At 39.4% G+C, this 144,179-nt stretch overlaps 1 protein-coding gene and 1 pseudogene across 1 annotated transcript; one reads left to right on the top strand and one right to left on the bottom strand.

The window, feature by feature from the left end:
* The first annotated feature begins 28,487 nt into the window (after window positions 1-28,487).
* On the top strand, window positions 28,488-36,328 carry LOC138397312 (tigger transposable element-derived protein 1-like; annotated as a pseudogene).
* A 6,509-nt stretch (window positions 36,329-42,837) lies between these two features.
* Window positions 42,838-132,539, bottom strand: TPH2 (tryptophan hydroxylase 2). Its single transcript, XM_069490657.1, has 11 exons — window positions 132,291-132,539; window positions 129,347-129,499; window positions 126,440-126,623; window positions 126,229-126,329; window positions 121,172-121,239; window positions 101,869-102,065; window positions 96,736-96,871; window positions 80,387-80,513; window positions 52,333-52,428; window positions 43,877-44,010; window positions 42,838-43,748 (listed from the first exon to the last, which is right to left on the bottom strand). The coding sequence occupies exons 1-11, from the start codon at window positions 132,393-132,395 to the stop codon at window positions 43,574-43,576; spliced, it is 1,476 nt and encodes a 491-aa protein (XP_069346758.1). The 5' UTR covers window positions 132,396-132,539; the 3' UTR covers window positions 42,838-43,573.
* Window positions 132,540-144,179: the final 11,640 nt, after the last annotated feature.

The following is a 144,179-nucleotide window of genomic DNA, read 5'->3' as shown; positions in this document are numbered from 1 at the left end:
GCTAAATCAATGCTAGGAAGGAAGGAAGGGAGGGAGTCAGTCAGGAAGAGCAAATGAACATTTGTGAAGCACTTTTATGTGCCTGGAACTGTGTTTGGCACAATGGGATGCTAAAAATTAATGTACAACATAAGGTTCCTATAGAGGCTGAAAATTAAGTCAGAGAAATAGGATATATGAAACAACAAGAAGATAATTAACAGCTATATTATACTCTGTAGATAACTACAATAATAATTTAAGAATAAAAGAGATCAGGGAAGGCTGACAAAATCAAGGAAAAGTCAAGATTAGAAAAGGGTCTTGAAAATAGAATAGCATCTCACTACATGCAGAAATTCCAGATATGGAAGGCAGAATGAACACAGGCAGGAAGGGAAAAAGAAGCAAAACATATAGCAAGACAGAGAGAGAGAACAAGGTGACTCATTTCACTAATGTGACAGTGCTTAACATAATGTAACAATGACAATAACATCTTTTCTCTCTGTGTGTGTGTGTGTGTGTATATATATATATTGTTATGTGTTCATTTGCATTTCTGCATGTAGGTGCTGGGGGACAAAATGGTCTGCCATCCACATTTCAAGCTCCTGGAGGGTGGGGATCATATTATCCATGACCTACCTGGTCCATTTGTAGCATCTTTCAAAATCTCCCTAGACACAAAGTAGAAAGAAATGATAATAACAATACATTGTCTTTAGATAGTGTTCTTTGTGAAATAGTTGGAAGAATCTTACAACAAAAATTACATGTATTTTTATGTCTCTATAAGGTAAGTAGATAAAAAGCTTTTATCTGCAATTCAGACAGAATGAATAAAGGTGTTAAGTGACTTGTCCATGCTGAGTTTCTGGCTAAATTTCAGGTGACTCTCTATAATTAGTTAGCTTTTCAGGTGGCTTTGGAACTTTCTCCTCCTCTATCCCAGCAGAAGGCTTCCATTGTCTTCCCCCTCCTGCCGCAGGGCTAATAGGTCTGTGATAGTAGGCTGCAAGGGTGTCATTAGCCTCTCTCCACTCTATCAGCTCACCTTGCACCAGACAGAGATTCAAAACAGTTGGCTAGAAGTTTCCTACTTGATTGTGATTTTTTTCCTAATTTTTTTTACTTTAGCTTACTCTGGGTTTCCTAAACTAAAGCTGTACGAAGAAAAATTCAACTGGAATCTGAAAATACAATTTGATCCTTTCAATCATTCTTCTTTGTTTGAGGCCATTTTAGGCACAAATCAGATTTTCAACAACCTTCAAATACAAGAACCCAATGCTTCTAGTGTAAATTGTCAGTCAACGCCTGTCTTTAGCTCAAGTGAGATAGGAGAGATATCGAAATCTTAGATCTTCTCCTTTTTAGTCAATCCATGTAAATAAAATTAGTCATTTCTGTTGTGTTAGGAATAGAAAAAAAATCTAAAACTCAAGAAGGCTGAATTACAAACCCAACTCTGCCATACTTGGTATTTAATGAAGTGGAAAGAACACAGGACTTTAGAACAGTACAGATCTGAGCAAATATACTGGCTGTGCTGTGTGACACAAAGGAAGTTATTTAACTTCTCTGATTCATCTGTAAAATAAAAATAATACTATTTAATTTATGAGGGGGTTATGAGGATCAGATGGATTAGGTTATAAAAAGCAATCAACAGTGCTTCATATAGGTGGTGTGTATTCAGTATCAGTCTCATTTCCTGTAAAATTAAGAAGTTAAATTAAATGAGCTTTAAGGTCCTTTCCAGTACTAACATTTTGTGTTTGTATTATATTTTCCTAGATACTATAAATTGCATAGCAGCCTGGTTCCCTCGCCTAGCCGCCAAGCTGCACAGCTGCAAACACTTAACTCCCACCTGTAAGCTCAAAGTAGCTCCAGGCTCTGAGACTCTTTTGACCAAACCTACACATTGTACCCTATTTTCAAGAACTGAGTTGCTGCCCGATTTTCTGCTTTGTACCCCCTTTCCCTGGGACTTTAATTCCACCTTTTTTCTCCATTCCTCTTTATGATGTGGAGGCCAGTCCCCGAGCCCTATTGCCATGGCATGATCAGAACTACCTGCTATAAGTCCTCCCTGCACCAACCACCTGCCCTGCTTGGACACACACTGCCTGCCTGCTGCCAGTTTGAAAGCCCTAACCCACCAGCCAGGACATCTGTCTACAGAACACTGCCAGGCCTCCTAGATACCAGCTACCCCCTGCCCGCCTGCCTCACAGTGCTCTCTGTGTGAAAACCCAGCCCTGTTCTCTCCTGCCCAGCTGAGTGTAGCCTGCTTATGGGTCCTGGACTATCAGCTTAAACCTGGACCTATCATGAACATGGTCACTGACATTAACACAAGGATACGACATTGCTTGTTAGTTTTGAAAAGAATGCATGCTCCTTATACATTTGAGATGAACTATTTTAATCTCTTCTATATTTAGTCTATGTTGTAGCCTACTTTTTATCTATTTTTTCTTTCATTAATTTGCATTATTATAGAGTTAAAACACATACACAGAAAAGTGCACAAAACGTAACTGCATAGCTCAATGTTTTATCGCAAACCAAACATCCATGTAACCAACAACAAACCCTCTTGTTGTGTCTTTATGGAGTGGAAAGACAGCTCTGGTGCCTCTTCCTCTTCTTACAAGGCACCAGCCTTATCAGATTAGGGCCCCACCCTTACGACCTCATTTAACCTTAATTACCTCCTAAAGACCTTATCTCCAAATACTGTCACATTGGGAATTAGGGCTTCAACATGTGGAATTTTGGAAGGACATAGCAGCTATAATAATAAAAATAACAATAACTACTCTTTATTTTGTGGTTATATATGCCAGGGCTTTGCCCACAATATCTCATTTAATGCTCCAATATCCCATCAGGTAAATATCATTACTGTCCACTTTTTACATATAAGAAACAGAGCCTAACAATGTTAAATAATAAAAACCAGAACATGGCTTCCTTCTGTTTAAAATTCTCCAATGGCTTCCTATTTTCTTAAAATTATATCCACACTCTTTACCATGGTGTGCAAGGCCTTCCTCGCGTGGCCCCACCTGCCTTTTTGTCCTCTCTTGAAACCATCTTCTCCTTCACTCACTGTGCTCCAGCTACACTAGGCCTCTATCTGTCCCCCCACCATGCCAAGCACGCTCTGCCTCAGGGCTTTGGCACTTATTGGTGTCTCTATCTAGAACGTTCTTCCCACAGATCCTTGCGTGGTCAGCTAGTTTTGTGATTTAAGTCCTAAATGAAATATATTTTCTCAAACCTGGCTACACTATCTAATCTACTCCTCCCAGTTAGCCTCCAATACAACTGTCTGTTTTTACTTTCTTCACATCACCATTTCAAATTATTTTATTGTTCATTTTATTCCATTTTTGCTTGTCAACATGTGATTGATATTAGAATGTCAGAGCCATAAGGATAAAGGCCTTGTCTTTCTTCTTCATCTCATTATCTCCAACGCCTAGAACCTGGCAGATAATGGCAGCAAATTACATTAACTAAATGCGTGAATGGATAAATGAATGAATCACTTGTCCATGGTCACACAGTTAAGTAAATGGTAGAACATAGATTCCAAACCATTCATTCTTGCTTCAAACCCTACAAGGTAATATTTGAAATAATTTATTCTAAAATTGTATGTCTACACAATGAGTGCATTGCGCACCGTTTGGGGAATGGTAACTAATGCTTGAAGGTGCTGACTCGGGAAGGGGGGGGTGGGGAAGGGAGGGATATATACCTACATGATGGGTGCAACTCGCACTATCTGGGGATCAGACACACCTGGAGCTCTGACTTGGGGGGAAAGGCGGTACATGGGCAACGTATGTAACCTGCAATTCTGTATCCCCCATAACAATAAGATGAAATAAAAAAAAAATTATATGTCAAAGTTAAAAACAAGAAATAGGTTAATTTTTGGAAGGATCTGATTCAATAATAATTATAGCTACAATTTAGGAGGGCCTACCCTATGCTACGCATTGTGCTAAGTGTTTTCTAAGTGCTGTCTATTTAATCCTCAAAACCACTCTATAAAGTAGCTATTATTATCCTCATTTTGCACTGAGGAAATTGAAGCTCATGGAGGTTGAGTAATTTATTCATGTCACACCTAGCAGGAGACTGAACTAAGATGGAACCCAGGTCTATCTGTCTCAGATTTTGACCTATCCAATTCCAGACCATAAAAATTGAGTCTGTTTTAAAATAATGTGTCACAATGTACATATTTCCTGATCTAAAAAAATTTTTTTAAATTGATACTTTAAAAATAAATTTTAAACAATTTGTGCCAAAAACATAGTATGTAAATTTTGTCATCACTCTTGACAATTCTTTTTTCAAGTAGAGAAACAAGATGTGATTTTATGGTGAAATTTTCCCAGCACTAAAATCTAGCATGTTACATAGAAGGGCAGTTCCACCAGATAGAAATGATAAATGGCAGATATCCAGAGCTAATTCATTGCCTTTTATATGAAATAGCAAGAATGTCTTTGCAGGGACATTTATACCACCTAATAAGATATCTTCCAAAGTGCAGTGTGTTAGTGATTACTAACCAGCACAAACTACTAAGGTACATGAATAATGCTAATCTGAATCCATCAGCCTAAACTCCTTCTTTCCTTCTACTCAGGATTTTTTTCTAGTTTTCTCTTGAGATGGCTATTTATGAACCAAAGTGGAAATTAGAGACTTGCAAAGAGAGATCAGACACTTACAGTCTTTAAACATCTGTGGATGCAGAATACTGACCTAGACATGGGGAAAACAGATAATAGAGAAAATCTCTTGACTGTTTCTTATCCAAGTAGTCTGTCTCCAGCAGGCCTGGAAAACCAGCTTTCAATAGAAGCAGACAAGTTATTATCTGTCAGATAAATGATTCTCTAGGGGAAATGAAAAACTTAAAATATATCCAACTAAAACAACCTACCTAAGCAACCCAGAAATGACAACAAGAAAAAAATTTGGTTTGAGTTGCTAAACAGGATAATATTCCAAAGCAAGTAAATGAAGCAAAGACTAATTCCTGCCACTAAAAAAAGAGACAAGGGGATAATAAGAGCTTCCCACCAACAGCCTGGAAGAACATACCCGTATCACAGATCTAGCACATAAATCCAATGCATCAAATTTTATGAACAGCAGGACATCAGATAGTGTGGTCATAATGGATTTTTCTTCACATAGTTAAATTTTTCTAAACAAAAACTAACACGTATCATTCTGTCCAGTGTTTTCACTTCTCTCTCTAAACTACCAGTGACAGAAGGATCAAGTGCAATGATGTGAAAGTTCTTTGGACTCTCTAGAAAGAATCTACTACTTAGCTCCAAATACCTACTTATTAAAATCCACCTTTATCAAAGACAAGAGAAAGACTATAGAAAACTTTTTCCAACCCTACCTTTCATTTGTACTTATTGGGTGTTTTCCCAGATGGACAAACTTGCTGCCCAGCATCTAGTCAATTCCCCAAAGTTATCCATCATTCCTACCACTGTTAAAGGAGTTTACTTCCCCCTTTAAATGCAAATATAAATGTATCTCTTGCCTGCCCAAAACCTCTAACAATGCCTATTTCCTACAGAATAAAGCCCAAATTCTCCTGCCTTGCCCTTCAAGCCCTCTACAATTTTGCAATTTCCTAACTCTTCAAACATGTGTTCAGTAGACTCTAACTGTGTTTTAGTCACACAATTATCCACAGTTCCCTAAATGAACTCTAGAGCTACTTATTTCTAGGCCAGCATTTCTCAAACACAGCGCTCCAATGGGCTTCCCAGGAATAATTTAGGACATAATGTTCTGGTCTTTGCTCAGGCAGTCCTGGCCTTCTATGGAGATCCACATCAAAGTCTATCCCTGGCAAGAAAACAAATGAATCTATCTTTCCCTCACTCTTACAGATCATGTGGAAGCTCTCTTTTATCACTTTATAAACCAATATCTATACAATGCTTTATGGCTTACAGAAAACTTTTACACATATTGCCTCTTTAAATGATCATAAAAGTCCTGTATTTTCAGTAGTATATTCTTGGGGAAAAAGAGATTTTTCAGGACCTCAGATAAGTTACTTCTGTCTGAACATCATTTTTATTTGGAAAACAGGAATAATAATAACTCACAACTAAGAAATCTTTGAGAATATTATTATTGTTAAACCAAGGTACTTATTTCCAAGAAAAATACATAGTTCTCACACAGAGAACACAAACTGATACACTATAAATAAAATTTGACTGGCACATATATTGTGTTTGGCCTGCATATTTTTTCAATTGATCCAACATTTAAAAATTATAAGTTCATAAAATCCAGATCAGCTATCCATCTTCTCTCTCTCCCCTCAAAAGCAGAAGAAAAAAATGAGAAGGTAAAGCAGAGGATGGAGGAGGAGGAGGAGGAGGAGGAGGAGGAGGAAAGAGGAGGAGGATTTAACATTTCTGTATGATAATAATTGAGTAACTGGTGTTCCCTTTGAAGAAGTTATTGGTTTCCAGTGTGTCACAGTCCACACCATTCCTTATTGCCTCCCTAACACTAAAGCCAAGTGTCAGCCCTCATTCATCGTCATGCACTATTGTTTTTCTCATGGAAGAGAAATATATTTCAAAAATGTTTCTATCAGAATTGGAAACATAAAGGATAATCCAAGAGTAGTTCATGTTTCAAGAAAACCAGGAAACAGTACAAACTGTGAAAGTGAAAATTATTTCTACACATTTAATAGTCAAAGTGAAACTGTGTCTTACACCTGGGCTGCATCACTCATTTATATTATCGGCCTGGTCCCTGAAAAAACATTAGGATTTGCAACAGTTGGTCTAGACTGTAAACCCCATGAAGAGAGACAATATTTGATTATTGTTTATTATTACTATATCTTCCATGCCTAGAGGAATGCCTGGAACAAAGTAGGTCCTCAGTAAGTGTTTGCTGAATAAACACAGTCTAATAGTAAGGGAGAGAGCTTTTCAAAAATGATACCTGCAATTGCACAATGGCAAGTGCTGTAGAAGAAGTATGTGCAGGATACAATGGAAACACAAAAAACTTTGCCTCCTCGTCCAGTATAACATATAATAAAGGCGAGCAAAAAGGCATCTATGTCTCCTTGTCCATTACTCTCCACATCACTCTCCACACTAAATGTAAGCTTCTACAGCAGGGGTCAGTGAACAGTTTCTATAAAGGGCCAGATCGTAAATATTTTAGGTTTTTAGACTTGCCACAACTATTCAACCCTGTCACTGTAGCACAAAAGCAGCCATAGACAATATGGAAACGAATGAACATGGCTGTGTTCTAATAAAACTTTATTTACAGGTAGTGAGCCATATTTGGCCCACATGCCATAGTTTGCTGAATGTTTTTCAAGAGGAAAGGAACTATTTTTATCATCTTTGCAGTTTGTAGAATTGAACTGAACTACTTGGAGAACTTCATTCTTTTGATTTGGGGCTCTGATCTTTGCTGACACCCACACACATATGTATGTGTGGATGTGCGCGTGTGTGCAAACGTGGTGGGGGGGTGGCGGGGAGAGAGAGAGAGAGAGGTGGAACAATAGTAACTGACAGTAACCACTTCAAAAATGTGTTGCTGCAGAAATGGAAAGAGAATAGGACATTTTTTTTATACATCTTATTAATGGAAACAAAAATCTCTGAACTTTCACAATTAAAGTCCTGACCTCAATACTACTGCTTGGTCTTAAAAAGATCCAAGGGAATATCAGTTTAGAAACATAAGTACCGGCATGGAGAAAATTGACCTTCTTTTCTCTGATGAGAACTCTAGGAGTGATATTTACTGAGATTATGTTGCTTCCCTAAGTTATAGTTTAGATACTTGGGGATAACAAAAAAATAAAAGGATAACAAACAGTGTATTATATGTATGTAATATTCTCTTAATGAGAAAATAAAGCAGCTCTTCAGATTAAAGGAAGGAAAACACATTCATGTAGAAACTAACAGTGGTTCTAGTCTTGACTATTACTGATATGGCTGGAAAATAACTACCCTGTGATAGAAAATTAGGGAAAGTAGAGGGAAATAAGACAGGGAAAATAAAGAGATAGAGTAAGTAATGAAGAAGAGAATAAGGGAAAGAAATCATAAGAAATAGAGAAGAAAACAGAAAAGGAAGAGACTAATGAGCCTACAATAGGGAGTGGTAGACCATCAGTAATTCCCTCAAGGTCAAAGATTCCAAGGTCATGAATGACTAAATCATGGTTCATAGTACTGTTTAAAATCTATTCCATATTATTTTTACAGAAGTAAAGGTAATTGGCTTATTTCAATTCCATGAAACAAAAAAAAACTTTTTTTCTTTTTCTTTTTTTTTTTTTTGAGACAGAGTCTTACTGTGTCGCCCTCGGTAGAGTGCAGTGGCATCATCGTAGCTCACTGCAACCTCAAAGTCTTAGGCTCAAGACATCCTCTTGCCTCAGCCTCACAAGTAGCTGGGACCAGAAGCATGCCATGACACCCAGCTAATTTTTTTATTTTTAGTAGAGACGGGGTCTTGTTCTTGCTCAGGCTGGTCTCGGATCGCTCAAGCGATCCTCCTGCCTCAGCCTCCCAGAGTGCTAGCGTTAGAGGCATGAGCCACCATGCTGGGCACAAAAAACCTGTTTTAAAACTCAGATCAAATAGAATTGATTCAGTGTTACCTTTGTTTGTTTGGATCCCTCAGGATCTGCGCTGATGTACATTGCATCTCCATCATTTGAGATCTCTGTTGTGGGAAGATTCATGCTACCTTTGCCAATGAAACAAAATACTTGGGGCATAAAATAGGCCAGAACTTATTAAAACTATATCAACTACCATTTAACATGACTCATTGATTTCAACGAGTGACTGAGAAGATGACCTTAAAAATGTGAAAGAGATATCATAGGAGCTCCAGATAAAAAAATGATGAGACATTAATATGTCTTATTTTTCCTGTAATTTTCCCTCCTTTCTTCAAGATGACATCTTCTTCCAGTAGAAAACTGTTTTCTATTTCTCACTAAACATGAAAAACCTATTTAGTGTAGCCAACTCCATCGATGATCTTAGCTCAATCTTCTGGATAACTTTCCATACTTTCAATATCAGCACTTGCTGCTTCCCCTTGCACTTTTATGTTATGAAATGGCTTCTTTCTTTAAACTTCATGAATGTCTGCTAGCTTCCAAATTTTCTTGTATGGCTTCCTCACCTCTCTTAGCCTTCATAGAATGATGATCATTAGGGCCCTGCTCTGGATTAAGTTTAGGCTGGAGGGAATGTTGTGGCCAATTTGATCTTCTATCCAGACCACTCAAACTTTCTCCATATCGGCAGTAAAGCAGTTTCACTTCCTTCTCATTTGTGTGTTCACTGGAATAGCACTTTTCATTTCCTTCCAGAACTTTTCTTTTGCATTCCTAACTTGGCTAACTGTTTAGTGCAAGAAGCCTAGCTTTCAGCCTATTCTTGGCTTTTGACATGCCTTCTTCACTAAGCTTAATCATTTCCAGCTTTTGATTTAAAGTGACAGACGTGCAACTCTTCCTTTCACTTAAACACTTAGAGGCCACTGAAGGCTTATTAATTGGCCTAATTTCAATGTTGTTAGGTCTCAGGGAATAGGGAGGTCCAAGAACAGGGAGAAAGACAGCGGAATGGCCAATCAGTGGAACAGTCAGAACACAGCATTGATTGATTAAGTTCCCTATCTTATATGGGTTTGATTTGTGATGCCTTCAATTACAAAAGTAACACCAAGGATCATTGGTTACAAATCACCATAACAGACATAATAATAATGAAAAATTTGAAATATTGCAAGAATTACCAAAACATGACACAGAGACACAAAGTGACCACATGCTGTTGGAAAAATGGCTCCAATAGGCTTGTTCGGAGGAGGATTGCTACAAATTTTCAATTTGTACAAAATGCAATATCTGTGTGAAATGCAATAAAGTGAAGTGCAATAAAATGAGGTATGCCTATAAAAGAAATTTCTTACACCTAAGTGCTGGGGTGGAATAAAACTCACTGCTGTTATAGCACTTTTTAATGAGTCACTTTAATTTTACACAGTTCAGTCACATCTCACATTAAATGCAAAGTAGAATCTTTCTTATTCTCAGCCTCCTCCACTCCCAACTCATGAGCTACAATGTGTCAGACACTATTCTAAACACTTTACCTCAACCTTGTAAAAGAGATACTATTGGTGCCCCCATATTACAGATAGGACACTGAGGCACAGAGAGGTTAGATAACTTCTTAAGTTCTCATAGCTTGCAAAGAACCAGGACTCAAAGCTGGGCAGAGTGACTACAGAGGCCACAGTCTTCACCAGCCAGTAGCTCTTCTGACTCTTCAGGCTGTTGTGGGGCCTCCTGCCATCAGACAAGCAAAGTCTTAATGATGTGGAACGAGAAGTTCCTTGTGCCCTCAATGTCCTGGTGTAGCCATATGATAGCAGATGTGAAAACTCTGAACGTGAAAACAAAATAAGCCTCAATGAATAGCTGTTGATTAACTGAATGTTTTCCTTGACAATTTTCAAAAGCAGACATTTAGAAACCTCTTTCTACAATAGAGCACTATTCCAGAACTTTAAAGTTTCAAAAAAGATGGTGTGCTGAGGTCAGATCAGTCCCTTGTTTTGGCGTTCCATAGAGTTAGAGAAACTTTATCACATCTCTCTTATTAAATCTCTGTGTGTCTCACATGGAGGAAAATGGCCCTCCCTCCTGGGCACGTGGGCATGGCTCCAGCAAGGAGTGAAACCTACAGGAGTGGCTGGGCCTATAGACTGTCACAGGTGGCAAGTGGAAAGGGAAAGTGGACATTCACTACCTTGTCTATGAAGTATCTTATCTCCTTCTCTCTAGACCAAAGAGGAAAAACCACAGTTTCCCTGATACCTGGGATGAGGGCGGTGGGGGGAGGGGGAGTGGAATGTAATAAAAAAGAAGAAAAGATCTGATTAAAATCCCACTGCATATGCTCAGTCTAATCGCCTTTTTTCTCTGCAACCTGATTTCAGCAATTATGTTTATCACTTAAATGCCTCCTCTTGTTCATAACTTTGATGATTCTCACATGGGCTGTAGACTGTTTACTCTAATTGTGTTCTTATTAACATTTCCATTTTAAATGACTAAAAATAAGACTTTGACCTTCCAAAGTGAATGACTGCTTACTACCCTTCCTTGGGGAGAAATTAACTTTGGAAATATCTGCAAGGTATGTCCACAGTGATATGTCCATTCATTTTTCTTCCTATTTGTTTCTTTGAGGTAGAGTCTCCTATTTCTTTTCTGGAAGAGATAAGGGCAAGGGATCACTGGGCCCCGAAGAAAATATCAGAAGATCGTAGTGACAAACAAAAAAGGTTTCTGTAAGAGAATACTGAAGTGACTACTTTTTTCTCGTAGACTCACTGATCTATTGCTTTTATTTTAGAAGAGAGATCAAATGCTGTATATTTTTCTTAATATATGCCAGCCATTAAAAATGATATTATTTAAGTTCCATTTTTTCATGTAAAGAGAACTATCTTTTGATCATTTCAGGGGGAAAACCAAGATTATGCATTGCTGGCAAAAAAAAAAAAAAAAGAAAGAAAAACTTCCTTTGGGATGTAGAACATGAAAAAACACGATAATGAGGATTTTTTTTCCTATTAAAATTTAAGACTAAATATGAATTGAAAAACATTTAAATTTGAATGAAAACAATCAAAGATCAAAAGAGCTATTAGTAAAGACTGGGAAAACTTAATACAACATATCCCTTGTGCCTTTACAAATGTGTGTGATAAGTGGTGTGTCAGCACCAATAATAATTCCACACATTTTATTGATAATTGTCTTCAACCTGACATATGGAAGGAAACATAATGGTTGCAGAGAATTGCAGCAATATATTTAGTTCCTTTAAACCTCTACTTCAATCGCCTTTCATAAAGTAAAAGAAATGAAAAGAACTTTATAAAATATACAAAGGAAACTAAACTTATTGATATATGCTAGGAGACCCAAACCAATTCCTTTAATCCAGATGCACATAATTCTTACTGCAGACCAGCCTCAATTTTTTTGGATGAGCAGTCGCTCCCTCCTGTTAGAGCTTGGGAAGAATGACTATCTCTGATCGTGAAACACTAGCATTAAAACTAAGGCAATATGCCCACCCACCCTTTGAATATATGAAAGGGAAGAAAAGTAAAAAATAATAATCACCAGCTTCGAAGCACTGACTTTTTATGTCTTTTACAGAGCTCCATGCATCTTCCAAAATTAATGACAATGGATAAGCTTCCTCAAAGATTTTGCAGGATGCTGCTGCACATTTCTGCAAGGTAAAGCAACTTACTTAGCCCTCAATGAAGGGGAAAAAAGGGAGGGCTTAGAAAAATAAACTAACTTGAAAATAAAATTATCAAGCTGAAGAAATAACATATTTTTAAAAACCCACCTATTCTCAATTTTAATCATCTCAAAACCTAAGGGGGAATTAAGCTTATTGATTTCCACTGCTGAGGCAATTTTTGCTGAAATTTGCAAAACGGGTCATTTTACAAAAGAAAAGGAAGAAATCATAAAGATTCTGTGTTGTCCAGAGTAAAAGACTATAGATTAAACAAGAAGTAGAAAAAAATGAAAATAAAACTCAGTTGAAAAGAAGTTTATCAACTTCAAAATTATAAAAACTTTCTGGCAAAATAATTTCTAAATCCATAGCTGACTACAGGAAGCTATAAATAATAAACAGTAATTCAAAAGTTAACCATCCTTAAGATATTTACTGGTAATTATTCACAAATAAGCAAAGAAATAATCTTTCTGCTCATGATGAACTAAATCCTGATGAAACGGTAAAATTCATTCAATCATTCTTTTATCCAAAAAATATTTATTAAGGGTCCACTGTATGCCAAACATTCTCCTAGACACTGGAGATACAGCAGTGAACAAGAGGGACAAAAACTCCACCAGAAGATGTAAGAATAGAGTTTACATTCTAGTAAAGAAAGCCAAAAATTTAAATAAATAAAACATGTATGTTAGATGGTGACAAGTACTATGGAGAAACAAGGCAGGAAAGGAAAAAGGGGAGTGCTGGGGGTGGCAAGATTTAAAGATGAGTGAAAAGGAGCAAATTGGATAATTCAGACCTACTTAGAAGGCAGCATTTTTGCAAAGACCTGAGGAAGTGAGAGAACAAGACATTGTATCTGGCACAAAAGCATTTCAGGTAGAGGGAACAGCAAGTTCAAAGATCCTGAGGCCGGGGTATAGTTGACATTTCCAAGAAAAACCAAGAAGTGCACTATGCCTAGAGCAACATCAGGCAGAAGAAAATAAAGATGATTTCACAGAAGTAAGAGAATGGGATCAAGATCAGATACATTCTTTTAGGCCATTGTAAAAATTTTGACTTTTTCCAGGCATGATGTTTCATACCTATAATCCCAGCACTTTGGGAGGCTGAGGCAGGAGGATCTCCTGAGGCCAGGAGTTTGAGACCAGCCTGGGCAACATAGCAAGACCCCAACTCTAATAAAAAAAATGAACAAATAAATGAAAGAGTGAATGAATAAAAAGAAAGAATTTTGGCTTTTTCTCTATGTTGGGAAGTTTTTGGAAGAATTCAAACAGAATGACATATTTTAACAGGACCATTCTTGTTACCTTGTTAATAGATACCATCAAGAAAAGAAAGAGGCAACAGCAAGGAGACTGGATAAAAGACAATTATGGTTATCCAAATAAGATATGATGATAGCTGGGACCTGAGTAGTAGCAGTGAAGGTGGTGAGAAGTGATGAGACTTGGGATGTGTTTTGAAGGGAAAGTCAACAGAATTTATTGATTGAAGCTGGCAGGGGAGAAGGTGAGAAAGAAGAATCAACTGTGACAGCAAGGACTTTGGCTGAGTGTGATCAGCCAAATGATTGGCCTTAATTCTTCACGGTCACCCAGCATCCTGCCCTTCCCGTGGCCTCACTGTGAGAAGTATCTGTTTTCCCACTCTTTGACTATGGGCTCAACCACAAACTTAAATTTGGCCAATGATATGTGTGTGGAAGTGACTGCCTGCTCTTTCTGACCTAGGACTTAAGAGGTCATGTACATTATTTCTTGCTCTCTTATACTTGTTCCATCAGCATGAAAAGAATATTCCCTGACCAGCCTGCCTGTTCTAGAAAGATAAGGAACCACTGCGGTAGAGCTGCTGGGGTGACCAACAGTGAGAAGTAGAGCTGTCTTGGCCTCTGAAGCCTGAAGTAGAGGTACCAGGCCAAGCCCGGATCAGCCAAATCCGAATGAATCTTGGACATGTGAATTAATAATTAATGATTGTTGTTTTAAGCCTTTGAGGCTTGGCGTGTTTTGTTATGATGCAATAGCTAACCAATATACTGAGCAATTTAAAAGATAAAGTTGTATTTACTAAAATAGGGAATCCTGCAGAAGGAGCAAGTTTTGGGGGAGAAGATCAGGATTTTAGTCTTGGACATATTAAATTTGAACTTCCCATTAGACTTTAATGTAGAAATTGAATATGCATTGCATATACCAGCAAAGAGATCTAGGCTAAACTGTAAAGGTAACAGCCATAAGAGTTTAGATGGAATTTAAAGTCATGAGGTTAGTTAAGCTCTCCAAAGAAGTGAATGTAGATAAAGAACAGATGAAATTCAAACCATGAGATACTTCAATGTGAAGATGTAGGGAAATGAGGATGAACCAGCAAAGAAGACTGAGTAGGAGCAGAAAAAGTATAGGAGAAGGTCAGAAAGGGGATGGTGCCTAGAGGTTTAGTGAATAACATAAGGTACACAGTAAGTGATCCACTGCACCAAATTGTGTGCTGATAGGTCAAGTAAAATAAAGACTGAAATATTACCATTGGATCCTGAAATGTGAAGGTCTGGTGATTTTACTAAGTTTTGGTTGAATGATAGAGGTAAAAGCTTGATTGGAATGAGTTCAAAAGAGTGGGAGGGGAGAAGAGGGGGCAGTATGTATAGATCACTCTTTAACAAGTTTTAATATATAAAGGAGCAGAGAAATGGGCAAGTAGCTAGAGAAAGAAATGAGATTCATAATAAAGAAGTTAGGGGTTTATTTAATGGCAGCAAAAAAATGGATTTTTTAAAATATACCGATGAGAATGATCCAGCAGAAGAGGAAAACTTGATGAAGAAGAAATTGGGACAGTCGATAAAAGAGGAGAAGGCAGAGTGTATGGGAACTAAAGCTAGAAGGTGAGTAGCGTTGGGTGGAAACTTACGAAAGTCTCTTTCAGTTGCTTCTATTTTCCAAATGGAACAGGAAGCAAGGTCAGCTAAGAGAGGACGGGGGAGGAGATGTGAGCATTCAAAGTACCAGGAGAAAGTATGAAATAATCAGGTAGGAGAATGGAAAAGAAAATGGACTACATAAAGCTGAGCTACCTACTACCCACTTGAGGTGAGTGATCACAAATTTAAAGTGAGATCAATCACATGGTTCTACATTTGTCTATGACCACATTCTGTTACCTGCGTGTAGCCAAAGTAGAAAGATAATGAGATTTATACAGGGTTAAGATCTTCCCAAATAAAACTTATAAAGCAAGAGGGTACATCAGGGGAGTTAAGAGTGTAGGCAAGAGAGTGATAGTGATTGACCATGGAATATAAGCTGGACAAGAAGAGAAATATGTACAAGAGGGGAGTAAGGGAAAGTGAAAGATCAGATTGAGGGACTTTTAGAGTTGTGGTTATGAAGGGAGTTGAAATAGAGCTTATGAAGAGATTTCCGTTACTGACAACAACACAGTCGGGGTACGACTTTGAGAATGAAGAACTGCCTGAAGAGTGGAGGACAAGACAGGGGGAAGAGGAGAGGAGAAGGAACTGAGAAGTCAATGTATGGGAAGGTTCATCTTCCAATATCCAATATTCCTCAGGTATTGAAATTGCCAAGAATTAGGTCAAAATAAGTGTTAGAGAGTTCCAGTGAAGTAAAAGGTAAAATCTTCCAGAAACTTCCAGAAAGGTTTTACATTTCTGCAAAATATTTATTTCATACATTAGCTGAAATCATAGAAAGTGGCATTCAAATTTGTCTCTAAAACATTTAATAAGGATCTTAAAAGTACAGTAGAACTCTCTTGATCCATCTCCAATTTAAACAACTTTCCAGATTGCCCGATGCTCCCACTCTCTGCAAAGCTTTTCTGTCAAAGCCCAGAGCCCCAGAGCCAAGAGAAAGCCGGTGGCAGAGACCACCGGTGGCAGAGACCACCGGTGGCAGAGACCGCTCCCTGGTCTGCTCACTGGGTTCTACTCCCAACAGTTGAGTTGGATGCTTGCCAAGAGTCAGTTATGTTTGTTTCTAATACTGTTTATGCCTCTTGAACTTGTTTCTTGTAATTACATAATTACATAACTTCATGAAATGTTATGTAAATCAATGATATGTGAATGCAAAAAAAAATGTGGCTTCTTTGAAAACTATACTGAATGATAGAAAGATTTTGTAAAGCTGAGTCACTAAGAAATATGCTGTCAGATTAGGTGTGAGAGAGAAAACCATAAAATATTTTTACGGAATCATAAAAATGTAGAAGGTGCTGGCACTCGGATTGCTTTACCCATGTCTCTAGGTTATTGCTCCACTTACAGAAGCAAAACCAGAACTCACAGACAATGAATTATTGGTGTGGTTGATGCAAGAAAGATGAAGCAGAGCTCCAATCAGGGGACCCATACTAGAAATGAAGACAGTGGACTGACATCAAAATATTGGTGAATGAACACAAATTTATATATTTTTAAGGTAAATAAAATATTAAAGGTGTCTTTTTAAAATAGTTTCCTGTTTTAACCAACTTCTTCAGTTAACCACTTTAGCTAACCAACTACTGTTCTGATTGAATTGGATTAAAGGGCTTCTGATGTTACATTAAACTAGACCAGAATTTATGCAAGCAAAACCCAGAACTCAAATGATTCATTCTTAAGGTAAACCCTTTATAAACATATAAAAAAACATACTTGGTTGCACTAAACAATGACTTTGATTTTTGTTGTTATTCTTGTAAAGTCGCATCTTATAATTATTGAAACAGGAACAATGTTACAAGAGCATCAACCACACACTTGCCTTTAAGGCAGACTCCTTCTGAATTCCTAAATGGATGAGAGCTTCTGCCTTGAACTTTCCCTTTGATTCTTTTTGTGTCAGTACAAGAGCTTTGCTGTAATAAATTATGTCATAACTTTACCTCCATCATTCACTAGTGTAGGCTGCATGAACGTGGTTAAGAAGTAGTTAAATATTTAAAATGACCTGCTCTGGTCCAGAAGGATACTTAACAGTGTGACACAGAAAACATAATGGTGATTATGCTACTGCACACACAGTTTGACCCAGTATTTCTGTCCAAATCCAAAACACTAGATGAAACTATCATAACCAGGTAAGCCAGAACAGAGAAACTCTGAAGATGACCTTAAAAATAGGGAGAACCTCATTGGGATGTAAGGAACAGATGAGAAGTAGTTAGAATAGAAGAAGAGAAAAGCAGTCTCTTTTGAACACTGTGATAGACTCCATAGTTTAAGAAGCAGAAGGAAATTAAAAATTTGCTGGAAATAGTAAGAAATGTCCTGTTCGAAGCAAGTAGCTTTCTAGGAACAAGAAGGAACAAGAACACTATGAAATACATGGAAAATGATCAACAAGATTTGGATGGCCCAGGAGGAAAAACTGGAACCAAAATTGTTCTCTCAGCCACATTTAGCTAAGGGTTGTACTCATTTTTTAGTGACGATGAATTAAAATACTGGTTTCATTATAATCACTTATAGCTTATCCTTATGTTAACCAGACACTAAACTATATATAGTTTTCATTTCATACCATGAATTCAGTCAAAATTAAAGTTCAAAGTTAAAGAACTCTCCCAAGTATTAATATTTTAGGAGTTATGATTCAAGACTGAGTTGTAACTCTATTAAAAACCACAGGCAAAATTCTGACTTCCATTGCTGACATCATCTTTTTTGGAACAATTTAGTGATATGCATCAGGTCCTATAAATTCTTCATATCTATTTACCAAGTGATACTACATCTAGAAATTTAACCTACGGAAAAGGAGAGTAAACAAACATTTATATACAAAGATTTGAAAACAACCCAAATTAACAACTTTAGAGAAAGAGTTAAATTATGATACATTTATATCTTACTATTGAGTGTTCTATGGACCAGATAAATAGCAAAGTGGGCAATAGGTATGTGTACAGGGGAGAATATTTGTTATTTTGAGAGTTGAGCACTTTGTTTCCAGATGGGGGATAAGCAGCAAACTCATATGCCTAAGGAACCAGGCAAGTGACATAAATAAATGAAATGGTCTCTGTATAACTGTGGTCCCCAAGTCCCAGGCCACAGACTGGTACCGGTCTGTGGCCTGTTAGGAACTGGGCCACATAGCAGGAGTTGAGCAGCAGGCGAGCAAGTGAAGTTTCATCTGTATTTACAGCCGCTCCCTATTGCTCACATCACCACATAAGCGCTACCTCCTGTCAGACCAGCAGCATTAGATTCTCATAGGAGCATGAACCTACTGTTAATCACACTTGTGAGGGTATCTAGGTTGTGTGCTCCGTATGGGAGTCTAATGCCTAATGATCTGAGGTGGTGATGCTAGCGCTGGGGAGCAGCTACAAATACAGATTATCATTAGCAGAGAGGTTTGACTGCACAATAAATTTAATGCACTTGAATCATCCCATAACCATCCCCCACTCCCCAGTCTGTGGACAAATTGTCTTCCATGAAGCTGGTCCCTGGTGCCAAAAAGGTTGGGGACCGCTGCTGTATAAGAGATAACATGGAATAATGATAGTGGGGCTATCCATGGCATGCCGAAGAGCACTTGCCCGTCTATAGGACAAAACCAATACCCAGCTCCAGCCCAGTTGTATCTGGGGAATATGCACCTATTGTTGCCATCTCTTCTGTTTTTTTCCTAAGGGAGCTTACTAAGGGAGCTGGATTTTGCTAGGTTTTATATGTAATGGTCGATATTGTAAAGGGTCATTTTATACTAACCCAAGGGATGCCAGGATTTTTTTGCATCTGGATTAGAGGCCAAAATAAATTAAGATGCCTTAGTGACTGTGACTTTTTGTGACAAAGAGGCTTTCTAGGGATAGCCTAAATAGGCTGGAGTTAGTCAAAAGACTAGCTAGATAAACTACTCTACAAAAAAGGTTAATTTGAGGGTGGAGGAAAGTAGACAAAAGGAGAGAAAAGAAGGACTAGGAAGCCAAGTAACATAGAATTAAGTGGAGTGAGGACTTATAAGAACATAGACTTTTAAGTATCTAATTCACTCGGATTACTATGAAACTTCAGCAATGTATGCCATGTCCATAAATGCCTTGGATGATGGTATTTTTCAAAAGTTGAAGGACAGGGACTGTTTGCTCTTACACCTGGGTTGGTGTGAGTGAGAAAGAAGAGAACCACTCTAGGAGTTGAGAGATGAATAATTTTCAAGAGTTTAATAAAATAAGAAATCAGAAAGAGAGGTACTATAAAAAATAAGTTTCTAAGAAGTGACGAAAATCATAGCTAGGACATTGGATACCATCTAAGGCAGAAAATAGTGAGTGTATTAAGGTAATCCTACCTGCTATCTCAAGATCTCAGTGAATTAAAACAACAGAAATTTATTTCAACTTTATATTATGCCACACTAGAAAAAAATTTTGTTTTCTTGGGGACACAGTGTTTATTATGAAAATAGAATAAAAGCTTTGAAAACAAAATGATCCTTTCTAATTTAATGAAAAATTCTTTAGTTTTTATTTTTTTCTGTGCATGAGTTATATGCAACTTGAAAAATAGCTCTTGCGGCTCCCAAGGTGAACAGACGTGAGTTACATATGCTTCACAAGGCCCTGGGCTCAAAACTAGCATGAGTTAAATACAACTTGCATTGCAGTTAATGTGTTAATACAATTTAATTGGTGTCAAGTAGCAAGGTAAGAGCTCTGCTCCACACAGTTATTCATGTTCCCAGACTAATAAAGGGTGCAGCACATGGATTCCAAGGTCACCTTGAGTATTCAACTAGCTCTTGGTAGGAGAGTAGAGAATTATGCAAGATATTTTTATGTCCCACATTCTATTAGCCGTAACACAATCATATGGCCACTCCTAACTATAAGAAGGGCTAAGAAATGTGATCTAGACGTGTGCCCAAGAGGAAAGGAGAACTATGTTCTCTGAAGAATGAGGTAACATGTAGAACATGGATGGATGGATGGATGGATGGAAGGAAGAAATAAAGGTAAGGATACATGGACTGGAGATTGGAGAGACAGAGGCAAAGAGAGAATCCCCAAATATTTCTGTGTGTGTTTTTATGTCCAGATTTGGGGGAAAATATATATATATTCATATACAGATGGGCATTTTGTATACCCTGCCCTTTCTTAGTCTTCTCCCAGAATCCCTATGATGTTGCTATAGTCTACATGATCCTGCCTCCCAAGGCAAGAACTAACTAAACTAGGGTAGACAACTTACCCAGATTAGACCATTGAAAGCCCCATGAAGAGAATATGGAATTGAGGCAGAGGAGCTGTAGTGGGTTCTTAAACTAGGAAGTCATATCAGAGGCTGCTAGTTGTCTACTAGTCCCTTTTGTCTATAACAGGGCTGTGGCTGGACACAAGGAAGACCAGCTAGATTTGACATTTCCCAACCTCTTGCAGGTGGCTGTGGCTATATGGTTTACTTCAAGTCAAAGGACTAAGAATGGAAGTAAGACATGCAACTTCTGGATTATCTGCTAAAGATAAGCCCTTTCTCCTGAACTAGCTCTCCCCACCTCCTCCCATGAATTATAACTTGGACATGCCCATGAACCAGCTTCAACCAGGCAAACAGTATAAAAAATGCACAGCAAAAAAAATATGGAAGAAACCTAGATCCCAGAATAACTACATGGAACAGAACTGTCTCACCAACCTGAAGTGAGACAGAAATAAACTTCTTTTGAAGCCAATGTATTTTGTGGGTTCTTTGATGCAGCAGCTCAGCTTTTCCTTAAACTTATACAAAGGCCATAGAAAGCCAGAACCGGGGCCATAGAAAGCTACATGCAAATACAAAGTTAAGAAGCCTGTCTTCAAGAGCAAAAAAACATCCTATGCATACATTGCATATTTTTTTAAAAAAAGAGCAGGAAAACACCAAAAGGAAACAAAGGTAGGAAAACATTGCATTTTGGAGGAATGAAGAGAATAAGTTATTATTGCCATCTTTTCAGTTACTAGTTTCATTCTTTCTTGATGTTCTTGAGTTTCATTAATACCCTTTCAATAAATGTCCATTTTTGATTAAGCTAGCTTGAGTTTATGTTGCTTATAGCTATGAAAACCTCTAACTAAGCAAGAGTGAAAGAAAAAAATACACAAAAATATCAAAAGTGTTTGTGTCTATGTGGTAGGAATGCATGTCACTTTATTTACCTTTTAATTTTGTTTTAATTTCTCAAACATCCTGTAATGAAAAGACATTATGTTCCTAACAGGAAAAAGACCATATTGAAAAAGTTTGTCCTACAAGAAAGGGAAAATCAGAAAAATGATCCTTCCAATAGAATTCTCTCTTAGCCATACTCCTTGTCTGGGTGTGCCAGATATTACATGAAGAATAGCGATATTCTTTACCAAACACCTATCACGTGCAAGGCACTGTACTAGCAATTTTTGATATGGCATTTCATTTGATCCTGATACCAACCATGTGAGGAAAATAATATTAATAATCTCCATTTTAAGGATAAGGAAATGGAGGCTCTGACAGGTCAAGTAACTTTCCCAAGGTACAGAGTTTGTGACTGGTAAAATTAGGATTCAGACTTGGTAGAATTAGGATTCAGAGTTAGAATTCAGCCCATCTCTTGTCACTAGGCAAAAAAATAATTACTATTTTAAAGAAGAAAAGGAAATTACATGTAAGGGGCTCGTCCAATCTTTTTTCAGCAAAGAACAACTTTACACCTTCTAAAAGCCTTGCCATTGACAAGGGGACTGAAGATGTTTGCTTGTTTGTGGTCTCCGATTAGAGCGGAGCACCTGGAAATTGGGGGCTTGTCTAGCTATTTCTGTAAGCTCAGACCTAGTCAGAGAAAATGAATGACTTCAGGAAGTAACGTGGTGATATCTTCCACTACCAATGTTTAGTTCTATAGTTAATAATTTGGGGCCATTCAGATTCAGTGCTCCACTACGCAGCAGTGGTGAGGCGGAAACTGAACGACAACCTGAAGATATGAAAGATACGAAAATAAATGTGTTTTGAATTAATTAACAGGGACTCTGCAATCTATAAGTCCATTAAAAAGAGGAACTCTGCTGAAATAAGCTTTGTATTCTTGGAGGGAGTACATGAGCAGAAAGTAAGGCATTCCCTTTTTACTGAAAATCTGTTCATCTTGTGAATCATAGGGAATATGAAGAAGGCTTTCAAACTTAATATCATCAACCTGGAATATTTAGCAACTCTTAGCCAGTGCCACTGTTGATTCCTTCAAAACTGTTCACCATTTTATCTTTTGCGGAAGTGTAAGATGTGTATAATGCTGTGTATAAAGTCTAGATGGTAGAGCTACAGTTTTAGGAGATATCTCTATTTGTGGTAGGCAGAATAATGGATCCCCCTCAAATATGTTCATCTCCTAATCCCCAGAACCTGTGAATATTCTAAATTACATGGCAAAAGAGAACCAAGATTGCTGATAGAATTAAAGCTGCTGATGGGATCAGGATTGTTCATCAGATGACCTTGAAATACACAGGTTATCCTGGATTATCCAGGTGGACCCAATGTAACTGCAAGAGTCCTTATAAGTAGAAAAGGGATGTGAAAAAGTCAGAGAAGAGGTGATGATGGAAGCATGGTGAGAGGGATTCAACATAAAGACCCAATCCACCATCTCTGGCTTTGAAGATGGAAGAAAGGAGCCATGAGCCAAGGAATGCCACAGTCTCCAGTAGCTGGGAAAGGCAAGGAAACAGATTCTCTCCTCAAGCTTCCAGAAAGGAGTGCAGCCCTGTTGGCATCTTAACTTTAGCCCCATTGTTAGGTTATAGGCTTCAAACCTATAGAACTTAAGATAAAAAAAATTGTGTTATTTTAAGCCACTAAATTTGTGGTAATTTGCCATGGTAGCAGTATACTACTAAGGCCAGACCCAGTGGCTCATGGCTGTAATCCCAGCCCTTTGGGAGACCAAGGTGGAAGGATTACTTAAGGCCTGGAGTTCAAGACTAGCCTGGGAAACATAGCAAGACCTCATCTCTACCAAAAACAAGAAAAATTAGCCAGGCATGGTGGCATGCACCAGTAGTCCCAGCTACTCTGGAGGCTGAGGCAAGAGGATCACCTGAGCCCAGGAGTTCAAAGTTATAATGAGCTATGATTGTACCAGTGCACTTCAGCCTGAGTGACAGAGTATGACCCTGTCTCTTAAAAAAACAAACAAAAAAACAAATAAACAAACAAAAACATTCTATTACTGTGAGAGATGCGACAGATCTGCTTGCAAACATGGGTAAATGAGAAAGCAAAAATTAAAAGAAGACTGAGGTGAAAGAAAATCTATCTGCCTGTATGACTCAAACTGACCTCTGGGGAGGTTTCCTAAAAGTGGGTAGAGGGAGTTGGAATTAGTGACTGAGGTCTAGAAGGGAAGGGACTGTTATAACATGGCGGGAGGACACTGAAAAATGTACAACAGCATTAATACACTTCCTGGCAGAACGATCAGCTCTGAAAACACCTAAAAACCTTTAATAAACATACGACAGAGGAGTCCATAGTTTGTGTAGTCTGAGGAAAATCTGGCCTGTATAAATTGACACAGAAACAAAATCATAGAATTATATAGTAAATGAATTTTGAGAATGAAACGAGTCTTAGAAATTATATGATCCAATTCTCTTTTTATACATAGGAATAAACTGAGGCTCAGTAGAAGAAATGGCTTGCCCAAATTATTTTATGTCACAGCCAATATAAGAACACAGTTCTCCAAATTCACAGATTTGCCTAAAAAGGGTAGGACCTGGCTACAATTTCAAAGTTATTTTACTTTCTACTAAACTCTAAAAGTAAAGTATAGGAGCAAAATAGTTGTCTCTGGATAGTGAGAAAACACAGATTACTCTAAACCCAAGCCAAAATGGGATATTAATGTTGACCAGGAGGAAGGAGACACTCTAAGCTTTGAGGTACTACATCCTGGGAAGAAAAGCAACTTTTTCAGAGTCTTGGTAGCTAAGCACCATGAAAACTCCCAAATAAGGCTCCTTCAACTACCCATGGTTTGGGAATGATAAGGAGCCCCACTGAGACCCTGGAACTAGTCTTGTTCCTTCAGTAGGTGTGACAGCCCAGTCAGTCTCAGCCAACCTCAATAACAATGACAAGGATAGAAAAATAGCCCCTAACATAATTGAGCACTGTCACTGTCATTCCAAATGCTTCACATGTATTATCCCATTTCATCCTTATAGTAATCTTGTAAAGTGGGAAATATTATCCTCATTTTACATGCAAGAAAACTGAAGCACAGAAAGGTTGAGTAACTTGTCAAAAATGATTCAGCTACTACATGGTCAAGCTAGAATCTGAGCCCAGAAAGTCTGACTCCGGAGCTAGGCTGTGGACAGACTCTGACTTAGCTCTTGCTTTTGACAATGGACTACATGGGGGTGAGAATTCTGCCCTATTCTATGCAGTCCCCACGCCCGGCGTCATTTCAGCGCATATAGAGCAAAATAGCACAGAGGTCAGAGACTGGGCCAGGGGGTCAGTCATTCCAGGTTCTAAAAAATGACACCAGCATTCAGTATGACCTTGGGTAAGTTATTTGCCTTCTCTGAATTTCAGATTATTTACCTGAAAAAAGAAAAAAAAAAAAGCATAACAAAGTGATCCACCTCATACGGTTGTTGTGAAGATTAATGATATAACGCATTTAAAAGATGTAGCCCAAGCATGTGTATTTGATAAATAATAAACAAGATTCTGCACAACTGGGGGTTACTTTTGTTATGTTTCTTTGCCTTTCAAAATTATTTTTTAAATGTTCCAAAAATCTGAATGTCTCCCAAGCCCCCCTCCCAAGTACTGTGAAAAGTCCACTTAAAGAAAAATTTTTAAAAGGTTAAAGAAAAGAAAACAGGTTAAAGAGAATATCATTCAAAAGAAGTTTTACTCCTTTGAACTTTAAAAAGGAAGACAGGCTACAATTTAGCAAAGCTGGCAGTAGAAGTGGAAAAGAACTAACGAAATACAAAGTTTCTGTGAACATATATAGGAGTGTATTAAGATATGTAATCCATTCTCCTATCTATCAGTAGATACTCTTTTGCCTACATCTTTCTGTTCCTTCAAGTATGGCTCATATGACAATAGTTTGCAGAACCTGCTTTATCTTGCCTTTCTATCAAAAAAAAATCATTGAGCATTTACTTTTTGTAAAGCATAATGCTAGATCGTGTGAATACAAAAACATGTAAGACACAGTCCTTTTTTTTTTTTTTTGAGACAGAGTCTCACTCTGTCACCCTGGGTAGAGTGCGGTGGTGTGTGTCATCGTAGCTCAGTGCAGCCTCCAACTCCTGGGCTCAAGCCATCCTCCTGCCTCAGCCTATCAAGTAGCTGGGACTACAGGCATGTGCCAGGATGCCCGGCTAATTTTTCTATTTTCAGTAGAGACAGGGGCTCACTCTTGCTCAGGCTGGTCTCAAACTACTGAGCTCAAGCAATTCTCCCGCCTCTGCCTCCCAGAGTGCTAGCATTGCAGGCGTGAGCCACCGCGCCCGGCCAAGACATAGTCCTTATCCTCAAGGAATTTATAGTCTACTTGGAAAGACAGAATATGTCCATGCAAAATAATTAAAATAATAAGTTCCATAGACTAAACACCAAGTAGAGAGTCCAAATGGGTTCCACTTTTAATCGCTCATGCTAGTCACTGATGTTGGCAGCTTTTCTGTGTGAACTAACAAACATCTCTCAGGAGTTGATCAGTTGAGTAATTACTCTTTTAGAGCAAGAGAGATCAGAGCCCAGAAAAATTCACCAATTCATCCTACCATCTTCGCAGTTTGGCTAAGATCTCATTCTAACAGATGATATTTTACATGTAGATCTGTCTCCCAGCTAGCCTGGGCACCACATTTTGGCACATTTCCATATCACATGAAGGGGCTCAGTTAATAGTGGGTGAATGAATGGGTATCTATGGTTTATTAGACATGACTGACATCACTGTCTGAAGTTGGAGATTTTATCATATTTGACTTTCCATAATTTTCCCCTGTAGTCTGATAAACCCAGTACCATAATTGTGTGGCTTAAATATAACTCTCTGTAATCAAGAACCTGGCCTACTTTATCAAAAAAACCCAAAACAACACATGTTGGCGTGGGTGTGGAGAGACAGGAACACTAATACACTGCTGGTGGGACTGCAAACTAGTGCAACCCCTGTGGAAAGCATTATGGAGGTATCTTAAACAGATTCAAGTAGACCTGCCATTTGACCCAGCAATCCCATTACTGGGCATATACCCAAAGGAAAAAAGGTCATTCTGTAACAAAGACACATGTACCCGAATGTTTATAGCAGCACAATTCACAATAGCAAAGATGTGGAAACAATCCAAATGCCCATCAATACATGACTGGATTAGTAAACTGTGGTATATGTATACCATGGAATATTACTCAGCTATAAGGAATGATGAAGATACGACATCTCTATGGTTCTCCTGGAGAGAGTTGGAACCCATTATATTAAGTGAAGTATCCCAAGAAGGGAAAAACAAGCATCACATGTACTCACCAGAAAATTGGTTTCCCTGATCATCACCTAAATACAAATCTGGGAACGACACCAATTGGACATCAGACTGAGGTGGGGGGTGGGGGAGGGGATGGGGGTATGCCTACACAATGAGTGCATTGTGCACCGTTTGGGGAGTGGTAACACTTGAAGGTGCTGACTCGGGAAAGGGGGGGTGGGGAAAAAAAATATGAAACTGTTGTTTTAAAAAAAAAAAAAACTGAGCTACTTATTAAAAAAAAAAAAAAAAAAAGAATCTGGCCTATATGGCCATAGCATTCGTAAAAGGCATAGGTAAGCTCCAAGCACACACTGAGAAAGAAACAAATCTATCTATGGCCACTCTGTCACTGGCCTGTTCATCCTTCCAAGTGGCACATGCTGTTTGTTGCCCCTTCTTGGAAAGCTCTTTCCTACCCCCATGATGTCCATCTATTTCCTTCACCAGGTTGCTTCATCATCATCCTTAGGATTTCAACTTACACTTCACTGCCTCAGGAAAGATTTCGCAGACAGCCTGTGATACTGCCAGCACCGATACCTCTCCTTAATAGCAATCATTATACCTGATAAACTAACATTTTCATTACTTTTATGATTATTTCATTAATGTACATCCTCTGTTTCAGATTATAAGATTCATATATGAGTATAACATGTGCATTATGTTCAACATTATGTTTTTATCACAGAGCAATGTGTTTTGTGTATGTGTATGTTTGTATATATACACATGCATACATACACACAAGGCACAAACATACCTACACACACATAAGACTCTCTATTCTGTAATCTATACATATGAATGTACAGTTGGTGTTCAATAAATATTTTGAATGAATGAATTTAACAGACTTTTCCCATGAATCTTAAAGGAAGACATGAGAGCATGGCTGGGACACATAAGCAGAGAGGTTTTTCAACTTACCACTCATTCTGTTGTGTTACACTCCCCCAGGAGACCCACCCTAACAGTGCTTGTAAGTGCAATATTGCCAGCCTACACCTGCAAGGAGCAAGCAGTATATTCTGCAGCTCATCAAGAGGCAAAAGCAGAGGGAAGTGACAAGAATCCACCCACATCTTTGTGGCTCTCACCCTTTTTTGGTCAGGATATTAATTCACCTGGAAACATAGTGCTCTCACTCCCTCACTGAGCACTATCACTTCCTAATTAGCAAGTCCAGCATCCCCTCCCTATCTCTGCCTCTGTGTCTCTGTGTTTCTTTCCCTTTGTCTCCTGGACACTACATGTAAAACAAACATAAGAAGATTTTGAGAGGTGGAGAGAAGACGGCAGACCAGCCAGAAACCTCAGGACCCAAGGAACAACACAGACATAAATTCCATGGGTTTTCTTTTCTGTCTTATATATCACAGACTGGGCAGTGGAGAGGCCAGCAACCTAGATACAACAGGTGCAGACAAAAAAAGAAGAAGAAGAAGATGCAAAAGCCATTCTCTCTAACCAGAGGGCCAGGAAAGGTGCAGCCTACCAAGATAATACCACTCTATGGCAGACAAAATATCAGAAAAATCTGTGGCCCCACCAGCAAACTCCAAGCGGAACCTAGACTTCCACCCTTGCCAGGCGGTAATGAAGCACCTCAACCCCCTGCTGGGGTGGTATCAGAGAAGAATGAGTAGGGAGCTGGGACTTTCACCATCACCGGGAGGAACCTGGGACCCACCTCCCCCACAGTGTCAGTGGAGACCACATGGGGACATGGGAAGCAGTGGCGAGATACCTTCACCCTCTCTCAGAAGTCAGAGGAGCCCCTACCCATCTCAGGTGTCAACAGTGTCCGAGGGGGGGAACCTGGACTTCTCGCCCCACCTGGCGGTAACAGCATGGTGTCAGAGAAGGCCAATAAAAACAAAATATTTAAATAAGATCAGGAGTCTCATAACATAATATCCAAAATGTTCAGGTTTCCATCAGTAATGAAATAGAAAGTATCAACAGAGGTATAGAACATATAAAGAAGAACCAGATGAAAATTTGAGAACTGAAACATACAAAAGCCAAAATAGACAATGGTTGGGCTCAACAACAGAAGAGATGGGACAGAGAAAGAATCAATTAACTTGAAGATAGAACAACAAAAATTAAGCAATATGAACAACAGGGAGAAAATAGACTAAAAAAGGAAAAGAACCTCAGGGACTTACGGAACTAGAGCAAAAGAGCTAATGTCCCTGTTATGGGAGTCTTAGAAGGAGAAGAGAAAGAGAGAAGGACTAAAAAAGTACTCAAAGAAGTAGTGGCTGAAAACTTCCAAAATTTAACAGAAGTGAATTAACCTCATTGGTAATTAAAAATGCAAATTGAATAATAAAATGACATTTTTATTCTTTGCTTCTCTAATTGGCAAAAATATTTATGATTAATAATATCAAGTATTGGTGAGAATTTAAGCAATGAGAATTCTTACAGTTAGTGATATTTTAAATTGGTGACACATATTTCATGAAGCTTTTCCTGAATGGAATTTCGGCTATTGCTATCAAAATGATAAAGGTGCACATTCCCTAATACTGAAATGCCACTTCCAGAAATAAATTTATTCCATGAAATAGCCACATGTATTCAGAAATGATATAAACTATAAAGGATATTTTTGCAATATCATGTGCAATAATTAAAAATTACAAATAAAAATGTCCATTAAAACAGAAATAGTTAATCAATCATGGCCTATTTGTATAATACCATAGATGGGATGCAGTTGTTGTTTAAAAAATGCATGAGGCAGACTTACACATTTTGACATGGAAGAGAACTTTCGGATGAAAAATGCTGATAAAGAAACAATATGTATTATGCTAGAGTCCCAAATACATCCACACAAAGAAAGATGTATATTTGGAAATACAATGCATAGAAAGTGGATCTAGAGATCAGAGATTATAAACAATAGACCCAGCTCCAAGCTGTGTTTGCTTGGAACTTTGCATAAATTGAAAAAACAGAAAGTGTTACTATCAAAGAATAGTGTGGAAGCACTGGTAGAGATTCTGGGGCGACCAAAATCTCCCTAAACCAAAGGTTGACAATTGTGGAATTTGATGGGGGTGGGGGACAAAGGGAAATGTTCATACTTTGTTTCCACTCTGTTATATCTTTGGCTCTTGCCCAATAAAAAAAAGGAATGATGTATTAATTACATGATAAATGAAAAGTTATGGAGATATAACCATATGGTTTTTAAAAAAGAACAATGGATAGGATAACAATAGCTCATATTTATTGGGTGTCTATGAATATCATGCATCAGACATTGGGCCAAATGCTTTGCATGTATTTTTCCATTCACAAGAACTCTGTGAGGCAGGTAGTAGGTGCCATTCTAAGTGTTTTAAATATATCATCTCATTTAATGTTCATAGCCACTCTATAAGATCAGTACTATTAATATTATTAGTTCCCATTTCACAGATAAAATAGCATGCTTAAGCCAATTATCCCAGTTAGTAGCAGAATTGGGTACTCAATTGTGTTATCTCACCCCAGTATCTATCTACACTTTTTGTCCCTACATCATAGAGAAAATAAAATCCACACATCTGCTAAGGCTAAGCAAACCTGTTTCCTCATCCACACCAGAAGAATATTGCCTGTTTTGCAAGTTTTAAAACTGATTCAGGAAGAAGAAAAAGAAAATTATTCTGTAAAACAAAAGGGAGAAATTTTTAAATTTTGTGTTGTGCCTCTAAAATACAGGACAGTGTGCGTCATGTTCAGACAAATCTATAATTATGTTCTCTTTGATTTCATTTTATGTATAGAAATTACACTAAAAATAATAGATATTAAATAAATCCTGACAAAACAGCTAATTAATATTAGTATGAAGTTATCTAATTTCTCCTGTATTAAAATAGGTAATTCTAAATGATAGACTATAATTAGCTAATGAAACACTTTAATTCATTAAAAAAATACTACATGTCTCAAAACAGAGAGGGGGAAGCTATAAATACCTTCAAAATTTGAGGGTGTCATTCAAAGACAACAGTTTTAGTAGAGGTAGAGGCTTCTACTCCACAGCATTAGTGAAATTAATGAGTCCACCCCTTTCTAAGGTTAAAGAAAGCATTTGACACTGAACAGACCTCTTAAGCTTAAACCTCTGCCTTTGTTTTTCTAGACTGTACAGCCCAAACCATCATAGCTACAAGGTCATAGTGTGCCAAAGAAAAAAGTTTTGGAAAAGTTTAAGACAGAAAAAATAAGCAGATCATCTGGGAGTGCAGTAGTTAAAAATATATATTTAAAAAAGAAGAAGAAAAAAGAAGCAGGACCAAATTTTCCCATAGTAAATACCACAAACCTCTCACATATATGACATCTAGCTCATCAAATGGGATTAGATCTGTTGTGTCATCCTATTTTTCAGGTAATATCTTGATAGAAACCAGGCCACAACCAAATATACTTAGTTCTTAAAAGCAAGAAAAATACGACTTCCACAGTGAGGCAGGAATCCCCATAGTGGAACTTGCCCAGCCTTGCTCATCATTATGCCCAGTGCTCAAGAGCTCCATCAACACCTCTGGGGAGGCCGTGGGCTCAGCTCTGCAGAGTCTATAACTCCTTAACCTTCACTTTAAGTGCTCCTCCTTATGCTTCTGGGACCACACTTTCATGAGCCTCCTACCTACCTCTCTTGATGTTCCTTCTCTGCTTGCACTGTCCCTCCTCTCTGGCCACCACTTCCCTGTGAGAGTCCCCAGAGGCCAATCTAGCCTGTGTCTGAGATGACCTCAGGTGCAAAGTGTTAAGAAGCAGGGAGAGGAGAAGAATGGATGGGCCAAAGGTGATTTACCTTTAGTATGAGTTCACTGCACCCACTCTTAAAGCTGGATGTTTAGATGCAAAGCCAGCAAATCCAAAAGGAGGTTCTAAAAATGAGACATGGGGGTAAAGGCCAACCCCTTTAGGATCCAAGGACAAGCTCCATTGCGCACGGGGATTTCCAGAGCGGGACAATAGTTGTAGTCTGGAGTATAGAAATTTATTTGGGCTTCTACCCAGCCCATCTTCTTCTAGAACAGTCTCTCCACCCACAGGCAAGGGTCTCTGCAGCCATATTTAAACCACCTGGCCCTTCCATGCGGACCACCATCAGATAGACGGTGGACGGCTGACCCACACTGGATCAATCAGATTCTCTTTCCCAAAAATTTGGAATTTGAATTCAGAAGCAATGAGTCTGTCTTTGTCTAAAACTGCAACATATAAACTCAGAAGTTATAAAGTCACCATATTCCACCATGCAGATGGGTAAGGGGAAAAATCCCATCTGCAGAGAAAAAAAGAAGAATAAAAGAGAGTCACGAAAAGTAGAATGAAACAGATGTGCAGAGAAGGCAGAAGTGAAGGCAAAGAGGAAACTCTGAAATCTTCCCAGTTACCAGCTCTAGAGGCTTTCAGAGGCCCACCACACCCCTGCTCTTGGAGTCTATGAGCCACATACAATAACGTTCCCCTTTGTTTGCCAAGCAAACCCAAGTCATACAAATAATACAATGATAAAACTCAGCAAAATAAATGCAGGAAATAAATGGAAAATAAAGCTAGGACTGGACCGATCTTTAACTGTCAGCCCTTACTAAACTGAGGTGGGCTGCCGCACGTCAGTTCTCCCCAGGCCTCCCCTAGTTCCCGTGTAAAGGCAGGCCACAAGAGTAATTGCTCTGTGTCTAGGCTGGTGGTTAGAATCAGTGCTCCTTGCAACACTGTTTAATTTACAGCAAAGAGAAAAAGGAGGCAAAAATAAAGCTCAAAGTGAAATTAAATCCAGCTATTGTTCCCCTTCCCGTATTGGAATATTTTTCTGAAAGTGAATTCTCCAGAGAAGAGGACATCACAAAGAAAACAGATGGTTATTTTAAGGCAAGTAGGAGACACTTCACTTCACGTTGCCTTTCTCTCACTGTTTTTTTTTTTTTTTTTAAACAGGAAGGACTTAAGCAGTTATGGTTATTCCTCACCTACATTTCAGCCATCCTGTTTATGCTGTGCAAAAGATAGACAGATAATTGTACTATTGCACTACAAAACAAGCAGCTGAATGTGAAATGGGACTCAGAAATGAAAACCTTGTCAGTTAGTATTAGTGAATCATCACATGAAACAAATTGTTCACTTTTTGCTCAGGCCATTAGCTGCAAAGATGAAAAGAATTGCTCTCCCAATTCATAATATTCCAATTTCCTATTTTTACTTAGCACTTCCCTTTCCTGCTCGGCAAATAAAATACATTTATATTCTAGACTTAATTTGTTCCCTCTGACCAGGAGTTTATTTTTGTCAGAGACAACCTTAAGCAATTGCTTTCTGAAATGGAGCCTTGGAAATGCGATCCCTCTGACGTGGAGGGGATTGATTAGGCCTTCCTTTCAGTGGACGGCCTGGTGTCTGGAACAGAATCCCCACCAGCCACTCTGCCCTCTATTGTAGTTTTTATGAGCTAGACAGTTGTGGAATGGCTCAGAGTCCACTTGCCACAATTCAATGAGATAGATGATAGATAGATAGATAGATAGATAATGATCATGATAAGTCTGTAAATTAGGTATTTGCATTCCTGGTTAACAGAAAAAAACTGAGCATCAATAAATCTACAGTGATCACCCAGCTAGCCAGTAATAGATAGATATTAGATAATAGATAGATAATGATCATGAAAAGTCTGTAAATAAGGTATTTGCATTCCTAGTTTACAGAAAACTGAACTGAAAGAAAGTATCAATAAGTCTGTAATGATCACCCAGCTAACTAGTAAGCAGAGAAACCAGAACTTGTACTTCTATTTACCTGATTTCAAAACCCATGTTCTCTCTACTGTACACTGGAAGAGAATTTTTATTTAAAGGTGCCCAATTCTAATGAAAATCAGATCAGCCTAAGAGTTACAGTGAAAAACTAGGACAGCGAAAGTCTTATCCAGTTACCTGAGCTGCCTCTCAGCTTAAGTTGAATTTGCTTTGCTATTTTTTTCCTATGGAACAAACCAGTGACCTACAGAATGAATTTCAAGTTGTCACCTAGAACCTAATTAAACGCATCTGTTGAGCAATTTTGCCAGTCACATCTTACTGGAATGAAGTCACACCACTCCCAACATTAGAGGAGGACAAACAGGTCAGGTATCCCATATTTCTATGGCACACGCTAAGCCAAAAGGATGCAAAAAGCACAGGCATATCTCATTTTATTGCACTTCACTTTATCATGCTTCACAGATACTGAGTTTTTTATAAATTTAACATTTGAGGCAACCCTGCATCAAGCAAGTCTATCAGTGTCATTTTTCCAACAGCATGCCCTCATTTTGTGTCACATTTTGATAATTCTTGAAATCTTTCAAAACTGTTTCATTATTATTATGTCTGAAATCATGATTTGTGACCAGTGATCTTTGATGTTACTATTGTTATTGTTTGAGGGCTCCATTAAATATACCCATATCATACAAACTAACTCAATAAATGTATATATATGTTCTGACTGCGACTGGCCATTCCCCATCTCCCTCCCTCTCCTGGGACCTCCCTGTTCCTTGAGATGCAACAGTGTTGAAATTAAGCCAATTAATAACCCTACAGTGGCCTCTAAGTGTTTTAGTGAAAGGAAGATTTGCATGTCTCTCACTTTAAATCAAAAGCTAGAAATGATTAAGCTTAGTGAGGAATGTATGTTGAAAGCCGAAATAGGCCAAAAGCTAGATTTCTTGTGCCAAAAGTCAAGTTGTACATGCAAAGGAAAAGTTCTTGAAGGAAATGAAAAGTGCTATGCCAGTGAACACACATATGATAAATATGAAAGCAAAACAGCCTTATTGCTGGTATGGACAAAGTTTGAGTGGTCTGGATAGAGGGTAAAACCAGCCGCAACATTCCCTTAAGCCAAAGATTAATCCAAAGCAAGGCCCTAACTCTCTTCAATTTTTTCAAGGCTGAGAAAGATGAGGAAACTTCAGAAAAAAAATCTGAAGCTATCAGAGGTTGGATCGTGAGGTTTAAGGAAAGAAGCTGTCTCCATAACATTAATGCACAAGGTGAAGCAGCAAGTGCTGAGCCGCAGCAAGTTACCCAGAAGATCTAGCTAAGATCATGGATGAAGGTGTCTACACTAAACAACAGATTCTCCATGTAGACACAACAGCCTTCTATTGGGAGAAGACACCATCTAGGACTTTCATAGCTAGAGAGGAGAAGACAATGCCTGGCTTCAAAGCTGCAAAGGACAACCTGACTCTCTTATTAGGGGCAAATGTGGCTGATGCCTTTAAGTTGAAGCCAATGCTCATTGACCATTCTTAAAGTTCTGGTGCCTTTAAGAATTGTGCTAAATCTACTCTGCCTGTTCTCTATAATTGGAACAACAAGGCATGGGTGACAGCACTTCTGTCTATAGCATGATTTAATAAATATTTTAAGCCAATTGTTTAAACCTACTACTGCACAGAAAAAGAAAAGATTCTTTTCAGAATATTACTGCTCATTGGCAATGTACCTAGTCATTCAAGGACTCTGATGGAGATGTACAAGGGTATTAATGTTGTTTTTATGCCTGCTAACATAACATCCATTCTGCAGCCAGTGGGTAATTTTGACATTCAAGTTTTATTATTTAAGAAATACATTTGGTAACATTATAACTGCCATAGATAGTCATTACTCTGATGGATTTGGGCAGAGTAAATTGGAAACCTTCTGGAAAGGATTCTAGATGTCATTAAGATCATTCATGATACATGGGAAAAGGTAAAAATATCAACACTCATAGGAGTTTGGAAGAAGTTGATTCCAAGCCTCATGGACGTCTTTGAGGGGTTCAAGACTTCAGTGGACGAGGTAACTGCCAATGTGATAGAAATAGCAAGAGAACTAGAATTAGAAATGGAGCCTGAGGATATGACTGAATTGCTACAATCTCATGATAAAACTTGAACAGATCAGGAGTTGCTTTGTATGGATGAGCAAAGCAACTGATTTCTTGAGATGGAATCTACTCTTGGTGAAGACACTGTGAACATTGTTGAAATGACAACAAAGGATTTACACTATTCCATAAACTTGGTTGATGTGGCAATGGCAGGGTTTGAGAGGATTGACTCCAATTTTGAAAGAAGTTCTACTGTAGGTAAAATGCTATCAAACAGCATTACATGCTACAGAGAAATATTTCATGTAAGGAAGAGTCAATCAATGCAGCAAACTCTATGGTTATCTTATTTTAAGAAATTGCCAGTCAGTGGTCATCAATATCGAGGCAAGACCAACCCTCCACCAGCAAAAAGATTAGGATTCACTGAAGGTTCAAATGATCATTATCATTTTTAAAAATAAAGTATTTTTAATTAAAATATGTGCATTGTTTTTTTACACATAATGCTATTGCCACTTAATATGCTACAGTGTAGTGTAAATATAACTTTTATTTAATATATGTACTGGAAAACCAAAACAGTTGGGTAAATTGTTTTACTGTGAAATTTGCTTTATTGCAATGATCTGGAACTGAACTCACAATATCTCTGAGGCATGTCTGTACTTCTCCAGGAAGCTATGATTCCCAGAACAAAGAAGAAAAGTGTCTGGCCGGGCGTGGTGGCTCACGCCTGTAATCCTAGCTCTCTGGGAGGCCGAGGTGGGCGGATCGTTTGAGCTCAGGAGTTCGAGACCAGCCTGAGCAAGAGCGAGACCCCATCTCTACTAAAAATAGAAAGAAATTATATGGACAGCTAAAAATATATACAGAAAAAATTAGCCGGGCATGGTGGTGCATGCCTGTAGTCCCAGCTACTCGGGAGGCTGAGACAGGAGGATCGCTTGAGCCCAGGAGTTTGAGGTTGCTGTGAGCTAGGCTGACGCCACGGCACTCACTCTAGCCTGGGCAACAGAGTGAGACTCTGTCTCAAAAAAAAAAAAAAAGAAGAAGAAAAGTGTGAAGAAAGTAAATCTAAAATCTCCCGCCTCTTCTCTTGTGCTTTTATCATGAGTGTTAACACTTTTCTAATGCCAATGATAGCAGTAGGAAAATGAGAGCAGGAGATGGACAATTTATTAGTTCACAGACCTAGAAAGTCCAAAGATACATCTAGCTATAGGCACAGCTAAATCCATGAGCTTGACAATGTCATTAAGACATCATCTCATTTACTCTTCACCATGCATTCTCTATATGATGGCCCACAGAAGTGCCAGACTCACTTTTTACCACCTTATAATCAGAGAAGAAAGTAGCACACCTCTTTCTCAATGGTTTCAAAAAAGTCCAGGGTTTGACTTTAATTGGCCCAACTCAGGTCATGGCCCACTTCTGAACCAATCACTGTGACCAGAAGAAGATAGTAGCTCATTGACCAAACTTTGGTTATAAGCCCACCCCTAGAACTGACAGGTGGAATTACCCCACCTCAGGTATGGACTAAGTTGGGGGTGGGATTCACAAAAGGAAAAATGGGGGTGTAGTTACTGGCCAAAGAAGGTATGGATGTTAGGCAAACAGCAGCTGGTCAGTATGAACAGAGTGACAGTCATCCTAAAAGACATATTTCCAACATGGAAAAATAGCCTACATCCAGGCTAGGAGTTTGTAGGAGTAATGGGGATTTTTCCCTCTGTTCTCAGGCAGAAGCTCAAGAGGCAGACTTAGTCTGGCAATTAGCTGTCAGCTCATCACCAATTCAAATGTCCTGGAGTGGGCCGTGCTGATGATCTGTACTTGCAGTAATCATTTGGCTGGGTGAATCAAATTATACTTTCCAATGCCACTTCAAATCAGGATTGCTACGTCTGTGCTCATTTTCAGCAGTATTACTGTGCAAGTTATTTTCTTTGATATTGACTATACGTGGGCAAGGGAGGAATTTAGGTTTCTTTTAAGTTCTGCTCAACAGGAAAGACCAAAAAGTTTTAGGGATTTGTGAGGAGACTAATTAGGATCCATTCCAATTTAATGGCTAGGCTTTCACACTGAAATAGATAGGGAAACATGTTCTGCCCTTGCAAGGTAGAGATTTTTCTTCCAAGCAGCTATCTGATTTGGAAACCTCATTCTTTCATAATGCCATGTGCGCTGATCAATCAGATGTAATGATCAAAAGGAAGTTTGCCACAATCAATCCCGATAAACAAATAACTGCAATAGTAGCAAACCTAATGTGTTCTTCACTTCAAATTCACTTGCCAATAATTGGCCTCATTAACGTCTGTGAAGTTAGCTGTTCACTAAAATTGGGCAAGCTGTACATTAGATGTGTTCAGTGGTTTGCAAACCTTTGGGAATAATAGACCTACTGAATCAGCATCTTGCTAGTTCCATGGAAATGAACAAGCTAAAAAGCCAGGATACTGCAAGGGATCTAGAAAAAGTGGAGGGAACAGAAACTTGCTACCACCTTCGAATAATTAATATTATCTTTCTCAACCTATAAAATGAGGGCCAGCTTTGCATCTTTTTTTAAAGATTCGGTTTTGACAGAAAATGAACTTGATTTCTTTGTGTCATCTAGCTTTCAAATTACCCTGCCCACATCTGTCAGATGTTTTTGTTGTTCAATTATAAAAACTGTATCCAGACTGGATTATGAGAATGCTGTTTACAGGCACCATAACCACAGATGCCCTTGGGTTGAACATCAGGCTCACTGCAATCTTCCCCAAGAAGGAAATATACTTCCAGCTGCTGCACCAGACCCATCCTTCTTGGAGAGAGGACGGAATCACAGAAAGTGAACCCTTCTGAAATATCTGAAATACGCATTTGGGGAGATGGGAGACAAGAAAAAGAGTGGAAATAGACTTAACTAATTCGCTTACATGTATATGGCCTATTCCTATAGAAATGGCCAGAGTGGACAGTGAACACAACTATTCAATTTGCCTGGGGTTTAGGGAGCTTTTATTGTCCTGAATTACCCTATGTGTCAGCACCACCAACATTCACCAATAATACCTCATTTTCTACTTCATTTATGCTTCTACCATCAGTGTTTGTGAGTCACAAGAAAAAAAATGGGATTTGCTTTCCAGTTTAGCTTTCCTTCCATAAGAGCTGGTCAGAGAAAGTTTAGCCTGATGTTATTTTGTCAAAGGACACTTTAAGTATCTGTGAAAAACACAGGTGATCATCAGATGACTGTTTTGCCAGTCAAATGAGAATCAGCCCAGGTACCAGTTACTCCAGTTTCCCCCAGTTTTTTATCTGATGGTTGTCACCCACCCACTTAACTTTGTAACTTATTTAATTACAAATAGTTTTAATAATATCCACCATGATCCAGCAAGATAGTGATTTTGTAGATCCTTGATATTGCAATGGCCTCATAACTGGCTTTGTGGCTTCTAACTCTTGTCCCCATCCCACCATCCAACTCCATTACACTCCATGTCCACAGAGCGGCCTGAGCAAGCTCTGAACAATGTAAATCAGCTCATGTCACTTTCTTCCTTACCGCCCTCCAGTGGCTTTCCACTGCTTGGAGTACACCTGGCCCCTTAGGAAGCCCTGTGTTATCTCTCATCCTGGCCTCCCATGCTGCCCTTATATTATTCCATTCTAGACCACTGGCGATCTATCCCTTCCTCAAACACATAAACCTCATTCCTGCCTTATACCCTTTGGTCTTTTGGTCCCTCTTCCAGGAACATTTTCCATGGCCCTCTTCGTGCCTGGCTTCTTCTCATTCCATGGTTCTTGGTCAAATACCTGCTGGCCAGAAAGGCCTTCCCAGCCCCTTGACTCCAACTCCCCACTACTCTTTATCAAATCACCCTGGTTATTTTCTTCATAAAACTTGCCACAACTTCAAATTAACTGGTTTTTTGCCTGTATCTCCGTACTATAATGTAAGTTCAAAGCAGGTATAAACCTCCTCTGTCTTATTCACAACTACATCCTCAGTGTCTGCAATAGTGCCTGAAACAGTGCCTGACATGTTCTAGGAAACGGCATGTTTTGAAACCCCAACTCACATTATAAAGAACCACCATTTTATGTGCCAGAACTGGTTTATTTCGAATATATGTAAAGCTAATACTGGAAGAACCAGTATCCCACTGTTAATTCCCTTGACTCTCCCCAGAATATGGCAATTTGCATAAGAATCATTTCCCAAAATAAGAAAATGTCTTTGGAAATTGAAGAAGGAAAAAAAAAAAGACCTCAGACACACTGGAAAACTCTGGGCTGCTTTCTTATTCATTATAAGTAAGACAAGGTTCATGAGAGTAAGCATCAGGGCTTGATTCTTTAGAAGTTGAAAATTAGATCAAATGAATTGGAGGACATCTACATCTTGTGTTAATGTTTTCCTCCTCGAATGAAGAAAATGAGATGATGTGAGCCATGACTCCATTTGAAAATGAAACTTTGTATTTCTATTTGATTCCATGTTAAAGCACACTGTTTTTCATTTTAGACTTTTCCTGTTGGTAAATGTTGCAATACTTTACAATCATTAGGCTCAGGCCCATTTACTACAAGCAAGCAACACACGCACAGATAGATCATGCCCATAAAGCATCATTTCTAAATTACACAGTAAATAAATGAGACTAAACCAGAAACTCAAGTCTCACAACCCTTACCACAAATGTGAAAACAAACAAACAAACTTGGGTCAAAGTTCCCCACTCCTAAAAGGGGTAACTTATAAACAGTCTATTACATTCTTATTATGCCAAATAAACTGATCATTCAAGAGTACATTGTATGCCTGACCCTAACTCATAACAGACAAAAATACTTCAAGAATACAGCTAGACTAATCAAGATTTTGGCAACCTTTTGCAAAGTGTGATACATAAGAAACCTGGTCTTGCCAGGAACTTCGTGCTGATTTCTGATTAACTGATTAGAGAAGTCGGCAGCAAAGCCAAAATAAAGTAACAACTCACACTGAGATGACAGTGAGAAAGTATCTTTAAATTTATAATTGCCCTTGGATCTATTTAATTTAGCTTTAAGTCATGAGGCATAATTGAGACAAATGGATACACTGAGCAGGTATCAGATATGACAAGAAGCTGGCTGTGATTATTTTGTTGACTATTTCTATGCAGGGAATTTTTCTGCCAACACTTTTCCTATGATGGTTATTAAATTTTATAGGATTTTTCCCACCATTAGCCGTAATGGCATTTGCATGTTAAATGCTCACAACAAATGAAATGCATGATTCCATTGTTTTACAGGGTGAAAACCATGGTTACTGCTATTCTGAATGGAGAACAAATCTAAAAAGAATCAAGTAATTCCTCCTCCTTGTACGATACCTATATAAGCTCTGTAGGAAATCCTATTTACTTTGCAATGCTATCTCTTCTATAATATTTTTGAGACAAAATAGATTCTGCACATATAAGAAAACTGGATTCCACTACAAGCCAAGCAGAGGACACCTCAAGTGTTATTTTTGTTGAGGGAATTTGTTTACAATTATATTTAATTCTCCCTCAAGTACATTTCACTAAGAAGCTCCCACTTTCTCATGGACTAGAAGGGAAAAGCTTAATAGCTACTTATGGTTTCTTTTTAAAGAAAAGAAAATATGACAGAACTCTAAGACTTGTGTCTAAACAGTCTAAATAATGCCAAATTATGAAAATAAGATGAAAGGCATATACTAAGAGTTTCTTAGCCAATTTTTTTCTCTGAGAAAATTCAGCAACTAGTTCTGAAAATTTGGGGATTTGTTGTTCTAGATTGTTACTCTGGATTATTACTTATAAATAAAGAGTTATTCACAGTGACCTAGACCTAGCAAAGCAAGATATAAGAAACTATATGGATCTATAAAACTATTAAAATATATAACTTCTTGATCATCCTAGATCTTTTAAATTTGGTGTAGCTTGCTCATTTCTCTACCATCAATAATTTTTCAAAGCACTATGCCCCTCACCTAGAATAGTATTTAAATTTTGTGACTCTCACATTCTATCCACCAAATTCTTTCTCAAAATTTAGTTGTTTTGAGAATGGTTTAGAAAGGAAAGATCCTTAATAGTTAGGATAACCAGTATTCAAACCTCTGAATTTTCATTTTAACTTCTCCCTGATGCCTATTTTAACTCTTCCTCATCTTCTTCCTGAATATATTTAGTCCAAAGATTTCTAACCCATAATGTGACCCACATAAGAGTAGGAACTAGTTGGAAATTACATATAATTTGTTATTAAAAGAACATCTTTAAAATTTGGTCAAGTAAATATTTTTAAATTGCTAAAAGTTATTTTGTCATCTTTTCCTTCTCTGCTTTTTCTTGTCCTCTCCTTCCCCATCCAGTTTTCTGCACTACTGAAAACAGAATCGGAGGAACAGTAGTTGTGTTTGGTGAGGGAATCAAAAGATGAAATCCACGCACTCATTCAGCAGGTTTTTCATTTGTTCACTTAATCACCTGATTTTATCTTTTATGTCAAAGACCACCAAAAATTTGCGGTGTATCACTACTGTTTGCCCAAAGTTGCCCAAACTTTGGGAAAGTGTACAACCTCCCTTAGATCTGGCCTGGTTTGGGGCCATGAGTGGAAACATTATATATACTGTTGGCAACCCTAGATCACAAACCAAGTCCTATGTAGTGATAAACATTAGTTTTGATAGGCATTAGTTTCCTTTCTCTGATGACGCATAAACACGTGCATCTACCAAGTTGAACTGCTCAGCAATCCAAAAGGAAAATGCAAGACTGTGAATGTGGGTGCACAATTAACTGTGCTGCTTTGGGAAAATCACTTAACTTCCCTGTGACTCAATTTTCACATCTTTGAAATCAAAGATGATCTTTATAGCTCTGTGATTTTATTCTCCTCTAAACCAGAGAAATGGGTTAAACATCTGAACATGATAATTCACATTATTCCAGCATAAAATTCACAGTCACAGGATTTATTGCCCACTGTTTAGTTTTCCTAATGTCATTTCTAGAAGTATTATCTTCCAAAATACTTCAGAAAGCTTCTCACAACTCAGTTTCTACAAGGTCAATGCAACCTATGTATTTTGTTTGTAAAACGTTCTCTTTTCTTGCATTGTATAAATACTCAGCCTCAAAATCATTCCAGCTACTTTATTACCTCAACAATTTTTGAAACAGAATATTGAATCTTTTGTTACTGTGATGGGAAGTTTCCTACAATTCTAGGTTTGTCTCAAATTATGCTGTGAACACACTGATACTATTGAAAATAGAAACAGCTTCACTGCTGTTTTCATTTTATCTAATGAACACAGAGGAAAAGGCTCAGGTCTGAGAAAGAAAAGGGCATAAGCTAGGATCCTAAGAGGGTTATTTGTTACAAATTTTAAATAGATGCAGTTTGGTTAAAGACACTAAGCAGTAATGTCGAATCTATTTAAGACATTTAAACATATTACACCCTTTCATACATGTAGTTATTTGGATTTCTTTCAGTGTTTTACATACTAACACAGTAAGTTACAAGTAGGTATAGATATGTGGAATTGCATGCTAACTAGCCAAGCCATGACACAGAAAGTTATTAGTGTTAAATGACATTGACTGAATTGTTGCTAAGCCCCAAAAAGATCATGCTGACAACACCAGTTCCCGGCATCAAATCCCCAGATATTGGTTCATTTTGTTCAAGGCATCACACACTGTGTTCAAATCGCTGCGAAGGTCCTGCACCACGTTTTCAATACTTCTTGTGTCTTTCAGAATTTCAATACTCTGTGTGTAGGGATTGAAGTATACTGAGAAGGGACGGGTAATTGACTTTGCAAAGTCCCTGCAGAATAAACAGAAATAGAAAAATACACAATCAACCCCCACTGGTACAAGAGATAAATAGAAGGAAGAAATGGAGCCAGAAAAATTAAAAGTTATTTTCTCTAGATGGGAGAAAAACAAATTTACCTCATCTTTTCTTTGGCTTCTTCAAAACTTTCTGAAACAAAGTAGGCTTCCTGGAAGGTGGTGATAAGGCATTCCTGTAAGCAAGTTGTCTTTGGGTCAAAGGCTTTCACACATGCCTTGTCAGAAAGGGCATGCTGCAAAATACACCACAAAACCCGTTAAACTCCATAATGAGGCTTCCGAAGTGCCATGACATCACATTTTTACAACACATTTGATAGCTCAGTAATGCTACAGGGATGCTCAGTTACTAGTCTACAGTGAAATACAGAACTCTCCTGTATGCAGAGTAAATTGAGTATTAGGAGTTTGTTTGTTTGTTTGTTTGTTTAATTGTGTCAGGTTCTGAGGGGGAAATGGGGCTATGGTATTATTTTATTTATTATCAGCTAAATTTATACTGAAGGACGGTTCAGACCTATACTCCAACAGAAGTGGAATTTTAAATCTGTGCTATGAATAGAAACAGGGACAGCATAAATATGCTCCTAAATTTATTGCTATAAGCAACGCACTAAAATTTCACTTAAATGGCAGAAGTAATAATTACCTGCTTAGAGAGGTAATTGGGGCTCTGACTAAACTATCTGTGTGGACTCATTGAGAGACGTTTTGAGGCCAGGTACTGTGTACCAACAGAGTCTGGAGTGGGGCTGGATATTTGAGAATACTTGCAAAGCACTAATTTACCTTCCACCAAGTATAGCAGAGCAATATGCAGCAGATAAACATTGCCAGTTGGGGGGAAAAAACAGGTAATATTAATAAGTACAGTTATGCCCAGAGCAGACATTAGGAAAACAGGAAAGCTGGGGTAATTACTCTTTAAGCCATCATTAGCTCAGAGCAGCTCACCACATGACGGGCACTAAGAACAGCAGGGAACAATGAATGACTGTATTCTCAAGACAAATTCAGTAATGTTAAAAGTTAGTGGTCATTTCCTGCCACATGCCACCTGCCTATTTATAGACCCTAGATTGATGGTTCTAGAATGTAACATATATAAGAATCACTAAGGAGCTTGGAAAAATGCAGATATCCCAGCCTCGATTTTATTTGATTGGTCTGGATGGAACCAAGAGATCTGCATTTTAAAGGCATCCAAAGTGACTCTGAGATAGGTGGTTGTGGAGTATATTTTGGGAATATTCCTCTTGATTCTGTCTTTTCCTTAATTTAAGGGGTAAACAAATTGGGAGAAAGAGGCAGAGAGAGGAAAAGGGTAGCAGAAACTGCCTTGCACAGAGAGTTAGAAAGCTGGAGTTAGAAAGCCGGGTGTTGCTGCTGTCTAACTAGTTAACTTTGGCAAATCATTTAACCTCCAATTGCCTCCATTTCCACCACTGTATAATAAATGAGAGGTTTAGGCTGGATCATTCTAAAGACACTCTATTCCAGCCTCTGGATTCCACCCATGGCACTTTTCTACCCTCTCAATCTCTAACTGCTAAGGTTTCCTGGAGAAATTCTGAAAACCTTTTCCTGTTCAGTATTCTTGGTGCATTCCTCCAACAATTTCAAAATGCATGGAATGATTTAAAGCCCTCCACGAAGAAGTCTGTGGTTTCCTAAGCTTGAAAACGCAATTGAGAACCAAAAGACTGACATGTAAGAGAAAGGGCACCCTGCGTGTGATTGGCTTTCCTGCAAAGTTCCGTTGTCCAGATCAATGCATATATGAATCACAGAATGCAGAGGGCTGTTCACAGTGAACTCATTTTTTTGGCCCACAGAACAACCTCATTATAAGCAGAAGGTCACTACACCTGCAAATGCATTTGTGCTAGATTCAATGCAGTGCAGTGAACATCAGGGGATTCTGGTTCCACATGACCAATAATTCTGTCCACATTTTAAAAACAAATTCACAGTTTCAAGAAACAAAATGCCCTTTATGAGCACTGTTGCTCCTCTGCAAAGAATTGGCTTGCTATTGGTTTGCCATGGTTTTCAGAATTAGAAGTTGCTTTCTTTGCAGCAACTGCAGTATGTTGCTCTACTTGTCTATTCATCCATCAGTATATGTGGAAGGAAAGACAGTGGTGACTCAGGGCCCTTGACCTTTCTTCTCTCTCATCTCCACGTTCAGGGTCAGGACAGGGTGGTAGCAGAACAGGCTATAAGAACATTTAAGCCATGGCTTCCCTGGGACATCTCTGCTAAAAAGATTTCTGCTAATGCTAAAATTAGCAACCTTAGCAGTCACCATGTGTGAAGGATGCCTCCAGAATGGGTATATGCAATAACAGAGACTGAAATCAGTGTGGTTTTAGAAAAATTCATCATGTGACTATTCCACTGGATAGTCAGGTACTCATTTAACATTTTAACAGGTAAAGGGGATTCAAGCAGATCAAGAAAAGGCCCAGAGTGCAGGGTGTTCTGATCCAGGCTTCAAGAAAAATCAGTGGGTTCACAGCACATAATTTGAGGCAAAGATCATTAGGCAGTAAGGATCACATTTTCCTAATGTAATATTTAAAGGAAAAACTGGAAGTTAATGTGTTTTAAGCTCTCAAAAATGCAGTCTGTCCTCAGGAGCCTGCTGCGTATGTGATATGCTGATTACCTGCTGGGGACCTCTCCACCAATGAAGTATGAAACCAGTGTTGCTCCTTGGCTGTTAATGAATATGGGGGCAATAATGGTACCCATGGATTAGCCAGTAGAATGACAAGAGTCTGGAATTGGGGGAGGAGCCAGTGAATGAGACCAACAAATGTGGTGGTGATCACACCTATAAATGTTCTCATTTACCTGACAATGAGCTGTTCTTTGTGATGACTACCAAGAGCATCCATGCAGCCCATGAGGTTTTCTATCTCCAAATACTAACTATATAGTGTGGCCCAAGGAGTATAAAATAGCATGCATGTCTCCCTTGATTCCAAAGTCCACTGCCCATTGGAGAAGCCCTGTTGAGTTTGCTTCCCAATTCCTATCCATGTCTCTCTCTGTACTGAGCTGCCTCAGTTTTGGGGAGCAGCTATTGTGCTCTGTCCTCTATGTCCAAAGTGGATTCTCTGTAAACATTGAGCCAAACTCTTTCATGTTCTCAGGAGAATCTGTGGTGATTCTTTACTGAAGTGTTAACAGTCTGATATCCTGAAGTCTGCAAGAATTAATCCAACTTCCTGCAAAGAGAAGCTTTATAAGGCCGGCAGAACCTGGCTGACCGTCTTTTACTCTCAAGCCACTTTAAAAGTTCAGGAATGCTTGAGAGCCACCTTCTCACATCTGAACACTCTCTAAAAGGACTATTTTGGGTTTACCCATAGTGCTAAAGACAAGGGCACAGGACTGGGAACCAGGAGACCTGAGTTCTAAATGTAGCTGTCCCAGAGGCTAGACATAAAATATCAAATGAGTGAAACTACCCCACGTTGGGTTGCGGTTTCCTCTTTGATAAACTGAAAAGATTGACCTACATGAATTCTAAGGCTCTCCTTGCAATACCATTTTAACAGAACCTGCAAATATAGAGCACTCACACCAACATCGCCTCCCTCCACTCCAGCCATTATAAACTGGCCATGGCAGCCTTGCCCCTGCGCCTGCGATGGCCTCCACACCGGTAGCCACTATCAATTCATTGGCTTCAGTACACAAGTTCAGACTTATTTTCCATTACAGCCTTTTGAATATAAAAATCTCTTTCAACATTAAGAATTTTCCAGAACCCATTTGTTACTAGAAAATATTATAAGGTAATTAAGATCATAGGTTATTAAGATAAAGAATTGAGGTTCAAATCTGGCTCTCTCTCTGCTTAACTACAAGACTTTGGGCAAGTTACCTCACCTCTGTAAGCCTATTCCAATATTCATCTGGAAAATGGGAATACTAATAGCATCTACAACTCAAGGTCATGGTCAGAATTAAATGAGTAATGCACGCAAAGTGCCTGGCAGGGGAAGTGCTCAGTATACTAGTTATCATCACTAATTCAGTCCAGAGGTGATGGTTAGCATACATATGTATTCAGCCACACCTCCTACCATTTGTGCAGCCCCCCTCTCTCTCAGAGGTCTGGAACCCATAGAGAAAGAAACATGGCCCTAGACATGAGGCTTGCAGGTCCTAGACTACAATAGTGCCTGCCCTGGGTTCATCAGTTTAAAATCTTCCTTCCTCCCAGACACCTGCTTTTGCAATGACACAGAGTTATTATCTCAACTATTCTAAATGCAAACCCTGTGATCCTCACTCTCTATATTAGGACTGGTTAAAGTTGGAAAAAAATCTCAAGTGTGAAGTCAGGTTTATGGGTAGTTTGGGCCCTAGATTCTGAATAAGAATTTGCAAACACTCCTACGCTCACACCACAATCATCTTTTCCCACATCAGAACAACAATAAATGTATACATTTGTATACATAGAGACACATTATACGCATATGTATGGAATATTTTTTGAACCTTCCTCACATGCATATCCTGCTAACCAAGGACAACATGGCATCAATATCTCTATTGCCAAACTGGGCAATGATGCATTACACTTTTTTAAATTAGTGATGCTGAAGGTTTCACCAGTTTGAATAAGCTGCAGGGGCAAGGGAACAACCTCTGTCTCCAAGTAATCCTTTTGTAAAGGCCAAAGACAGAGTTTCCAGCTCCCATTATCCAGTATTTGTTCTGTCATTACTATCAGTGCCAGCTTCACCAGAAGGGGAGGAGGAAGGGTGGTGTGAGCCATCCGAACACGGTAAAGGTGTGGGAGCTCACAGAAGTGAGTCCTAACTCCAGCCACACCACTGACCTACCAGATGACCTCAGAGAACCTGCCAGCCTCTTGAGCCTCTTTCTCCACATCCTGGCAGAAATTCTGACCACCTCCCAGAGCTGCTACAAGTGGTAGTAAATACAAATGCTTGTAATAAATATAAAGCTGTTCTGAGAATGCTGATTGATAGCTACATGAAGGTGATACAATAAATTCACCAGGCAAAAATATCCTAAAACTAAAGCCAAAAAATAATAATAAGTAATTTTTTAAACCATCAGCTTTGTCAAAGCTTAAGAAGCAAAACAGATGTATTTATATGTAATATTCAAGCAACTACCATGAGGTAGGTGCTAAGGCTAAATTACTTACCAAAAAATCTGATTTCTGGCCTGAAGGAAATAAAGATCTAGATTTTATTTTTGCCCATGAAAAGAAAAAGTAGAAATTTCCTTTTGCTTTTGAGATGGGTTAACTTTTTGAGATAAGACTCAGCCAATTCATTGCTTAGCATTCATTTCCTTACCACCTGAAGTGAACCAACTTCACTGTTGCTTCTCCAAGAGAGTTGGGAGTTCAACAAAGATCCATTATCAATCCCTTTCTTAGAACTTCCCTACTAGACTCCAAGTTCCTTGAAGACTTGGACCACCAATTTTGTGTTTGTTAAATAAAATGAATGAATAAGCAAGCAAATAATAAATGAAAAAATGATAGACATATAGTTATATCAACTCTAGGAGAGAAAATGCATGTGAAAGGAAGATGCAAGCTAGACTGTAGGTAAATAGCAATGAATTATCCTTTTTTCAACCTTTTTTTTTAAAGTCAGTGTTCCAGATGACTTAGCTAATTAATAATTGCTCTCCACAGTGATGGGAGATATGGAAAAGCCCCACCCAGACACACTTTTGGAATTCCTCAAAGTACACCAAAGAACAGATAATTAGAACAAAAGAGAGAGCAATCATTACTCAGAGGAAAAACTAGTCTTTATGGTTATCAAATTACTTTATTTTGTTTTCCATATTTATTTTGTTTCTGTCTTCAAAGAAAAAACTAAGCATTGTCAAAAAAAATAATAGGAGAAAATGAAAGTTATCCAAACTATAGATACACTACTTGGAAGTATTTGGCTACCTCTGAAGAACAACATCTATGCCTTAGGAAAATTTAGCCTCTTATAGCACAAATTTTAGAATGTGTTCTGTTTAAGAAGAGAAAGTGAATTGTGCATACTTAGGAAAAAGTTATAAAGACTATACCAAAAGCTCCAGCGACTTAGCTGGGACCTATGTTTGGGCTGCAGTTGGAACAACATAAAATATTTTACTGCGGGAGCTCACTGCAATCAAAACTGTAAGCACGTTTACACAGGAATTAAGATAATGCTATTAATAAAGTTACCCATACAGTGGTCCACGAGCAGCATTTGTTCATTCAAATGAAAGAAGTGTTCAGGATGCTGTGAGAGTGCTGGGTGCTTTCACAAACAGGGCAGGGAGACGGGGGGGGGGGGGGGGGGGGAACGGCGCTAAGGAAAGTGTCTCATGTTATGTACTCTCTGTGAGCAATCAGAAGATATTTCTTATAGAAAGAATTTCCGAATTGTAAAAATAGCCCAACGTAGAAATAACAGAGATGTTGGAGTGTTGAAATTTGAGAGTGGAAGAACGCTAATGACTGGAGGTGATGGACCAGAACAAGAAGATGCATGGCGGACAATGCCCTTCGGTGTACATATTTCTGGCTGATTTCCATTTCCAGACGATTCTGTCCACACCGATAGGAACAAAAACAACAGATTCACGCTAGTGCTGCCTACACATGCCTCATTAACCAGACTAGAAGACCCTGTCGAAAGGTGGGGCCATGAGAGAGATTTGTTTCTGATGTAATTTATAAACCATCTGAGGAGAATGTAAATAGATGTAGCTCAAGAGCTATATCATTTTCTGACTCTTTTTTCAGAGAAATCAAGCAGCACTCTATTATAGAGGGCATGGTCTCATGGGGATATGACATCATGCCATTGCTGTGGGCTTTGGCCACTGCACTGAGGTTAACCCCCAATGGGTTCTTTGTTGAGCAATTTAGTAAAAAAAAAAAAAAATTACCACATTACCTCAGGTTTTTGTTAGGTTGAACACTATCCTCTATTCTAGCCGTGCTAAGCCTCAGACAGTTCCCTAAATGGACCAGGCTTTAACAGGAGTCCAGGTGGTACACACACTGCTGTCCACTGACTGGCCTGTGCGTCTCATCCTTTTCTTGATTAGCCTTTCCATCCCTCAAGAATCAGCTTGGACAGCAGGGCCCGGGTCAGGAAGCCCTCTCAGGCATGGTCTAATATGTGCCGGTCACATTTGTCACACCTTTGCATTATCTGATTGGTTGTCTATCTCTTGCACTAGAATGTACTATAAACTCCTCGATAGCAGGGATCCCAGAAAGCATGGCTTAATGGTTAAAAGCTGAGATTCCAGAGCCTAGACTGCCTGGATTTGGGCTCAGCTGCAACACTTATTAGCTGTGTGATCTTAGGAAAGTTCCTTAATGTCTTTATGCTTCAGTTTTCTCATTTGCAGTAATGATATCACTCATCCCATTGGGTTGTTATGAGGATTAAGTGGAAGCACCAAAATACTAAGGTCTATTTAAATGCTTGTTTAGGTGGTTGTTATTTTATTCTTATTCTTTATCATTATTTCTTTATTTTTATCCCCAGTGCCTGACACTGCATATAGCACATGGTAGGGGCTCAGCCAAATGTTTGAGGAATGAATGAATGAATGGACTCATAACATGAGCAGACTCAATAAAACTACAGTTACATTGCATCTTTCAAGAATACAAACAACCAAAAAGTTCCAATAACTACATACTTCACAATTATATTATGTAAAGATAATCAATGCTCAAAATAAAAACTCTAGTATAATCTATAATCCTGATCTTAGTCTGAATAACCAAAGAAAGATTAAATTATTTCAGCACCATTTCCAGATTGTATGTCACATTACATTCTAAATTCACTAAAACTTGCTGTCTCCTAGCGGTATAAATAGCAATTCTTAAATAACCAGAATAGTTAAATTATCAGAATGTTCCAGGTCCCAAAATTCTTGAATAAATGATCATTTAACTGCATGTTAAGGCCAAAAAATGGCATTTCCTAGGCATCATTACATGTATTAGATGCCACTCTGACAATAGGTTTCTTTAGTTTGTTTCTGTTATATATGCCCACAAATGTTTTAATGCACATTAATTTTTGAAGAACCTGAAGTAACCTCAAACTCCCCTTGGGGAAGTAGATGTTGGGGAGTCTAAAGGGATCCAGGGAGGTGACAGAAATCAGAGTAGCCAAACCACACTCATGAGTGAATATCAATCAGTAGGATCACTGCTAGCTCATTGTCCACTTTCAGCACTAAATTTAAGCCAACCATTTGTTACCCAACATTTGAGCATACATTTGTCATTCCTGTTGATTTGTGCACATGGCTGCTCATCCATTTGAGTCACACCATGAACTCAGAAAGGCATGACCCATTTCCAGAAGTGCAAAAAGTTAGGTCGGCACCCACATCTGAGGTGCTAGATCCTCTATATTAAATATGTATGGAGTATCTGTGAGTAGAAATGCTCAGACAAACAAATCAATATTTTCCATGACCTTGAACCAGTTTGCTTGGGATGGATATGTTCTTTCACAGCTTCATACCTTTAATTCTCCAATGGAGGAAAGGAGTCCTGCTCCATATGCCCGCAGCTGTCCTTCTTGCTTGCAAAGCCCAAACTCGATTGTGAAGAAATAGCACTAAAAAAAAAAAAAAAAAAGAAAAGAAATCCAACAAACTGGTCAATGAGTCCTCTGATAGAATAAAGTGGCCCCTGAATAAAATGGTGTGCTGTTCATAATTTCTTAGCATTATCAATTTAAATACATTTAAATCAAGACATTTATGGAAACCTATTTTCTTGCTTAACATTCCCTCCTTAGGTTTAAGGTATATGGAAAAGCATTAATTACTAAGAGTCTTATGCCTCCTGGATTCAGAAACCCTCTGAGTCAAATCATATCCCCTGCAATAACTTTAAAAATAAAAAACACAGATTTAGAAATGAATGAATATATCACAATGATAACACCATAATAATATGCTATATATTTACCAAAGTGTATTTCAGTGATATAAATAAGTTCATACAACTGTGGAAAAATAAGTTAGAATCCAGTAATCCCAAACTGATTTTTGCAGTTTGTTTATTCATGAAACAAATATTTGAGTCCCTACTAGGTGCCAATGCTTGGTAAGGAATTGCGGTAAAGAAACAAGAGAAAGATCAAGAAAGTGAGTATCTGTATATGCCTACCAGATTACCAAAACCAAAATCTTAGTATACTTTTTAGTGAAATCTTAAATGTATGCATATGTATGTGCATATATAGATTGATATATATATTTATGTGTACACACACACACAGAGAGATGCTCTTTGATTTACAATAGGGTTACATCTCAATAAACTCATCAAGTTGAAAATATATCCTAAATTGAAAACGCATTTAATACACCTACCCCAAACATCATAGCTTAGCCTAGCCTACCTTAAACATGCTCAGAACACTTATATTACCCTACAGTTAGGCAAAAACCATCTAACACAAAGCCTACTTTATAATAAAGTGTTGAAAAGATCAAAATTTAAAATTCAAAGTATGGTTCCTATTGAACGTATATCACTTTCACACCATTGCAAACTTGAGAAACCATAAATTGATCTGTCGTAAAGTCAGAGGTTGTGTGTGTGCATGTGTGTGTACGTACACATACATATAAAAATATAAACATAAAGAACCACTTCATTGGCCTGAGTTTTATCAGCATCAACTACTACAACTTCCTCAGGATGTTAAAATCTACGATTGCTTCTGTTGGGTTTAAGAAATCAACCTAGACAGACAGAAATCTCTGCACAACCAAAGAACAAACTCATGACGCTGTTGGGAGGGGCTGAAATCTCACTATTTTTGCTCTGAGAGAAAAGTGAGAAGCCGACAATGAGCAATAAAAATTGCATTAAATTAACACTGTCCTGCATTAGTACTGATAGAGGGCTGAAGGTGTTGAGAAAGAGGAGAATTTAAACACTCCTGAAAAGGGGCAGAAAATAATAATTATTTCTAGCCCATGGCAGTTTGCTCTATTTTTATTTGGAGGTTAAGATGTCCCTTGGTTCAGGAGACACCGGGCTACACTCACAGGACTGCTTGTTTCCAGGTTACGGAGCTTAACGTCCTGAGGCAAACTTCCCTTTCCTGATTCACCTCCCACAGAGGCCAAAATCACAGCCCACAGCACCTAGCAGCACTCCTCCTTAGTCTATTCTACCTTTTCTTTCCTTCCATCACAACACTTTTTGACATAGTCTGCAATTTCTGTATGATACGTACTGTTTATCATCTGTCTCCCCACACTACACTATGAACTCCATAAAAGCAGGCATCTCTGTTCATTGAGAACAGGGTCTCCCTCCCTTAGCACTATTGACAATTTAGGCTGCATAGTTCTTTGTTGTGGGAGGCTGCCCTGTATATTGTAGGATGTTTAGCAATATCTCTGTCCTCTACCCACTAGGTGCCAACAGCATCTCCCACACCCATTGTAACCACCAAAAATGTCTCCAGACGTTGGCAAATGTTCCCAGAGGAGCAACATCACTTTTGCTTGAGAACAACTGATCTAGAATAGTGTCAAAAACATCGTAAGAGCTCAATAATTATTTGATGACTAAATAAGCAAAGAATGAATGAACAATCTCTAAGGTAGGCTTGTGTATGGCAGCATGACCTGGAGGAAAGAAATGTCTGAAGGAGGCTGATTTCTGGTCTGGGCTTTACTTTTAGCTATGTGACTACAACTTCTCTGGGCTGTAGTTTTCCTGCATGTGACATCCATCTAGTCATTCATTTGTCTACTATACAAACACGTCTTCAGCAACTATTATATCCCAAACTCTGTTCTAGATGCTAAGGATATGCACAGAACAAGGCAATGAACGCTGTGATCCCATGAAGCATATATGCTGCAGGGATGATACGGGCAAGAACAACAATAAAAATCAGTAGACAGAATAATTGCAGGTGCAATATGTTCTATAGATAGTATAACCACGTAATGTGTCAGATATTAAGCAGGGGACGTGACTATTTTAGATAGAGTAGTCAAGGAAGGCTTCTATGAAGGGGTGATATTTAAGCTGCAACCTACTTAAAAAGCAGCTTTTCATTAAGAAGCAAAAAAGGCAGACATGGAAAGATATAGGGGGAGAAAAGTGCTCCCAGCAAAAGGAATAGCAAGTGCAAAGGCCCTGAGGCAGGAATAGATTTCTATTTCCAAGGGCAATGGGAAGTCACCGGAAGGATTTAGGCAGGAGAAATACGTGTTCTGACTTAGCTTTCAAAATATCATGGCGGTGCTGTGTGAAGAAGAGATCACTGGAGGGCAAGCGTGGAAGCAGAGAGACCAGTTAGAAGGCAGTGGCAGCCAAGAGACAAGAGTAGTGAGTGAATGGGAATATGACATGAGCTAGGGAAGGCTGGGGATTGGGAGAAGTCAGTACTGCAGAGGCCTCATGAAAAGAAACAAGTTAAGAGATATGCATATATGTTGAAAAGTTAAAATACAACCCTCAAGTCTGTCCTCCAAAATATTTTGCGTAATCCTGAGCACAATGAAGAGAAGTAATACGCAGTCGTAGAACAAAAGGTTTGGAAGCGACGTGGGAGTTCAGCTCTCCTATTTTATCAAAAGGAAAACTCAAGTTGAGGAAAATAAAGTGATTTACCCAGAACCAGTATAGACAGTGACATTTAAGAGATCTAGAGCTTAGGGTTTTAAAGAGCTTGACATCAACATCTGTCACATTTTAAAGTTTCTAGATAAAAAATTAATAGATGAATGATTTTACATTACAACCAAATAATGGGGAAATAAAAGTCTAAAATGGAAAAAAATGAGAATCTCGTGGCATCTTCTTAGTGTGCCTCTGGCTGATTTCCCTAATTTATATTGCATTTATAGTACCTGACATGAAATCCTTGGAGCCTTAATGTTGAATATAGAAAAGCGTGTGAAAAAATGTGCTGTCATGTTCAAAAGCATCCAAAATACACATTTGGAGCCAGCTACAGGAGCATTTAGGTCAGCCTACTAAGCGCATTTTTAATTTTCCTTATGCCACATCAATGTGTACATAATGCATGGTCACAGTTATGATCCAAATCAAAACAGGCTGAGAGAGCCTCTGAGAAAATCTGTTGTTCCATACACACAGTATTCACATACATTTGGCATCCCATCCTATTTTAAGGCAGGAATTAAAAGGTCTGTATCAATTCGGCTGAAGATTCAAAGCTAAATCTCTCACCTGGTGTGTCTTTGGTTAACATGCTTCTAGAAGCAGGGCAACCTCAGAGGAAAGAGCCACTGTGCTCAGAATGCTGCCTGGCCCCAGACCCTATCTGGGAGCCCTTCCAGAAACTCTGGCCTTGTACAGCACCATCTGCTCATTCCTGATCTAAGTTTTCCTTTGGTTTCCTGCTGTCCCCAACCAAGGAAGGCCCCTAGATGCTGCTTCTACAGCCCACTCTCCTCTGAGAATTCGACCTTTTGCTTTGAGACAGTTTTCCATTTGCAGCTCTATGTGTGACTAACAGAGAAAGAGAAACAGTAAACTGCACCTGGACCTCGGGTGTTGGCAAAATTCGAATTACAGACTTGCTTGCTCAGGATAATTTTTCTCTTCCTATTTTCAACACTGATGAAGACCTTACAATGCACAGGGCATGATGACTGATCGGGGGACGGGCAACCACACATTTCTACTGTCTGGTTTTAAATGTTAAGCCTGCTTCAAGCTGAACTAGATGACCCCTTGAAGACCCTTCGGAATTCGTGGATAATTAATTGCTTCATGAAAATTTAAGAAAATATAATTTTTTTTTCCTCAGAGAACTATCCAGATGTGGATCTATAATATATTCCCCAGAGATTTGCCAAACAAATATCCTATTATCAAAAAATTTAAAAAAAATAAAAAATATCCCAAGCCTCGTAAGAACACCTGCAAAAGAGAACTGCAGATTCTTGGCCACTGATGTCTTTTCAACAGAAACAAATAATAATACTAACACCTCCCAAAGTGAAGGGTATCTTTCATCAAAGCTGATGTTTCCTGAATTCCAAATTGTATATACCATTAATAACATGTAATGATTTATAAATATTTTATTTGAATATAATTACATACAATCATTAACTGAAAAACAAAACAGAAATGATAGATCAGACCTTTTCCATAGAAGAAAAGCAGAGTCATTTACATATAAACAGTCATTAAGCAGAAGAAAATCTGAGTGACACTGAAATCCAAACACTGCTGTGGAACACGGAGTGTGCTTGGAAAATGAGATAGGTCACCCAATGCTGCCATCTTCAGATTGCTACTGGTAGTGCACCATTCTCACAACAGTTCTGGCGGAGCCAAAAGGGCAGGGCTATAGCTTGAGGGAACCAAGTCTGCAGACACGAATCACACCAACAAAGTAGGTAATGGTCCCACATGGTGATTCACAAAAGCCCCCCATGCAGCACCCTTCTTATGTTTGGTGTTAGGTACCTGAAGCTCTTGCTAAGTTCACATACTCCAATTAAAAAGATATATGACTTTGTCAAGGAAGTCTTGATGGGAAAGAAATTTATTGTCCCAATTTCCCTCTTAAAGGGTTCTTTTGCCTCTCTCCTCTCACCATCCCCTGCATTCCTTGAAATCATGACATAGCCTCTTCTGGAGAGTCATTCTATATTCACAAGTTAGCTTAAAATGGTACATACAAACTTCTAGGAGAAAGCCCCAGTTTCCTATTTCTTTCACTTTCTCCAGGAAATTGGCTTACACACGTCATTTCATAAATGCCTACGTGAGCAAGTGAGTGCAGGAGGGATATATCTCTACTCTCTCACCTTCCCTAAAAATTTGATCTTGCATATTGGTAGCATATATTTTAAATAATCACGTATGTCTTTTCACATCTAGAATTCTATTATTTACATATCCAGTGCACAAACAGGAAGCAACAAGTTATCAAAGAGAGCTTGAAAGAGCCCTGACTGCAATATGCCAAATATAACAAAAAGTTATGTGCTAAATTTGGTGTACTTTACTTATAAGAGAATCCCTCAGGCTCTCAATCAGATCCTACTGCACACAGTTCTAATAAAGTTTCCAAACCATGCCCTCACATACGGGGGCAGCAAGAAAAACATACAAAAAGCAGACTCAAAAACTCAGAAAGCACTGAAATATAATATTTGGTGTTCGAATAAATAATTCTGGATGCTTCCATACTCGAAATTATCACTAAACAACAGAATTCAACAATGACGCTAAAATATCAAGATAATAGGGAAACTTAGCCAGAAGAAGGCTTCCTGGTTTAACACAATGTTCTCAAATATGTTCTCTTACTGCACACTTGTGAAGTAGATACAGCAGTTATTATTATTTCCATTTTACAGATGGGAAAACTAGACTCAAGTTCAAGTGATTTGCTCAGGTTCCACAGCAAATGACTGCCAGAGCCAGGAATCAGGCTTAAGTCTCCCACCTTCAAATCCAGCATTCTTTCCTCATCAGCAACTGTTGATGCAGAGCCACTATCAGCCAAACTGGCACAGCAGCTCCTGTTGTAGAACACTGAAACATTTCTAGAATGGGTATAAATAGCTATTACCCCACACTCCCCAAATGCCCCTGGCCACCCACAATGCCCCAGCCCCATTCTGGGTTTCATGTCCCATGCCCTCCCCACCACCTCTTCTTCTTCATGATCTAGCAAATAAAATCTCAAAGCCTGTAGAGCTGAGACCTCGAGGAACCTGCTCCGACACACATCTAACAAGCATCTGTTCTATTAGATGCTCATGTCATAACAAAGGATAAATCCCAGAAAGGAAGAATGACACTCAAAGATGTTCTAACATCGGGGGTCTTCACCTCTGGTAAGTGCAGATAAAAACACATAAAAAGGGCTCTGTGACTCACAGCCGCCTTCTCATCGTGTTTTTGCTAACACTTTTCCATCTTAGTTCAAACAACTAGCATGTCACTGTATATACTTGCATAGTTGTTGAAAAGGTGGAAACCACTCAAGGTCCCCACCCACTCACCTCTCTACCACCCACCCCCAGCTACTAGAGTTGGAATTTTAGCTGCAACAAAATTTCAGTTTATAAGCAGCACGTTTTTTCCCACCTTTAACCAAGATTCTTTAATCTTGATTAAATTGTAAATGATAATAGAATTGAATTAAAATCAGACTTAATAGCTAAGCAGAAAGCTTTGGAATAGAAATATTAAGGCAATAAAAATCAACACTAGAAAACAAAAGTGAAAATGGAGGCTGTGTTACTTAAGCCATGGAAGTCTCGTCGCCCCTAAAATGCCCACTTCCCTGAACACTCACTCAAACATCATAGGGCAGGAAATTTCCCACTAGACATCAATTTTTGTTGTTGTTTCTTTAATCATTTAAACTCCATATACTCCCAAGAGCCACAAATAAAGCCAAATCACACTAGGGTGTCATTAACTTTCTCAGTGCTTTGTTTTGCAGAGGAAGGGTTCCTAAATGGAAAAATTCTTTAAGACTGGGCTTCAAGAGATAATATAATAGAAAGGGGGCTTTGCATTCTTCATTATTTTGCCCTGGGCTAGTCCTGTATAAAATAAGAGTATTAAAAAATGCCAGAAACTTAGAGCTTCCAGACATTAGGGCTGGTCCAGTATTCTAGTCCTCGTCAACATGGTCCTCTGCAGTCTGGGGCTACAGCTGCTCTGCAATCACAAGCCACTCATGCCACATCCTGAAGCCTTCCCTTGGCAAAAGGAAGCCACTCGTCAAGCATTCACAGGTTTGGGAGACAGTCACTGTGTAGAATCCAAGTACCAGCTGTCCAAATGCCTTACAGGACTATAGCTACACCTAGATTTCTGTTCTCAGATTTCACCATTTACTTTCCTTGAGGCTCTAAATGAAAACCACCACAGCTTTCAGCAGGTCACAGCTTAAACAAATCACATTTTAAAAACTTGTATTTATTAAATTCTACTGTACTAATGTCTACTTGAGATTACAAAAGTAGCTAAAGAGATGGTCTCTATGCTCAAGAAAGGCACAATATGGATGGGAAGAGTAGACTAAAAAATAATAGTAAAACTCACAGGGTTTGGTTCTTCTTATAAAGCACAACTAGTAGTTGGCAGAGCTAGTAATCAACCTTGTTTCCCAACTTCAGATAACTTTGCTGTCTGTCTTGGGATGTGAAGAATACGAAGCTTGTGTTGAACTTTGGAGGAGAAATGGGATCTCAGATGGACTGCAGAAAGAGAAGTTTCCAGGAAGACTAACATAGTTCATGGTCTATGACTTTGAGGCCTGAGGTGTTGGGAAAGGGGGTGTAGGATAAGAAAACCCAAAATGAGCATCATTTGAAGGTAAAGGTAAGTTAAATTATAGATCACAGGCTCCCCTGGAACCAGTAGCGACTGTTTCTTTTGCTAGTGATTCTCTTCAAACCAAGTCAGAGAAAAATAAACGAAGAAAAAGAGAAGAGTTGGGATTTGAGTAATGGGTTGTCAGCTAGAAAATGATGACCCTGAATTGTGAAAACAGCATACATTGTCTTAGGTTAAGAACAGCCATCGAATGAATTAAAATGTAAAAACCTAAGCTCCAAGGAAACATTATGGCAAACCTTGTGGAAAATTGATCATCAAATATAAGAGGAACATCCGAAGGAAGAAAAAAAGAGTGTCAGCAGAAAACAACTTTTATTGAAGAATACGTCGACATAGGCGATTTTCAGCGGCACTGTTTAAGTCGGAATTTTTCTGTGTGATTCTTAACTACTGCTTCCTATATCTTTTTGGTTGCTTTCAAGAATAAATGGATGATTTCGTTTAAGTGCCCTCTGGCCATTTCAGTTTTATTGCCCCTTTCCCAGCTTGTCTGTGAGCATTTTCAACGACAAAGAAGGCCACCTGACTTATTATTGTTTAACATTTACTAGTTCCTACACCAGGCCTTAATGATATTTTCTTAAAGGAAAAAAAAATTAAGAAAGAAAATAGAAATATCCCCCATCCTCTTCCTCCCACTTATAGACTAATAGGAGTGTCCTGCATTCATTTAAGCAGTTGGTACCCTAAACTCTGGCAAGGTCCATCTAAGACTCCCCCATCTCCAGGGCTCAGCGTCAGGTCACAATGGCCACGTGGTAGCCCAGTGACAAACCTGCACTGTCTCCAATGCCCTAGAGTAAAGTTCCAAGTGTCTCCATATGGCAGAAAAGACTCTCTGTGGTCTAGCTACTGCCTTCTCCAGCCTCATCTCTCAATCTTGTACCTCCCGATTATCCACCCTCCAGCAAAAAGAGTCAATAATCCTTTCAAAAAAGAGACTTTCATTTCCTCCCAACTTGGATTTACCATAAACTCGATCCACAAATGATATTGGAACCTCACCAATAGTATAATTCAACTGTCTCACCTGAACCCCCCAGGGAACTAGTGGCAACTGTGCAGACTGATCTTGCTCTCATCAGATTCCCATCTTTGCACCCTTGGAATGCTCTTGTCACCACCCAGCCACTTTGTCTGGTTCCTGCTGGTCCACCAGTTTAGATGGTCCTCTTCCCAGACCCAGTGTAGCGCTTACAGATTCACACTGAAATTGGCAGTCTTCTTGCCTGTCCCCTCCACCAGACTCTAAGCTTCCTGAAATCAGAGACAGGGTCTGACTGCGGTTGTTGCTGTCTTTGTTGTGGTTTAATGTCTGGTCTCTATCACCCTGCCTGCCCGTGCTCAGCAAATAATGAAGGAAGAAAAGGAGGGAAGAAATGGTCAAGCAAGAAGAGTTTCCCAGTAGGTCATGCCAGTAGGGTCAATCCTGGCCTTCTAAATCAATAATTACTAACCTCAGCCAATTTTCCAGCATTACAGACTTTAAAAAAAATGAAACCCCTCTACAGCACATCAAATTGGTTTTCACTTAGAGGTTCAGAAATAGATCTGTCCCTTGACCCCTTTCTATATTCCTTTCACAACAGCCAATGGGCCTCCAAGCCAGTGAGGAAGGGTGGCGCTGGCCTCTTTGCCACTGTCAAGCCCTGAGACATTGCAGGCCTCCAGGAGCATGGATGCAGGTCAGTTGGCTGTGTCTCCTACAGCAGCTCAGTAGTCTTGCAGTTAAGTGGCTTCTGGCCTCCTTCAGTACAAGCAGCAACTCTGAAAACCCATTGATTCTGACATCTGGATCCTCATCTGAAAATGTCAGGGGGAAGATTTCTCAGTTTACTGCTTCTGAAGGTTGGAGCCGACTGGAGACTAGCCAGGAAAATGCTAATTGTGCTGGTCAGGGTATGGGGGAGTCTGCGACAGACCCAAGCACTGGAATGCCGCCTGGCCCAGACTGCTCGGAATTAGCAGCTACGAGGAATTTCTATCAGCACCACCACCCAGATCTTCATTTAGCAGATGAGGACAGAAGATCACTCAGATGAATCTGTGAGAGGTCCATCTAGCCAGTTGTTTTCCACAAAATCCCATGGCTCTTTCAAAAGGGCATTATGAATACAAAGGGGCTGCTTTGTATTCCTTCTGGACCTGCAGGTGCTTTGAGCTTCACAAATCAAAAGCCGGTTTTTGTATTCAGCAGTATCACTCCTTGGACTCTAGAAGTAGCCCACGAGCAGCCTCAGTGCAACGTCCCCCTAGCAAAGCAATTCCCAGGGTTTGGCTCTCCTTTTAAAGCAATTCCATCTTTTTCCAAATGACCCTTTGCTGAACTTACTATGTCACCAGTTGCCTTGAAATGGCTAAATTTCACTGTGAGGACACACACGCGCACACACACACAGCATTTTCACATCCGGTGCATGGATCAGCATTCCATTTCTATATTGCTTAATCTACTTTGCACAGAAGACCTACTTAAGCAAATGCTGTCGGTTCAGAAGTGCCCAAGAACTGACTTTTATGACCTAAGCAATTCTGAGCTCCTTGAAGGAGAAGAAAACTGATGAGCACATCCTCCGCCATTCATCCTTTGGCATGCCCTAAAATGTTCTGCATCAAATCACACATTCTCCCCAGATGTGGTGATTTTAAAGGTCAGCTCTTGAATGCTAGTATGAAAAATGAGATTTTTACTGACTCCCACGTGAGCTGCGGGTAGTCACCACTGCCTATAGAGGGCCATTTTATTTTTATCCCTGCGTTACTAAAAGCAACACCCTCCCAGACATTAGGTCCAAAGTGCATGCTCTTTCTCACCTATTTCTTTCCAGGCAAGACAGAGAATCCTGGAAGATGATTATATGTCTGAAAACTGACGAGAAAGGTATGTTTGGCAGTGAGAGCCATTCTCACCACTCCATTGCACTGAGCAGTCTTCTATTTTAAGTTTTTATTAATGAAGTCGTGTTTCTTTTCTAGTCACTAACCATCACCACTACCATCATCATTTCTCACGCGCAAGAGTCGACATCTATATGTGTAAATGGGGTTACCATCTATATGTGTAAATGGGGCTGAAAAGATGTACCTGTGAATTGGGGTCCCTGTCACATTGAGGGTCTGTAGGTAATTGAACCTCTAGACAGCATTTAAGCTCAGTCGAGCTCTCTTATCTCTAATAATAATCACTGCCAGTTACGGAAGCCTGCACTCCACCAGACACAGTGTTAAGCACTTTACATCATACTCACAACAACCCTGAGGAGTAGGCACTGAAGGTAATATAACATGGTAGTTTGAGCACACTGACTTCAGAGGGAGAGACCAAGGTTCAAGGGCAGGCTCTGCCATTTACTCGACCTTGGGAAAGTTATTTAACCATTCTGAGTCTTAGATTCCTTGTTTGCAAAATGGAGAAAATAAAATAAATAATTACCATTTGTCGAATTCTTACTATGTGCCAGTGCTAAATCCCCCATGTTAAAGATGGGGAAACTGAGACTTAGGTTGAGTAACTTCTGCAAGTTTAAGGTGTGCCTGACCCCCAAAGTCCACGTTATTTGTACCATACCACATTGTCTTTCTTCTGTTCCCAGAGTGGCTGAACACTACAAGACCCTAGAAATGATATTTACATCATGTTCTTGTCGTTTGAGCTTGGTGTATGCCAGCAAAGACAGGGGCTTGTCTAGATTCCCTGCAGCCATCTTGCCATGGCTTGCCCTGGGGCAGATGACCCCCGGGTCAGCTAAGAAACACAGCACAGGACTGTCAGAAGCCAGGGAGTATCACACACTATAAACCAGTCATAAAAGGAAGCCAAGTCCTCTGAGTCTTCCCAGTTGGAAACAACACTGTAATCAGCACAGCTCACGAGGGCTAAGATTACAATATATGAGGCTAGGTTAGAAATGTAATAAACTGTGTTTATATTAAAAAGTCATATTACAAAGCACAAAACTAAATATTATATAATATTACTTTAAACTAGAGCAATCTACTTACATTTGATTTATTTGCATTATTTGATAGACACAAAATTAATTTGGTAAGAGAGAGTGAAAGTTCACGAGACAGTAAAGCATGGTATGATTTGAAATATTTCTAGTGTCTCATGACAAGCTATTTTGCCAACTTACTCTCTGGCTACCAAGAGAGCTACTGTGTTTGCTGCTGCTTAAAACAACAATCTCTCTTTTCTCTTTCCCTTCCCCTAATCAGTAGAGCCCCCTAATCAGCAGAGGAAGGACAGGCAGGTGACTGAAGATGAAGTTCCACTTCCCAAATGAGATCATGAACCCCATCTAACAGAACAACAGCAACTCTTCTCTGGCCAATTGCCCCTGTAGAAAGGCAATCTAACTGCCAGAGAGGCTGGGCTTTTCACGAGAAGCTAAGAATCTGAATGTTCATGTGATAGTCTCTGATGTGCGAATGTAAACAATTTTTTAAATTTTAACTAAGAGGCAGGTAGATACAGATACACACACACACACACACACACACAAACACACACATTCTCTCCTCAGACATTAGCCAGACCAGAGATGCTAATTTATAAATCCTTTAGAGGATAAGATAATTTAAAGAGGCTGAAATCAGCTTCTGTAACAACAAATTGCCTCCCCAGGATAACGAGCACGTGCCTGTGCTGTTTCACCTGGTCACAACTTGCCTTGACACCCTGAATTCCTGAGAAGTGGTTTGGTTACACTGGACCAGGTCTTGGAAAACCTAGCAGCTCAGCGCCCGCCATGGTTTTACTGTACGGTCTTGTGCAAGTCATTTAACTTCTCTGAGCCTCCCTTTGTTCATCTGTAAAATGGGGATTTCTTTCCTCAACAAACGTTTACTGAACACCAGTTGTGTGGACAGCACAATGTGAATACCAGGATTGTGTTAAGGGATAATATGAGTCCTGCCTATCTCAAAGTGCCATTGTGAGACTCACATGAACAAACACGTGTCAAGTACTAAATAAATGTAAGAGCTGTGACTTAGGTGAAGTTTCCCTGCTCTGAGGCAATAAAGGACCAAGGTATTTCTGTGGCTGACTCATCCCATCTTAGGGCTCCCATACTACAGAAAAATTACATTCTGGGTAGACAATTGTGGGCTTAATTATAGGTCAACAGTTCCTGAACCTCAATCTAAGGAGTTTTCCAATATGGAGACAGCACATTGAAATACAAGTTTCCTGAAGTGTTAACATCTATTCTATCAGTAAGTGTATGTCATAGTAAATTAAAAATTACCAATTTGACTGCTGAGACAGTCTTCCTCCAGGAAGCCACCTTTGATCATCCATCCTGCTCTCTGAACCTAGGTGCCCTTCTTCTCCTATTTTTACACTTATCAAGTTTTTTAAATCCTTGTTCACTTATCTATATCCATCACCAGACTGTAAGCCCCCCAAAAGAAGGACCACATCCACCTGTTTCCCAGTTGAATTCCTAATGCCTGACACATAGTAGATGCTCAGCAAATATTTACTAAATAGGCTGGGCGAGGTGGCTCACAACTGTAATCCTAGCACTCGGGGAGGCCGAGGCAGGAGGATTGCTTGAGCTCAAGCCTTCAAGAGCAGCCTGAGCAAGAGTGAGACCCCATCTCTACTAAAAATAGAAAAAATTAGCCGGGCATGGTGGCGCGTGCCTATAGTCCCAGCTACTCGGGAGGCTGAGGCAGGAGGATCGCTTGAGCCCAGGAGTTTGAGGTTGCTGTGAACTAGGCTGACAACCACGGCACTCTAGCCCAGACAACAGAGTGAGACTCTGTCTCAAAAAAAAAAAAAAAAAAAAATTACTAAATGAATAAATGAGTGGGCCATAATTGATTCTATCACATCTGTGGAAAAGATTTAGTAGGAACCCAGTAATATCATGCCTTTGCTAGAAAACCTTTGCAAAAAAGCAGAATCCTGTAGTTGGGAATGGTCACGTTTGAATGTTCTGACTTGGGGGGATGGGGGTAGGGAGAGGAGATGGGTGTATAACTACATGATGAGTGCAGTGTGCACTATCTGGGGAATGGTCACGCTTGAATGTTCTGACTCAGGGGGATGGGCGGGACATGGGCAGTGTATGTGGCCTGAACTTTTGTACCCCCCATGATGATAAGCTGAAATAAAAAAAAAATTAAATTAAATTAAAAAAAAAAAAAAAGCAAAATCCAATGCCCCTTTTCCTGCCAACTATATCCTTAAACTTTTATCTTGGAAGAACTAAGACTTCTTAATTATACTTGAGAGACAAAGAAGAAAACAGACAAAAAAAAAAGTTTCAAAAGTTTTTTGTGAGAGCTTAACATTTAAATGTTTCTAAAGTATGTCATTTTAAGATACCTCCCCTTGTTTTATTACAGAGAACTTTTAAACCTTGTTAATCAGAGACAAACATAGGACCCCTGTGTACAAACTTGGAGACCTATCCAAAACACATCAGAACTACAGCAAACATCACGTTTTGGAACTCTTCCAATAGCTTCTTTGCATACTTCTATGTTAATGAAGCCATCTTACAGCCAAACTGCAAACACCTGGCTAGAGTTCTCAGGTGCTTGAACTTATAAGGAAGAGCAGCCAAGATTTGAAACCCCAAGTTTATTGCTTTATTTAGTTATTAAGGGAGGGCTGCATGTATCCATGAACAGCATCACTCCTAATCTGCCTGAGAAGTTTAGTCAGGAATTCATCCTTCATGTGCTCTCACTGGCACAAACAATATTTTCTCATTTGTTTTCCTAAACTATTTCCTGTGACTTGCCTTTCTTTATGTGCACTCAGGGGAGGTGTGCTGTTAACTCAGGGGAGACCTCTTCCATCTCCAGGGAGAAACTTGACATCTCTTAGGGGAGGCCTTACCTCTATTATTTATGGTTAAAACACTTTACATTGCAAAGTAGCATGCTATCTCCATCTAAAACCCCTTTGTAATATAAACTGCATAGACTGCATTTCAGAAGAGAAAACTTGAGTTGTTGAAAGTTAGAGAATTACCCAAGGTCACATGGAAAAGCAGAAACTCTCTCCAGGGGCCTCTCCCGCATGCTAGTGCTTCCTGGTATGGCCGCCCAGATGCCTAAGAGCACAATCGGGTGAAATATACTAGCTGGCATTTTTTTGAATACTTATCACTGTGCTAAGCAGCTTCTCAATGCATTATCTCATCGATTCCCACAACAGCTTTACAAGATTAGAGAGTATTATTAGTTTCATTTTAAAGATGACAAAACTAGGGCACAGAGAGAGAGGTTAAGTAACTTGTCCAAGGTTACTGAAGATTCCCTCCTTGACTAAACTCTAGTCAGGTTCCTCCGAGCTCTTTTTCAGCTACACCTTGACTTTGGGGCTTCCGTGTTCATCTCTGCATTGTCCAATTTCAGCAAGAATCCTGCCAAATCAGTTTAGCCAGCATCCCCCACCCTTGATGCCTGATCACCCTCAATATCTGATCAGTATTACCGCTGATTTCCAATCGCCCTCTGTAACTGATCAGGTTTCTCATCCCCCTTCCCCCAGTTGATATCTGGTCATCTCAACCCGCCTTCCTCAAGAGCTCTGTTAGGTCAGTTTAGCCAGAATCCCCCCTTGCCCCTGATGTTTCCTCTTAGAGATTCTCCATGTACTGCCCATCTCCCCCTCCCCTCCAACCCTGCTCCTTGGCTATAAATTCTCACTTTTCTTTGTTGTGTTATGAGTTGAACCCAACCTCTCTCCCCTACTGCAAAACCCTGTTGCAGTCATTTCTACACCTAGCATGATAGTCCTGAATAAAGTCTCCCTTACTATTCTTTAACAAGTGTTATGCATAATCTTCTCTTTAACATCACCCAGCAAGGAAGTGACAGGGCCTGGATACGAACCCAGGTAATTAGACTCCAAAGTCTGCACTCTGAATTACCCACCTCGGACTACACGGTACTGCCTCACTAGCAGGTCCCTAAGGTGCACAGGCCCAGAAAAACCACATAGTGTCATACACAGCAGGGGTCACTCTATTTTATGGATTCCAGTTTCTCTTTTACTCCCTCCCATTTTGAGAATCCAGGAGCAATTACTATGGGGAAGCTTTCAAATACTTTTGCTACTGGCAGATGCTTATGATCTTACTCAAAAAAAGAACAATAGGAGGGATAAATATTGATCAGACTGGACAAAAGTAGCACTCACGAATGGGGACAAAACTAATGGAAATTTGAAGATTGAGGAAATGTGTATGAAAACCCATTTTTTATATCTTTTAAAAAATTTTTTTAAATTATTTTCAGATATGAAGTATTGCTCTATCACTCAGGCTAAAGTGCATTGGTGCAGTCCTGGCTCACTGCAACCTCCCAGTCCTACAATCAAATGACCCTCCCACATCAAAACCAATTTTTTCATAAAAAAGTAGTATCTGCTAATTTTTTTCAAAAACGGCAAACAAAACTCATTAGCCACAGATGATGTTCACTGAAACACTTTGCAACTCAGTTGAGTTAAAAGTCCTAAACCCCATATTTCTAGAGTGCTTCCAATTTATTCTTTCTTCTGTAGATATAAAAGATAAAGTCTCTCCTGACAATACAAGTGTTTGATAAATGCATGCACACCTCATTGCTCCTTTTTCCAAAGCCAAGACTCCCTTGACCAAGATTTTATTTGATGTGGTAAAATGACTTTGCAGAAAAACTAGAAGACAATATGCCAAAATGTTAAGGGTGGTCATTGCTGCTGTAATATTACAAATGATCTTTCTTTTCTTTTCCTTTCTTATCCATTTTTTTAAATTTTCTACAATTAGCAGGTGTCACTTTTGTAATAGGAAGGGGAAACAAAAGTTTTTGTAAAGACTTTTCAGTAAAGAAGTCCCTGAGTCACCCTGCATCAGCCTCCTCTCATTGCTGAGATGATTTTTTATGGACACTATAAAGGACAGACTTTCAGACCCTGAAAAGAATGATGAGGCCCCCCAGGGTGATTTATTCCTCCCAACCCTAACAGCATTTCTTACTTACACCTAGTCTGGATTTAAGCCTTCAACTGACAGCATTTCCATTTTCTGGGAGACCTTTCCCCAGTGTGAAATCCACCCATCAAAAAGATTCCAGAAATGCCCATCCTTACAGTGACAAGCATGTAAAACTCTAAGCAAATTGCAATATTTCTAAGAAGAGAGCAAAGAGATTTTTAATCACTGTGTGTTCAATCTCATATCGTGTTTCTTATTGTGCTACCATTCATTGTGGTGGCTCATAATGTACAGTAATACATTTTACATCTACTAAATGTATTCTGGGTTTTTATATCACAGTTCAGAAGAATGGCTTTAGAAATCCTTTTGATTCCTTTATTTGAAAACTACATTTGTGGAATGGGGTAATTAAATTCCTATAGTTTGATATAACATTACCTCTGCTATTCTAGCTCATAAAAAATCCCAACCGTCTTCTTTCTGCTTTTGCTAGAAATGGAATTACACTACAGATATTTCTGTTAATACAAGTCTAGGATTTTGAGAGCCTACCCCATTGTAGTTAAACCAGAGAACTTCTTCTTTTGTACATCTTTATGGAAATTAAAATGACTGCAGAAATCTTCTGTGCTTAATGAATGCATCCTAGATTACTTTGAGAAGAAAAAGTATGAAGGGCTCAATGTCAGGACTTTGAATCATGGAAAGAAGTAGAAAATGTGGGGGCTTAAAATGACTTTAAAATTATTTATCCAACTACATAGCTCCCTTGGTACAGTTAGGATTTCTTAGGTAATGGTGAGATCAGGTACTATCAGACCTGGGTGTGATACAGATGATGTCATAGTATGTTATTACAAAAGGAGGTTATCCCATGTGGTTCTTATTCAGCACTGGGTGGTAAGAGAAGATCCTTATGTTAAAGAAGACATTTGAGGAACAAACAGGTAACATAATTTGTTTCTTTGTGCCTAACCTGAGCACAGGTTAAGAAGTAGCAAAACCAGCTCTCAAACCCAGCTGTGCTAACTTCTAGTTCAGATTCTTTCCACCGCATTGCATCACACCACATCCCACGCATCAAACACCCCAAATAGCATCTTCATCAGTTCTGAGTGCTCCCAAGCCTTGACTGTGGTGCTACTGCATGGGGAAAGTGAAGTGAACACGGAGCACGGTGGGCTGAGCACTCACTCAGGGCACTAACAGCGAATGAAGAGTTATCAAAGCAGTTCTATCTTTATGAGTTCCCAAATATCTAAAATGAGTTTGTTTTGTTTGGTTGTTTTATTTGTCATCTACAGCTATATGATGGCTCTCTGAGGCCCCTAGGATACAGTTATAAATGACCAAGAAAGATTTGAGGTGCATAAATGTACAAGTGCAAATAGATTTGTTTCTAAGCACAGTGGCCAATGCAGGTCTCATTTTTAAAATTTTGAATACCTGTGGTGTTCTCCTCATAATACAAAGAGATGGCAAACACTTCATAATGGCAATAACAAATACCTTAAGTGAAACATACACAAACGGATATTGCAAAACAGCCTCAGCTACAATATCTAAATCAAGGAACAGAGTTAGAGAGAAAGGTAACCTTGAAGCAGCCAGGTAGAAAAAGATCAAGGGAAGGTAGTGGTGAAAACAATGTAAAAAAAAAAAAAAAGTTAAACTCTATGGGACTAGTTAAAGAATTAGAGTGTTCCTTGCAAGATGCTACTACTTTTCTATATGCACAGCAGACATACAAGTGAAAGTAATGAGTTGGGATAGACATTATTAGCTTTTAATTAAGTTACTCTTAGAAATACACAAACTGATCATCCACCCAAACATCTCAATTAAGAATGTATAAAAGTGCATTCCTTCCAGGCCTTTGTCAGCTTTGTATCAAATGATCCAAAGAGATGAATTAGTTCAAAGACATGGAATAAATAAGCCTGAAGCTTATTTCAGGCTTTATGTAGAGATACTAAAATGGTCATTTTTAATGTCATCCCTGTTCAGAAAGAACTACAGCTGGGCATAAATCTTTTAGCATCCGAAGGTACCCTACCCTCAGCCAGGTAGGCAAAGGCAAGAGGAAACAAGCTAATGTCCTTAACAGGCAGGAAAATATTAATTAGCAATTTATAAACTAAGTTTATCTTTACAATCACACTTCTAATGTGAATTATAGTTGATTATTAGTGTAAGACTAACTGTACATTTTTATTACCACTCTCAGCCTGAGAAAGTACTGGTTGTACCTGAAAATTCAAGTACACTTGATTTGGGCCATCAAAAGCCCCAATCAATGCAAACTCTTTTATTTACAACAAATACATTATTTGTTTTGATAAAGGAATATACAGAGCCCTGTATTACTAATTTCCTGACACTTCTTTCCTGCCAAAAAAAAAAAAAAATTTAGCTGATGATCAAGTCTCTGTTCACAATGAATTTTACCCTTCCAAAAGATATTCCAGACTTGTATCTTCTAAACTGTCCTCCTTGGACTATTAAGAGATTGGGATGCTAATATGCATTTCATAAAAAGAGACTACTACAACCATATAATGTATTTTCTTTTGTCATTATTGCTTTGTTTTGTTTCTAAGATTTTTCTTGTTTACCAATTGTGTTCCATAGCACTCAGTATCAAAATGGTTAGGGTTCTAGTTTTGCCATTATCAGAGCTCAGATGTAGCCATGAGTCCCCCACCCTTTGCCTAGTCAGATACAGAACAAATTTATGATCATAGTTCATTCTGTGTGTGTACACATGTCTTTCTCTTCCTCCTTCCCTTTCTCTCTCTGTCTCTCTCCCCTTCCCTTCACCTAGTGACATCTCTAGTTCTACCTGTAACTGTAGGCACTGGCCACCCTTCCTTTCTTGGCTGGGAGTATAAACAGCCAGATCCCCTTTGCATCACAGTTATCTTTTTTTTCATATTATTTTTGATTGACCAATCAGAGTTGTATACATTTATGGGGTACAATGTGACGTTTTGATATTTGTATACAATGTGGCATGATTAAATCAAGCTAATTAATATAGCCACCATCTCACTTACCTATCTTTTTTTATGGTAAGACATTTGAAAGTTACTCTTAGTCATTTTGAAATATATAATACATTATTATTGACTATACTCCGCTGTGCAATAAATCTCAAAACCTATTCATCCTATCTATCGCAAACTTTGTACCCTTTGATCAACAATGCTGAAGCTCACTTTTTTTTACATTGTAACATTTCCAAAATGGAGCTTCATCTTACAAAAATTTTGCTAATCTTTTTTTCCTTAAAAAACAAAAAGCAGGCCACTATTGATAATATGTTTTCCAACCAATGTCATCTTGGAATGGAGGAAATACGATAAGTTTGGAAAAATAACTTTTTTATCACTTTTGGAGATTCACTCTGCATATTATCTTACTAAATGTTATGAAAAGTCCTACACAAAGCTTATTTAATCCGGTGTTTTCCAAATATATTTGCCCAGAACTCTTTTTTTTTTTTTTTTTTTTTTTGTTGAGACAGAGTCTCACTTTGTTGCCCAGGCTAGAGTGAGTGCCGTGGCGTCAGCTTAGCTCACAGCAACCTCAGACTCCTCGGCATAAGCGATCCTACTTGCCTCAGCCTCCCGAGTAGCTGGGACTACAGGCATGCGCCACTATGCCCGGCTAATTTTTTCTATATAGATTTTTAGTTGTCCGTATAATGTCTTTCTATTTTTAGTAGAGACGGGGTCTCGCTCTTGCTCAGGCTGGTCTCGAACTCCTGACCTCGAGCGATCCACCCGCCTCGGCCTCCCAGAGTGCTAGGATTACAGGCGTGAGCCACCGCGCCCGGCCTGCTCAGAACTCTTAATATCATTTCATGAGGCTGACACTTTGGGAACACGTTCTGGGAAAGGCAGCTGATTCCTTCGTTACCTAGGCTAAGGCTTTCGTCTCATCAGCATCACCAGGGCCCAGTGACAGAATCCCTTCAATCAGAAAGTGAAGGTAAACACGTTTCAGGGTCAACAGAACTAAATGGATGACCTAAAACTCTCCGTAGAGGGAAAATTCCAACTGGGCCAGAGGCCGATTTATTCTGCTTGGCAAACATCTGTGGTATATTCATACTGATTGCTTTCTCCTACAGATGATGCACAGCTTTGTCTGTTTCAAATGCCTCTATGATGTGAGAAATGAATAGACTGAATTAAAGCCATCTGCATCATAGGATGGGATGCACCATTTGATGAAAGATGCCCCTTTACATTTTCTAACATTTGAGGGAAGGGAAATCAATATGTTTCTGGGCCTAGTTCTTAAATTCACCTGATCAGTGAATTTCTGTTTGTGCATTCCTATAAAAATAAATAATATAAGTCATATGAAAAAGAAGCAGATGAAAGAAGAGTATGAGAGCATATATACAAAACACAACCAATGAAATGGCTCTCACAGATATAAGGGTCTGTTTTCAGGCCTTGAATAAGTCAGAAATAAACTCATCTCACAATGTATAATATTTATCTGGTGATATCCTATTAATTTTGTTTTTAGAAAAGTATCAGAAATATGGAAATAAGGATGAATGATTACCATGTGCCTTTTGAAATATATATTAGAGTATTGTCTAACGGACCCACATGTTTAAAATGTCACCTGCTTCTCCTGCCACCAAAGTGTGGGCCTTGCACTGGCAGCATCAGCATCACCTGGGATCTGCCAGAAAAGCTGAATCTCAGGCCCCACCTCAGACCTACTCTATCAGAATGTGCATTTTAACAAGATCCCCAGGTTATTTTATATACATCACAGTTTGTAAAGCACTGATTCAGGAGACAGAATCTTTTGCTGACTTCCTACTTACTGTTGATTAGGGCCTAGACACTGCAAAGTTAAGTGTTAACTTGTGAAGATTAATAAATTGCAAATTATTTTTGCCCACTAGCCATGCAAATAATTTTTGCCTAGTAGAAAAGATAACTTCAAGGTTATAGTTTTATTGCCCTGTAGATCAAAAACCAGTTTTGTATCTTATTTCAGGATTCTTTTTTTCAGTGACTATATATTCTCAGTCTCTCAAATTCTTCTTTGAACTAGATGCACCATTCTGCTTTTGCCTCATTAATGAGTTAAATAAATCTTTGACACGTGCTCAGTGCATATGGATGAGAGTCACATTTGTAACATGTTTAAAGTCACAATTCAAAACCAGTCACCTCTCAACAGCAATAAGATCGCTACTGAACACTATAATAGCCGTCTTAGGAAAAATATTCTATTGTCTAGCAAATGGTAATAGAGAACGTACAATGTGATATAAAGAGGAAACTAGCATGGGCTTGTCCCTGAAGTATGGTATAGTCTAAATTAAAATCTGGACCAGGCACGGTGGCTCGTGCCTATAATCCCAGCACTTTGGGAGGTCGAGACTGGAGGATCCTTTGAGGCTAGGAGTTCAAGACCAGCCTGGGCAACATAGTGAGACCTCAACTCTACAAAAAATAAGAAAAATGAGCTGGGCATGGTGACGCACACCTGTAGTACCACTACTTGGGAGGCTGAGGTGGGAGGAATACTTGAGCCTAGGAGTTTGAGCTGTGATTGGACTGCTGCACTCCAGCCTGGGCGACAGAGGGAGACCCTGTCTCTAAAATAATATTTAACTAAACATAAAGTAAAATCTAACTTCAGATATAAGGGCTGGCAAATGAGAGCCTACAGTTCTGTTTCAGCTTACAGACATGATTTGTAGGCAAAGAACTCTTTGTTTTGTTTTAATGTTTTAGTTTGAAGGCCTTTAGGCATAATGTATGTTCTCCAGTTCTCCTCAGGCTCTCCTTACTATCTTATATAAAGCTGTTCCACACGTTTGCTACCTACCTGGCCACTGAAAGCATTTGAGTTTACACCCCTAACATACACACTAATCTATGAAATCTACTCTGGCCAGCACTACAGTGGAAAATGGCTGGTCTCAAAATTATAACACACTCTAAGCAGCCCTTATTGAGAACACTTTTGCATATCTGTCACGCACAGACCTCGGACAGCTATGATGAGTATGAAAAGAGTACAGCTGCCAAAACCAGTGGCCTTATTCATTATCCACCAGAGGGCAAATTTTTTACATGACTAAAAATGCATTCGTGATATACTTTCCAAACATTATCATCAATTTCTTCAAATACAACAGAGTTTCATTTAAATGGTTCTCAAGGCATAGAAACCATTGCCTACATAAAACTGCAGAGATAGCTTCATTCTCAAAACTGAGCATTATTAAAATGTCAAAATAAATATCATGCAGAAATACAGCAAAGAGATACAGTAGGTACAGACAACATAGCTGGGTACCTCTGAAAATCAAACCCAGAAGTTCAAAAGCTGCTTTGGATAAAACAAGAGTTTGGTGGTGCCAATCGGTCCTAGTGGAGATTGTTTTCTTTCTTAGATTTGTCTACAGTACATCACAGAAAGTTACTAAGTGTCTGCTTTCACTAGGCATGACTCTTTTTCATAAGTGCTTACATTCACTAAACAAGGAAAACCAGGCACCATATAAACAGAGTCATTAATAATATAAATCTCACCTAGAGTAAAAGAATAATATGGCCTGTCTTGTTGTTCTGCATAAATAGTGATTTCCACGGCTTTCCATTTGTCCTTTCTATGGATTTTTCTCCTTTGGTGCATCTCATCTTTCAGTTTTCTCTCAGTGCTTCTTCAGAGGGCTTAATGCGACCAACTTTGAGGAAATCAGCTAATACTACCTCCATTTGTCACCTGGCCTAGAGAGCCACCACTACCCACCCCTGAAACCACCACCACAGGACTTTTTATCCCTGCCAGCAAGACCTGAACTCTTAATCTCTTAGTCTTTGCAAGGAGGTCATTAAATTTGCCTTCTAGCTTCAGTGTATGGTATAAGGGTCATTAATATGCATGCGATCCAACAGGTAGGTTATTTATTCCAGGGTGTGCTATGAAATTGCCTCGTTGGAATCTAACTGTGTTTTCTTTCAAGAGCATCTTCTGGCAGTTTTCCATCACCTTTGTTTTTAACTGAGGAATGGGGTGTAGTTCTAGACATCAATAGCAATTTTAGCATCATTTCAAGAAAAATCTCCCTCACCTCCTCACACTCCTCCATACTCTCCACATCACGAAGAAAAATCTTTCCAAATTTCTCTTTGATCTGCAAAACCCTATTAAAGGTAAATGGGCAGTCTATGAAGAATTGTAACTGCAAGGCTTGTGAGGGACAGAAGATCATTGGGAATTGGAATGGGGGCTCAGGCAATGTCAAGAACAGAGAAATGAGTAAACCAGGCAAAACCATGGTGAGACACAAACACCCCCCAAGTTCTCCACTGCACTTAGAAGAGAGTCAGAATCTTTTCCATTAAAATCCTTTGCAAGTTTACACTCTGATTTTGTTTTAACCATCAAAGCCACTGCAAGATTGCAGGCAGGTTGGCCTCCTTGGTGGACACCTAATCCTCCCTCACCTGTCACCTCTATAGAGAAAACCATCTCTTCTGGTTCTCCCCCAGCCCACGTGCTGAATCCCAGTTTCCAACATCAGACCCAGAACTCACTCAAACACACTGGGAAGATTCATCTAAATCCACTTCTCCTACATATCTGCTCATGTATATAAGTAAAATAACGATACTGACTCTAGGTTTTCTGTATTTTCGTGTGCTAGATTATGAGTTTCTTGAAGCAAGCACTACCCCTTTTTTTCCTACCCCTACCTCATGGTACCTAGAATCCTTTGGCCATTTAAAGAATATCTGTGAGTTTGAATTGGCTTTTGCTGAAAAGCAGGTAAATTCCAGGGGAAAAAAAAAACAATAAAAAAAGGGGGAGAAACAGAAAGAGTGAGAGAGAAACATGATTAATGACCTAATGATCTCTAACCAGATGGAAGTGTTTTTAGCTGTTAGAGCAAAGGCAATCCAAGGCCAAGTGTATTGGAATCATGCTAAGGAATGTAAGTTCCTAAAGAAAACTTACTCATCCTACAAATTTGCTGGCCCTACTAAAATAGGCTTCAAGGCACAAGTCTTAGTTTTTTCTTGAAAGCATGAAAGTAGAAACAAAGAATAATGGCTCCCCAAAGACGTCCATGCTCTCCTCCCCAGATGCTGATTAAGGCTATCGATCTTGAAATGGGAAGAGGATCAGGAGTTACCCAGGTGGGCCCAATCTAATCACACAAGCCCTTAGAAGCAAAGGATCTTTCCCAGCCTTTGTCATCGAGAGAGAAATGTGACAACAGAAGAAAGGCAGAGAGATGCATTCTTGCTGGCTTTAAAGAGGGGGGATGAGAGCCATGAGCCAAGGAATGCGGAGGCCTCCAGAAGGAGGAAACAGCAAGGAAACAGATGCTCCCCCAGATCCTCCAGAAAGAAACTCAGCCCCCCAACCCAGAGAGACTTCTTATTCTGACTGAAACTCTTCCTCTAGTCCTCCCTCTCCCTCTTCTCCACTTGGCTAACTTTTTCTCATCTTTTGAGATTCAGCACAAACTTTCTTTCTTTCTTTTCCAAAAAAAAAATCTTAGCTTTATCTGTACGGGCTATACATTTCCAAAAAGCGAGGATTTTGTCATATTCCTCGTAAATGTAATTTGAATGATGAGATTAATTCATAATTTGATGCAGTGTAAAAATAAAGGACAATAAAACTGCTTTCTTCTCACTTCTTTTGAAAAAGGAAAGATTAAGAGCACTCACTAGGATCCAGCTACATTCACATCCATGAACTCCGTCCTATTCCTCCTCCTCCTCTGAGCACACATGTGCACACACACACACACACACATGCACACGCACACGTCAGCTCCACACAGAACCTGGCAGTTGAATCCCAGTTTGCAGCTGTTCTGAGTCAGACAAGTAAGCAACATACCTTGCTCCCTGGTCAGGGGTACAGCTGCAGAGAGTGAAAGCTTGAAATGCAAAAATTTCAAAGGAAATTCAAAAGGCACAGAAAAGTTTCCAAAATAAGGAATTTAAAACCAGAGCCAAGGTTGAGAACTAAATAACAGGGCCCATGGTGTGAAGATTTTGAAATATGTCCACAAATACTTTGACACTTTTTCTTTCAAAAGATGGAACCTAATTCCTCTCCCCTTGAGTGTGGACCGAAGTGAGTCTCCTCTAACGAATAGAATATGGCCAACAGGGACAGCATTGGATCAAGTCACGAAAGGCACTACAACTTTCTCCTTGCTCTCGCTCTCTCCCTCCGTCTCATCACTTGCTGTGGAGGAGGCCAGTGGCCATGTCATAAAGACACTCAAACAGCCCCTGGAGAGGCCCACGTGGTGAGGAACAGAGGCCTCCTGACGACAGCCACGTGAGTGGGCCATCCTAGAAGCAGACCCCTGAACCCTCCGACAACCACAGGCCAAACACCTCAACTACAACCTCATGAGGGTCCCTGAGCCAGAACCACTCAGTAAACTGCTCTCAAATTTTCACATAGAAACTATGAGATAATAATTATGTGTTGCTTTAAGCCACTAAGTTTTGAGATAATTGGCCATATCCTGAAAGATAGCCAAGGCACATGAGATCCAGATTCAGTCTACAAATATATTTTCCTCAGCTCATAATGGTGGGATGTTTTTAATGAGCCAAAATTTTAAAATCATTAGATATCATGTAAAAATATAGACTGCCAGTTTCTCTTAAAAATTGGGGTGATCTGGCAAGACAAAGCCCCCTGCATCCCATCTGGCAACACTTAGCAGTGGCTGGGAACCAGCATTCTGCCACATGAGAGGTACAGTCTCCCAGTCCACCACGGGCCCTTGTGCGTCCCCATACTGACACTAAGGGTCCCTGCCATTTAGGTGGCTTGCTGTGTATCTTTCAGTACAGAAATATTTCTTAGTGCCCATATCTCTATCAAAAATAAATAGGAAACAAAAGATACACTGAAAGATCTGTGTGTTTTAAGAAACCTAGAGAAAACTTATTTCTTGGTGGGAGTGAAGAATATTCCTGCATATCTAATATGTCACTGATGTGTATCTGTGCCACATACATACAATTTAAGATCCCATTTTTCTTTACATGGTGGTTTTGCTCATTAGGCTAACTGACTGGTCTCTGTAGGTAAGAGAGCTTGCTAAACTTGCTTTCTTTTCCTGGGCTCTTCGAAATGGGGCTAAGGTAAGGCATGTGAGCGTGCTAGATCTGGCTCTTCCACATCTTAAAGGTGGCAGCCAGCATTTTTTTTTTTTTTTTTTTTTTTTTTTGAGACAGAGTCTTGCTCTGTTGCCCGGGCTAGAGTGAGTGCCGTGGCGTCAGTCTAGCTCACAGCAACCTCAAACTCCTGGGCTTAAGCGATCCTACTGCCTCAGCCTCCCGAGTAGCTGGGACTACAGGCATGTGCCACCATGCCCGGCTAATTTTTTGTATATATGTATTTTAGTTGTCCATATAATTTCTTTCTATTTTTAGTAGAGACGGGGTCTCACTCTTGCTCAGGCTGGTCTCGAACTCCTGACCTCGAGCGATCCACCCGCCTCGGCCTCCCAGAGTGCTAGGATTACAGGCGTGAGCCACCGCGCCCGGCCAGGCAGCCAGCATTACACCTTTCCTCTCACGTTGCTTGTTTTGAGAAGAAACTCAGTTTTGAGAAGATAACACAGCATCTATTAAATTTCAGGGGGTGTACTTAGAATAATTGTTGAACCTGAGTTTCTTACTGCTGACTCAAATTATATCTGACTACAACCATACAGACGAATCAAAGAGATAATCCCAGGTACGACCCCTACTTTATCATAAATGTATACTTTTTACTATTACTAATATTTCTATGGGAGTCAGCAAACTACAGCACAAATCTGGGCCACCACCAGCTTTTGTAAATAAAGTTTTATTGGAACACAGCCACACTCATTCATTTATGTATTGTCTGAGGCTGCTTTTGTACTACAGTGGCTGAGCTGAGTAATTGTGACAGAGAACTTATGACCCACAAACCTAATGTATTTACTATCTAGCCCTTTATATCTAGCTAACCCCTGAACAAGAAGGATAAAATACAAATATTCTGGTGGTCAAGAAACCAAGAATTCACTGTGCTTCAAAAGAACACAACATGAAAAAGGATAAAATCACCATGTTCTCTCCAGAACATTTGCCTATAATTCACAGTCAGTAACTCTGAAGCTTCTTACCTTACAAACGGACATAAATAGAATAGTTTTTAAGTTGAAAATGAACTCACTGTGGCTAATTTCTGAACATCTTCATCTGATGCTCCCAGGGACGCCAGACCTATTTCTTGTGAAAACTGAGCAAACTTAGGATCCGCAAGTAGTGGAACGTGTCCCAGGAGTTCATGGCATGTGTCTCTGACAAAAAAAAATATATAATAATAATCATAGAGACATGTTATACAAGAAGCTTTAAAATACCATTGGTAGAACAAGACTTAAAATCCTAAATATAACCTTGTTACTGTAATTAATTAATTACCATATTTTATCAATTCTAAGACTTTTTAATCATACTTTAACATCTCTGAAACCCAGATGCATCTTACAAGCAATAGCATCATGTCATTATATGATATACAATATTTTAATAAAACAATAGCAACTACTATTTTTAAGTGCTTACTGTATGCCAAGCACATGGGAAGTGTTTTATTACATACATTATGTTTTTTAGTCCTCAAAACAATCTTAGAGAATGAAAGCAACTTATTATTACAAGATCTTATAGATCAGAGGTAGGAAAACTACAGCCATGGTCCAAATCTGGCCCACTGCCTATTTTTGTAAATAAAGTTTTATCAGAACACAGCCATGCCCATTCATTTATGTATTGTCTATGGCTGCTTTCGACTATAACTGCTGAGTTAAGTAGTTGTGACTGAGATCATATGGCCCACAAAGCCTAAAATAATTACTAGCTGCCCTTTTACAAAAAAAGTTTGCTGATTCTTGCCATAGATAGTAATGAAGCCAAAATTGGAATCCAGGTTGTTATGATTTTTAAACTCTTGGTCTTAACCCTTAAGTTGCACTGCAACCCCGTTACACTTTCCCAGGCACTGAGAAACAGCAGAGGATCACACTGTCATCATCAAAGTGGCTTTTCCCCTGGATAATTTATCTGCTCTAACACAAGCAACTCCCTTGAGACAGCACATTGGAATAATCTCCCAGTTCTCTGCTTTGGTTAGCCTGAACTAGTTAATAACAGAAGCTTGGGACCTCTCTCATTTGCTTGAGCTTCCATTTGGAGCCAAATAAGTGGGCAAAACACAGGTATGTGTCACAACAAAACAAGGCAGATGCCTTCCTGAGTCACTGCCATGAATAATGAACTGTTCCATGACACCAAGCTGTAATGGAATGAATTCCCCTATGACTCTCTGGGAATGGATCGAGATACAGCAACATTTTATTTTCTTGGCAAAAAACTAATTAGCCAGGTAGTAATTGGAAGATGTTTTAGATTTCATCTGTACTTCTCTGAAGTGCATCCCTTCAAATAGATGCTATAATCTACATGCCAGATGCTACCGCCATTATTATAAAATAAGTAGGATGGGCTTATGGTTGAAACACATGAATGATGGTCAAGGGCACAAGGTCAATGCCCACATAACAGATGGCATCACTCAATCACAAAACTTGTTCCCACAACTCAAAGCACATCCCAACCCTGGCCAGCCACTTCATAGACACATCAGGTTGAAAGGGCAGCCAAGTGAGAATACGTGAACAGGATACTAAAAGAAACTCCAAATTCGTCCCTTATCAACTGTTTGCCAATAGCTTCCTTTTTTGCATATAAACTGAATTTGGAAAAAAAAAAAAAAAAGAATACGATGTGGTTATTCTTTAATCACATTGCTTAATACAAAGAATCAAATTCACTAGATTTTAGGGCATAAGGGGTATTTAAATGTTATCCAAGCCCCTCATTTTAAAAAAAGAAAAAATGAAAAACAAAGGAGAGAGAGAGAGGAAGAGGAAGGGAAGGAGAGAGGGATGGGGGAGAGAGATGGAGGAAAAGAGAGAGAAAGAAAGAAACAAAAGGAAGGAAAGAAGAGAAAGAAAATATACTGAGCTCCTACTATGTACTGGGAACTGTACTAAATGTTTTCATATCACATTAGTAGTTTGATCTTCCTCTATAAGGAAGCTTTATTATTCAAATTTAACAAATGAGGAAACCAAAATTCACTAAATTTAAGAATCTTTTCCAAGATCACACTTTTTATAATAGACAGAGGAAAGATTTGCTTCCAATGCTATGTTCTTTCTGCTCTCTGTTTTAATTTGCAGGTTTGGTGTAAGTAAGAAAAGGGAGGGGGTGTGCATGGCTTAGGCTGTAGGAAAAGACTTTAACCAAGTTAGTTGGGCACAAGTCAAAAAGTAGTTACTATATCCTAAGTCTCTCTTCCTGTCACTCAGTGGTTCTCAACCTTCCAAATCACTTGAGAAGCCTTTTTAAAAACATCAAATGGCCAGGCCCTACCTATGACAAATTCAGTCAGGCTCTCTGAGATGAATCTGAGCATCTTTTTTTAAAGCTCTCCAGGTACTAAGAAGACAAAGCCCAGGTTGAGACCACTGTCATAACTGATGACCCTAGGAGCTCTCCTAGCACGCTTTACGAAACCAGTACTTAAAACTAAAAGTGAATGTGATTATGTAATTTTGAGCCACCCAAGTTTAGTTCCACTAAAATTTCATCGTGGTACTGGATAATAATGAAAGGTGCTGACCAAAAGGTAAATAGTTAACTAATTACTCCTCCACTTGCATTTGATTCCGTTACCGGTCCAATACTTCTATATGGGGATGGACCCTCTAGATGTACTGTTGTGATCAATTTTTTAAAAGATCATGTAGCCTGCACCAATGTTAGAATTAAGATCATGTGGCCCACCATGGAAAAATCTGAATACCCCCATTGTAGCCATAATTCCAAATTAGACCATATGTCAAACTCCAGGAAGCACTGAAGGTGGTAAGTATTCACTCATAGTATGAATAAACAAAGTGAGCCAAAAATAAAGTAACAATTATCATAAATGCTTACTATGAGCCAGGCACTGTGCTAAATGGTTCATAATGTAAGGAGAGAATAGAATAAGTTGTGGCTATAGCAGTGTTAACTTCTTGGTGCAATACTAGATTTCCTTTTGAGCTTGCTAAATGCTTGAAGAAGGCTGATGCAGAAAACAGTCTTCTATCTACCTAGATACTAATGGAGTCCAAAACTTATTGATAGAAAGTAAAATGAAAAGCTGGCAGTTAAAATGGAAAAAGGAAGAAAAATGCTAGAAATCCAAAGACATTAAGGAGTCAATTCTCCATGGTAGAAAAGGAGCCATCACCTGAATTTCAAATTAAGGTGTCATTATCAAAAACCTGTAACTCACTGGCCAACTGAAAAACCTTTAATAGCATTACAGTTACAAAGTAATCTAAGTATACATAGAAGAGGACAAAAAAATTATAAATCTGGAAGAAAAAAGTCATACAATACAGAAAAATAAGTTATATTGTTTCATTTTGAATGAAAGCCTGAAGCAAGATGTCTAACAGAATTATTAACGGGAACTTAGAGATGCCCTTTGCTCTGTTATAGGTAGAAATGATCACATTGTATTTCTCTAGTTTCTGCCCTTCCCTCCTCTCAGCTCCATCTCCATGCAGAGACCCTGAAAAAGAATTCTCAAGATTCCTAAGCAAAGTGTGGATGCAGTAGGTGCAGTCACCACACTTCTCATGGGACCAAGGCTTTAAGCACCTATATTTCAAGGCCAGGAACAAGGTTATTGTCTTTTATATCTTTAGTGGAATATCTCAGCAATAAACACGGTATTGTTCGCTAGCCCACTGTCTTTGGCTAAGGCACATGTAGACAAAGGAAACTAAAGTGCCTGGAAACTCTTTAACCAAAGAGCAAAGAAAGATATTTAATGTTACTAATAAAAGCAATTAATTAACTTTTCTTTAGTTTCTCTGAGACCAAAGGACTTAGAATCTAAATTGACCACCACTCTTTGGGGCTAGGAGAGGTTCCAGGCTATGAGGAGTCTGAGGGAGAAGGCAGACCGCAAAGACTTGCCTCCAACCTCTGAACCAATTAAGGTCAGTTGGGCTGAAATTACGCTATGAAACCCTAGTTTACAAAGTACAAATCCCACTGCTGCTATGTTCTGCATGTAAAGTAGTTTGAGAACCCTACATTGGTTGTATCATTCACAGCTGGACCCTTGAGAATATAATTATGAACAGGTTTTCAATGTGAGTCCACAACTATTGCCTTATCTCGCCAGATCTCTCTTAAAAGATTCAATTATTTGGCCATAATTACACCTGTCAGCACATGCTCCCTACAATCGCTACATCGGCAAACTTTTCTCTTTTTAACTCCCATCCCTTTGATGCACTTTTGCCTGAATAATGCTTTTCAGAGCCCTTTTCACAAAAGCGCTCTGTTCACTGGAAATGTAAGACCTTTCAAAACTGTTAACACTATAAAACATCATGTCTCCTTTAAAAAAAAAAAAAAGCAAGAGCTGATATCAGACACTAAACTTTTGCTCCTCTAAATTGGAATCTTCTCTGATAAGCCCTGTTAGGGGGATTCTAGAGCCTGGGCAAAACGTCTCCAGGGAATTCTTAAATCATTCTAAGAAAGTAGCGATCATTTTGCTGCGGGGAAATAAGGGTCCTGGTTGTTAAGTTCAAATTCAAAATGAGTCTGGCATTTTTCTCCTCTTATCAGTGTTCAAAGCTGACTCCCCTCGCTACATGTTGAACAACTCCTTTTTATTTTTGCTGTAAATTAAAGCCTGTAAGAGGTATTGAGTGAGCATCCAACATTTGCTTCCCATCCCAAATCAGCGCATCTGTCTTTTAAAACATATTTCTATAGGTTTTGTTTGTTCTAAATGACACAACGCTTTAGCTACATCATGAAGAGAAGGGAAGGAAGATGAGTGGGAGGAGTGGAGATGTTGCATTAATAAAAAAGAAACAGGAGGATGAGCTGGGAGCCAAATTAGGGTATGTTTTTCAGTTTTCACACAACATTTGGTGGGTAAATGCAAGTAATCTGGGATAACACACCGGGATGCTTTGCAGGCGGGTGACTTAGTTTGTTTTCACTGCATAAGATGATAAGGGGAATTAATTTGGTACTGAGGCGACTTTTTCTCAGGGCTTCCTTTGGAGCCATATACAGAGTCTCTTTAGTTTAGATTTAAAATAGCATACTGTAAAATCTGACCCACATAAGATTTAAGGCAGCTCTTATGATCACTCCCTCTTATATCCCTATCACAGTATAGATAAATACAAATGTGCCCTTTTTTTTTTATGAAGCCGAGCACCTGGATGTTGCCCTGGAGAAAACCTTCTTTTCTTTTTCCCCCTAGGAATCATAAGGAAGTCTACTGATGTTCCTCTCCTTTACTACAATTCTTTTGAGATGGGCAGATATTATAGTTATCTTTCTTAAAATTTAGTTCCAGAAGTGTTTATTGTGTGCCTATTATGTACCAGGTACTATATTAGGAACCGAGGCTTAGAAGTAAATAAGGCACACTCTTACAGTGACTCTTAGCAAAAGTCACCTTATGGTTCCATAAAAGGGCAATCAAATAGCAAGTGCTAACTTTCTTGGATCCATGGAAAGAAATCGTTTCCAGTTTTTACAACGATCACAAAAATACTGCAATGGAAATTCTGTTGATATGTCATAGTTCCCTGCCATTTCTGAGATATTTCTTATTTCTTGAAGAAATAAGAGACATTTAACTTTCTCTTCCCCTCCCCAATTTCACTAAAATTAAAAAAGCGATATAACAGTCAAAAGCATGTACTCCAGAGACAGACGTAAGTCCATTTCCCATGTTCCTGTGTAGACAAATTACTTAGAGCAGCATTGTCCAAAATGACTGTCTGCAATGATGAAAATGTTCTATATCTCTGCTGTCCAATATAATGGCCATGTGGCACAGGTGTCTATTGAACACTTGAAATGTGGCTTGTGCTACTGAGAAACTGAATGTGTTGTTTTATTTAATTTTAATTAATAAATGTAAATATCCACACCATAACAATATTGGAGAACACACAGAGTTCTCTCATCTATAAATGGAGATTATAAGTTTCCCTATCTCTTGCCATTCTTAAACAATGTAGTAAGATAATGCATTGAAAATATGAGTTCCCATAAGTTAGGTATCATTATTAATATTCCATCAAATTGTATTTATACCTAAGTCTATTGTACTTGAATAAGTTTTGCCCTTTTAGAAGGTGCTTTATCACCTATGAAGCAGTAAGCTTCTCCAGGACAGAGGCCAGGCCATGGTCATCTTTGGGTTCACAGTGCTTAGAAAAGACTAGCACATGTGATCTGCTCAATAACTGCTTTTTGAACTCAACTAAATAGAGCAGGTGATGATGGGCTCTACGGCTCCAAAGAGAGGTGAATCCAAATGAAGCCCAAGTATGGTTTTTCTAATTTCCAGTGTCTCATAAAGGCTTTGGACCAGAACTTGGTTTTTAACTATTTTCTAGTTGTGTAACCTTAGGGAAATTACCCGACTTCTCTGAACCTTGGAATTGCCATCTGCAAAATGGGGACAATCCTGTCTTCCTCACAGAGATGAGTGGAATGATGCCAGACAAACAGAGTGTGTGTGGGAAATGTCAGGTCCCTTTTACCTTCTCCCTTATAGTGGCTTCTGTGCCTGTGCAGAGACGTAATTCTCTACACAGGAGTGAAGAGATATGAACAGCGATTACCTCTTCCTTGCCTAAAATTCAATCATTTTGAATTTCTTCTTCTGAAGTTGCAATTTAAAAATGCAATTTAAAAATTGCATTTTTTTACTCCTGGGGGAAAAAAAATGTTTCCCTGGTCATCTCAGTCTTCCATACCCGAAGGTACAAAATGAACTTCTTTCTCCCTGACTGCACGGTGCTGAGGGAATATGAATTTTGATTCAGATTCTGGTGCTTATGAGTGCTAATTTTGGATATGGACATCACACAAGGAAGACAGAGCTGGATGCGGGGGCAGAGGAGAGTGACAGAAGGAATCCTGCTTTGAATCTGCTAAAAAGAAAAAGGAAGGGCAGCTGAAGCTTTGAAGCTTTATCCCAAGTCACTGTGGATAACAGCCTAAAAGAACAAAAACAGGGCTCCAGCAGGCACTTAGGCACAAATTTAGTTTCAAAATGCACAGGTTTTAAATAATATATAGGATTTTTTTTAATAGAATGTGTATTATTAGAATTCTTGCAGCTCTTGAGACAAAAGGCTCTGTGAAAAGACTTAGGGGTTATTTTTGCTTTTAGGCAATTCACAAAACTAGACACGATATTATGATTGAAAACCTGGGAGTCCAAGTCTAAGAACGTGGCCTTGTAACTAAGGACACACTGGAATTTTATGAGGCACATTAGCCTCCACATGAATTTAAGAGGTGCAGAGTAAGAGTGGACTTATTTGGTATTTATATAAAGCTTTCTTCTCTCCAAAGATCAAAGCGCTATTTCATCCTCCCTCACACAGGGAGGTTAAATGGCTTGCCCACAGTCACCCTGGGAGCTGAGAGTGGGGCCTGCTCTTCCGGCCGGCCGTGCAGTCCATAGGTCTATCTGCCTGGGGACATAGCTGTCCCCTATCTGCTAACTGCACTGCAATGGGGCACTAACCCCTTCCTTTCCAGCAAAGTAGCAGATGCTTCCTCTTGATAAAGGGGGCAGGCCCACTGTGGCCTGCAAGATCAAAAGAGAGAGAGGGCCTCTAACAAGCCTGGAGGTTGGGCCAAAGACTGAATGAGACAGCACAGCACTACACGAGCCAATCAGCATACACAGTTTTTAGGGTTCTGGCAAAGCAGGGCCACCAAATAAAAGAAAGTGGCACTTTCAAATGCCTTATACAAAATTTGTCATTTGAAATTCCTAAAAAAACTATTCAGCTTCAGCATATATTTGAGTTTTGAGTTTTTCTGTTTAGTGTTACTGTTTAATGTAGAATAGCGGTTAAGTTCACAGATGCTGACACTACTGCCCAGGTTCAAATCCTGGCTCCCCCACTTACCAGCTGTGTTAGCTCAGGCAAATTATTTAACCTTTCTGTGACTTATTTCCTCACCCATAAACCGAGAATAATAATAGTAACAACTTGGAGGGTGCAGTATTAAATGAGTTCATCCATATGTAACACTGAAAATAGTGCCTCGTGTGAAAATACAATATACATGTTCGCTATTAATAGTAAAGAAGTATTGTTGGTGCTGCTGTTATGGTTGTTGTTGCTGAAATTATCTATGTTGGAGGATGGAAGGGATGATAATAATATTTCCAGGTCTTAGGGCCTCTAACATCTTAACTGGCCCTGGGTGTAGCCCAAAGCAAACTTCTCCTGAGGGAGAAGACGGGTACCAAGCTGGGAGCATAAGCTCTGGGTGAAGAAGCAGGAAGGGGAGGCCAGATGGGCCTGGCTTTCTGAGAACATGCCATTTCCTGAGAACCGCGAGCAATAACGCTGCTCTGCAATCCTGAGCCGCAAGAATGATAATAGCTCTATGGAGGCAGCCAGTTGGCTGGGCAGGAAGCTTGGCACTGAGGTCACATGTCCTATGGGAAAGAACGAGTTTAAGCTAAACGGAGCTCACAGGCATGAAGGTTAAATTCTGTAAAGCTTTGGTTTATCTTCCCAGCTCTACAGCCAGACCATGCTGAGACTTGACTTCAGCAAGACCCAATATTAAAAACACCCACAGCAGCCAGGGCTTAAGTCAGACAGACCTAAACCCTCTCAGATGGGAGCAAGGAGAAGAAGTCGGGAACAGAAAGATCATATTTTTTCTCTCATTCCAGACCTAGTGAGAGGCATCTGTTCAATCAAGAGAGGAGCAGCCAACCTTTCCCATAAATCTGAAACCTGTGTCTTTACCTGCTGATATTATTACTTAACAAATGAGGATTAATATCTAACCCCCAAGAAAAGGAAATAAATGACATTTCCTGCCAGTTTTAGAAAGGGTTCTGTGCTAATAAGCAAGGGTTAACCATAAAATTCATTTACTTTACTTAGAAACAGATGGAAAATATGGTCAGAAATAATTCACTTTTATTTTTCTTGTAAAATTGAAACAGCAGCAATGATAAGAAAAATCACCTGACTGCAAAGCATTTAAAACAGTTATATTTAAAAATAACATTAATTGCCTCTAAACTGTTCAACCGCAACAAAAAAGATTTTCCTTAATGCAAATGTATTTAGTTGTGTTATGGCGATAAACATTGCAACATTAGTCAATGGTGTCCTGAATTATTTCCTAATGGTGAAAGTTTGCTCTTTGATTTGAAAAGTGGTACTACCAGAAAAAAGCAGAAGATATGTGGAACAGGAATGACACAGCAAAAGTTGCAGCCTAGGCAACAGAAATAGAACACCATACCCATATGGCCCAAGCCAGTGGCCAGAGATAAGAACTTGGAGACATCTTTCCCACCTAGTAGACTGGGCTCCCTACTTTCCCATTAAAAAGACCATTGAGGTATTTGCCCAGGAACTTAGAGTGGCCCACACTCTGCTAGTTGCTAGTTCACACTCTTCTCTCTGCTTGACTCTCCGTTTGTGCTTCGCATGACCCAGGGATGAAGGAGGGCTGCCCTCCTGACTCACTGTGCCCTCCCTGCCCAGGATCTGCAAGTAAAACTCTTTGAACTTGTTTTCTCATTTGAACTGCGGTGGTGTATTCAATTTGTGTCTTCCATCTGAGGAATGAGGGGCTGCCCCAGGCCAAGTTTTTCCTGGGACAAGTGGAGGTGGGAGGAATACGAGGTTGGGCTTCCAGTGCCACAGCGACAGTCAAACAGGCATAAACCGGACACAGGTCAGACAAGAGCCATGAGGGCATCTGCCATTACAGTATAAACAGCTTTTCCATGTGAGGGCCTCCCAGTCTCGGATCGGACAACTAGGCATCTACCAGGTAAAGGAAATATCCCACGGAAGGCATACTGTGAACACATCCAGCTCCCTTTCATTTCCCCTCAGAGCAGGCTGCTAGACACTCTGTTACTGGAAGCCCAATTTATCTGGGGGTTCTCAAAACAATATGCCCCCATTAGTATGTGCTGAATGACCAATCATTCCAATGCAGCCCCGGCTTGACTTAATAAGCTCATATAGTACACTGTGCCAAGTACATTTTTGTTACTAGTATGTTAAGCATAACATCTGAAACACAAAATAGAATTTTTTTAATGTTTTCATGAAAACATTTTATAAAAAGAAATTTCTGGTGCAAAATTGCTTTATTACTTTGGCAATAGCTCTTCTGTAAAGACATATACTATACCAGCTTGTCCTCAAAGAATGATCTTGAAGAAGATATGTTTATATTTTAATTTTCTGGTTGCTTAGAAATCTAGACCAGAGTGAGTTTGGCCTAGATTGAAGAGAACACGACTAGATTGTCCTATATATAAGAATAAAATGTGTTAGAAAACAGGATCTTCTTGCCCTATCCTCCTCCATTTTCTAGACCTCAGTCAGTCCATACGGTGTCTGAAGAAAAGCATGAGATTTGGCCCTAAGAGAATATGGTTTCATTAAAATGTATTTCTTATTAAGGAGCTCTGCATTTCTAAGGTATGACTGGCCACTGGGACCACAGATATAACTGCAAACTATGTACACAAGTACATGTGCACATGCAAATTCAATTAGCAAGTATTCACCATCCACCGTGCACAAACACATTGAAGGAGTCTTTAGGAACTATAAAGAATAAAGACCACATTCCCCATAGAAGGAAGGAAGGAAAAGGCAAATAAACTAAAGCAGAGCTATGGGAAGTGGGATAAACACATCTGAAAATCCAAAGCACTCTGAGAACTAGAAGCCTCATATCAGAGACCAGACCCAGCCAAGGCAGGCCAGGGAATGAGTGAAAGACCCCTCCCTCCAACTGCTTTCTCTTCCCTTGATGCTCAGAAATTCCCTGAACTAAATCAATCTCCCAATGCCATCCCAACCCTTGCAAAAAGCCTCTAGAGATAAATCCAGAGACATCCCTACCTCTCTGACCTACTCCTCTTCCTGGGAAAGGAACACCCACCCACTTCAGACATTACGGACACACCTACCAGTATGACAGCACCTTAGGGACCTGCACCAATGCTTGGCAGAAGTTGCCAACCTCACAGATTTTCCTCTTAATGTAACATTTAAAATAGTTCAAATGTAATTTTAAACATGACACAGAGTAACATTATTTTTTAAGATGGGGCAATGACCTTTCCTGCCTTTTAGGCGCAACAGTATTTAGTGTTAGTTGCTCAAAGGGGGAAGGAAACAAATGTACTTTTTTATTAATAACACTGTGTGAAGTGCAGTTGAGTTTTTCTCTTTCTCTTACCCTCCCTGCCTTTCTTTCTCTCATTTTAATAAGGTAGAGAGGTAGAGACAACCTTTACATTTCTTTAGCTCTTCTTCACTTTCACAGTGACTAATCATTTTTTTTTTTTTTATATTCTAAGGATGTCTTTATCCCAAAAACCAAATAGGTGAGCATAATAGGTTGTTCCTTAGTAGGTGTGATTTGAAGAGGCAGCTATTCTGGTCTGAATGACCTATCTTCATAGCTCCCATCAGTGTAGAAAATTTCACCATTAAAGGTTCCCAATTTTGCCTGAAGATACTGAATACGTAAAAATGTCTTCTTCATGAAAGGATGTCTAATGTCAGTCCCTGAAATCAGAGTAAAGCTGTCGGGATGAGTGGAGAACATTCACCAATATAGACGGGGCTGTAGCCCTTCAGAAAGAGGTCCTACTGCCACCCAGTGTGCACGGAGGACTTCCTATAGACCTTAAGCATCAACTTCTGTGTATCCTCACCCTACAAATCTCAGAGTCCCAGATACCTCAAACCTGGCACCTCCTGGTGGCAGTGCCATTCACAGGTTTGGGTCACTCTGGAGTCAATTTTCACTTTTTATGCCAGGTTTGGGGATCCACTACAAGTTCAGTCTGGATCTTCTCGTTCCTGTAGTGACTTTGCCAACTGGCCTTAAGTACGTTACAGTCTTATGAAGAAGATTGACAGGAACAAATAATGGCCAGGCAGTGCTGGAAGGGCTAAAGTCGAAGTAAGGCAAAGTGCTACAGGAACATTTGACTCTGTCTAGAAAAGTCTTCACTGAGAAGGTTGCAACTGAACTGAATCCTAAAGAATTAAAAGGGTTTCACCAGAGTCATTCCAGGCAGAATGAGCCACCCACGCAGAGGGATGGAGGCATGAACCTGCAGGCTCTTGGGGACGGTGAAAAGTCCAGTGTAGCTGGAGCAGAGGATTTTGGAGGAGGCAGAAAAAGAGGCAAAAGATGTGGTTTGATGAAATCAGACTATTTTTTTCTATATGTAACAGGAAACCAACAAAAGTTAAACAGGAAATGCTATTTTCAGATTTGTGTTTTAGAAAAGCACAAAGTCTACAGATTGCTTCCAAGTGGAAGGAGCACAATAATTGGCGGACACAGCAGCAGTGTTAACATGACCTGTCAGATTCTTATTCTGGAACACTGATTCTCAACCAGAGGAGATGCTGTCCCCCTCAGCACAGCTTTGGTTGTCACAACTGGTGAGGGTAAAAGTGTGCTCTTGACATCTAGTGGGTGGAGGTCAGGGGTGCTGCTAAACACCCTACGATGCACAGGACATCCCCTACGACAGAGAATTATCTGGCCCAAAATGTCAGTAGTGCCAAGGTTAAGTAATCCTGTTCTAAAAGGAGATGAGGTAGTCACAGGTCATAGCATGACAGAAGCCACATGGACTTCCCAGAGAGACAAAAAGGAGATCAAAGAGATTATAGGAATTCTCGAATTTTAGTTCTGCCACTGTACCTGTGCCAGGTGATGTCCACATGCCCATCTAACTTGGAACTCTGTGTCTTTCCCTCAAAGTCCAATGAGTGAAAGGAATGATATCATTGAAATAACCTTGAACTGACTGACCCAATTGATTTGTTTAAAGGAAATCCTTCTCAAACTTCGATACCTGATTAATGATACCTTTTGATCACAGCAGATCAAAGCACACAGCCAGGTAACACTAAAGTGCAGAATCACTGCTTCAGGCACTGCTCAAAGAGACAGAGCAAAAACACATGGAAACACATAAACACATGGAAAAGCAACTCCTCCCACCAGGAAAACCAGGCGTCACTGATTGCCAGGACTTTCTCTACAGTCCTCCAGGCCAGAAAACTTTCCCCAAGGAACCAAAAGAATCTGCCACCACTTTTTAAATTCAAGTCCCATTCTCTGGCCAAGTGTGGAGAACCCAGAGTCTTTAAAATTGTAAAATGTAAAAACAAGCCGAAGACATGTTTAAATGTGCGCTGAAAGCTGTGATAACAAAATATATTCCACCCAGAACAAAAAGGAAAGTAAAAGTCTTTTTTCAGATAATGTCTTTTTTGTTGCTTTCACTCTCATTTCTACCTGGATCTTCAGGGCTCACCTTTGTCTCATTAGTGCTGCCTCCACTACAACAGTTCAGCAATCAAAGGCAGTTATTTCGAAGCAGAGTACAAGCACCAAACACAGTAGCCAAGTTCAACTTCACAAATTGGAGAATCTGCCCTCTTGTAGCTTTTCAATTGAGGGAATGGGATTTCCTTACAAAGACAATGTCTGTGAAAGCGCTTGGGCAGGAAACAGCCCTCCCAGTAAAGTGCCCGGTAGATTCAAGCTATGTGGCTGAGAAGGGACTTAGGACTCTGCAATACACAAGGATTAAAGGGGTCTTTACAGAGAATTTTGTCTGCATAGCGTATTTCTGGAAGGATGCAATGGAAAGTAGTAGCAGTGGTGACCTCTGAAAAGAACGAACCGTGTGTCAAGGGGACAGAGATGGAAAGGAACTCACTGTTCACAGTACACCCTGTAGTACTCTTTGAATTCTGAACTGCTAAATTAAGTTTAGCCTAAAGCTGCCTTTTTATATATTTTAAGTTCAGCCTAAAGGTTTCTCTGTACATAGTGAACTGTACCCTAACTGGATGTGTAAACAGACGGTAACCTGCTCTTGTACCAACCACCAAGTTTCAGCCAAAGGCAGCCAACTGTTCAGACTGTGTTCAAACAAGGCCAAGGCCAAGCTGCAACCAATCCAGCTGTTTCCGTACCTTATTTCACTTCCATTTTCTGTGCATCACTTTCCTTTTTCTACCCATAAATCCTCTCTGACCACACAGCGGAGCCAGAGTCTCTCTGAACCTATTCTGATTGGGGGTTGGGGGTGGGTAGCTGCCTGATTTGGGAATTGTTCTTTGCTCGATTAAATGCTATTTAATTTGTCTGAAGTTTTTCTTTCTTTTTTCTTTTTTTATACCTACATAAACAAATGTTTATGTAAGTATAAAAACAAATGTTTATGTTTTTATACTTACATGTGAACAAATAAAGTTTTTCTTTTAACAGAACCATGTGCATATAGTACCTATTTATAAATAATAATTTTTAAAACAAATTAATGATAGAAAAAAATAAACGGATTATAAAAACAACCCTAAGTTAGTGAATCCCAAGTTTCCATCCTCTGACTTAGTCTCCACTTATGTGTGTAGTCATAGGAGTCCTGGAAGAAAGACAACCACTCAAATCTATTGTGAGAGCTTTAAACTCACTTCTGAACTCCCAGCCCTTATTTGCAGCTACCAGGGGCTTCTCCCTCTGGAGGTCCCACCCATGGACACCTCAACGACAGCATACCCCAAACCCAAATCCTTCTCTTCCCTCCCTCTTTCTTTTCCTCATCCCTTCCCTCCTCCCTCCAAGCCTGATCCTCCTCCAATATTCTCAATCATTATTGAAAATGATTTTCCATTTAGTTTCCCAATATAAAAACTTTAGCATTACCCTAGGGCCCTCCCCTCTTCTCACCCGTGTTATAGTCACCAAATGTTAATTCCATTTTCATGCTGTTAAGAGAGCATCAAATAGGTGCCCTCGTACTAGTCCACTGAACTCTAGCTCCACACTTTGTTAATGATATTCCTTCACTAGAATGTGAGCTCCCCAGCTGGTTTTCCATCTTGTTCCTTCTTCACACTTCCCCAGCCCATACTCCAGTCATCTTTCTCAAATATGACTAAATATACCCGATTATACTTAAGGGACCTTGGATAGCTCCCTGTTGCCTACAAAATTAAGCCCTAATGTCCTAGTTTGACAAATGTCCATTTATAATGTGGCCTTGAAGGTACATTTCATCCCTAATATATAAACTGTGCCTTGGCCACTCGGGTCTAACAAGCCTTGCTCATTTACGCCGCTTGCATGCCTCCACACCTTTGCACTTGCTGTTTCCTTGATTTGGAAAGACTTCCCTTCTCTCCCCACCTGGTCTTGTTCAAAAGTGAAATTTCTCTTCACCCTTCTAGACCCTGCTCAGTTTGTACCTCTTCTGAAAAGCCCTTCAGGACTTCTCCCTCCCCTGTGCTCCTCCAACACTTTGTACACATCCCAATTATAACCATAACTATACTCTTTTCTAATTATTTATGTTTCCATCTCCCCTGCCAAAATGTGAGCTGCTTTACAAAAAAAAAAAAAAAAAAAACAGCTACTATATTTTATTCATCTTTGAATCCACTGCGCCTCCCTGCTAGCATTGCACATAAATGTTTGCTGGATGAATTGGCTGAAAGTACTTTGGTAAAAATGTAACACATTATCCCAAAATTTTATTGACCTCTGTGGCTAAAATCTCATTTCTCTGCCCTCTCTCCCTCTCTGCATACCTATTGGCACGCTATCATGGGTCTCAGGAGGGCCAGTTATTCAAAGGGAACTAACAAAGTGCCTGCTATTTGTAAACAGGGCCATTTGTAAACTCTCTGGGCCAGATTTAGAGATTGCCTTTCTAACTCTGACAATGCTCCTTTGAGCACTCACTCCACTCTAAGAAGCATTTCTTTTCCAAATGTCTTGAGTCCTATAAGTAACTTTTGTTTACCCTAAAAACATTTTCAGGGAAGCTGAAAAGAGCTAAAAAAAAAACAATTTAGTGACCCTGTAGGGACCCACCTGGCCAGCGAACCTTATGCGGGCCTAGGAGGGGTACTCAGGCTTCAGAGACTCGGCTCTCCTCCCTGCCCACTTCCACTGACATCAGCTACTCAACTGCTTGAACCTCAGAGGGTTCTCTGCTCTGAGGCCCATGTGTCCTGACAGTGTGTCAACGTTTATTATACCCTCTATACCTTCCCTTCCTCATCAGAAATGGAGATCCGGCCACACAGAAGGTTCAGTGTTGGGATAAAGTTAGAGAAGTGAGCCAGAGCTAGAATATCAGTAGCCTTAAGTGCCCAGCTGAGGAGTGTGATCCTTCAACAAGCCTTTTCTTTTTTAGGTGAGTGCTGTGACTCTCACTGCTCTAAAGATGAAATTACTTTGGAGGTAAAAGAGGGCCTGAGTCACTTTCAAGTACGGTGAGTACTGGCCACTCTATAGCATAGTGGTGTCTATCCAGCCTGGGCTTTGAACGTGGGTACTTACGGTTCTGGGGTGTAGAGGGGGTCTGAGCCATGCCGGATGTACTGGGTACAGTGGAACACTCTGTAGGCCAGTCCTGCCAGAAAGTCTCGTGGGCTCAGGTACCCAGCCACTGGTCTCACCGTGAAACCTGACCGTTCTAAAGAGGCAACAGGAAGAGCCAAATAAACATTAACCCAGTAGGACTTCAGGGCCCAAGCAGACATCCATTCCTACCATTTATAAGGATGTTCCAGAAATAAAGTAATCACGGTCCTAAAACTCTTGATAACTGAATGACATATATTGCTAACAGCTGTCATGTTTAGGGCTTCTGATTACTGTAACACACTCCTGAATGATAGTTTCCAAGGGAATAAGACATTCATTAAAATGAAAAGAAAGGTGAAAAAATTATTTAGGGATTTAAATTTGGAAGCTAAATTAGGATAAAATATTTCCAATACACAGAAGATTATAATCTGAAGTGGTGTTTACCAAGCATTACCCAGTCGGTCTCTTTCTAAGAGACACACCTCGGGATGCATTCTGCATGTGTTCAGCTAAGGCACCCCCTCACGAGCACCTCGGAATCGGTTCACACTGCAGCTTTCTATTGTCAATACCACCTAACTCGTTTATTCTATATTGCTGTTTTCTGTGACAGCATATTAATTACTGTGATTTGAAGAGGTACACTAAAACTCTCCATGTCCCATTAATTTATGGTAAGAGGAAACAAAATAAGAATACAATCAAATCTATGAAATCATCCTATGACACCAACTTAGTTTGGATGTGGGCCATCAGTGTTCTCAGTCTAAGGGCTACCTAACGCTTCCTTCTCATGCAAGCCCAGAAAACTTACAACAGAAGGGCTATTCTTTTCCAAATATACATTTTACAAAAATGTCATTTACAGTCACGCTTTGGTTAACAAAGGGGATCCATTCTGGGAAGTGCGTTACTAGGCGATTTCACCATTATGCAAATATCATAGAGTTCACTAACGCAAACCTAGATGGTGTAGCCTGCTGTACACCTAGGCTATATCGTACAGCCTACTGCTCCTAAGCTACAAAGCTGTGCAGCATGTTACTGTACTCAATACAGTTGTAGTACAATGATAAGGATTTGTGTATCCAAACATTTCTAAACATAGACAAGGTGCAGTATGATAATCATTGGGACTATGATCTTATACACAACACACGACTCTATCTTAAAATGGCTGCTTTATGGTCTCTGTCCTTTTCTCACAAGTAAGCTAAACATTTGTACCCCCGTAATATTCTGAAATTAAAAAAGAGCAGTTGCATTTTTTTAAATAAAAATTGTTTATATTTAAGATGTACAATGTGATGTTTTGATATACACATACAGTAAATCCTTAATATCATTGATAGGTTTTTGGAAACTCAACTTTTAGTGAAATGACATAAAGCAGATCCTCAAATGATGTGGTTTCCTTCAACGTTTTGTTAAAATATTGCCAAGAAAAAAAAATTGGTTTTGTTATACATTGTTTCTCTTAAAGTCACAGTTTGCAAGCACCTATTGACGTTAAATGAGGATTTGTTATACATAATGAAACCATTACTACAGTCAAACTAACATATCCATCTCCTCACATAGTTACCTTTGTATGTGGGTGTTTGTGTGCATGCTAACAGCACATGAAATCAACTCTTTTAGCAAATTTCCATTATACAATATAGTATGATTAACTATAGTCATCCCAGTGTACATTAGATCTCTAAACTTAGTCATCCTACCTAACTGCAACTTTGTACCCTTTGACCAATATCTCCCACCTCCCTGCCCCTCGTAAGCACTGTTCTGCTCTCTGCTTCTGTGTATTTGACTTTCCCAGGTTCCACATATAAGTGAGATAAGGCAGTATTTTTCTGTGTCTGGCTTATTTCACTTAGCATAATGTCCAGGTGGGCTGTTCTTATCCCTGATATCAGCATTGAAAAGGCTCCCATTCTGAAAACTTCCACTCATTAGAAGAGTACCTCCAAATGGTTGGAAATGATCTTAAAAGGCAAGAACCAACTAAGCTTATAGAACAAGTCCATTCTGGGATTCCTCATACTTACATGGAAATAACCCTGTTCTCAGGCCTCCTCAGCCCGTAATTCTAACAGCATTATGTTCATTCCAACAGCCTTCACTTTGGATTGTGCCCCAGTGAATATCAAAAAGATAAGTGTATTTTCTTCTTTTTCTATATTACGTCAATTAAGCCAGTATATCCCACATGTGGGACACGAGTAGCAATACACAGTACACAGAGGAACATTTTTTTATTTTAATAGTTTTATATTTTATTTTTATATAAATTTTAAAACATATGAAACTATGATATCAAGAAATTTGAATTTGTAGATACCATTGCTTTAAAAGTTTCTTTTTTAAATAAAGTAGGTATTTTCAAGTGTGAATTGAAAAAATTAAAAACATATACACTTACATTGTACTTGCTATGTGCCAATGAATGATACAAACTGAGCTCCCTATCTAGTTCACCAAGGGTGGAAGGAAACAATGGTAATAATAATAATAATAACTCAGACTCTGCTATTCTTAATGTAAGGCAGGCACATTAGGGCTTTAAAACATATGAATTAGTTTTCTATCCCAACTACCTTGTGAAGTAGATAAAAATATTATCTCCATTTACAGAGGAGGAAACGGAGAGACAGAGAGGTTAAGATGATTCTTTTAAGGACACACAGCTAGGAAGTGGCAGAGTGCGGACTCAATCCCTGACATTCTACCTCCAGAATCCATGCTCCGAACTACTATCCCCTACTGCCTCTCATAAAAATGTTAATTTAGGGGACAGATATGGCAAAAACTAAGAGGTGACTTTCTAATTACTGAGGTTTGAGAAACAATACAGTAAAAAGTCATCTCCATGTATGGAGCCCCTGGTATTAATAAATATATCATATGCACATAACTCTGTGGGAAACACAGAGGAACACGACAGGGGAGAATATAGACAACATAAGGCATGATGTAATTGGGTGCTAATTAAGTGATACTGATCAGTGGTTCTCAATCTCTTTTCCTCAGAAACAAATACAGTGGATATGTTCACACTTGGATCCTTCTCCATGGGCACACTCACAGCGCTGGTCACGCCAGCTGCATGGCTGTGCCTACCTGTCTCCCGCTACACACATAATATAAAATGAAATCAGAGGGAGATGCATGGAAGAGGCAGGACTTGCTGAGTCTTGAAGAATAGGTAGAATTTGAGTAGGTGGAGAAAAGACGACTTTTCTAGTAAGAGACAGGGCTTAGCAAAGCTGTGGAAAACCCATGGTGGAGCAGAGGGACTGGCAGGGCAGTCACAGCCGATGACAAACTTGGAAAGCTGGGTCAGGCCCCTCGCTTGAGGCTGAGCCATTCAGGCTTAATCGTATAAAACAGAAGGCAGCAAACTGTGGCCTGCAGGCCAAATCCAGCTCACTGCCTGTTTTTGTAAACCTCGTGAGCAAAAAATAGCTTTTACATTTTTTAATGGATGAATTTAAATGTCTATGTAAGTACCTACATCATAGCCTTGGTTTTACCTCTTAGCCCACAAAGCCCAAAATATTTACTATCTGGCCCTTTAGAGAAAAGAAATTTGCCAATCCCTGTGAAAACAACAGGGAGCTACTAACAGTTCTGAGCAGAGATGTCAGGAAGAAAGTAATGTTCTAGGTAATGTTTTAGAAAGTTGTGTTTACGTGGAAGCCATGGGTGGGAGAGTAAAGGGAAGAAAATACAGGCTTCGAGACTGTAAAATGATGGGAACCTCAATCTGGGTGGTGGCAGAGGGATGGAAAGAAAAGGACAGATTGAGATGCCCACATCCTAATTCCCTGAATCTGTGAATATGTGGCTTCACATGACAAAACAGATTTTGCAGATGTTATTAGGTTAAGGATCTTGAGATGGGGAGATATCCTAGATCACCAGGGTGAGGCTGGTCCTTATCAGAGGGAGGCGGGAGCATCAGAGTCAGAGAAGGACACGTGACAACAGAAGGAAGAGGCTGGGGTGATGCAAGGAAGCAGCCACGAGCCAAAGAAATGCAGGTGGACCCTAGAAGCTGCAAAAGGAAGGGCACAGAAGCCTCCAGAAGGAATGCACCCCTGCCAATTCCTTCGTCTTAGACTTCTAATCTCTAGAATGGCAATATAATTCATGTTATTTTAAGTCACAAAGTTTGTGGTAATCTGTTATAGCCAAACAGGACACTAAGTCAAAGACTAATTATGGGAGGGAGCGGAGAAGATGGGTGAGAGTTCAGAAGAATCCTTTGAGGCAAGGCTGATGAGTCTGGAGAACAAAGCACCACTGATGGAAAAAAAGGCAGGCAGGCAGGGAAGGGAATTACAGGCAAGGAAGCAGGCTGTTGCTTTTCAAGCTGTTGTACTAGAAAGGGAAGAAGAGAGAGAAAACAGCAGAAAACCCAGAGACTTAACCACAATGAAGAACAGAAGAGAAAGTGGGACCACCACGAAACTTGGCCTCACAAGAACCCTAAGTTTTCCTAGCTATAGTCCCGGAAGAGTGACCACACAGAGAATGCGAAATGAGGCTGCTCTGCGATCCATTGTGTTCACTACCGTAACAGCAGCAATGAGTACAGTCCTGACACACACAAATTATACTTTAAAATATTGATTGATTGGTTGATTGACTGACTAACTGACTGAGTTACCCCAGAGGAAAGTCACTAATGTTCAACATTATTCATAACAGTTCTTCATCCAGTACATAATTTTTAACAAAGCAAATAAAAAGATACCTTTGAAGTCATCCTATACCCATGGAGCCCAGCAGAGTAGTTCCAGGATCAGAAAAAGCCCAAAGCTGAACATGCAAATATCCCTTGGGGCTTACCATTTTAACAGCCAAACACAGAGAGGCCTCAGCAAGCCCCTGAACTGTGTAGACAGCTGAGTCCATCTCCCTGACCAGAGTCCCTGCTCTGCTTCCTGCAGGTGGCCTCAGGTAATTGTTGGTTCAATGTCTCCTTTTCAAAATCACTATTTTTTCTTTTTAGAGAAAGAGTCATTGCTCTGATGTGTGACCTTGGAAAGCAATTGAGGATATTGGCTATGGAAAGAGACAGCCCGTGGGAAGCCTTACCTTTCAGAAACACAGAGACATCTTCGAGTTGAGGCACATTGTCCTCCCTGTAGCCACAGTATTTAGTTAGCAGGGGGAAGTTTTTCAAATACTCTCGGCAAGCGTGAGTGGGGTAGAGTTTGGAGAGCTCCCGGAACACAACACCCCAGGTTTTAGTTTCTTCTTCCGTGTACTCCACCCTGGGAATGGGCTGACCACTAAGCAGGAGAGAAGAAACGTAAATGAATCCAGTTTGGGATCACTGAGTTAAGTATATGCGCATCTTATATCTATAGCAAGTCAGATTCACACAGTGCAACACCTGAGTGTCTGAAAGGATCCCATTAAGTAGTGCTTTTTAAAGTAAATGCTAATCTTCCAATTTTGTGTGTATTTGGACTTACATATAAATTATTTTTCAATTAAGTTACATCTTCACACATCCTTAGAGAAATGTGATAAGATTTATATTCTTAAACTGAGGTCAGCAGCAAATAAGAGTTCTGGTTATGAGTTCTGGTTTGGAAGGAACTGGTTTAGGTACAAAACTGTGCTCTGAGAGCCTACTCTGCAATCACCTGACAATGGTAATAAATAAATGTTATCTCTTGAAAATAAAATTGCCTTGTGAGTTCTCTTTGTCCCTTGCCCAGACTTACCCCAATCTCCAAGTGTAATTTTGAGATTATTTCTTCAGTGCCCAAATGTCTGGGAAATAATAAAATACTATGCTGAATTTAAAAGTGAGAGTTTTGTGAGCCACAAAATAAGGAGCATTTATCGCAGGTTGCACTGAAAGGTACACACATTAAGACTCTCAGTTTAGAACCGAGGTCAGCAAACTTTTTTTGTAAAGGACCAAAAAGTAAATATTTTAGGCTTGTGGGTCATATGGTCTCTGTCACAACTGTTCAAGTCTGCCACTGTATCTCAAAAGTGGCCATGGGCAATATGTAAACAAATGAACATAACTATGTTCTAATAAAACTTTATTTGGTCCACAAGCAGTGGTGTGCTGATGATTGGTTTGGAGTATTGAGAGGTCGTCCTGGACTGGAGTGGTCAGAGAGAGCTTCCTGGAGGAGGCACAACTTGAGCTGAGACTTGTTGGCTAGGTAGGACCTGCAGGTTCCCTGACAAAAAGAAAGGTGAGGAGGAAATGCTGTTCTAACAGCAGCCAGCAGCCGCAAGCAAAGAACATAGCTCCTGCTACAAGCTGGGACTGGTAGAAGGAGGGGAATATGGACATGTGCTTTTGCAAACTAGTGCCTGAGGGACCAGAATCTGAATTTTGCCTCTGATGAAGATACGTATTCTGAAAGTGAATTAGAGTTTGAGAAAACCTCTCACAGCATGCTCAACAGCCGCCTGCAGCATGCCCTCGCTACCCACCCTGGCCACTCATCAGAAACTCTGCCCTGCAGTCGGCAACTGCACAACACATGGAAGTCCAAACGTACACACATAAAACTAGCAATTGTATCTCTGCAACCCATTAATCCAGCCTATAGCAGGCTGTCCCCACAGGAGCCCACGCACAGAGAGCAACTGTCACTCAGGGTTGATGCAGCTACAAGTCACCTTCCAGGAGCTAGGACCATTCAGGAGCACCCCCTGAGGTAGTGAAAAAGAGAAAGGGGACAATAACAAGACTAGGCTATCAGACAGGAGAGCTGTACTCAACTCCACCAACCCTCGACATATTTCAGTGTTCCCATCAAAATACCTTCTGTTTAAAGTTCAGGTGCAAATGGGGTTGACTGCCCCAAATTATTTTTATTTAAAAAAAAATAAATGAACTGCAGTACATGAAGGATGACAGAATAACACGTACTGAAGAAAGAAGCAGAAATTAACATTTACTTTCTCTAAGTACCAAGACTAGGGCTTATATAAACCAAATTAGAACAAGATTAGCCTTGTTTAAATTTGGTTGCTGATGACAAATAAAAAATTATAACCTGGCAAATATTTGCTGGGAAGATCAAGGCTTCTAAGACGTCATGTCTGTGATCAATTTAGAATAAAAGCTTGAAATGAAAAGATAAAAATAGAAAGTACGTAAGGAAATAAATATATAAATGGTCTGCCTCTGGTTCCAGAAAATTCAACTAAATCAATTTGAGGTCGGTAAGCCAATAAAGCTAATAAGGGCTGTGAACAATTAGAAGGTAGGAAAGCGACGAGGCTGAAATAAAGGAAATATTGAGAAGCCATTCGAGAAGAATCGTTAGTTCAAACTTTTCCCTTTATTAAACATCAGTGGGCAAGCATGCAGCATTTCAAAGAGGAGCTGAGTATACAAGATGCAGAAGGAGACCCAGTGTGAATTAGGGTAGGAAGAAAGAGCTATACAGGTCTGTTACTTAATAATGAATGTCCAGCCTTACAACCTTAGGAATCTGGATGCTCATGTATATTCTCATCTGTTTCTGCTTGTCTGCCCTGCCTGGGTAACTAGCTGGCCTTCTCTTTGAGTTAATGGCTGCTGTAGTGCACCACTGCTACCCTGAAGCGAGGTAAGTCTGCCTCCGGTCCTATCAAGAGATTTCTCACGCCACTCTTGCTCCCAACACTGGGTAACTCTACAAGGTATTAAATATTTAAAAATCAATGACATCATAAAGTAAAGGCTAGTTTTATCCATTTCATTTCTATTGAAAATACCTGAAATGCAAAACAATAAGAAACTTCCCATTTTTCCATGTAGTTAATACAGGTATATAATAATAGCTAATGTTTGAGAACTTACTATGTGCCAGATACTTTTTTAAGGTTAAATGTTTTTATGTGAATTAACCCATTTGGTTCTCACAAAAACTCTATGAGGTAGATACTGTTATTATCTCCATTTCACAGATGAGGAAAGTGAGGCTCAGACAGATTAAGCTACTTGCCTAAAATCATGGAGCTAGTCTTAAAACCTACTCAGTCTGGCTCAAGACTGGCTGTAGTCTTAATTGATTAGTACATACAAATTACATTAAAAATTTCTTCCAGATGCCAACTTATTTTCACATACCAAACTTTTTTTTTTTATTTCAGCTCATTATGGGGGTACAAAAGTTCAGGTTATATATATTGCCCATGGCCCCCCCATCCCCCCAAGTCAGAACTTCAAGCGTGTCCACTCCCTAGACAGTGCACATCGCACTCATCATGTAGGTATGCACCCATCCCCTCCCCCCCATCCCCCCCCCCGTCAGAACTTCAAGCGTGTCCATTCCCCAGACAGTGTGCATCGCACTCATCATGTAGGTATGCACCATACCAAACTTTTAATTAAATAAGGCTTATAGGTATGTGTATTCATATATAGAAAATCTCATATACAATTATAAGTCATCATAATACTAGCATGTATGTGTAGATCACAAAGAGTACTTTCATACTTATTCACCCATTTAATCTTTTCAGTAAGACTATGAGGTTTTGCTGGGTTCCCCAACAAAAAAAACATGCATTTAGGGCACCAGGAATGCAAAGGCATCCATATTTTTTAAGACCTTGAAATTTGACATTTGGGAAGAAAATTATAGTCATGGAAAATACAAGAATGTTTCATTTTTTGAAAATTTCTTATGGGTTAGTGGGGTTTTTTATGAATTGTGTATGAGAAGGGAGACAGAGAGATGTCCTGGTGTTTTTAGGGCCTGCAGTAGATACTTGTATGTCATTATGCATCTATCTGTGGGTACATGTTATAATATGTATATAATAGGAGTTGCATTTCAGCATTCTACAACTCTACTCTGGTCCAAAACTAAAGTCACTTAAGGATTCCACATTCTAGAGAAAGTCCTCAGAAGTTGGAGCCAGCCCTCTCTTTACAGGGCTTGTTAAGGGCCAGCAGAAATGGCCTGACACCCAATAAACTCCTCCTGTACCACCCTTCCCACCCCACCCCAAGGCCTGACCCCACCAGCTTAACAGGGAATAAGAGACTCTCAGCATTGTTCAAGGATAGTGTTCGAAAGAAAGGGCAGGTTCTTTCCTCTTCCCTAAGTCAGGAGGGCAGGCTGCTCCCCAGGAGTTACTTCTAAGGACTGCAAACATCTGTGAGAAGTAGGGTCAGGCATCTACTGTCTCACCTGCACCTTTGCTGGAAAGCAGGACCACAGACCCTCCCTTATGCTGCCCTGGTACTGTCTGAAAGCCTAGGAGGATAATGTACCATGGGCAAGAAAAGGGGTCCCTTGACATATGTCCTCTGCGATTTGAGGTTCACATGAACATGGAGTCTAATGCCCAGTAAAATCTAGACATCTCTGTGGTGTTTCTGGACCCAATGTGGTGTTCCTGAGAGGAAGATGGGGAAGCCCCAGCCCACCCATTTCTGCTCAGTTCTCAGGAGCCAGAACACCCCAGTGGCCTCCATCACCCCTCATGAAGAAGCTCTAAGGGCTGCCCAAGCCATGGTGTGTCCAACCCAGAGGAGGGGTTGGTAGTGTGACCAACACAGGGCCAAGGGGAGGCAGGGCACATTTAGGCAGGGGTGGAGGTGGAGGGAATGGTCCGTCCCGAGAAAACTATACATAACACTATGCAGAGACCACCATTGGAACAGAGAACAGCCTGTCAGAAAGAATCTACCTAAACTAGGGTGAGTATGGCCTGAGACCTGTGCATCTCTGATATTTCATCAATCATGTAAAAATACCTTGGCCTCCTTCCTCCCTCCTCTCAGCCCCCAACTCCAGAGGAAGTAGGTCTTAGAAGAGGGAAGGAAAGGTTTCAGAACCAGAGCATCTCGCATCCGAAACACACATCCACACACATTCACTCCAAATAACTGTGGGGGGTGGGGTTGGGGAGGATACATTTTGAATCAAACTTGAGATTAATCTTTTTTAAATGAACAAGACCACATCTTACATACCCATTTGAGACTATACTAATAATTGAAAATGACAGGAAATTAGATGTTGCTAAGGAATTTGCTTCCCAGTAGGAAAGTGAGATTCAACACAAAACAGTTGAAAGCAATGAGTGGAAAAAAATAAAACCAGTTTATGTTGGTATAAACTCCAACAAGATGATACACCTCAAAGGACTAATCACATGTAAATATTATAATTGGATATCTAGGGAGTCTCTTCCATTTATATGGAATTAATTGGGACTATGGAATTCTCAACCACCACCAAAATTATTATTCACAGATTCTTAATTCACTGATGAAAAACAAATGCGACTTTCAGTAGTTTCCATTCACTGCAGATTCTGCCTTCTGGTCAGGGAATGGCAAACTAAGGCTTTATAAACAACATAGGGAACAAGTATGCAGTGGGGACAGTACTAGACACAGGCTAAAGTGGTCACCATGGGGATTTAGGCTTGACAATAGGAAAAACTCCCCTGGTGGACTATGTTACTCAGAGATGACTAGGAACTTTCTTTGGAAATATTGAAAGCTGTGGGAGGCATCTGTCTGCCTATATGGTTAAATCTTACTCTTCCTAGAGACAGGGGATAATTCTGAAAAACCTTCCTTGCCCCTGCAGAGAGGAGAGAGTAGAAAGTGCATAGACAAACTTAATTGGGGGCAGGTACAGACACAGTTATTCTGTGCAAATTCTGAGCTTGTTAGAGCAAAGTTATTTAACAAATACACTTTTGGTTCAGAATCCAGGGACATACACCCCACTGAGACCAAAATTGTGGGAGTTCTTTCTATAGCCAGATGAATAAGCAACAATGCTTTCATTTTATTTAACTATATGTTTGATCTTCTCCTCCAGCGGGTCCAACAACAAGCTATTTTCCTTATACAATTTTTTTTTTAATTTGCGGAAGTGGAAACTACTTGATTGTGGTGATACGTCCTGGCTGCCTCCTGGAGTCCTTGCTGCTAGAATTCCTAGCATGAGATGTGGTTTCTCAGCTGGTGTTATCTTTAGAGGAACTCCAGTGTGGGGAAGCAATTCACTTATTCAGTGGAGGAAGAGGTGACAGGCTGAAATTGATAGTATTTACATCAAGATGGCAAGACGGGCTGAAACACAAACCCGATTGTGTTCTTTGAAAACAGCTGGATTTTCTGTTTGCAAGGACCAAACACAGCAAAAGATAACAGAGAATTGGGTAAGTAGATGGGGAAATCTGATAGAAACAGTTAGAAATGAACTCATTTTCTATTTTATTTCATTACATGTTCCTTAGGGCAAGAGATGCCTCACTTATTCAACAGCTGTTTATCTGCCTGGAATAGACTGTCCCTCTCATCTTTGCCTCATCTTTTCTCTCCTTCCCCACCTTTGGCATTTCTCTCTTGATTGACACTTCCATTGGGGGGTTCCAGAAGGGAAATGAGAAGAGATGAAATGCAAAATCCTCAACTTTGCAACTCATTAGCAATTAGCAGCTCCTCTAAGGATTTAGACAGGGCCTTTGGAGAAAGATTAGGGGAACATCAAGGCTAGCGGTCTCTATCTTTGTTCCCTCTTGACTTATGAGATGCATTTGTTACAATCCTCAATAAGCACACCCGGAATTCTGCATAATTTCCAGGGAGCTATCTGTAATTTTTCCTTTCCTTCCTATCCAAGAATGTACATAAGAAAACAGAAGATTGAGATTGATGTTTTTCTAACATCACTGTAAGAGTAATTTTGATTTTTGATCTAATATAATTTTTTAAAAAGAAAAACATTCATCATTCATAAAATCTATTATTAATTGTTATTAAGCACTTGTTATACCTCTCACATCTTACACTGGTGACTCACCCATGTGAAAGAAATTTCAATCAGTGATTGATGACTCTCACTTAGACCCAGTGACCATATTGTTACCCAGCACTATGCTGATTGGTACCACCTTTGGGAAATAGTGTCACCTGCATCCAGGTGTCTCCAAAGGGCAGCCATATAGTCAACAAGTGTTCAAATAGATGACTGCTTATGCCTCTGAGACTGGAAAAATGTTGCCATAAGAAAAAAATATCTCAAGTGGAGTTGATGAATTCCATTAAGGTTTAACCAGAAAGCAAATGTCATTTTTTTTCTACCAATTTTCAAGAACCTATTTTTAAAAATTCTGAGGCTCCTGCATTTGATAAAATTATATTTTAGGATTCAGACCATAAAAGATACCCAATAACTTTATAATAAAGTATCATCAGTAATATCCAGAGAGAAAAAATAAGAAATAAAATATTCAAAATATTACTCCACTAAATCTGCCCCCCCATTAGAATATACACTTCATGAAGGCAGAGGTTTTTGTTGGCTTTGTTCATTTTTAGATCCCTGACACCCAGAGTAGAATCTGGAAAATATAGGTGTTCAAGAAACAATACTTGCTGAATGAGTATATCAACAAATCAGCCTAAAACAAGACACAACAAAAAATACAGCTGTCCATCAGAAACTCTGGCAGATATGTATTTGTCTTGCCTCATCCTGACTCATATATTTCAATTGCTATGGAAAACACAACCCCAAAGACTTTGAGATTTTAATAAATATGCTGGTATTTTCTAGTTACTCCTGTGTACTATTTACTTTACACGTAAGAGTTTCTTTTTTCTAATTTTCTCAACTCACGTTTCCTGACCTCTGTCTAGATATCATCACTCAGTCACACTTGTAGCCAAAATTCTCCCCAGGAAAGAAAGCAGCATATACAAACCCAAAGGGACATAGTCCAAACTTAACTAAATACAGAGATGTCTCCCTGGCTGGGCATTCTAATGAATGAACTTCCAAAGATATTTTCAAGGCCACAAGGCACAATGAGTTAATAATACTTTTAGCAAAAGGAAAGTCACAAATCAGTACAGCAACTTAACAACCATAGGAGTTACACCAAGATCCAAAACATTCAAGTCATCTAACGTAACGTGGCTTGTTGGGGGCACATTTGGGGAAGAGGCTAGGAGGCCCATGACTGCTAAGCAGCATCAGAGTGTAAATGTAAAAGCACAAATGCATTTTCAGCTAGTCCCCTAGGCCAGCCAGGTAAAGAGCATTTGTGATCACATATTTATTTGCTTTTGCAAATGAGTTTTGCGCACATGAATTTTCGTAAATGAGTCTATGGACCCTAAGGAACTTTCAGATGGTAGCAAACAAAAACGTTAGTTTGTTTTGTTCACATTGTTAATATTGGTGCTGCCTTTACAAGAGACATAATGAAAATAAACTACTGTACCTAGGGAGCCTCGGGGAGAGTGAAGATTTAACTTCTGGAAATTATTTGTTTTTATTTTTCCTCTGCACCACAGGATAGGGCTTGCCACCATTTTCTCACCTCGCAGAAAGCCCTCTTCATATTCTAGAGGAGTGATTTTCATTGGCAAAAACTACCATGGAATTAAATATCAACAGCAACAAAAATGGGTCTAACATCCATCACTACGTGCATGTTCAACATACACAAGGAGGTTGAACTCAATGAACTTGATACAGAAAAGAGCTAAAATTCCCAGTCACCAATGGCAGCCAACAATCAGAGGCCACTAGGATGAAGAGACCCAGAGCTAGGTCCCTAAGAGCTCCAAATGTAATCATATAGTCCTGCACCTTGGTCAGCAGGGACAGAATGTTGTCAACTACTGGGCTCCAACCTTTTTCAGTGGTAGATGAAGGAGCACGGTTACCCTACAGTTCATGGCCCTATGCAAATTAATAATAGCATTTATCTACCCATACATTTAACTATAAAAAAATAATAACCCATTCCATGGATTATGTCACATATAATGTGCTCATCTTATAGAGTGATTAAATGACTGTTTGTATCCCTATTTTATGGTTGAGGAAACTGACGCTTATACACATAATTTGTCCAAGATCAAACAGCTAGTAAGTAGAATATCAGGAACTCAGATCTAGGAAGGCTAAATCAAGACCCCACTCTTGACCAGTACATCTCAGTGCAAGGTACTGAGTACCCAATATGTACCCAGCATTGAGGTTTGGCCTCTGTCTCCTCATTTAAAACAGAAGGAAATAAGACTATGTCACACCATTGTGAGGCTCAAATGAGATGTCATCTGTAAAGCACCTCGGCCAGTGCCTAGTACCTTCTAGGTACTCGATATAGCTGACTCCCTTCCTCCAGATGTACAAAAATGAATAAAATTTCATCACTTCCCTGCAGGGCTGGGAATAGGTCTGGAGATGACAAAACAGCATTGTTCCATACAAATCCATTCACCTCTCAGACAGGACTTGTGGAAGTAATTCGAATCCTTCATGTTCATGAAAATCATTTTAAAGTAAAAATACCCAAACCTCTTTCCCTGTGGAACATTAGAATGTGGTGCAGCCGCCGTCCTTGTCAGTAAGTGATACAGGACCATACTGTGTTAATGTTTTCCACAGCTGTGAGAGCCACACCATAATCAGACAACATCCTACTGAGGCATTCACACACATCTAAAAAAAAACCCACCAAGCCCAAAAAATGAAAAGAAGAAACCTTTTCCAAATCAATTTTCCCTTTTGTCTTTCTTTGCAACTCAAAGGCTCCCTTCCTGTTAGCCATTGAGCTGCACTTCAGGTAGAGAGAAACATTTGGCATGAAAATGATTCTCCCAGAAAGCCTGAAGTCTTTTAAATACTTACAAGAACTGTGCATTTCAAATATACCAAGAATTCTGTAAAGAGCAAAATAACTTCTTAAAAATCCAAGTCGTTGAATTCTGTTGCTCTTGTTTTCAACTTGTGTGTGATACCACCTATGTTAAATGGAAGTTGCTGGAAGGAAGGAAAGAAAAGGAAGGGTGTGGACTCTTGGGCAGAGAAAGATATCTGGATTCTACAAGGGAGGCAGTCTTAAAACCCCTAATGTGACCTTCCTCAGAAACTATTCCAGTCATCAGGGAAATGACCCCAGTACTACAAATATTTGGTTTTGTTCTACTTTTCAATTTACCGCTCCATTTCAGAGAAATTAAAGCATCAACAACTGGTGTTTATGCAGGAGTCACAAAGTACCCAAATAGCCACATATATCTCAGTTTCATTCAAAACCTGGGAAAGCAAATCAATGGAGGATAATGGAATGGGATAAAATTAGCTCAGTCAAGGAGAAAACATATTTGCCTTCTAAAGTGCCTCTTCTGAAAAAGGCAGACAAGGGGAAAAAATTAAAGCGGGTCCCACATCACGGTAGGGCCCACAGGTCATCAAGCGACCATCTGCCAATGAAACTGACAAGCAAAATATCATTAAGGACCAAAACTTGCAGCCCCCACTGAAGTTTTTTCCCTGTTAGGAAAGCATAATCTTCCTTTCCATTCTTTCTCCACCTTCTATTTATTATGTTTCCAATTAAGATTCGTCTATCTAGAAATAGGTAATGGGACACTCACGACCTGTTAGTAATGTGTTCCTTTAAGCGACATTCTGAAACCAAGCAGGATCCATAAATCATGCCTCTTCTCGCATGAAATGAGAAATGCTAAGGTCAACTGAAATTTCTGGAAAGGTGGAGAGGTAGAGTCACCCCAGTTATTTTTCTGCAAGTTGCAATAATTACAGATGCCTCCTAGGAAAAACTCAGCGTCAGTAATCCTCCAGCTCAAACACAAAGCTAAATTATCACAGCTACCTGCGAGTAGGGGAAACCCCAATATGCACAGTACTGAGTGAGCACTGGGAGGTGAGAGGCAGGGTGGCAAAACAGCTCTACTCAAGGTCTGCAAAACTCAAAACTCTACCCAAGGTCTGCAGGCTACCCTTGTCTGTCTGATCATCTGTCTCCTTCCTTTTCTTTGCAGACCTATGGCTGACTCCTGCTGAGTCATCTAGTGAAAGAGGAAACTGAAAAGACCTCCTGAGAAGTGAGATGCTGGCTTGGAAATCCAATATGTCCATTCCAAGGCACATTCCATTTTTTCTGTATCTATTCAAACATCTTAAAATGCATAGCATATTACCAAGTCTCAATCCCAGGGGCTTTATTTTGACATCAGAAAGTATTTGGCAGTGTGAGTAGGGAAAGGAGGGTGGCAAAAAAAAAAAAAGAAAAAGAAAAGAAAAGAGAGAGAGAGAGAGACAGAGCTTTGATGGGGATAGGAGGTTAGAATCAACACCACTCCATGTTAAGAAAGAAAATTCTGTCTCTCTGTGACAGAGCTGAGTAGAATTTTCGCAAGCTCACCCAAATTGAATGTGCCTGCTGAGCTGGTGATTGCACTTTTCAAACATGCTAGTACCCATTTGGGGCTGTTTTGTTTTAGAGTCTCTGTGTAGCTGTGTACTTACACTCAGAGCAAATGAATCACACAGGGTGCCGTTTTATAAATCAAAAAATCAAGAAATAAATAGACTAGCAACTAGTAAAAACCAGAGTGGCAAATTCCTAGCAATTGGTTTTCAAGCCTCAGCCCAGCTGTGTTTATTCCCATTCATTCTGCATCCCACGAGGGTCAGGCTTTGGGTAGGAGGAGAAGAGCACAGGGCCTGGGTGCGAGAGGAAAACCACCACACAGGACTGGCACTTGGCCAGGCTGTGCCAGACCCAGGCACGTGTCCCCAGCAACCTGCGAGAGACAGCATAGCCTTGAAGTCACACGGGGCTTGTTTGAGTATTGACTCCATAAAGTCTACTATATACTTACAAGAACTGTGCATTTCAAACATATAGAGAATTTTGTAAAGAGAAGACTAACTTTTCAAAATGCCAAGTCACTTAGTTCTGTTGCTATTTTCAACTTGTGCATGAAATCACCTATGGCAAATGGAAGTTGCTACAACCACTTAAAAAACAAAGTGTGGACTTTTGAGCAAAGAAAGACATCTAGACCCTACAAGAGAGGCATTCCTGAACTTTCTAAAAGTGACTTTACTCAGAAACTCTTCTGATCATCCGGGAAATGACCCTAGTACTTCAAATATTTGCCTCGGTTCTACTCCTCAACTTACCACTCCATTTCAGAGGAATTAAAGCATTGACAACTTGTGTTTATGCCGGTAACACAATCAGCTGTGTCACCTTTAGTAAATTGCTTACTGTCTCTGACCCTCAGTTTCTTCATCTTCAGAATATGTACAATGACGACACCTACCTCAAAGGGTCATTGTGGGGTTTAACACAGTGCCCAGAAAAAGGCATACATCTAAAAAAGGAAGCCTAAAACAACCTGAAAATGTGAGCTGAGAGATCAACACAATGAACATTTCTACCACTATCAGCCATTCAGGGATGAGTCCAGCATAGCCCAGTCCCAAACTGTAACCTCCAATCTTATCCTGGCTAGGACTCGATGGCCTGGGAAGGCGTTTGAGAGGGGCAATTTTTCAGATTGAAGAAGAAAACTGTGTACATGATCTACATAAACTGAAAGGTGTCCCTTCACACACATGCATATTTTTTTAAAGCTCCTAGAACCCAGCCCACCATGGAGCCTGAAATTCTGTAATCCAATTGCTCCTTAAGATCCTTTACTCATTTTAAATGAGCTCAACAATTGATTATATGGAATCATGGAACCGTTAGCTACTTAACATGTGATAATAATAATCACATCTATCATATATTTAACATTTCCTTGTGCTAGTCAGCATTCTGGCCCCTGTAATCATTGCTAATCCTCCCAACCATGCAAGGTAGAGATTGTGCTGTGCTCATTATAAGATGAGGGCACTGAGAGTTAGAGAGACTAGGTCACTGCCCCTGGCCACAGAGCTTGTAAATTGTGGAGCAGGAATTCAAACCTAGTTCTAGAGCTTCGAAGCCTCTACATCCCGCCATGTGTTCTGCTACACCATGCTACCTCCGCTTTCTCAGGGATTAGTTCTGCAGGTAGCAGACGAGCATCCACTGTGGGAGAGCACTTAAGGAGCATCACAAAGAAATGAAATGGAACACAAATGTGTGTTAGCCAGCCTACAAGAGGGTCCCCAGTGACCCCTGCCTCCTGGCATTCATGCCAATGTGTAGTCCCCTCCTACAATGCGTCAGGGTGGTCTGTGACACTAATAGAACACAGCAAGAGTGGTGGTATTAATATGTCACTCCCAAGGCGAGGTTATAAAAGGCATTGTCGATTCTGCCTTGCTCTCTCTCATGGATCACTTGATTAGGTGGAAGCCAGCTGCGATATCTTGCGGATACACAGGCCGCCCCACGCAGAGGCCACGCTGCTAGAAACTGAGGCCTCCTGGCAACAGCCCTGTGAGTAACCACACTGGAAGCAGATCCTTCAGACAATTGCTTTTCCAGCCAACACTTCGCCTCATGACAGACTCTGATCCAGAACCTCCCAGCTAGGCTGCTCCCTAATTCCTGATGCTCAGTGACTGTGTGAGATAAATGTTTATTGTTTTGAGGCACTGAATTTGGGTATAATTTTTAATGCAACAATAACTAATATATTATAAAAATCAGATAAAAGTTAGGACTTTAAAAAATCCCTGGCCAAGGGGAGTTGAGAAGGCTGGCAAACCAAAGGTAATAAAAAGGTTTGGAGCATGAAGACAAACAAAAAGGAAAGGTCAGTTGAAGTGAGAAAAATAACAATATTAGCAAATATTTATATAGTACTTTCTATGTAGTGTTCTAAGTTTTGTTACCATATTAGCTCATTTAATATACATAACAATCCCATAAAGTAGTAGTAATTTCCATTTTACGGATAAGGAAATTGATGTACAGAAGATTTATAGAATGTTTTTTTTTCCTTTCGGTAGATTGCTGGGTCAAATGGTAGTTCCACTTTTAGCTCTTTGAGGTATCTCCCTATTGCTTGCTACAGAGGTTATACTAGTTTGCAGTCCCAACAGGAGAGTATGAGTGTTCCTATCTCTCCACATCCATGCCAACATTTTTTGTTGTTCTGGGACTTTTAAATAATTTGCCCAGATCAAATAGTGGGTAAATGGAAAAGATGGGATTCACTCAGGCAGTACAGCTCCAACTCTGCCTCTGAGACACTTCACACACTGTGTTTCGGATCTAAAGAGAAAATAGGCAGAAGCAACCAAGGCCGTACAAGCTGGTCAGCGGTCTGAGTAAACACCATGCCTACAGTGGGGTGGGGAACCTGTGACCTTCTGATTTCAAATTTGTTCTTTTTTAAGCACCAAAGGAGGCAAGAAAAGCTTCATCTTTCTCTGCTGCACTCCTTTTAATAAAAGGATTTGTTCTGTAATATTTGGATTCAGTCAAAAGGCTGCACTTAAGGACTTAGACGGCCACATGTGGCCTTACGGCCTCAATTCCCCACCCTGGGACAGCCCATTTATTTCATTTAATCCTCAGAATACTCCATGAGAGAGGCAGAAGAGATATTTTCATCTCCACTTAACAGAGGAGAAAACCGAGGTTGAGCAATGTTAAGGAACCATTTGGATGCCTGAATTTCAAATTAAATGAGTTTTCTTGGCAAATTAGGGAATTTTCCAACTCTAATTTAGGTCACTAATTCTGACATGTTGAAACTCTCCTGTTTACCTTACCTATTGACATTTGCATTTACCCATTTACCTTTCAGATTCCATGGACAAAAATCAACAAATCAAAGAGAAAGCAGACCCACGAGAAGAACATGAGGTTCACGTGCCACCTTACTTTCACGCAGAAGAAAGTACATTCATAATAAAACACGACCACAGTAATATTCAAAATCAATTTAAGCAAACAGGAGTGGCATAATTAAAGTCAGAACTCAGGGCCTTTTTCCAAGAGAATAAGATGGATTGAAATGACTGCCACCACTTCCACCCAAAATATAATTAAATTAAATATGCATGCATGTTGTTGAGGAATAATCAGTATAATGGCCCCCAAAGAAAAATGTGTTTATTTCTAGTCAATTGGGGAAAAAAAGTATTACTGATTTTCCCCCCAACAACATAGCAATTGCAAAATGCAACCACGTTCATGGCAAGGTTTAAATATGAAGGTGCCAACGACAGAAAACTGGATAGTTTCAGACAAACCTAACAGCTACAACATTACAGGCATAATTTCTTCTTCCACATGCCATCTGCCCCCCACGCACTTCCATTTCCTCAGAGAGGCAAGTCTATATGCACGTCACATTATCTGATCACGGGGTACTCTTTTCTTCTGTTTATACTAGAGTTTCTTTTATCTGGGTGAGGGAGGACCAGGTGTGATCCGCGTGGCAGACCTAAAACCACTCACAGGTGATTTTAGAAACAGTGCCCTCTCGATCCAGGGCGTTCATTCTCAGGTCTTCTATGAAGAATGATATTTGCACTAATGAATGTTTCTTCTGCTATTATCGGTGAGGCGATTAGGCCTTCGACACCCGTGCCGCGGAGCCGGTCTGCGGGGCGGCCGGCCTCTGGGCAATCAATCATGTTTCCGGGCAGCGCTGTCAATCAGCAGCTCTCCTGAGTGGCATCTATTGACAGTTCGCAGCACGCTGACACTTTCCTGCTCCCTCTCCTCTTTCGGGTTCATGGTAATACAGACTTTGAGCCTGCTGTTTTTTCATCATAGAGTGGAATTTTTTCATTTTTCTCTGCTTGTGTTTATTCTTGCCCCCTGCTTTATCCTTTCAAGACTATCACAGAAAATATAGTATTCAACACGAATCCCCCAGAGGGGTTCTTCGCTGTGGTTTCAATATATATTATTCTGTATTGCAGTTCTTTTCCTCCTCCTCCTCCTTACCTTTAAGCACCTCAGACTATCTCCTCCAACCCCTACTACAACCCCAAAACATCTGTACTCCATTTTTTCTATATTTCTGACTGTACCATTGACTTCTCCTCAGTATCCTGAAAGCTTTAACTAATTATCAACAGGGAATTGAATTGTTCTCCCCCTGTCAGAATGGTCCTTAATTTTATCACCAAACTGTATTTGCAAAGAACCTCATATGCTGGATTTTTCTAGACTACCCCAATTTCAAATAATCTGCTCCTCAGACCCGTGGTTCCAAGCTTTGGTTTGGAAAATCAAGTTGTAACACACTTAAATGAGATTATTTTAAGTGATTGTGGTATTGACATCTTTCTCCTTTGCGTACTCAGCCGCCGGCACTAGAAAAATCCCTGTTTCAATTAGAAATTGCATCTTTATTTTCTGTAAACTAAAAGGAAACCTTACCTTGCTGCATGGCAACCTGGGGACAATAGCAGAGGCCCATGTGGAATTTGTTAGTATCTGTGCCTCGCCCCCACCGGCACCATAGCAGGCACCTGCACCCAAAAATGATCTTGCAAGAACGTGCATGCACATGTACACACACACACACCTGGTTATCCCTCATCTATCCTCAAACTCATACTCAGAGAAACCTCAGCAGTGATAGCATGAGGGGTATCAAGGAATGATCCTTTGCTCTCTACTTTCTCCAGTTCCTGGGTTTGTGTTTTCCTGATTTAACCACTTCTGGCATCTTCCTCACTCCATCCACTCACAAGAAGTACGCAAGGCAACTGGTGATCTGTTATCTGTATTTTGGCAGCTCCTCTCTCTCTCTCTCTCTCTCACACACACACACACACACAAATGGGAATATGCTTTTTATGAAATCTCTCCATAAGGAGGGATGTTGGTCATCACAAAAAAGTATCCATATGTGCCACAGTCTTTCAATGGGAAACTAGAGTTTCCTCCAAGGTTGGCGTCTAGGGATGTTTGAGCTACATTATTTGTTCAGATGGCAGCATAAACAATGGTATTAAGCTCACTAAGGAAGAAAACAATAGGTCAACTGGAAATGGAAGACAGCCAGTAGAAAAGGTGGGGGGAGATGTAATAAGTGACACAGCCACTGGTCACGTGTCAGGCACTGTGCTAGGCACACCACCTGCATTCCCTTTGTTAAGCCTTACTACAACCCTATGAGATAGGTTAGATGAAGAAGCTAAGGCACAATGGGGCTGATCACCCAGTTAGGAAGCAGAGGAGCCAGCACTTGAACGCAGATTATCTGACTCCAATGCCCCAGTTTTTAAGTACTTCTGTTATTTTGTCTCATCAGTTCAGACTCAGCATTGTCCAGGGGAGAGGGTTATAATGTCCTCGATTCTGAATTGTCTTAGGTAAATACCCTTGGTCTGACTCTACATCCATCTAGTAGCCTTCAGGTTATAATTTGGCCTCCTCTGCTATCATGACAATAGGCAGGGTTTTATGAGTCCTGTGAGAGTTGTTTCTCACTGTACAATGATGAATTGGCCATTTCCTGCCTGCCTTGGCCTCCTGAACATGCAGTTACCAAAAGCCAAGTCCCTTGAACCTAAGCACTCCCCAGCCCTCCAAACTGGGACCAGATCCTGGAATGGCCTGGCTCCATTCAGCCTCCTTTATATACAACCTCCACCACTTCTAACCTCCAATTTCTACTTTCTTTCCGCATAAACATTACACCTTAATTTCACTCTTTAGCTTACAAAGGTGGCAAATGCAAACTCTTGTTAGCACTCTGAGAACCTCGTCCTCCATCATTTTGGCTATATGCTCTTTTCGTCTCCTCTCCATGTAAATGTTTTCTTTGAACTCGACGACTCTCCACTACCAGCGCTCCTTGAAACTGGCTGACTCACATACACCAATTCTATTAGTGGCACCACAGCATCAGCTTGCCTCTCTCCAGTCTATGGACTCCATCAAGAAGAAACAAGTAACGTTTGAGCCAGTCATTTAGTTATTATGCTAACAAAATCCGACGCCAAAATCATGCATATGTGTGTCTACATATGTGTGTATATATACATACGTATAGCATCTACATGTAAAATACATTTTTATCTATCTACTTTAAAGGAAAAGGCTCTGCCGGGCACTAAACTTTTACCATATCTTGGACAAATCATCTCCAAAGGACTGCCCTGCCCACACCCCTTCTGAGGGGGCCTGATTCCACAGAGAGGGTCCATGAATCTGTGGGAGCCAATCGTAAGGATTTCAGCCACTTATCAGGGCCTGACATGAAAAAGTGAGCTCAGTCCTTCAGAGTCCTCTCTTGGCACCTTGACTGGGAAACACTGGGAGATGGGGCTGGGGAGTCGTGGTGCTGAGGATGAAAGTGGGGCACGAGGCTGGGCTTGGGCCAGGGCAAGCCATGTGCACGCAGATGTCATGAGGGTTAGAAAGTCACAGCAGAGAGGAGGAAGAAGCTGCTTGGGACAGAGAAGATGAGAATAGTGTAGACATATGTGGAAAAGCATGTGCCATGTAGTCCTCGTTTTTTAAGAACGTGGCTTTCATAAACATGGTGGAGAAAGGAAGAAGGATGCCTGGGGCTTGGGAGCACAAAGGCAAGATCACCAAAGCATCAAGGGAAGACAGGGATGAGCAAACAATTGGCCCAGTGAGGGGTGGGATGAAGAATCCTCCCACTTTGCCTTAAGCTAAAAAAAAGAAAAGAAAAGAAAAGAAAAGAAAAGAAAAGAAAAGAAAAGAAAAAAGGTATGAAAGCAATTTATGTAACCAAAATGTTTGTACCCCCATAATATTCTGAAATTTAAAAAAAAAAGGAAAAAGGCCAATACTTATACCCTCTATAACATACATAATGTACTAAATTTTCACCAATAATCAAATTGGTCTCTCAAAACAGTCAAGTTTCTCACCTAGTTTCAACTTGAGTAAGAAAGACTCTTTCCCCTAGTAGGTATGGATTTATTTACATTTTGTTCTGATGATAAGCTTCGTGTAGCTGATGATATACCAGACAAAGGAAAGAGAGCACTGCGATGGTCTATACGTTATGCCAGCGTGAGTAGAACAGGCAGGGGCCTGACGTGCACTGTATGTTTCTAGACACGGCCTGCGGTCGACACCCTGCGTTACTGCCAGTCCCAAATGCATCCTGTCACTGCCTCTTAGCATCACATATAGTCCTCACCCCAGAAAGTGAGGTTCTCCCCTTTCATCCTCCCCCTCACCTGGGGCTGGGTATGGAACTTTTCTATACCCCTTCCACTTCACAGGAAGTTTTCCTTTCCACGCAAAACCAACACATATCTTTTCTATTATGACTGTTGAATAAGCCCTTTCATCCATTCTTGCTGAATCCTCTAGTTTCACTGGAGAAGCTGGATGCTGAAGGGGCTTACTGAAAAGTCAAGTCAAACGTAAAATTAAAAGACACAGTTTCCAGGCCCTGCAGAATGCATAAAAATGGATCCTTGCCTTAGTGGAGTTGAGAACACAATGTTGTAAATGTAGCACTTGGCATGTGGTCCACAGGTCTCATTATTTTACAATTATACCCAGATGTCAAACATCAGTATTGGCATTTAAAACCTACAGAGCTGGTGAGTGTTTAAAATGGTTCAAGTCTGCCTTCTGCAAAAGTAAAAGTGAAGAGATGACAGGTCTGTTTAACACAGCATGTGTTTTGCCCAGCTAGCCAGTGACAAGAAAGAGTTACACAGGTACTTACTATTTATAACCCATGGCCACATCCACAAAATACTTTCTTCTCTGTCGATAGACATTGTCCTTAAATCCCTTAAACACAAAAGAGATTAAGTTATTTAACAAAGTGCTGAAAAATTAGCTGTAGAAGGCCTAAAAGAAAATCACTGTGGTGTTTACTGAGTGTTTACTCAATTCAAATGTAAATTTTATCCTCGGATGATCATCTTGATGGCACAGGCAGAAGCAAATCGCGCTTACAGTAAAACCTCATTAAATGTGGGCTGTACTAATTTAGGATGTGTGGGAATTCAGGCTAAAGTTTACCTTTCCACTAAGTAAGTAGAATGGCTTAGTTAAGCAAATTGATATATCGAACAATATCTTTTGGTTTTTAAGTATCACTTGCACGTAATTGATCTTAACCACAAGTTAATTTTATTGTATTCATTAAAACAGGTCCTTTTCACATGGCTGTTCAGTAAGTGAACGTAATTTTAATTGCTTGTGTAAACAACTAATAAATATAACATTTATTAAAAACTCTGGCCAGGCACAGTGGCTCATGCTTGTAATCCCAGCACTTTGGGTGGCCGAAGTGGGAGGATTGCTTGAGCCCAGGAGTTCAAGACCAGCCTGAGTAATAGCGAGACCCTGTCTCTACAAAAAAACAAAACAAATAAATAAAAAACAAATTTTAAAAAATTCTACCACTCAGAATAATCATCGCATTCCCAAATTAGTATACATTAAAGAGGTTTTGCTGTATTTTATGACTACTAGCCACATAATGCAAAATCGATTTTAAGGGATTCATGCACAGGGTAGCAGCCTAGCACCAACCCACTCTGAGTTCCTATAATTCTAATTAGTCTTAGCCAAATTCATGATTTTTATCCATCGTCATCCACTTGGGAAATTAAACATCATGTCTGTCATGTTTCAGTTGTGGGAAATCCTTCTGAGAGGACTTCCTGGTTTATTCAAAAATCTTTCCTCTTGTCAACAGATTTTCCATTTTCCTTTCCTTTAGGTACTTTCAGACAATCAATTTTTTCCAGGGCTGTTTCTTCAAGCTGCTAGAAGCCCAGAAAGAATTGTTTCAATTTAACTTCTTACCTCTGCAACCCCGAAGGACAACCAGGAAGCGGCAGCTCACTGAAAATGGAGGCCAGGCCAGACGACAAGCCACTGGGATCACGGGGTTTGAGAGTAAAGGAACAGGGCGAGGCCCACAGAGCCCTAGACCACCCCTGCTGCACCTGAGACATTTCTGCAGGGTGGGCGTTCACGAGGAACCTCAAACTCACTAGAAAATCACCCCATTCTCTTGTCTGGCTGAAAGAGAACTGGCCTTGAAGCTAGAAGTCTTCACAGGTCTGTCTGCAGGACAGAAATGAAGAACGTCCATCATCAATGACCTTTCTTTCAGGAATGACAAGGGAGTTACTAATGGGGAAGAGAGAGGAGAAAAAAAATGCCCTGAGATCATCCTAATACCCTGTGGAAATGAAGTATCCTCGGCCCAGAAGCTAGCACTTTCCTTCTTGTGCTGAGAACTGGGAGTTTTTAAACTGGGGTTCATAGACAGGCTTGTGAAGCCCTAAAATATCTATAGACAAAATTTGTGACCATAGTTACCACATTCACAAGTAGGTCAGTGACTTTAGAAGGGGTCTCTTGCCGTAGAAGATAAATACAGTCATGCTAGAAAGTACGTTTCAACACTCACTAGTAAAACCAGGCAACTTGAGAGGGTAAAGCTGAAGAATTCCAAGCACCTTTGTTATTCGGAAAGAAAGCAGGACATGACAAAAGGAAAAGCGTCCTGTGAAAAGCACAGCATCTGTTTCCAAGTTCCTGCCAGACTGGACACCATGGTAACAGCATCGTGATCTGCTGGGCCTCCCGAAGAATCTCAACTCTCTCTCCTCAGCAAACACCTGCACCTTTTCCACAGACGCAAGAGAGCGATTTACTCATCATGCCTCATTAGCTTAGTGTGGCGGTGATTGCGCAAATGTTGTGGGCGAGCCAGAGCTTCCACGACTGAACCATGGACTGGCAAAGTAAAACAGGGACGCTAGCTGCACTCGCGATTGTAGAGAAACAGCGTTCCCTGCCCATTCATTCTGAACTGAAGCCAGGGATAGGGTTACCAGATAAAATACAGGACACCCAGGTATATTTGAATTGCCGATAAACAATAAACAATTTTTAGTGTAAGTATGTTCCAAGTATTGCATGGGACAGACTTATACTAAAAAATATTATTCATTGTTTATCGGCAATTCAAATATAATTGGGCATTCTATATATTTATTTGCTAAATCTGGTAACTCTAGCACCCAGAGAGAACCTACAGCACAAACCCACCTTCCCTCCTTCAGTTTAAATCAAAGGAAACTGAAGACCCAGCCTGAACCTTAAAGTGCTCAGCTAAATTTACATAGACACTCAAGTAGCTATCCTAAGTAGTTCAACCCTGGTGGAATATCAGAATCACCTGAGGAGCTTTAAATACTACATCAAACCTGGCTGCATTCCCAGAGGTTCTGATTTAAGCTCTCTGGGGTGAGGCCCTGGCGTCAATATTGTTTTAATTCTCCACAAGTGATTTGAATAGAAAGCGAGGGCGGAGAATGACTGAGCTAGGGTATGAGTTCTCAAACTGTAGAGCTCATCAAAATCTCCTGCAGATTCTTTTAAATGCAGATTCCTGGTCCTATCCCTGAGAGTCCTGATTCAGTAGGTTTCAGATGAGTCTCAGAATGGACCTTGGACCACACTTTAAACACCCTCCCAGTCTAGATGCCGGCTACTCCAAGTGTGGTCTGCAGCCCCTCCAGTGTAAGCCTCAACTGGGAGCTTACTGGAAATGCTGAACTTCAAGCCCCACAGAACGATTGCCTGCATTTTTAAAAGATTTCAAAGGTGATTTGTTTTTCCACTAAAGTTTAAGAGGCACTTATCTAGATATTTCACCCTTTTTAGGGAGCCTCAGCACCCCGACTCTTAAATTCCTAGCCCCTTCTGAACTTTCCTATCACAGGGGTCCCTGTGTCTGTCTCAGGACTGGGATTATTCCCAGACATAAAAAGTGCTTACTTAGACGACTTTTTCCATCCTTATCAAATAATAATTTACAAAACACCAATTTACCAATATCAAATTTTGCATAATGAACATTTGGTATGCTTATAAAAGAAATATATGTGGTTTTAAAAATGACAAGAGAGAGGCTTGCTAAGTACTTGCAATTATTTCAAGTGGCTGCACAGAAAATAAGAGAAGGTATCATAAGGTGGGTGTAATTAGGAGTAGTGGAATAAAATTAAGCACAGGAAAATTTATGCTTGCCATTGGAATAAATTTTTTCTCAGCAAGGTCAGTAGTTCTTGTGATTGTTCCATTGAAACGGCTAAACTCCTTTCTCCGGGTTGAGTAATTTTCGAACTAGACTAAGGGGAGCATTAGGAAATAGGAGGTTATTGAAAAATCCTTTACTGTCCAGGCATTGATCTGGATGATTTAATACAGCATTTCCATTACTGGAATTAAGCATTTACTCTTGCCAAAATGCCTTCCGGTTGTTTTATTAACTAGGCTTTTCAAACATTCCTTGGAGGTCAATAACAATTTTATTTCTACTTTTTACATAAAAAACGTGAGGTGCAGCGGTAGAGGGACTTAGCCAAGGTCATTCCACAAGTTAACAGCTGGTGTCAGTGCAGTCCTGGTACTACTGAGCTCTTAAATCAGGCCTCTGTGCTAACTCTGACTTCTCTGAGGTTGGGAGAAGGGAAAGATAGCAGTGGATGCTTACTAAAAGCACTTTTCAATGTTTTCTGAATGTTCAGGAGTTACTGGAAAATATTCTGAAATTTTAGGCTATATTGGCAAATGCAACACACTGTGTCTTTGAGTGAATTCAGCTTTTGGAAAATAATGCAATTGAATTAGGTCTGTTTGAACATTTGTTTGAATGGGTCTGAATTGGTATATTATGCCAAATTACTGGTTTGATTGAAAATTCCCCTTGTGTTAAAGTTGTCATAGCTTCTTTTAAAACAATGGTTCTCAAATTTAAGTGTGAATTTGTTGAAATAAGTCCCCAGATGATGCTGATGCTGCTAGTCCTGGGATGACACGTAGAGAGCCACGGCACAGAGCACAGTCGCACGATCAGATTCCCAGACTGCCTCCATTTAAACAGAAAGAATATCTGTAAACTATTACCCTCAGACCACAAAGGTTTCCTGTAAGCATTAGCAGTCTGCTTGGATTTTACCCTTTTATATGTCCATTTTCAGACAAGGGGCACCGGGGGAGGGGAAAAAATGCCTGTAATGAATGGGTGCATTGCTTACTTCTCCCAGACTATTAACTGTACTTCATTCTGACCATAAAGAAGTTCCAGGTCTCTTGTGTTAAATAAAAACTGATGTAAAGGGGGAAAGCAGAGAATAGTGGGAAATGCTTACCCAAGTATCATATTTCTTTAAAGATGGTCATTTTTATTGGAGTAGAGGAGAGAATGGTGGTAGATAGATTCAGGGTAGATGTGAGAAGAGATATGTCTTCCATCACAGCCTTATTCTAAAACCCTCTGCCTTTCCATTGAGACTGAAGTCAACCACATTACTCTACTCCTAACTACTTCCAGTCAAGAAAAATAGCAAGAAGAATTTTATTCTCTCACCGAGCCCCATAATGCCTAGTCCTCCCTACTTTCCCAAAGGTGTGATCAATTTCAGTTCATCGTTTTTCCAAGGGTCACCATCTGCAAGTATATTTCAGGCTGTCTAATTCCACAGAAATATTCTCCAAGGTTTAGAATCTCCTCCTCTATCCAACCCTTTTAGAAATAAATGCTATGTGAAAATGCCATCCCTCTAACCTGCTTCCAGCCAACACATGTGTACAGGAAAGCTTTATCACTTGGAAGTCTGCTCTCAGTTATGGGGAATGAATAACAAATTGTTCTACAATAAAGCATTACAGCACGGAACATGGCACGCCGCCTGGCACATGGGTGGAGCTGGGAGAGCATGTGCAGAATGGATTTTACTGGACACTTACTGGGTGGTCGGCATCAAGCTCAGAACCATACATGAGAACTCTGTGAGAGCATTTGTCTAACTCAGAGATCTTCCGGGGGAACCAGGGCACATCCTCTAGCTCTGTTGAAAACACAGTGCAGGTTCAAAAATATTAGCTTACAGATTGTGTTTTCACTTTTGCAACATTTGTGAGATTGTAAAATCACCCGACAAACAAAGACCACCCTTGCCTTCTTCCTCTGTCCAAATGTTCTCTGGTGGATTCAGCGTCACAATTGTGGTTTGAAATTTCAGCAACTGAATGAGCTCGTTGAATTCTGTTTTGCCACACTCACAGTCCACGAAGATTTCAACCTCAGAACTCCTTCGTCGGGATTTCCTAGATTCGATATGAACCATGTTGACATGTTTTTCCTGTGGAAACATAAGCAATATCTCTAAATCACCTTCAGGGCACAATAAAAGGCAGGCCACTAGCTTTTCTTGTGCAAGTCTTAAGCAAAAAGGTGCTAAGTGCCTACAAAAGCAGGAAAGACAATTTCCTTGTTCTTTGATTGACTAAAACATGGAAATGTTTTCAACCATTGTCTCTAATAAGAAAGCTATGTATTTATTCTTCTGTGTGTAGGTTGTACTATCTCATCTTAAAAAGAGAGGGCATTTAAGATATATAAATGGCCCTATAAAATTCATTATAATTATGAACATCACCATTTCCCAGAGTGGTCCACATCCCATAGGTGGTACATGGTTAAGTTTGAGGAAAAGGTCATTTATATTATCATATAAGACTCAGATTCATATTTTTGTTTCTGAAAAACATAACAAAAACTCAAGCCCCTGATATAAACTTTCCTTTTGAAATAAACTAAAGTTTAAAAATAATCTTTTTAAAAATAAGTAGAGAGCCATGTGCACTGGCGTGCGCCTGTAGTCCCAGCCACCCCGGAGGCTGAGGCAGGAGGATCACTTGAGCCTGGAAGTTCGAGGCCAGCCTGGGAAAGAGAGCAAGACCCCGTCTTTAAAAAATAAATAAATAAGTAAGTAAACAGTACAAATGGCAGACAGAAATTGGGAAGGTGATATAAAAATAACTGAAGTTTGGGAAACATTAGTCAAACTGGAGCCCGCATTGTAGAAAAAGAAAAGGGAGCAGTCAAGAGAGAATCTCTGAAGGCAAAAGGAAAACAACTTCCTTAGGGGACAGTGAGGAGGGAGAAAAAAGGTAAATAAGTAAATAAATAACCATTAAATGGAGTCATTAGTAATTGTTCTCTTTTGGCAATTACTCTGAGCTGGCTTCATCCAATGATATGTTGCTGCAGCTATCACTCTATATAAAATGATGCATCTCAGAGGTAAAAATCTTACAATAACATGTGCAAGGGAGGGCAGTAATTTAATATTTAAAAATCAGGTTTGCATTTCCCTGGTGATATACTCTTCATTTCTCCTTAGTTGATTGAAGACTAAGTTCTCTTCTCCACTCCAACCCACCTCCAAATAGGCAGACACCTACCCGTCACTCCACATGGTACACTCTGATTATCAGCACAATTTTGCTGATACAATCCTGGATGATCTCAGAATTTTCAGCATAGAAACAGGAGAGGTAGTTTCCAGTGCCAGAATGGAATTAAATGAAATAGCATTCTCTTCTATATCAGGAAACCAGTCCTGTGACCAGGAAGTTAATGTTCTATTTCTGTTTTTATTAACCTTTACAATAATGCTATATTTTCTAAATTGGCTGATAATAATAGTAAGATTAATATTAAGTTCAAGGTTCAAGAGACTTCACATACATTGTGTCACTTCAGGCTTTTGATGTCCTTTGGTTGAAGCAGAGTAGATATTTCTAGGGGAACTGAGGCCGGGATGGATTAAGCAGTTTAGCTAAGGCCTCATGACTAGCTGATGGCAGAGTGAAAATGCAGGGCTGCTAACTCCTTCTCCAGGGATTTTTCCACTGCACCCAGATGTCTAATTGAATTGGCCTGCCTTTGGCACTATATGGATACAGCCCTGGATGACATAATTATGTGTAAAATATTTCCCCAGATTTCCATTATCACTGTTTATGGTGCCTGATCCTTTTTTCAAGGTCAAAAGAGAGCAAGGAAATATTTGCCAAATCACACTGCTAATTCTCCCTCTATGATCATCATAGAGGCATCATAATAATACCTCATATCTGCACACTTTGCAAAGTGCTTTCACGCACATTATTTCATCCCAACAATCCTGTTAGGTAGGAATTATTATTGCTATTTTACAAATGAAGAAATTGAACCTAGGAAGCAGCTAGTGATTAGCCAAGCCAACTGCAGTCTGAATCCCCTGACTGCAATTCCAACTATCTTTCCACGGCACCGGCAGCCCAAGGCACCTCGGAGGACCAGCCTCCTTACCTCACAGCTCTCATCAGCGGCCAGTGCCCCCAAACAAAATGCATTTTGTAAGGGAAGGTGTTTGCTAAAGGGTAGAGGAACCATTAGGTATACATTGGTAAGAAAACAACAGCCTTTCTGGGCTTTTCTAGCCTCACCCCTACCCAGAATCTTTCTTGAGGGTTCAAACCATGGATTGATGGGAAGATGATACTGCATTTCTGTAAGATAGGAGCAAGCTAGCCCTACAAGTTATATATAAGGAGACTGACTCATCTTTACAAAATGACACATTAAGTTCATGAAATAATGAAGCTTCGGGGAATACCAAGTACTTTTACTCATGTATCTTTATGCAACAAATGTGCTCTTAGGACAAGTATACCATTCAAATGTGAACAAATCAAATCAAGCTGCAGGCTCTTGATATTTAAGATACCTTGTTTGGCTCCTTTTTGTGTTTGCATTTTCAAGTGTGAAGCTCACATTTTGACTTCCTCACTTGGCAGAGATCTGCAGAGTTCCTAATAGGCTAACTCTGAACTAGAAAATCATAGTTCATGTGAATTTGCTTATTTCATTGTTTGGCAGACAAACTCCTCTTGTAAAGCTTCATGAAATTTCATTCCCTTGAATCTTTCACCGCATTATATAGAAATTGATTTAGTAATGTTTGATAACAGATGACAGGTTTGCAACCAGGCACACAGTTATTTTTTAAATTATGTAATGATATTTTATATTCACCTGAAAGAGCCTCAGCGCTTTTACCAATCCACCAACTTCGTTTTTCAGGGAGAATACAACTGCTGTCTTGCCACTTTCGGTAGCAGTTTCACTTTTGCTACTTCCCTTGTTGCCTTTCTTGTCATCATTTTTGCCAGAGTTAGCTTTATTTAGCTTCAAAAAGGCAGAAGCACACACACAAAAAGATTAGTTAGGATTCCAGAGTCCTCCATAATTAGATATTTTCCTCCAAATATTCCATTCATATGCTGGAAGCCCCACCAATCATACAAACTCAAGGTGAAGTTGCCATGTCACTCATAACTTTCAATCATAAATATTGGTCTAATTTACTCTGGAACACTATTTTCCAGTGGTCTAAGGCATCATCTAGTGGCTGAAATTAAAGGAGAATCAGATTTGCTTCACTTTAATAGCAACAAAAATCTGACCATCATAAAGTATGAAGTATCATATATGAATAATTCCTACCTTTCTTTCTAGGTGTATTTTACAAAATAAAATTTGAAATTTTAGCCTAATTGAATCACATGGAAACTATATTCATTAGTAAACATAACAAAAATAAAACCCAACATGTATTTTTGACAATAATTTTAGTTTCAATTAAATCTTAAAAACAAAACATCCATTGCATTCTGAAATATGTTAGGACATGCCTAGAAATTAATTGATAATCTTACTTTCTGCCATTAGACCCACATTGTTAACGTGAATTGTCAATGTGAATTTACATGCAGCAGTTCAGCACAGAGGAATGTATGAAACTACGGCCATCTGTGTCAGAAGATGGTATCTGAAAAGGGACTATTAAAATTCAGCCACAAATAAAAGAAAAAAAAGAGAAAGGAAGGAAGGAAGAAAACTAGCTAACTAATCATGAGGAGCAAACAATAGAATTTGAGAAACTGAAAAAGATTAACACTTCATTAGCCATTCAAGTTCCTATAACATGTGATAAAGTAATGACTATTAGTCCTGTTGGCTAAAGATAAAAATGACAGATTCCAGTAACTCAGATCACATTGTCAGAAATGCAGAATGAAAAAGCTAGAAACTTTCATGTGACGATGCAAAATTATAATGGTCTGTTTTGTGTTCTTTATATGCAAAAGCAGAGTTGGGCAAACATCTCCCTGACAAATGGTGATGTAACACAATTTCACCAATCTGTTGCATCCTCATGAAACTGAGGAATTTAAGTTTGATTTGGAACCCAGTGCATAGTGATTTATCATTGTTTTCCTCTGATTTCTCTACTGTCTTTGTTTTCACACATTAGTATTGCCTCACTTGCTAGATTTATATATAATAGAAATGGAGATTTTATTATTTATGACTTGAGGGAGAAAAGTTTATGCAGACAGTGACATTTGACAGTATGTTTAGTCATTAAAAGCTCAAATGTCTTAGTACTCTCAACATCTGCCTCCTCTTCACCATATAACACCCAGATTTCATATATTTAAGTAGCATTTTTATATGAAAGGGTCATACATTAACCATAACTCTAAGCTTTCTTTGTTTTCCTTCAAGCAGTTCATTATGACTTCAAAATTCTTCATTGTAATATCTCATCCAAATATTCATGATATTTAAATGTTATAAAATCTATTTATGTTTTGGCCTCATTTTTGCAAATTGATTTAAATAGTGCTACAAAAGTTGCCATGTTTACTTTTGAACATTTTTAGCAGTAATATGTCAGTACAATGCAACCCTCTGGCACATATTTGGAGCTACAATATTAAAACAGATTCTTCTATGATACAGACTGAATTGGACTTGGTTGATAAACTCTGATAGTGCAGTAAGAAAATACCATTTAACATTTTTAATGACTAGGAACCCGAATATAGTTTTGTCTTTTTTTTTTAACAAGCTTTGTTTGCTTGAAATGAATACATTTTTATTTCATTGTTTTTATTAAATACTATGACGATTACCTCAAATCAGGATCTAAAATTCCACAAATGTTGCTTTTTTTATTCTTTAAATATGTTAAACCTAAATAATCCTTTAAATACTAAAACAAGTGCATATTATTTTCATTATTTCATCAGTTAAACTGAAAAAAAATTGAGTAATGTGGAACACAGGAAAACGTTTGAAAAGAGCCTGATCTTTCTTTTATTCCAACAACCTGTACCTATAGCCAATAATAGAAAATAATAATTCTGTGTTTAAAGACCAGGCTTTGTAGACTGAAGGGAATGCAGGAAACACAAGGATCTTCTGGGAACATGGAAATTTGATTTCTTTTCCCTATTTCTTTTCATAATAATAGCCTTTCAAAATTCTACACACTTTTTTTGGTTGCAGATTTAAGATATTGGTTCATATGATCTCTCTCTCTCTCTCTCTCTATTTTTGAGACAGGTTCTGACTCTGCCGCCCAGCTATAATGCAGTGGCGTCGTCATAGCTCACTGCAACCTCAAATGCCTGGGCTCAAGCACACACTGCCATGCCTGGCTAATTTCTCTTTCTTTCTTTTTTTTTTTTTTTTGTTTGTTTTGTTTTGTTGTTTGTTTGTTTTTTTTGGTAGAAATGAGGGCTTGCTCTTGCTCAGACTGGTCTTGTCTTGAAATTCTGACCTCAAGCAATCCTCTCACCTTGGCCTCCCAAAGTGCTAGGATTCCAGGCTTGAGCCACCACGTCCAGCCAACCTCTCATTCTTAATGTTCAGGCATTTCTTAACTTTCTACTTATAAACTTTGAGGAAAGGAAGTTTAGCACGCAGCGATCAGTACACCTGCTTTACTTTACAGTGATAGGAAGAAGACTAGAGGCACACAGGAGGGAAGCAGGGTAGACAGACGATAAAAGAGGAGTGATCTGAGGTGTGTATGCTTACTGTATACCAGGTGTTCTTAGGGTGAGAAGAAGATGACCACCACCCAAGAAAACACTCCTCAAGAGAGTGCCGGGTACTCAGTACTCACTGTTAAGCTGCCAAGTAGCTGATGCTCTTCAGGCACAGCTGAATCCAGGGACAACCCTCTCCTTGCCCAGTATTTACTTGAAAACATCATCATTGCCGGCTGCATGGATCCCGATGTAATTTCCTTTCTCTGCAACAGGGGGGACTAGCTGTGCAGTAGCAGCAGGTCTGGCGGAGATTGAGAGAAGGGGCGTGCGATCAGCAGCCTGCTTGGGGCGCTGTCCACAACCCTGGTGCTGAAGAGCAATGCGAATCCTCCCATTCTGGAGCTCCTTTATATGCGTGACTGGAGACTGATGGAAGGCTGATTAGAAAGAAACTCATTTCTGGTTGCCGATGGCCACGATCAGATTATAGACCTGAAGGCTGGGGTTATCTGTGCTCATGGTGCGATTTGTTTCATAGGTCGAGTAGCTGTTTGGGCGGGGGTGGTAGAGAATAATACGTAAGGGGGTATTTGTACAAGAAATCATCTATCCCCTGACGTTAGCTGTCATCTCTCAAGTCTGCCACCGACAAGTTAACCTCAGTCTTTTAAGTATCTGTGAATTCAAAGATTTTGTGCTTTCTTTACAACAGCACAAAAATATTTTTTAAAAGATCAGCACTGCTGAATCCTTAAGCCATTTTACGTGTTTTCTTTTTTCATTTGTAATTCTTATGGATACATAAATAGTTGTACATAATTATAGGGTACATATACTTTGATACAAGCATACAATATGTAATGATCAGATAGAGTAATTGGGGTATCCATCACCTCAGTTATCATTTCCTTGTGTTAAGAACATTCCAATTCCACTCTTCCAGTTATTCTGAAATACACAACAAATTATTGTTAACTATAGTCTCCCTATTGTGCTACCAAACACTAGATCTTATTCTTTGTATCTACTGTGTTTTTGTACCCAACCCCATTTTATGTTAATAAGCATTTTCTGACCTGATGTGTGATGCTTTTGTCCATGTAAATGTGTGGGTATGTGTGTGTGCGCACATGTATACATGATAGCTTTCATAAAAGGCATTGATTCCTAATCCTGTGATGCTTCTATGCAGAGAGATGTTCAAGCAATTGTATTGCAAAGGAAATGTGAGGCTTTGATTTAGCCACATACAGATACATATAGCTCAGACACTAGTTCTAGAATCTTCCTAAGTGAGAAGTAAAAGGAAACTAAATACCCATATATCAGTCATTCCTTTGATGCTCTTTTTGGCTACTGAATTTTTCCTCTTCACTTGTAACTATTAATAGGTCAAATCCAGCAATTTGATATGCATAGCTCAATAAATCTACTTACTAGTCATACTTTATAAAGTCATAAAATTCATCATGCCACAGGAAAATATTACTAATATTTTGAAGAATGGAAAGCTTTTGACCAAATGTGCTTGGTTGACTGAAAAATTAAACAAAATCTGAGGCCAGGACTGCTTGTCTATATAGAAAACAAGATGAAAAAATTTTAGAACAAGAGTCGATAAACTAACAGTGACTGGAGTTTAATTGTTTCTGGAGTCTTGGGGGAACATAATCATTATTTGATCTAATTCTAAAAATATCACTTAGCTTGTATTGTCTCTTAAGATCAGCTCTGATCAGCTAATAGGAAAGACATATTTAAATGAGTTGAAGTAACAATAGTTATAATAATAGCTAATATTACTGAGTGCTTATGATTTCCCAATTTCTATTCCAAGCAGTTTTGTAGGTCAAAAAGTGATTCACCATCACAACAACACTTACAAAGCATCCACTATTATTCCTATTTTGCATGTGGAGAAACTGAGACACAAAGTGTTTAGGTAACTTGCCAAAGGTTTACACACTTAAGAGTGGCCAAGGCAGGATTTAAATTCAGGCAGTCTGGCTCCAAAATCCATGCTCTCAATCATTATATTCTACAGCTTCTTGAGTGTTCCAAACAAGTGAAAACATGCTAACAAAAGTAGACTCTACAGACCACACAAAAATTATTTCAGCTGGAACAGGGTTTTGGAAGATGTGTACTTCAACAAATATTTGTTAAGCACTCCCTTTGTGTTAAGCATTGAAACTGAATGTTAGGGATGCAAAGATGAATGAGGTACAGTGCCTATCCTCAAGGAGATCAAAGTCCACCTGAAAGAAACATACATGCAAATACATAAGTGAAATGAAATCAATTGGTTTCTCTACAGAAGATATCAAAAGCACTGGGGAATAAGTGCTCAATGTTACCCTCAGGGGTGTAAGAAGAGGCTTCAGGGAAGAGTTGCCAAAGCTGAATCTTCAAAAGTGAGTTTGTTAGAAGAGAATGGGAAATAGTAAGAAGATGATTCCGGGTAGAGAGAAAAACATAAGAAAATACAGACAGAACTGTTGTTGCTCAATAATGATGGGCAAGTGTGTGCCATAAGATAAGGCTGAAGAGGAAAGAAGGTTGTAGATTATGATAATTCTTTTTTTTTATTTCAGCTTATTATGGGGGTACAAAAGTTCAGGTTATGTATATTGCCCATGCCCCCCATCCCCCCGAGTCAGAGCTTCAAGCGTGTCCATCCCCAAGACAGTGCGAATCGTACTCATTATGTAGGTATACACCCATCCCCTCCCCTCTCCCCCCACATCTGTCCGACACCCAATTGGTGTTATTCCCAAATTCTTGAATGACATTGTGTGGGCCTTGCACTTTATCACTTTATCTGTAGGTGAAGGAGAATAATTGCAGGGGCTTTATGCGGGGCAATTGTGTGACCATATTGGTATTTTAGAAAATAGCAACTTGAGACTGGGCACAATGGCTCATGCCTGTAATCTCAGCACTTTGGGAGGCTGAGATGGGAGGATCATTTGAGGCCAGAAGTTTGAGACCAGCCTGGGCAACATAGTGAAACCTCATCTCTACAAAAAACTTTTTTAAATAGCCAGACATGGTGGCACATGGATGTTGTCCCAGCTACTCAGGAGGCTTAGGTAAGAGAACAGCTTGAGCCCAGGTGTCCAAGGCTGCAGTGAGTTATGAACATAACACTGCACACCAGCCTGGGTGACAGAGTGAGACCCTGTCTCAAAAAACAAAGGAAGGGTCGGGCGTAGTGGCTCACACCTGTAATCCTAGCACTCTGGGAGGCTGAGGTGGGTGGGATTGCTTGAGGTCAGGAGTTTGAGACCAGCCTGAGCAAGAGCAAGACCCCGTCTCTACTAAAAATAGAAAGCAATTAGCTGGACAACTAAAAATATATATAGGAAAAATTAGCCGGGCATGGTGGCGCATGCCTGTAGTCCCAGCTACTCGGGAGGCTGAGGCAGTAGGATCGCTTAAGCCCAGGAGTTTGAGGTTGCTGTGAGCTAGGCTGACGCCACAGCACTCTAGCCCAGGCAACAGAGTAAGACTCTGTCTCAAAACAAACAAAGAAACAAACAAAGGAAGTAAGGAAGAAAGGGAGGGAAAGAAAAGAAAGAAAAGAAAGAAAGGAAGAAAGGAAGGGAGGGAGGGAAAGAGAAGGAAGGAAGGAAGGAAGGAAGGAAGGAAAGAAAAAAAGAAAGAAAGAAAGAATAGCAGTGTGGAAGAGAATTTCAATACTGAAGGCAGAAACCACTTAGGATTTGAAATAGCCTAGCCATGAGATGACAACCTGGATTAAGACAATAACATTAAGGATGCAATGAAAAAAACCAGAGATGTGAAGGGGTAAATTCATTGGACAATGTCCCTGTTTGAATGTGGGAGAAGGGGAAAAGATATTAAAAGTCACTTATTTAAAATATTTATTTAAGATATTAAAGATTTAACTACTTTTGCTCCCTCAAGAAACTTTATTAAAATAACACAAAGGATTTCCTTTTCAAGGCACACAAAAATAGTATAAATTGGAAAACAACCACAACAAAAAATTAGAAGCTTGAAAGGAGATGAAAAAGTGATCGAAGACTTTACAGATACAGGAAAGCTGAACCTTGATAAGAATTAACACTTTACTTTTTATTTATTTATTTATTTTAACTGATAGAGCATAAGAATTGACTCTTAAAGAAAAATGAAAGGGACGAAGAGAAGGAACATGTCTCAGCTGAGAATTGCATTTACAATATCATAATAATATAAGCACTAAATATTGACCTAACCAATATTATATCAACTATATTGGAAGATGGAAAGATAAGGAAGGGTGCATATGAATAGCGGGGACTGAAGGGAGAGGGTAAAAAGCTAAATCCCTATTTTCCAAGATAGGAAGTCAATGGTTAATGGCTAAAACTAAAAATCAAAGCAGTAGCAAAACACAAATGTTACAGCATTGAGACATATGGAAGTAAATATATCACAAGAATCAGCTGACAGTGGAAGGTCTTGCCACTGGGAGGACGATTTGGGTGGTGGGGAGGAGAGGAACAGTTTCCTATAACAACAAATCTTGTGGAAAACATGTACATGTGACATTGATTACAAAAATATGGACTTTAAAAATAAATTATACTACATAGAAATAGGGCATTGGTTTTTAATAAACCTTTGTTTAAATCTTAGCTCTGCTAATTGCCTAGTTGTGCTTAAGGAGGACACATGACTTCACTTTTCCCAACCTCCATTTCTGTAATACAAGAGCAATAATACCTAAACCTTAAAGGGCTGTTATGCTGATTAAATTGGATGTGTATAAAGTGCTTAACACAGTGGCTGGCAGATATTGGATGGTTAAAGTGCCTCATTGGTTCTGAAGCCAGAGTGATACCAAATTAGGCATTGATTTAGAATCTCTGGCAGAAATTAGAGACACCTGGGTATCTAGCTTTTAATGAGGTGGTTGTCCTCATAATCCATGATAAGCAGGAAACCAACAGTCACAAGGGGAGCCAACAGAATTGGTTTGGGTCAAGAAGTTAAAGAGGCCAAGAAGCAGGAAGTGGGAAATGGAGTGGGAAAGTATAAAGTGAGATATTGTCCCATAGGAAGCCCTGCGATACAAGATCTTCCAGGTGGAAGAAGGCTACTTACTGTGAATGGCCATGATGGTGAACAGCTGAGATGGGAGGTGGGTCCACAAAATTAAGAAAATTTTACATTAAGGATGTCAATGAGTCCTCAACATAGGTATCTGTTGTCATTGAGGATAGTAGTGAAAATGAGAGAAATACTACAGACCAGTCCTTAAATCATGTGGAAAACAGAAGCAGATCTTGAGAGGCTGTAGCCTATATGAACAAAGAAATGGAAAAGGTGATATTAATATAAATAAACTAAGAAAACCAAGGAGATGCTGAAGCATCCATGGTCCACAATTGGAACAGATCAGCCTATCCATCCCTAACAATTCCATTTTGTAGGAAAAAGATCAAAGATCTGAGGACTTCTTATTCCTCCCTCGCTTACTCCCACCATCCTGGCTAAATAAGAAGCCAACCGGAAATGCAATGTCATCAAGAGAAAGCGAAGCTTCAGTGATGCCAAGAAATGTGTTTGAGGGAAAGAATAAAAGGAAATAGACTTAAAGTAAGGGAGTATTTGCCTGGCAATTCCCCAATCTGAATGGAGAAAGCATGTGTGAAGTTATTAAAGGATAGATATAGGATGTGAGAGTATGAAGATATGTAAAGAAAGAAGCAATAGTGATTGTTTTTGAGATTGGGATTAGAAAAAAAAAGTCTGATTCCTTTTCCTTGGATAACTTGCCTTTTTGGTTTTATGCCATCATTCCTGTCTATCAAGTTTGTGTCTCAAGCAAATTTGTTACATATGCCTTCTATGCTTAAACCCATGTTGAACAAGGCAAGAGAAAGGGCTGACTTTTATAGCACATAACCAACCTATCAATTTGGCTGGATTTTTTTTTTTCCATTGACATTGACTCCTAGATCTTATAGGGTATACTTTAGGTTCCTTGGCAGGAATTATTTGCTAATACCAACTACTCCTAATTTCTTCAAATTAACCACATGAATATCATACCAAAGTAAGTTTATATACTATCTGAAGTATTTCCTTGATTTAGTAATTTACCAATAAAAGGAAATGAAGTAAGCCTGAAATGAATTACTTTTTAGAAAATTCAAGCAGGCTCATATATAACACCATTTCCAAGATATTCACAAAAGATTCAAGATATTCACTATATATGTGAGATATTGTGGGGGAAAAAAAATAGGTTCACTTGGAACATTAGAAACCCCACTCTCCTTTGAGTGAAATGTCTTAAGATTATTAGCTTTGACAGCCAATGTGAGTGATGTACTTGTGCTCAGATGAAAACTTCCAAACTATAACATATTCAAGTGGCTTCCACTGCTTCAACTCATATTGCAACAGGTGAAGGTGTTTAGGACACAATGGAAGTGTATTTATTCCTATTGACTACCCTTAAATACTACATATCCATCATTTAGAGGGGAAAGAAATATAAACAAAGATTAAGTGGACTTGAGCTTTGCATGGAGGTAGTGTCAACCATCCAGACATCTAGACAATATAATCTGAAATTAAATCAAGCAGGACAATTTGGTATCAGAGTCTGCCTGACTGAACTGACCTAATGTTGAAGCACAACCCAGAACAGCTGCCCACTACCTTAGGCATCAATCTGTTCCCTAATAAAATGTCCATTGACTGTCAAATAGACACTGTATTTTCCCATATTACTAAAAATACTTAATGCAGACATATCGTGTTTTTAATTTTTGCGATTGACTTGAGAATGATCAGATATCATTAATAAGCAAAATATGAGATATGTCTTACACTTGTGTTCTCATTATGTTTTTATAACCTTTACTAAGAGAGAATGGCAAGCACTAAAAGGCAAGCACACTTAAGTCCAATTTGAAGAAGACAAAACTGAAGTGCAAACAGTATAGTGATTTATGTTAGGGTCAGTGAGGCAGCAGCTTGGATGAAACCAGAATACACAGTTCAGATTTGAAATGAAAATGACCTCAGTCAATAGGAAACAAACCAAAGGGTGCCTCAAGGCTGTTTCTGCAGGATAGTATGTTATGGGAGGAAAAGCAAACCACATAGCTTTAAAATTAAAACAAAAAACAAAAAACAAAAAAACGGCCTGTGACTATTTGGTTCCCATCAAATAATCATAATGGTAGCATTTATTAATGCTTAATCATGCCAGGCACCACATCAAACATTTTATATCTACTCCTCACAACTATTTTGTCTTTTCCTGTTTTTTGTTTGTTTGTTTTAGAGATAGGGTCTCACTCTTACTGAGGCTGGTCTTGAACTCATGAGCTCAAGCGATCCTCCCGCCTCAGCCTCCCAGAGTGCTAGGATTACAAGTATGAACCAACTGGTCCAGCCCTGAGGTAAGTATTATCCCTACCTAAAGGTAAGAAACTGAGAGCTGAGAGGTGATGGTCACAAAAGAAGCAACTGAACCAGATTTCAAATTCGTGACTGACTCAAAAATCTGTGCTCTTACCCAAATAGTCTAATCTGTTTAACATTCACAGGTACAATGGACATTTTCTAATATGAACAATTCAATCAGTTTGACTGGATATTTTATTTTTTTCCTGACATTTGACTCCCAGAGCTTATAGGATAAATGTTATATCCTTTGCAAGAATATAAAGCACCTTATCAAGTGACCCAAGCATCCAGACTCCACCCTGAAGCCACCTTGAACTTCCTGAGAATAAAGCACCTAAAGCAAGTCATATTATTTGTCCAAAAGTATCACCTATCAACACGACTCACATTATTTGTGTTTACATAGATATGAAACTAAATTGTGACTAAGGAACTTTGAGTCAGTGATAGCAGATAAGTGATAAGAAAGCAAGAAGAAAAATAAGGTATGTAAAACTTCTAAGATTTTTAAAAGAAGCTTAACAAGGAAGACTTTTTTTTTTTTTTTTTTTAAATCCATGGTGATGCTTTCTGATGTGAGCCCTGGACAATTTGGCTCCATTCTCATTCCTTAAATTCCTTCCCTAAGAAGAGATGTGCTTCTGCTAAGACTCGACCCACCCATTTTATAAGCTGTAGTTATGAAGCCCTTCTCAGGTAAAAAATGTCAATGAAAAGGATTCTTTTCCACTCTAACTTCACTGGTCAATAAAACTTTGGCAAGAGTCATACTAAACAGTAAGAGTTTTATTATTAGTTAATAGAATGTGAAGAATACTAGTGAGAACCGTAAGTTTCTCCTCCTTTGGGAAGTCTATTAGCCTTTATATAAAATCCTCAGAAGCTCTGTTAACCAAAGAATAAATATTTGTCCCAAAGTTATTCAGAAATTTAGACTGAGCGAGTTAAAACTGAGATTTTAGACTTCACTTCTTTACACCCTGACATGTGCCAGAGAATGTAATCTTGGATTTTGCCCTTTGGGGGGAAAGAGGAGGATACATAGGAGCATCTATTTATCATAGCATTACTTAAGAGCACAAAAAATAAAAGTACTTAATTTCATTCAGAAAACTTAACAATCTACTCTTTCTTTTTTTTTTTTGAGACAGAGTCTCACTCTGTTGCCCAGGTTAGAGTGAGTGCCGTGGCGTCAGCCTAGCTCACAGCAACCTCAAACTCCTGAGCTCAAGCGATCCTACTGTCTCAGCCTCCCGAGTAGCTGGGACTACAGGCATGCACCACCATGCCCGGCTAATTTTTTCTAGATATATTTTTTTAGCTGTCCATATAATTTCTTTCTATTTTTAGTAGAGATGGGGTCTCGCTCTTGCTCAGGCTGGTCTCGAACTCCTGAGCTCAAACGATCCGCCCACCTCGGCCTCCCAGAGTGCTAGGATTACAGGCGTGAGCCACCACGCCCGGCCCACAATCTACTCTTTATATCAACTATTTGTTAACTTGTCTAATGACTTCCTAGTCAGCAAATACTACATTTGGCTCATTTAACACTTCATTTAGCTAATAAAAAAGCATGTGGCCAAAATTTTCTTTGGATGCATACTCCATTCTTGTGCCCTGACAGTGACTGCAGCATGCAGTACAAATGGTGACATTCAGAAGGCTTGAGTCATTTCTCTTTGAAAAAATTACCACAGCTGCCAGCATGTACTTTCATATGATTTACTTTTTAAGAAATTAAAGTGCTGTTTTCATTTCAAAAAAAAAAAAAAAAAAAAGTACCTTGATGGCTCTTCCACTGGAGAACAATCTGCTTTGTAGTGATCACTGACACTCATGGAAAAGATTCTAGTCTCTATATAACAGGCCATACACCTAAAGCCATCTAAAAACAGCTCTCTATTTGTATTTTTTAAGCAGTATACCGGCCCTTGTGCCTCCAAACGAGTGTGTTGGAAACATCTATTATTGACTGTCACAGCAAAAGTCCATCTCCGCAGTTAATAAGTCTTTTTAATTAAAAAAGCTGAGCCAGACTAGACTGCTCATTGATCACAGCTAAGCTTACTAGAATTTGTTTTCACTCTGCCATCTTTTCACATAGAGCAATATACTACACAGATACTTGAGAGGAAGAGGCATACTTAATAAGCTTACCTCCTATTATCATAACATTCTGATGTTATTCACACAAATTGAAGCAATTAGGCAAATATGATATTCCAGATTTCTGATAGTTCTTAGAAGAGACTTTTGATTACAGTACGTTATTCTTTCTTTACATTAAGTTCACAATGTCATTTCCCAGAGGCTGAGAGAAGTGCTTTGTATATCAAAAGAGTTGTAGAAGTTATATCCAACATAAGTGTCCCCCTCTCCTCCACCCTTGCATCTAAGAACACCACACTGTGTCTTCCCTATGTCAAGATGGATAATAACTAAGAGTCTACTTACGGAACAGTGAGAAAAACATGTGTAATTACAACAATCCTAAAAAATCTACAACTTAAAAACCCCATATGATAAGATCCCAAGGGGAGAACAGGCCAAATATGAGTGCATCGTTCAAATGGCAGTATATACACACTATAAATACAAGTACACTTACTATCAGATAATGACATTAGATTCTGACAGAAACCTTTCAGATTCACTTCAAGTAATTTAATCCTGTTCCATGTTCAGGAGGAACACTGAAAGCTTTTCTTCAAAATATAAGATTTGAGGGAAAAATCTACATAAAATGAGGTTGAGATACTGTCATCACTTTTAACTAATAATGGCAACCAGAACTAGAGCAAATCCACCTTAGAAAATCAAGGAACTTTTTAAAAATTTAGGGACTTGTCTACCTGATGATACATCAAAAGATATGAAATACAATATATAATGGCAGTTCTCTAACTTCAGTGGGACTCAGGAAATCGCCTAGACGACTGTGAAAATACAGATTCCTGATCTCATTTCCAGAGATTCTGATCCAGTAGGTCTGAAGTAGAATCTAGATATGTATTATGAAAATATGGACCAAAGATCCAGAAATGAACACTCTGAAGGTATTTTAATTAATGGAGGCTCAGCACATAAAATCATTAGCATGAGTCAAATTGTTACTATTCTCCATTAATTTACAACAATGGTCCTCAGCTTTTGAGAAAAATCAGAGAACACTTTGAGAAACTATATAACCTCTCTTTAAAAATACACAATATGCACACAAGTCTTCGCACACAGTAAGAGGTTCGTGCATCCTCCAAAAACCCCAAGATGCCCAAGCTAGAACATTACCCTGGGATATAGCTGCACATAAGTCAGGTGAAATTCTAGGTTCTTCAATAAACATTTTGGGTTACTCTATGCAAACTGTCTTTAATATGTATAATTATGTGAATTTCATATAAGAATTAGTTGGCATCCATAAAAACTCTTGGCAATGTCAAGAATCACTCATTATCCCAAAAGGCTGTTTCTTTACTGTTTAAAAAAGATTTAATTTCTAATCACCAAGACTAAACAACATGAAGAATCTTAAATACATGAAATTATCAAAATAGGAAGGTTCTTAAATGCAAAACCATTTCCCACAGATTCATACCAAAATTAAAAATATAGATGCTCCTTAACTTAGGATGGGGTTACGTCCCAATAAACCCATCGTGAATTGACAATGTCTTAGGTCAAAAATGCATTTAATACACCTAACCTACCAAACAACATAGCTTACTTAGCCTAGTCTACCTTAAACATGCTCTGAAAACTACATTAGCCTACAGTTGGGCAAAATCATCTAACACAAAGCCTATTTTATGATGAAGTACTGAATATCTCATGTAATTTACTGAATATTGAAAATGAAAAACAGAATGGTTGTATGGGTACTCGAAGTACGGTTTCTACTGACTGTGTTGCTTTCACATCATCACAAAGTTGAAGAAGCCCAAGTCAAACCATTGTAAGTGGGGGACTATCTGTACTATCAACATTTAAAATTAGAAACTACCTGAATTTTAACAACTTTAAATATCACATAATATAGCACATATTTTACATGTCATAAGGGTGCAGACAGAGCATCTTGTGAAAATTGAAACAAATCTTTAAATATTTAGACTAACAAATTTACCTGAACTATGTATTTCAGCAATCTCAATAGCTCAAGTTTACACAGTATTTGCTAACTGGATTTTGTGGACTGATTAAGACTTTATCTAGCACCATATCATCACTTCCATATCAAAAAATATGCTAGAGATTCACACCATTTAGTAAAAATTATGTTTTAACAAGTAGTTTTATAATAAAACTTGACAAAAGTTCAACTTACTAAATATGTTAAGATTTAAAAAAATCTGAAGTAGATACCACATTATGTAGCAGAAAAAACTCCCAAAAAACCACTGTCCACAGAGAACGAGGAAGACATCAAGATGTTCCAAGCAATTTCCTGAATAGCAGGAAATGAAAGGCCAGTGATGCCGAGTTTTTGATCAGTTTACTTTCTTTTTCTGAATAGACTTACTCATTATTAACTGATGAAAGATAACAAACATAATATTAAAAACTAAAATCTAACGGCTCTACCATCA

This window comes from Eulemur rufifrons, chromosome 16 (assembly GCF_041146395.1).
Source record: "Eulemur rufifrons isolate Redbay chromosome 16, OSU_ERuf_1, whole genome shotgun sequence".
Lineage (NCBI taxonomy): Eukaryota > Metazoa > Chordata > Mammalia > Primates > Lemuridae > Eulemur > Eulemur rufifrons.
Note: the sequence above shows the minus strand (reverse complement) of the source record. Positions and strands in the feature narration are given on the sequence as shown.

Bases quoted from the DNA above. Each gene is read 5' to 3' on its own strand.
- TPH2 (XM_069490657.1), bottom strand. From the start codon at position 132,395: ATGCAGCCGGCAATGATGATGTTTTCAAGTAAATACTGGGCAAGGAGA. The intron at 126,330-126,439 runs GCAAGGGTGGTC...TGTTTTCAACAG, and splicing joins CATTTGGACAGAGGAAGAAG to AGCTAGAGGATGTGCCCTGG. The intron at 121,240-126,228 runs GTAAGTGTCCAG...TTTGTGTTTAAG, and splicing joins AGCTTGATGCCGACCACCCA to GGATTTAAGGACAATGTCTA.